This window comes from Engystomops pustulosus, unplaced genomic scaffold, assembly GCF_040894005.1.
Source record: "Engystomops pustulosus unplaced genomic scaffold, aEngPut4.maternal MAT_SCAFFOLD_129, whole genome shotgun sequence".
Lineage (NCBI taxonomy): Eukaryota > Metazoa > Chordata > Amphibia > Anura > Leptodactylidae > Engystomops > Engystomops pustulosus.
In genome coordinates, this window is record NW_027285010.1 from 1 (window position 1) to 144,179 (window position 144,179).

General features: G+C 48.7%; 6 protein-coding genes across 10 annotated transcripts; 3 read left to right on the plus strand and 3 right to left on the minus strand.

Moving 5' to 3' along the window:
• The first annotated feature begins 6,583 nt into the window (after positions 1 to 6,583).
• Positions 6,584 to 32,440, plus strand: LBX2 (ladybird homeobox 2). Its single transcript, XM_072131740.1, has 2 exons — positions 6,584 to 7,001; positions 31,871 to 32,440. Exons 1-2 carry the CDS (start codon positions 6,584 to 6,586, stop codon positions 32,311 to 32,313), a joined length of 861 nt encoding a protein of 286 aa, XP_071987841.1. The 3' UTR covers positions 32,314 to 32,440.
• Positions 32,441 to 41,889: 9,449 nt separating this feature from the next.
• Positions 41,890 to 60,385, minus strand: LOC140108422 (uncharacterized). Of its 3 annotated transcripts, XM_072131732.1 has the most exons (6): positions 44,650 to 60,385; positions 44,244 to 44,350; positions 42,999 to 44,086; positions 42,766 to 42,857; positions 42,413 to 42,488; positions 41,890 to 42,333 (listed from the first exon to the last, which is right to left on the minus strand). In XM_072131732.1, exons 3-6 carry the CDS (start codon positions 43,542 to 43,544, stop codon positions 42,028 to 42,030), a joined length of 1,020 nt encoding a protein of 339 aa, XP_071987833.1. In that variant the 5' UTR covers positions 43,545 to 44,086; positions 44,244 to 44,350; positions 44,650 to 60,385; the 3' UTR covers positions 41,890 to 42,027. The 3 variants fall into 3 exon arrangements, with proteins under 3 accessions (XP_071987833.1, XP_071987832.1, XP_071987834.1); XM_072131731.1 differs by having other exon boundaries at positions 42,766 to 44,086; XM_072131733.1 differs by lacking the exon at positions 41,890 to 42,333 and having other exon boundaries at positions 42,341 to 42,488; positions 42,587 to 44,086.
• Positions 60,386 to 61,265: 880 nt separating this feature from the next.
• TTC31 (tetratricopeptide repeat domain 31) lies at positions 61,266 to 82,821 on the minus strand. 3 transcript variants are annotated; one of them, XM_072131736.1, is made up of 15 exons: positions 82,564 to 82,821; positions 68,179 to 68,354; positions 65,882 to 65,965; positions 65,393 to 65,458; positions 65,217 to 65,297; positions 64,951 to 65,145; positions 64,342 to 64,390; positions 64,096 to 64,186; positions 63,830 to 63,971; positions 63,651 to 63,752; positions 63,424 to 63,487; positions 63,226 to 63,325; positions 63,078 to 63,152; positions 62,902 to 63,004; positions 61,266 to 61,477 (listed from the first exon to the last, which is right to left on the minus strand). In XM_072131736.1, the coding sequence occupies exons 1-15, from the start codon at positions 82,571 to 82,573 to the stop codon at positions 61,376 to 61,378; spliced, it is 1,440 nt and encodes a 479-aa protein (XP_071987837.1). In that variant the 5' UTR covers positions 82,574 to 82,821; the 3' UTR covers positions 61,266 to 61,375. The 3 variants fall into 3 exon arrangements, 2 of the variants coding, with proteins under 2 accessions (XP_071987837.1, XP_071987836.1); XM_072131735.1 differs by having other exon boundaries at positions 63,226 to 63,352; positions 82,564 to 82,818; XR_011851060.1 differs by having other exon boundaries at positions 61,440 to 61,477; positions 63,226 to 63,315; positions 82,564 to 82,820.
• Positions 82,822 to 88,186: 5,365 nt separating this feature from the next.
• Positions 88,187 to 105,971, minus strand: CCDC142 (coiled-coil domain containing 142). Its single transcript, XM_072131738.1, has 10 exons — positions 105,832 to 105,971; positions 101,557 to 102,576; positions 91,237 to 91,323; positions 91,007 to 91,156; positions 90,785 to 90,933; positions 90,589 to 90,699; positions 90,365 to 90,479; positions 90,088 to 90,265; positions 88,524 to 88,729; positions 88,187 to 88,449 (listed from the first exon to the last, which is right to left on the minus strand). Exons 2-10 carry the CDS (start codon positions 102,506 to 102,508, stop codon positions 88,256 to 88,258), a joined length of 2,142 nt encoding a protein of 713 aa, XP_071987839.1. The 5' UTR covers positions 102,509 to 102,576; positions 105,832 to 105,971; the 3' UTR covers positions 88,187 to 88,255.
• On the plus strand, positions 91,851 to 93,324 carry LOC140108425 (uncharacterized). Its single transcript, XM_072131737.1, has one exon. The coding sequence runs from the start codon at positions 91,851 to 91,853 to the stop codon at positions 93,288 to 93,290; it is 1,440 nt and encodes a 479-aa protein (XP_071987838.1). The 3' UTR covers positions 93,291 to 93,324.
• Positions 105,972 to 108,892: 2,921 nt separating the features above from the next.
• LOC140108428 (programmed cell death protein 4-like) lies at positions 108,893 to 116,967 on the plus strand. The gene is made up of 11 exons (XM_072131739.1): positions 108,893 to 109,126; positions 112,683 to 112,980; positions 113,892 to 113,989; positions 114,414 to 114,527; positions 115,400 to 115,618; positions 115,709 to 115,806; positions 116,045 to 116,159; positions 116,228 to 116,335; positions 116,412 to 116,522; positions 116,601 to 116,740; positions 116,819 to 116,967. Exons 2-11 carry the CDS (start codon positions 112,719 to 112,721, stop codon positions 116,868 to 116,870), a joined length of 1,317 nt encoding a protein of 438 aa, XP_071987840.1. The 5' UTR covers positions 108,893 to 109,126; positions 112,683 to 112,718; the 3' UTR covers positions 116,871 to 116,967.
• The last annotated feature ends 27,212 nt before the right edge of the window (positions 116,968 to 144,179 follow it).

A 144,179-nucleotide genomic window follows, 5' to 3' on the forward strand; every position in this document is an offset into this window, starting at 1 on the left:
CTCCTCCTCCTCTGTATGTAGGTGCAGTATCACTCCAGCACTCCACACTACCAGCAGAATGCTTCTTCCTCCTCCTCCTCTGTATGTAGGTGCAGTATCACTCCAGCACTCCACACTACCAGGGCAGGAATGCTCCATCCTCCTCCTCCTCCTCTGTATGTAGGTACAGTATCACTCCAGCACTCCACACTACCAGCAGGAATGCTCATCCTCCTCCTCCCTCTGTATGTAGGTACAGTATCACTCCAGCACTCCACACTACCAGCAGGAATGCTCCATCCTCCTTCTCCTCCTCTGTATGTAGGTACAGTATCACTCCAGCACTCCGCACTACCAGCAGGAATGCTTCATCCTCCTCCTCCTCCTCTGTATGTAGGTACAGTATCACTCCAGCACTCCACACTACCAGCAGGAATGCTTCATCCTCCTCCTCCTCCTCTGTATGTAGGTACAGTATCACTCCAGCACTCCACACTACCAGCAGGAATGCTCCATCCTCCTCCTCCTCCTCTGTATGTAGGTACAGTATCACTCCAGCACTCCACACTACCAGCAGGAATGCTTCCTCATCTCCTCCTCCTCCTCCTCTGTATGTAGGTACAGTATCACTCCAGCACTCCACACTACCAGCAGGAATGCTCCATCCTCCTCCTCCTCCTCCTCTGTATGTAGGTACAGTATCACTCCAGCACTCCACACTACCAGCAGGAATGCTTCATCCTCCTCCTCCTCCTCTGTATGTAGGTACAGTATCACTCCAGCACTCCACACTACCAGCAGGAATGCTTCATCCTCCTCCTCCTCCTCTGTATGTAGGTACAGTATCACTCCAGCACTCCACACTACCAGCAGGAATGCTTCATCCTCCTCCTCCTCCTCTGTATGTAGGTACAGTATCACTCCAGCACTCCACACTACCAGCAGGAATGCTCCATCCTCCTCCTCCTCCTCTGTATGTAGGTACAGTATCACTCCAGCACTCCACACTACCAGCAGGAATGCTTCATCCTCCTCCTCCTCCTCTGTATGTAGGTACAGTATCACTCCAGCACTCCACACTACCAGCAGGAATGCTTCATCCTCCTCCTCCTCCTCTGTATGTAGGTACAGTATCACTCCAGCACTCCACACTACCAGCAGGAATGCTTCATCCTCCTCCTCCTCCTCTGTATGTAGGTACAGTATCACTCCAGCACTCCACACTACCAGCAGGAATGCTCCATCCTCCTCCTCCTCCTCTGTATGTAGGTACAGTATCACTCCAGCACTCCACACTACCAGCAGGAATGCTTCATCCTCCTCCTCCTCCTCTGTATGTAGGTACAGTATCACTCCAGCACTCCACACTACCAGCAGGAATGCTTCCATCCTCCTCCTCCTCCTCTGTATGTAGGTACAGTATCACTCCAGCACTCCACACTACCAGCAGGAATGCTCCATCCTCCTCCTCCTCCTCCTCTGTATGTAGGTACAGTATCACTCCAGCACTCCACACTACCAGCAGGAATGCTCCATCCTCCTCCTCCTCCTCTGTATGTAGGTACAGTATCACTCCAGCACTCCACACTACCAGCAGGAATGCTCCATCCTCCTCCTCCTCCTCTGTATGTAGGTACAGTATCACTCCAGCACTCCACACTACCAGCAGGAATGCTTCATCCTCCTCCTCCTCCTCTGTATGTAGGTACAGTATCACTCCAGCACTCCACACTACCAGCAGGAATGCTCCATCTCCTCCTCCTCCTCTGTATGTAGGTACAGTATCACTCCAGCACTCCACACTACCAGCAGGAATGCTCCATCCTCCTCCTCCTCCTCTGTATGTAGGTACAGTATCACTCCAGCACTCCACACTACCAGCAGGAATGCTTCATCCTCCTCCTCCTCCTCTGTATGTAGGTACAGTATCACTCCAGCACTCCACACTACCAGCAGGAATGCTTCATCATCCTCCTCCTCCTCTGTATGTAGGTACAGCATCACTCCAGCACTCCACACTACCAGCAGGAATGCTCCATCCTCCTCCTCCTCTGTATGTAGGTACAGTATCACTCCAGCACTCCACACTACCAGCAGGAATGCTTCATCCTCCTCCTCCTCCTCCTCCTCTGTATGTAGGTACAGCATCACTCCAGCACTCCACACTACCAGCAGGAATGCTCCATCCTCCTCCTCCTCCTCCTCCTCTGTATGTAGGTACAGTATCACTCCAGCACTCCACACTACCAGCAGGAATGCTCCATCCTCCTCCTCCTCCTCCTCCTCTGTATGTAGGTACAGTATCACTCCAGCACTCCACACTACCAGCAGGAATGCTTCATCCTCCTCCTCCTCCTCTGTATGTAGGTACAGTATCACTCCAGCACTCCACACTACCAGCAGGAATGCTCCATCCTCCTCCTCCTCCTCTGTATGTAGGTACAGTATCACTCCAGCACTCCACACTACCAGCAGGAATGCTCCATTCCTCCTCCTCCTCCTCCTCTGTATGTAGGTACAGTATCACTCCAGCACTCCACACTACCAGCAGGAATGCTCCATCCTCCTCCTCCTCTGTATGTAGGTACAGTATCACTCCAGCACTCCACACTACCAGCAGGAATGCTTCATCCTCCTCCTCCTCCTCTGTATGTAGGTACAGTATCACTCCAGCACTCCACACTACCAGCAGGAATGCTTCATCCTCCTCCTCCTCCTCTGTATGTAGGTACAGTATCACTCCAGCACTCCACACTACCAGCAGGAATGCTCATCCTCCTCCTCCTCCTCTGTATGTAGGTACAGTATCACTCCAGCACTCCACACTACCAGCAGGAATGCTTCATCCTCCTCCTCCTCCTCTGTATGTAGGTACAGTATCACTCCAGCACTCCACACTACCAGCAGGAATGCTTCATCCTCCTCCTCCTCCTCTGTATGTAGGTACAGTATCACTCCAGCACTCCACACTACCAGCAGGAATGCTCCATCCTCCTCCTCCTCCTCTGTATGTAGGTACAGTATCACTCCAGCACTCCACACTACCAGCAGGAATGCTCCATCCTCCTCCTCCTCCTCTGTATGTAGGTACAGTATCACTCCAGCACTCCACACTACCAGCAGGAATGCTTCATCCTCCTCCTCCTCCTCTGTATGTAGGTACAGTATCACTCCAGCACTCCACACTACCAGCAGGAATGCTCCATCCTCTCCTCCTCCTCTGTATGTAGGTACAGTATCACTCCAGCACTCCACACTACCAGCAGGAATGCTCCATCCTCCTCCTCCTCCTCTGTATGTAGGTACAGTATCACTCCAGCACTCCACACTACCAGCAGGAATGCTTCATCCTCCTCCTCCTCCTCTGTATGTAGGTACAGTATCACTCCAGCACTCCACACTACCAGCAGGAATGCTCCATCCTTCTCCTCCTCCTCTGTATGTAGGTACAGTATCACTCCAGCACTCCACACTACCAGCAGGAATGCTCCATCCTCCTCCTCCTCCTCTGTATGTAGGTACAGTATCACTCCAGCACTCCACACTACCAGCAGGAATGCTTCATCCTCCTCCTCCTCCTCTGTATGTAGGTACAGTATCACTCCAGCACTCCACACTACCAGCAGGAATGCTTCATCCTCCTCCTCCTCCTCTGTATGTAGGTACAGTATCACTCCAGCACTCCACACTACCAGCAGGAATGCTCCATCTCTCCTCCTCCTCTGTATGTAGGTACAGTATCACTCCAGCACTCCACACTACCAGCAGGAATGCTCCATCCTCCTCCTCCTCTGTATGTAGGTACAGTATCACTCCAGCACTCCACACTACCAGCAGGAATGCTTCATCCTCCTCCTCCTCCTCTGTATGTAGGTACAGTATCACTCCAGCACTCCACACTACCAGCAGGAATGCTCCATCCCCCTCCTCCTCCTCTGTATGTAGGTACAGTATCACTCCAGCACTCCACACTACCAGCAGGAATGCTTCATCCTCCTCCTCCTCCTCTGTATGTAGGTACAGTATCACTCCAGCACTCCACACTACCAGCAGGAATGCTTCATCCTCCTCCTCCTCCTCTGTATGTAGGTACAGTATCACTCCAGCACTCCACACTACCAGCAGGAATGCTCCATCCTCCTCCTCCTCTGTATGTAGGTACAGTATCACTCCAGCACTCCACACTACCAGCAGGAATGCTTCATCCTCCTCCTCCTCCTCTGTATGTAGGTACAGTATCACTCCAGCATTCCACACTACCAGCAGGAATGCTCCATCCTCCTCCTCCTCCTCTGTATGTAGGTACAGTATCACTCCAGCGCTCCACACTACCAGCAGGAATGCTCCATCCTCCTCCTCCTCCTCTGTATGTAGGTACAGTATCACTCCAGCACTCCACACTACCAGCAGGAATGCTCCATCCTCCTCCTCCTCTGTATGTAGGTACAGTATCACTCCAGCACTCCACACTACCAGCAGGAATGCTTCATCCTCCTCCTCCTCCTCTGTATGTAGGTACAGTATCACTCCAGCACTCCACACTACCAGCAGGAATGCTTCATCCTCCTCCTCCTCCTCTGTATGTAGGTACAGTATCACTCCAGCACTCCACACTACCAGCAGGAATGCTTCATCCTCCTCCTCCTCCTCTGTAGGTACAGTATCACTCCAGCACTCCACACTACCAGCAGGAATGCTCCATCCTCCTCCTCCTCCTCTGTATGTAGGTACAGTATCACTCCAGCACTCCACACTACCAGCAGGAATGCTTCATCCTCCTCCTCCTCCTCTGTATGTAGGTACAGTATCACTCCAGCACTCCACACTACCAGCAGGAATGTTCCATCCTCCTCCTCCTCTGTATGTAGGTGCAGTATCACTCCAGCACTCCACTGTAACAGCAGAATGTTTTTACATTGTCAGGTACAGAACACATCTGACATGCTTCTATCCATAGGTCCCAAATTTTAGCAGCACGTTGGGGCAGCACAGTGGCTTAGTGGTGAGCATTACAGCTTCGTAGCACCGCGACTCAGTGGTTAGCATTATAGCTTTGCAGCGCTGGGACCTGGGTTCAAGTCCCATGGTCAACATCTGCAAAGAGTTTGTATGTTCTCTCTGTGTTTGCGTGGGTTTCCTCCTTGTCCTCTGGTTTCCTCCCACACTCCAAAACATACTGATAGGTGATTAGATTGTGAGCCTCATGGGGACAGGGACAGATGTGGCAAACTCTGTGCAGCGCTGCGGTATCTGTGTGCGCTATATAAATAATGGAATTATTAAAAAGGGCAAAAAGGCAAAAAATGTTGTGGCCAGCAAACATCTCATGTCCTACAACTCTTACCCTGCCTCTAACAAACTGTATATCGCCCCTTACTGGTCTTCATATAGTATAACGTCCAGTTATAATGTCCCCCTTCTCCTAGACGAGCCCTTCTTCCTGGAGCCCTCATTATAATGCCCCACTCTGCTGGGTGCAGCCATGATGGACATACTTTCTACCTCCCAGTACTTACCTCCCATCTAGATCCAGTCTACCCCTGCTTAGTTTTAGGTTAGTTACTGTCAGATAGGCGGTCCTAGTCTAGAAGACACTACAGCCCCCCATGAAGAGTCCCAAATACCCCAGAATCAATGGAACAGCAGGGGGAGCAGTAGTTCTGCACTGTAACGTACAGGGGGCTATAATAGGAGTAGTGGTCCTGCAGGGTAACGTTCAGGGGGTGTATTATGGGAGTAGTAGTCCTGAAGGATGAGGTATAGGAGTGTATAATGGGAGTAGTAGTTCTGCAAGATGAGGTATAGGAGTGTATAATGGGAGTAGTAGTCATGCAGGATGAGGTACAGAGAATTGGTGTACAAAGGGAGTAGTAGTCCTTCAGTGTAAGGCACAGGGAATGGGTTTATAATGGGAGTAGTAGTCTTGCAGGGCAAGGTTCATAGAGAGATGTATAATTGGAGTAGTAGTCCTACAGTGTGAGTTACAAAGAGAAGTGGATAATGGTAGTAGTAGTCCTACACGGTGAGATAAAGTGATGGTAGTATAATTGAAGTACTATTCCTACAGGGTGAGGTAGGGGTGTAGAATAGGAGTAGTAGTCCTGCAGGGTGAGGCACAGGGGGGTGAATAATGGGAGTACCAGTCCTGCAGGGTGAGGTACAAGGAGGGGTGTGGAATAGGTGTAGTAGTCCTGCAGGGTGAGGCACAGGGGGGTGAATAATGGGAGTAGTAGCCCTGCAGGGTGAGGTACAGGGGGGTGAATAATGGGAGTAGTAGTCCTGCTCGGCTCTGTCCCGTCTCCAGATGCTCTCCTTCTGTCAGCAGGGTGGGTGTCATTACTAGGGAGGGGATCATCTTTTGGGGTCAGCCCTGGTCGGGTGTGAATGAGCCCCTGATGACACGATGATGAGGAGGGGGACCCTGTGCACAGCCGGGGATGACTGTCCCGCACTGTGTGAGAGCTGGCCGGGCGTGCAGACAGGATGGAGCAGTCTGTAGGGGTGACCCCTGGGGGGCGGCAGGGGGTGGGATGATAACAGCTCAGGCTGACAGTCGGGGGTTCCCAAAGAAAGGGGAGCAGCAGAAATGAGCTCTGCAGGGGACATGAAGGAGAGGGGCGTCCGGGGGCCCCAAGAGCAAAGCACCAAACCCTTCACACCCTTCAGTATAGAGGATATCCTGAGCCAACCGAACGGAGGTCTCACCAGCCCCTCACTCCGCACCAAGGGGGGCGCTCCGCACTCATCCGCCCCGCTCCGCACCAAGGGGGGCGTTCCGCACCCGATCTCCCCGCTCCGCACTACAGGGGGCGCTCCGCACTCATCCTCCCCGCTCCGCACTACAGGGGGCGCTCCGCACTCATCCTCCCCGCTCCGCACTACAGGGGGCGCTCCGCACCCTCTCTCCCCGCTCCGCACTACAGGGGGCGCTCCGCACTCATCCTCCCCACTTTGTGCCCTGCAGGAGTTGGCCAGCAAGACCTTCCACAGCCTGGAGGCGGGGGTCCTGCGAGCAGCTGAAGGTAAGGGACTGTGCACTGGGGGTATATATAGGGTGTATATTCTATATACATGGGGGGGGGGGCTGCTGTATATACTGTATACAGGGGGGGGGGGGCTGCTGTATATACTGTATACAGGGGGGGGGCTGCTGTGTATACTGTATACAGGGGGAACTGCTGTGTATACTGTATACAGGGGGGACTGCTGTATATACTGTATACAGGGGGGACTGCTGTATATACTGTATACAGGGGGGCTGCTGTATATACTGTATACAGGGGGGGCTGCTGTATATACTGTATACAGGGGGGGCTGCTGTATATACTGTATACAGGGGGGCTGCTGTATATACTGTATACACGGGGGGCTGCTGTATATACTGTATACAGGGGGGCTGCTGTATATACTGTATACAGGGGGGGCTGCTGTATATACTGTAAACAGGGGGGGCTGCTGTATATACTGTATACAGGGGGGGCTGCTGTATATACTGTATACAGGGGGGCTGCTGTATATACTGTATACACGGGGGGCTGCTGTATATACTGTATACACGGGGGGCTGCTGTATATACTGTATACAGGGGGGGCTGCTGTATATACTGTATACAGGGGGGGCTGCTGTATATACTGTATACAGGGGGGGCTGCTGTATATACTGTATACAGGGGGGGCTGCTGTATATACTGTATACAGGGGGGGCTGCTGTTTATACTGTATACACGGGGGGGCTGCTGTATATACTGTATACAGGGGGGCTGCTGTATATACTGTATACAGGGGGGGCTGCTGTATATACTGTATACACGGGGGGGCTGCTGTATATACTGTATACACGGGTGGCTGCTGTATATACTGTATACACGGGGGGCTGCTGCATATACTGTATACACGGGGGGCTGCTGTATACACTGTATACATGGGGGGGGCTGCTGTATATACTGTATACACGGGGGTCTGCTGTATATACTGTATACATGGGGGGGCTGCTGTATATACTGTATACACGGGGGGCTGCTGTATATACTGTATACATGGGGGGGCTGCTGTATATACTGTATACATGGGGGGGGCTGCTGTATATACTGTATACAGGGGGGGGCTGCTGTATATACTGTATACACAGGGGGCTGCTGTATATACTGTATACACGGGGGGCTGCTGTATATACTGTATACACGGGGGGCTGCTGTATATACTGTATACATGGGGGGGCTGCTGTATATACTGTATACATGGGGGGGGGGCTGCTGTATATACTGTATACAGGGGGGGGCTGCTGTATATACTGTATACAGGGGGGGGCTGCTGTATATACTGTATACAGGGGGGGGCTGCTGTATATACTGTATACAGGGGGGGGGCTGCTGTATATACTGTATACAGGGGGGGGGCTGCTGTATATGCTGTATACAGGGGGGGGGCTGCTGTATATACTGTATACAGGGGGGGGGCTGCTGTATATACTGTATACAGGGGGGGGCTGCTGTATATACTGTATACAGGGGGGGGCTGCTGTATATACTGTATACACGGGGGGCTGCTGTATATACTGTATACAGGGGGGGCTGCTGTATATACTGTATACATGGGGGGGGGCTGCTGTATATACTGTATACAGGGGGGGGCTGCTGTATATACTGTATACAGGGGGGGGCTGCTGTATATGCTGTATACAGGGGGGGGCTGCTGTATATACTGTATACAGGGGGGGGCTGCTGTATATACTGTATACACGGGGGGCTGCTGTATATACTGTATACAGGGGGGGGGCTGCTGTATATACTGTATACATGGGGGGGGGCTGCTGTATATACTGTATACAGGGGGGGCTGCTGCATGAAGCACAAGATGATAATAAACATAATAGCCATAAAAACTTCCATCATTACAGAGATGGAGGAGGAAAAGGACTACACCCCTCATCATCACACCGACCATCACCCCCATCATTCTCATCCAGCACAATAGGCACATAGTAATGGGAACTAGAGAAACCCCTCTGGGTGTGTGTAATATGTGATAATACAACACATAGAAACATAATGCTACTACTCCCCTAGTATTAATACTACGAGTAACACCCCTAGACAATCCCAGGGGGTACAACCTATAGCAGATGACGCCCCACATACTCGTCCCATACTCATATACTCGCCCCATACTCGCCCCATACTCGCCCCATACTCATATACTCGCCCCATACTCGTCCCATACTCATATACTCGCCCCATACTCGTCCCATACTCATATACTCGCCCCATACTCGTCCCATACTCATATACTCGCCCCATACTCGCCCCATACTCGCCCCATACTCATATACTCGCCCCATACTCGTCCCATACTCATATACTCGCCCCATACTCATATACTCGTCCCATACTCATATACTCGTCCCATACTCATATACTCGTCCCATACTCGCCCCATACTCATATACTCGCCCCATACTCATATACTCGCCCCATACTCATATACTCGCCCCATACTCATATACTCGCCCCATACTCATATACTCGTCCCATACTCATATACTCGTCCCATACTCATATACTCGCCCCATACTCATATACTCGCCCCATACTCATATACTCGCCCCATACTCATATACTCGCCCCATACTCATATACTCGTCCCATACTCATATACTCGTCCCATACTCATATACTCGTCCCATACTCATATACTCGTCCCATACTCATATACTCGCCCCATACTCATATACTCGTCCCATACTCATATACTCGTCCCATACTCATATACTCGTCCCATACTCATATACTCGTCCCATACTCATATACTCGTCCCATACTCATATACTCGTCCCATACTCATATACTCGTCCCATACTCATATACTCGTCCCATACTCATATACTCGTCCCATACTCATATACTCGTCCCATACTCATATACTCGTCCCATACTCATATACTCGTCCCATACTCGTCCCATACTCATATACTCGTCCCATACTCATATACTCGTCCCATACTCATATACTCGTCCCATACTCATATACTCGTCCCATACTCATATACTCGTCCCATACTCGCCCCATACTCATATACTCGCCCCATACTCATATACTCGCCCCATACTCATATACTCGCCCCATACTCATATACTCGCCCCATACTCATATACTCGCCCCATACTCATATACTCGTCCCATACTCATATACTCGTCCCATACTCATATACTCGTCCCATACTCATATACTCGTCCCATACTCATATACTCGTCCCATACTCATATACTCGTCCCATACTCATATACTCGCCCCATACTCATATACTCGCCCCATACTCATATACTCGCCCCATACTCATATACTCGTCCCATACTCATATACTCGTCCCATACTCATATACTCGTCCCATACTCATATACTCGTCCCATACTCATATACTCGTCCCATACTCATATACTCGTCCCATACTCATATACTCGTCCCATACTCATATACTCGTCCCATACTCGTCCCATACTCGTCCCATACTCATATACTCGTCCCATACTCATATACTCGTCCCATACTCATATACTCGTCCCATACTCATATACTCGTCCCATACTCATATACTCGTCCCATACTCGCCCCATACTCATATACTCGCCCCATACTCATATACTCGCCCCATACTCATATACTCGCCCCATACTCATATACTCGCCCCATACTCATATACTCGCCCCATACTCATATACTCGCCCCATACTCATATACTCGCCCCATACTCATATACTCGCCCCATACTCATATACTCGCCCCATACTCATATACTCGCCCCATACTCATATACTCGCCCCATACTCATATACTCGCCCCATACTCATATACTCGCCCCATACTCATATACTCGCCCCATACTCATATACTCGTCCCATACTCATATACTCGTCCCATACTCATATACTCGTCCCATACTCATATACTCGTCCCATACTCATATACTCGTCCCATACTCATATACTCGTCCCATACTCATATACCCGTCCCATACTCGTCCCATACTCATATACCCGTCCCATACTCATATACTCGTCCCATACTCATATACTCGTCCCATACTCATATACTCGTCCCATACTCGCCCCATACTCATATACTCGCCCCATACTCATATACTCGTCCCATACTCATATACTCGTCCCATACTCATATACTCGTCCCATACTCATATACCCGTCCCATACTCATATACCCGTCCCATACTCATATACTCGTCCCATACTCATATACTCGTCCCATACTCATATACTCGTCCCATACTCATATACTCGTCCCATACTCGCCCCATACTCATATACTCGCCCCATACTCATATACTCGCCCCATACTCATATACTCGCCCCATACTCATATACTCGCCCCATACTCATATACTCGCCCCATACTCATATACTCGCCCCATACTCGTCCCATACTCATATACTCGCCCCATACTCGTCCCATACTCATATACTCGCCCCATACTCGTCCCATACTCATATACTCGTCCCATACTCGTCCCATACTCATATACTCGTCCCATACTCGTCCCATACTCATATACTCGTCCCATACTCGTCCCATACTCATATACTCGTCCCATACTCATATACTCGTCCCATACTCGCCCCATACTCGCCCCATACTCATATACTCGCCCCATACTCATATACTCGCCCCATACTCGCCCCATACTCATATACTCGCCCCATACTCATATACTCGTCCCATACTCATATACTCGTCCCATACTCATATACTCGTCCCATACTCATATACTCGTCCCATACTCATATACTCGTCCCATACTCATATACTCGCCCCATACTCATATACTCGTCCCATACTCATATACTCGTCCCATACTCATATACTCGTCCCATACTCATATACTCGCCCCATACTCATATACTCGCCCCATACTCATATACTCGCCCCATACTCGCCCCATACTCGCCCCATACTCGCCCCATACTCGCCCCATACTCGCCCCATACTCATATACTCGTCCCATACTCATATACTCGTCCCATACTCATATACTCGTCCCATACTCATATACTCGTCCCATACTCATATACTCGTCCCATACTCATATACTCGTCCCATACTCATATACTCGCCCCATACTCATATACTCGTCCCATACTCATATACTCGTCCCATACTCATATACTCGTCCCATACTCATATACTCATATACTCGCCCCATACTCATATACTCGCCCCATACTCATATACTCGCCCCATACTCATATACTCGTCCCATACTCATATACTCGCCCCATACTCATATACTCGCCCCATACTCGCCCCATACTCGCCCCATACTCATATACTCGTCCCATACTCGTCCCATACTCATATACTCGTCCCATACTCGTCCCATACTCATATACTCGTCCCATACTCGTCCCATACTCATATACTCGTCCCATACTCGTCCCATACTCATATACTCGTCCCATACTCGTCCCATACTCATATACTCGTCCCATACTCGTCCCATACTCATATACTCGTCCCATACTCGTCCCATACTCATATACTCGCCCCATACTCGCCCCATACTCATATACTCGCCCCATACTCATATACTCGCCCCATACTCATATACTCGCCCCATACTCATATACTCGCCCCATACTCGCCCCATACTCATATACTCGCCCCATACTCGCCCCATACTCATATACTCGCCCCATACTCATATACTCGCCCCATACTCATATACTCGCCCCATACTCATATACTCGCCCCATACTCATATACTCGCCCCATACTCATATACTCGCCCCATACTCATATACTCGCCCCATACTCATATACTCGCCCCATACTCATATACTCGCCCCATACTCATATACTCGCCCCATACTCATATACTCGCCCCATACTCGTAATACAGCAGCGACTGCTCATAGGGAGGAATCGGGAGCTGTAAGGCGCAGTTCACACCATTGTCCCCATTTATGTAACATTTCACAATCCCATTGACCTCCGTGGAAAGTTCCCGGCATCCGTTATGTCCGTTTAGGTTTGGGTAAAGTTATGAAAACTGGAGACAAATGTGTAATATAGTAAATGATATTATAGTCTAATAAGTATTCTTTGCTTTTCACAATAACTCAGAATGAGCTTTATAAATGTCTCCCCGTGATGTCACACTCCGGGATATACACAAGACGTGACCCGGGGGAAGCACAAGAAGTGACCCGGGGGACGCACAAGACGTGACCCGGGGGACGCACAAGACGTGACCCGGGATATACACAAGACGTGACCCGGGGGACGCACAAGACGTGACCCGGGGGACGCACGAGACGTGACCCGGGGGACGCACAAGACGTGACCCGGGGGACGCACAAGACGTGACCCGGGGGACGCACAAGACGTGACCCGGGGGACGCACAAGACGTGACCCGGGGGACGCACAAGACGTGACCCGGGGGACGCACAAGACGTGACCCGGGGGACGCACAAGACGTGACCCGGGATATACACAAGACGTGACCCGGGGGACGCACAAGACGTGACCCGGGGGACGCACGAGACGTGACCCGGGATATACACAAGACGTGACCCGGGGGAAGCACAAGACGTGACCCGGGATATACACAAGACGTGACCCGGGGGAAGCACAAGATGTGACCCGGGGGACGCACAAGACGTGACCCGGGGGACGCACAAGACGTGACCCCGGGGACGCACAAGACGTGACCCGGGGGACGCACAAGACGTGACCCGGGGGACGCACAAGACGTGACCCGGGTGACGCACAAGACTTGACCCTGGATACACACGAGACGTGACCCGGGGGACGCACAGGACGTGACCCCGGGGACGCACAAGACTTGACCCAGGGGACGCACAAGACGTGACCCGGGGGACGCACAGGACGTGACCCTGGATACACACGAGACGTGACCCGGGTGACGCACAAGACTTGACCCTGGATACGCACAAGACTTGACCCTGGATACACACGAGACGTGACCCGGGTGACGCACAAGACTTGACCCTGGATACGCACAAGACTTGACCCTGGATACACACGAGACGTGACCCGGGGGACGCACAGGACGTGACCCCGGGGACGCACAAGACGTGACCCTGGATACACACGAGACGTGACCCTGGATACACACGAGACGTGACCCGGGGGATGCACAAGACGTGACCCCGGGGACGCACAAGACGTGACCCTGGATACACACAAGACGTGACCCGGGTGACGCACAAGACGTGACCCTGGATACACACGAGACGTGACCCGGGGGACGCACAGGACGTGACCCTGGATACACACGAGACGTGACCCGGGGGACACACGAGACGAAGCCCGTAAACCGGGCGATACGTGTGGGGCATCCCTGCTCTCCCCAGCTGCACATCCTTCACACGGTAACAACATCTTTTTTGCTTGCACCTCCACATATGTTGGGCACGTTCTCTGACTGGATATTGTTCTTATATCTATTTGTGTCCCGGCTGGTTGACTCTCCGGTGCTGCCGTGTTTGTATATCTATGCATTTTCCTTATACCTGTGTTTTTTGTATCACACATTAGATACCTGTGTGCTGGGGAGAATCTTTGTTATGTTACCCCCTCTTGTAGGGTTTTTAATCGTTTTTATAACTCACATTTATTTCAATAAAATTTGCTACCTTTTTTCACCCATATACATCTTCTTTCTTTTATGTTCATTTACATATTTCAGATGTGGGACTTACTTTACTAATTTACTACCATTACCCCAACCCAATGTATACGTACTGTATATAATAACCACAGGATAATACTGTATATAATAACCACAGGATAATACTGTATATAATAACCACAGGATAATACTGTATATAATAACCACAGGATAATACTGTATATAATAACCACAGGATAATACTGTATATAATAACCACAGGATAATACTGTATATATAATAATCACAGGATAATACTGTATATATAATAACCACAGGATAATACTGTATATATAATAATCACAGGATAATACTGTATATAATAATCACAGGATAATACTCTATATAATAACCACAGGATAATACTGTATATAATAATCACAGGATAATACTGTATATAATAATCACAGGATAATACTGTATATATAATAACCACAGGATAATACTGTATATAATAACCACAGGATAATACTGTATATAATAATCACAGGATAATACTGTATATAATAACCACAGGATAATACTGTATATATAATAATCACAGGATAATACTGTATATAATAATCACAGGATAATACTCTATATAATAACCACAGGATAATACTGTATATAATAATCACAGGATAATACTGTATATAATAATCACAGGATAATACTGTATATATAATAACCACAGGATAATACTGTATATATAATAACCACAGGATAATACTGTATATAATAATCACAGGATAATACTCTACATAATAACCACAGGATAATACTCTATATAATAATCACAGGATAATACTGTATATATAATAATCACAGGATAATACTGTATATAATAACCACAGGATAATACTCTATATAATAATCACAGGATAATACTGTATATAATAATCACAGGATAATACTGTATATAATAATCACAGGATAATACTGTATATAATAACCACAGGATAATACTGTATATATAATAACCACAGGATAATACTGTATATATAATAATCACAGGATAATACTGTATATAATAATCACAGGATAATACTGTATATATAATAATCACAGGATAATACTGTATATAATAACCACAGGATAATACTGTATATAATAACCACAGGATAATACTGTATATATAATAACCACAGGATAATACTGTATATATAATAATCACAGGATAATACTCTACATAATAATCACAGGATAATACTGTATATAATAATCACAGGATAATACTGTATATATAATAACCACAGGATAATACTCTATATAATAATCACAGGATAATACTGTATATAATAACCACAGGATAATACTGTATATAATAATCACAGGATAATACTGTATATAATAACCACAGGATAATACTGTATATATAATAACCACAGGATAATACTGTATATATAATAATCACAGGATAATACTGTATATAATAACCACAGGATAATACTGTATATAATAATCACAGGATAATACTGTATATAATAACCACAGGATAATACTGTATATAATAATCACAGGATAATACTGTATATAATAATCACAGGATAATACTGTATATAATAACCACAGGATAATACGCTACATAATAACCACAGGATAATACTCTATATAATAACCACAGGATAATACTGTATATATAATAACCACAGGATAATACTGTATATATTAATCACAGGATAATACTGTATATATAATAATCACAGGATAATACTGTATATAATAACCACAGGATAATACTGTATATAATAATCACAGGATAATACTGTATATAATAACCACAGGATAATACTGTATATAATAACCACAGGATAATACTGTATATATAATAATCACAGGATAATACTGTATATAATAACCACAGGATAATACTGTATATAATAACCACAGGATAATACTGTATATATAATAATCACAGGATAATACTCTATATAATAACCACAGGATAATACTGTGTATAATAACCACAGGATAATACTGTATATAATAACCACAGGATAATACTGTATATAATAATCACAGGATAATACTGTATATAATAACCACAGGATAATACTGTATATATAATAATCACAGGATAATACTGTATATAATAATCACAGGATAATACTCTACATAATAACCACAGGATAATACTGTATATATAATAATCACTGGATAATAATGTATATAATAATCACAGGATAATACTGTATGTATAATAACCACAGGATAATACTGTATATAATAACCACAGGATAATACTGTATATAATAATCACAGGATAATACTGTATATATAATAACCACAGGATAATACTGTATATAATAACCACAGGATAATACTGTATATATAATAACCACAGGATAATACTGTATATATAATAACCACAGGATAATACTGTATATATAATAATCACAGGATAATACTGTATATAATAACCACAGGATAATACTGTGTATAATAACCACAGGATAATACTGTATATAATAACCACAGGATAATACTGTATATATAATAACCACAGGATAATACTGTATATAATAATCACAGGATAATACTGTATATATAATAACCACAGGATAATACTGTATATATAATAACCACAGGATAATACTGTATATATAATAACCACAGGATAATACTGTATATAATAACCACAGGATAATACTGTATATATAATAACCACAGGATAATACTGTATATATAATAACCACAGGATAATACTGTATATATAATAATCACAGGATAATACTGTATATAATAACCACAGGATAATACTGTGTATAATAACCACAGGATAATACTGTATATAATAATCACAGGATAATACTCTATATAATAATCACAGGATAATACTGTATATAATAATCACAGGATAATACTGTATATAATAATCACAGGATAATACTGTATATATAATAATCACAGGATAATACTGTATATATAATAATCACAGGATAATACTGTATATAATAACCACAGGATAATACTGTATATAATAACCACAGGATAATACTGTATATAATAACCACAGGATAATACTGTATATAATAATCACAGGATAATACTGTATATAATAATCACAGGATAATACTGTATATAATAACCACAGGATAATACTGTATATAATAACCACAGGATAATACTGTATATAATAATCACAGGATAATACTGTATATAATAATCACAGGATAATACTGTATATATAACAATCACAGGATAATACTCTATATATAATAATCACAGGATAATACTGTATATAATAATCACAGGATAATACTGTATATAATAATCACAGGATAATACTCTATATAATAACCACAGGATAATACTTTATATAACAATCACAGGATAATACTGTATATATAATAACCACAGGATAATACTGTATATAATAACCACTGGATAATACTGTATATATAATGATCACAGGATAATACTGTATATAATAACCACAGGATAATACTGTATATAATAATCACAGGATAATACTCTATATAATAATCACAGGATAATACTGTATATATAATAACCACAGGATAATACTCTATATAATAACCACAGGATAATACTGTATATATAATAACCACAGGATAATACTGTATATAATAACCACTGGATAATACTGTATATATAATGATCACAGGATAATACTGTATATAATAACCACAGGATAATACTGTATATAATAATCACAGGATAATACTGTATATAATACTCACTGGATAATACTGTATATATAATAATCACAGGATAATACTGTATATATAATAATCACAGGATAATACTGTATATAATAATCACAGGATAATACTGTATATAATAACCACAGGATAATACTGTATATATAATAATCACAGGATAATACTGTATATAATAATCACAGGATAATACTGTATATAATAATCACAGGATAATACTGTATATATAATAATCACAGGATAATACTGTATATAATAACCACAGGATAATACTCTACATAATAACCACAGGATAATACTCTACATAATAATCACAGGATAATACTGTATATAATAATCACAGGATAATACTGTATATAATAACCACAGGATAATACTCTACATAATAACCACAGGATAATACTGTATATAATACTCACAGGATAATACTGTATATAATAATCACAGGATAATACTGTATATAATAACCACAGGATAATACTCTACATAATAACCACAGGATAATACTGTATATAATAATCACAGGATAATACTGTATATAATAATCACAGGATAATACTGTATATAATAACCACAGGATAATACTGTGTATAATAATCACAGGATAATACTGTATATATAATAATCACAGGATAATACTGTATATATAATAATCACAGGATAATACTCTATATAATAACCACAGGATAATACTGTATATAATAATCACAGGATAATACTGTATATAATAACCACAGGATAATACTGTATATATAATAACCACAGGATAATACTGTATATATAATAACCACAGGATAATACTGTATATAATAACCACAGGATAATACTGTATATATAATAACCACAGGATAATACTCTATATAATAATCACAGGATAATACTGTATATATTAATCACAGGATAATACTGTATATAATAACCACAGGATAATACTGTGTATAATAATCACAGGATAATACTGTATATATAATAATCACAGGATAATACTGTATATATAATAATCACAGGATAATACTCTATATAATAACCACAGGATAATACTGTATATAATAATCACAGGATAATACTCTATATAATAACCACAGGATAATACTCTATATAATAACCACAGGATAATACTGTATATAATAATCACTGGATAATACTGTATATAATAATCACAGGATAATACTCTACATAATAATCACAGGATAATACTGTATATAATAATCACAGGATAATACTGTATATATAATAATCACAGGATAATACTGTATATAATAATCACAGGATAATACTGTATATAATAACCACAGGATAATACTCTATATAATAATCACAGGATAATACTCTATATAATAATCACAGGATAATACTGTATATATAAGAACCACAGGATAATACTGTATATAATAATGTATATAATAATCACAGGATAATACTGTATATATAATAATCACAGGATAATACTCTATATAATAATCACAGGATAATACTCTATATAATAATCACAGGATAATACTGTATATATAATAATCACAGGATAATACTGTATATATAATAATCACAGGATAATACTGTATATAATAACCACAGGATAATACTGTATATAATAATCACAGGATAATACTGTATATATAATAATCACAGGATAATACTGTATATATAATAACCACAGGATAATACTGTATATAATAATCACAGGATAATACTGTATATAATAACCACAGGATAATACTGTATATAATAATGTATATAATAATCACAGGATAATACTGTATATATAATAATCACAGGATAATACTCTATATAATAATCACAGGATAATACTGTATATATAATAATCACAGGATAATACTGTATATATAATAACCACAGGATAATACTGTATATAATAATCACAGGATAATACTGTATATAATAATCACAGGATAATACTGTATATATAATAATCACAGGATAATACTGTATATATAATAACCACAGGATAATACTGCGCACAGTGCCCCCACACAGCGCATTATACACGGACAATGCACTTACATGCACCAGGAAGAAGAAGGTGAACTCCGGGGACCTGAGCGGGGAAGCGACACATGCAGGATATCGGGTGCAGGATCTTAGTGACTCCCCGCACAGCACATTATACACGGACAATGCACTTACATGCACCAGGAAGAAGAAGGTGAACTCCTGGGACCTGAGCGGGGAAGCGACACATGCAGGATATCGGGTGCAGGATCTTAGTGACTCCCCGCACAACACATTATACTCGGACAATGCACTTACATGCAGCAGGAAGAAGAAGGTGAACTCCGGGGACCTGAGCGGGGAAGTGACACATGCAGGATATCGGGTGCACGATCTTAGTGACTCCCCGCACAGCACATAATACACGGACAATGCACTTACATGCACCAGGAAGAAGAAGGTGAACTCCGGGGACCTGAGCGGGGAAGCAACACATGCAGGATATCGGGGCCAGGATCTTAGTGACTCCCCACACAGCGCATTATACACGGACAATGCACTTACATGCACCAGGAAGAAGAAGGTGAACTCACGGGACCTGAGCGGGGAAGCGACACATGCAGGATATTGGGGGCAGGATCTTAGTGACTCCCTGCACAGCGCATTATACACGGACAATGCACTTACATGCACCAGGAAGAAGAAGGTGAACTCCAGGGACCTGAGTGGGGAAGCTACACATGCAGGATATCGGGCGCAGGATCTTAGTGACTCCCCGCACAGCGCATTATACACGGACAATGCACTTACATGCACCAGGAAGAAGAAGGTGAACTCCAGGGACCTGAGCGGGGAAGGGACACATGCAGGATATCGGGCGCACGATCTTAGTGACTCCCCGCACAGCGCATTATACACGGACAATGCACTTACATGCACCAGGAAGAAGAAGGTGAACTCCAGGGACCTGAGCGGGGAAGCGACAAATGCAGGATATCGGACACAGGATCTTAGTGACTCCCCGCACAGCGCATTATACACGGACAATGCACTTACATACACCAGGAAGAAGAAGGTGAACTCCAGGGACCTGAGCGGGGAAGCCACACATGCAGGATATCGGGCGCAGGATCTTAGTGACTCCCCGCACAGCGCATTATACACGGACAATGCACTTACATGCACCAGGAAGAAGAAGGTGAACTCCAGGGACCTGAGCGGGGAAGCCACACATGCAGGATATCGGGCGCAGGATCTTAGTGTCTCCCCGCACAGCGCATTATACACGGACAATGCACTTACATGCGCCAGGAAGAAGAAGGTGAACTCCAGGGACCTGAGCGGGGAAGCGACACATGCAGGATATCGGGCGCAGGATCTTAGTGACTCCCTGCACAGCGCATTATACACGGACAATGCACTTACATGCACCAGGAAGAAGAAGGTGAACTCCGGAGACCTGAGCGGGAAAGTGACACATGCAGGATATCGGACGCACGATCTTAGTGACTCCCCGCAAAGGACATTATACACGGACAATGCACTTACATGCACCAGGAAGAAAAAGGTGAACTCCGGAGACCTGAGCGGGGAAGTGACACATGCAGGATATCGGGCGCACGATCTTAGTGACTCCCTGCACAGCGCATTATACACGGACAATGCACTTACATGCACCAGGAGGAAGAAGGTGAACTCCAGGGACCTGAGTGGGGATGCGACACATGCAGGATATCGGGCGCACGATCTTAGTGACTCCCCGCACAGCGCATTATACACGGACAATGCACTTACATGCACCAGGAGGAAGAAGGTGAACTCCAGGGACCTGAGTGGGGATGCGACACATGCAGGATATCGGGCGCACGATCTTAGTGACTCCCCGCACAGCGCATTATACACGAACAATGCACTTACATGCACCAGGAAGAAGGTGAACTCCGGGGACCTGAGCGGGGAAGCGACACATGCAGGATCTTAGTGACTCCCCGCACAGAGCATTATACACGGACAATGCACTTACATGCACCAGGAAGAAGAAGGTGAACTCCGGGGACCTGAGCGGGGAAGCGACACATGCAGGATCTTAGTGACTCCCCGCACAGAGCATTATACACGGACAATGCACTTACATGCACCAGGAAGAAGAAGGTGAACTCCAGGGACCTGAGTGGGGATGCGACACATGCAGGATATTGGGCGCAGGATCTTAGTGACTCCCCGCACAGCACATTATACACGGACAATGCACTTACATGCACCAGGAAGAAGAAGGTGAACTCCGGGGACCTGAGCGGGGAAGTGACACATGCAGGATATCGGGTGCAGGATCTTAGTGACTCCCCGCACAGCACATTATACACGGACAATGCACTTACATGCACCAGGAAGAAGAAGGTGTACTCCAGGGACCTGAGTGGGGATGCGACACATGCAGGATATCAGGCGCAGGATCTTAGTGACTCCCCGCACAGCACATTATACACGGACAATGCACTTACATGCACCAGGAAGAAGAAGGTGTACTCCAGGGACCTGAGCGGGGATGCGACACATGCAGGATATCGGGGGCAGGATCTTAGTGACTCCCCGCACAGCACATTATACACGGACAATGCACTTACATGCACCAGGAGGAAGAAGGTGAACTCCAGGGACCTGAGCGGGGAAGCGACACATGCAGGATATCGGGCGCAGGATCTAAGTGACTCCCCGCACAGCGCATTATACACGGACAATGCACTTACATGCCCCAGGAAGAAGAAGGTGAACTCCTGGGACCTGAGCGGGGAAGCGACACATGCAGGATATCAGGCGCAGGATCTTAGTGACTCCCCACACAGCGCATTATACACAGACAATGCACTTACATGCACCAGGAAGAAGAAGGTGAACTCCAGGGACCTGAGCGGGGAAGCGACACATGCAGGATATCGAGGGCAGGATCTTAGTGACTTCCCGCACAGCGCATTATACACGGACAATGCACTTACATGCACCGGGAAGAAGAAGGTGAACTCCGGGGACCTGAGCGGGGAAGTAACACATGCAGGATATCGGGTGCAGGATCTTAGTGACTCCCCGCACAGCGCATTATACACGGACAATGCACTTACAGGTGAGACCTGTTTGGACTGTACTTTGGTGTCACTGTCGTGAACTGCATCACGAATCACCGCTACCACGGTCTCTACTGGGCCAAATCTCCCACACAGCACTGTGACAACTGGGGGCAGCACAGTATTCCTGAGGGAAACATTGGGGCAAATTTACTTACCAGAACAGCCTTGACATTCAGGCATCAAAACAAACAATATCCTACCCGTCTGGGCGCTAACTAAACAGAGTAACTCACCACTAGAACATAAAAGACGTCGCTGCTCCAGGCACAGAGGTCAGGGCTGTGTGCTCTCCAGCCTCCTTTCAGAGAGACAACGCTCTCAGCTCTGCTCAGCAGCTTTATGCAGCCTGATTAGGCTGCTCCCACCTCCTGTGTCCAAGGTGCTGGACAACACAACCTCAGCACTAAGGTCTTGCATAGTAGGAAAACCCAGGGGAAACATACCGCCCATACACAATTAACCCCTTCAGTGTCTCACAGCTGCTTCAAATAGACAGTGCTTGCACTTGGTAGTCACAGTGCTGCCCCCTTAGCCAGTGCTTGCCCCCAAAAGTTACAGTGCTGCCCCATTAGCCAGTGCTTGCCCCCAGAAGTCACAGTACTGCCCCCTTAGCCAGTGCTTGCCACCAGTAGTCACAGTGCTGCCCCCTTAACCAGTACTTGCCCCCAGTAGTCACAGTGCTGCCGCCTTAACCAGTGCTTGCCCCCAGTAGTCACAGTGCTGCCCCCTTAACCAGTGCTTGCCCCTAGTAGTCACAGTGCTGCTTCAACTACACAGTGCTTGCACTTGGTAGTCACAGTGCTTGCCCTCAGTAGTCACAGTGCTGCCCCCTTAGCCAGTATTTGCTCCAGTAGTCACAGTGCTGCCCCATTAGCCAGTGCTTTCCCCAGTAGTCACAGTGCTTTCCTCCAGTCATCACCGTGCTTGCCCCCAGTAGTCACAGTGCTGCCCCCTTAGCTAGTGTTTGCTCCAGTAGTCACAGTGCTGCCCCATTAGCCAGTGCTGCCCCCAGTAGTCACAGTGCTGCCCCCTTAGCTAGTGTTTGCTCCAGTAGTCACAGTGCTGCCCCATTAGCCAGTGCTTGCCCCCAGTAGTCACAGTGCTGCCCCCATTAGCCAGTGCTTGCCCCAGTAGTCACAGTGCTGCCCCCTTAGCTAGTGTTTGCTCCAGTAGTCACAGTGCTGCCCCCTTAAGCCAGTGCTTGCCCCCAGTAGTCACAGTGCTGCTTCCATTAGCCAGTGCTTGCCCCTAGTAGTCACAGTGCTGCCCTCTTAGCTAGTGTTTGCTCCAGTAGTCACAGTGCTGCCCCCTCAGCCAGTGCTTGCCCCCAGTAGTCACAGTGCTGCTTCCATTAGCCAGCGCTTGCCCCCAGTAGTCAGTGTTTTCCCCACTGTGTGATTACCAGGTGTGCTCCAGGTGAGTTCCAGCCATAGGCCATTGACTCAGCGCATCACCCAGCAGCTGTGCTGCAAATATCACAGAGAGAACATAGAGCGGAGATATCCTGTGCTCCACTGCCCCAAGTCCGGGGTGGCAGCCCTCAAGGCTCCCCTCCTTCTGGAAGCCACAGCCATTAGCACTGGTGTTTCTTCATCATATGTCTCATCTGTTTGTCCACCGCCCTCATCCTCCAATAAAAGTTCTTCTGAATCTCTATGCAGCTCTGTCTGTGGCAGGGGCAGGTGGCTGGGCCACAGTTTTACAGCCAGGAGAGACCTTGTACAGCAGGAATGACTGCTCCATGACTTGTGGCTGGAACGGCTTTGCTACTTTGAAGGGGGTGAGGAGGAGACTCTGTACATCCACAGAATCCACAGAAGGTCATGCTCTGCCATATAATTGACCAATGCCTCCACTTCATGTGGCCTAGTGGGAACTACCAGTACACACCGCACACCCTGGCACCTACCTTCACCAGAGGAGCAGCAGAGGAACACGTCCTCTCTCTGCAGCCCCAGCTCCGTCACCAGCAGCAGCTCCATCACCAGCAGCAGCTCCGTCACCAGCAGCAGCTCCGTCACCAGCAGCAGCTCCATCACCAGCAGTAGCTCCAGCTTCATCACCAGCAGCAGCTCCATCATCAGCAGTAGCTCCAGCTCCATCACCAGCAGCAGCTCCAGCTCCGTCACCAGCCCGCTTGAGAAAATGGCATCTCCCGCCGTTTTGCTTTTTGGTGGCCAGAAACAGAACCAATCACAAGCCAGGAGACTCTGCACTCCACCCAGCATGACGTGGTACCCTTAAACGTCGATAGCAGTGGTTGGCTGGCCAGATCAGGTGACCCTGGAATAGTCTAGCCCCTGCCCGCGCTGCTCGGATCATTCTGTGTCTGGATGCCGCTAGGGAGAGAGCTGCTGCTGGTCAGGGAAAGCGTTAGGGTGTTCTATTAGAATAGTGTTAGGCAGGAGTGATTCTACAAGAACCCAACAGCCCTTCTTAGGGCTACAATAACGTTATACTTTTTTTTTTTTTGTTTGCTTGTGGCTGGGCTTGCTGGCACTAGTAGTGCAGCTAGTACCATATTGTGAGGAATTTGCAGGGGGACTTGTGTTTAGCTATTAGTGATGCACATATCCACAGGCACAGCACAAAATCCAGTTGTGTGCTGTCAGTGTAGGTTAGAAACTAGCCATAGCAATAGGATAGCATCGTTTTGTTAAAAAAATAAATAAAAAAAAAAAAAATAAACACAAAAAAAAAAAAATTAAAAGTTTACACTTTAATTTGGAAAATGTTTAACCCGAGGGCTAGGGGTAGAGGACGAGGGCGTGGACGTAGGCGTCCAACTACTGCAGGAGTCAGAGGCCGTGGTCCTGGGCGGGGTGAGACACCACCTGCTGATGAGGGAGCAGGGGAACGCCGCAGAGCTACACTCCCTAGGTTCATCATGTCTCAAGTTACTGGGACTCGTGGTAGAGCACTGTTGAGGCCAGAACAGTGCGAAGAGGTGATGTCGTGGATTGCGGACAATGCTTCTAGCCATTTGTCCACCAGTCAGTCTTCCACGCAGTCCACCCAGGTCACCGAAATCAGCACTCCTCCAGCTCCTCCACCTCAGCCTCCTTCCCCCCAGTCTGCCCCCTCCCAGCAAAATTTGGCATTTGAACCGGCATACTCTGAGGAACTGTTTTCTGGACCCTTCCCACAGTCACAAACCACTTGTCCGGTTGCTGCTGAGCAATTTTCCGATGCCCAGGTTTTCCACCAGTCGCAGTCTGTGGGTGATGATGACCTTCTTGACGTAGTGGAAGAAGTGTGTAAAGAGGTGTCGGACGATGAGGAGACACGGTTGTCAGACAGTGGGGAAGTTGTTGTCAGGGCAGGAAGTCCGAGGGGGGAGCAGACTGAGGGATCGGAGGATGATGAGGTGACAGACCCAAGCTGGGTTGATAGGCCGGGTGAACACAGTGCTTCTGAGACGGAGGCAAGTCCTATAGCAGAACAGGTTGGAAGAGGCAGTGGTGGGGCCAGACGGAGAGGCAGGGCCAGAGCTGGTGCATCAGTGCCAAATGTTGCCCGTAGTCAAGCTCCTGTGGTGAGGGCTAGATTTTCAGAAGTCTGGAGGTTCTTTAAAGAAACACCGGATGACCGACGGACTGTGGTGTGCAACCTTTGCCAAACCAGGATCAGCAGGGGTTCCACCACTACTAGCTTAACTACCACCAGTATGCGCAGGCATATGAATGCTAAACACCCCACTCAATGGCACCAAGCCCGTTCACCTCCGGCCGGGCACACCACTGCTCCTTCCCCTGTGTCCTCTGCTAGTCAGCCCCCTGCCCAGGACCACGGCCCAAACACCTCCCGTGCGAAAACCCCATCTTCGCCTCCACGATCCTCCACAGCATCCACCAGCGTTCAGCTCTCCATACCCCAGACGCTGGAGCGCAAAAGGAATTGTAGCGCAACCCACCCACACGCCCAAGCCCTCAACGTCCACATCTCCAAGTTGCTTAGCCTGGAGATGCTGCCCTATAGGCTGGTAGAGACCGAGGCCTTTCGAAACCTCATGGCGGCGGCCGCCCCTCGGTATTCGGTCCCCAGCCGCCACTACTTTTCCCGATGTGCCGTCCCAGCCCTGCACAAGCACGTGTGAACATCATCCGTGCCCTGACCAACGCCGTTTCTGACAAGGTCCACCTGACCACGGACACGTGGGCGAGTGCTGCCGGGCAGGGCCACTATATATCGCTGATGGCACATTGGGTTAACTTGGTGGAGGCTGGGACCGAGTCTGACCCTGGGGCTGGTCATATACTGCCGACGTCGAGGATTGCGGGGCCTACCTCGGTCCAGGTCTCAAAGGCCTACTATACCTCCTCCTCCTCCCACCCCTCCTCCACCTCCTCCTCCGAACTACCATCCGTGGGCATGGCGCCATCAGTCGCTAGCTCTAGGCACAGCAGCAGTGCCATCGCTAAGCGACAGCAGGCGGTGCTCAAACTGCTGAGCCTAGGCGATAAAAGGCACACCGCCCAAGAGATATTACAGGGCATCACGGCGCAGACCGATCTGTGGCTGGCACCGCTGAACCTGAAGCCAGGCATGGTTGTGTGTGACAACGGCCGTAACCTGGTGGCGGCTCTGCAACTCGGCAGACTGACACATGAGCCATGCCTGGCCCATGTGTTAAATCTGATAGTTCAGCGTTTCCTGAAGACATACCCCAATCTGTCTGATTTGCTCACGAAGGTGCGCCGCATCTGTGCGCATTTCAGGAAGTCCAGCATAGATGCTGCCACTCTCAGGGCAGTGCAGCGCCGCCTCCAACTGCCCGCTCACCGACTGTTGTGCGACGTGCCCACGAGGTGGAATTCAACATTAACCATGTTATCCAGAGTTTACCAGCAGCGCAGAGCGATTGTAGACTGACAGATGTCAACTTCCACCAGAACTGGTAGTCAGGTCAGTCAGCTTCCTCTAGTCTACAATGAGGAGTGGATGTGGATGTCTGATATCTGTCAGGTGCTGAGTAACTTTGAGGAGTCAACACAGATGGTCAGTGGCGATGCCGCCATCATCAGCCTCACCATCACGCTGCTTGGCCTGTTGAAAAACTCTCTGGTCAGCATGAAATCGGAAGCTTTGCGCTCGTCACAAGAGACGGGGGGAGAAGATTCCCTTGTTGATAGCCAAAGCACCCTTAGGTCTGTTTCTCAGCGCATATCGGAGGAGGTGGAGGAGGATGAGGAGGAAGAGGAGGAGAATGTTGGCGAGACCGAAGAGGGGACCATTGTTCAGTCCTTCACTGTTCAGCGTGTATGGGCAGAAGAAGAGGAGTTGGAGGAGGAGGAAATGGGCAGTCAGGCCAGTGAGGGGAGTGAATTCTTGCGCGTTGGGACTCTGGCGCATATGGCAGATTTCATGCTAGGCTGCCTATCCCGTGACCCTCGCGTTCAAAGAATTTATTCCAGCACCGATTACTGGGTGTTCACTCTCCTGGACCCACGGTACAAGCAAAATCTTTCCACTCTCATCCCTGGAGAGGAAAGGAGTGTGAGAATGCATGAATACCAGCAGGCCCTGGTGCACAAGCTGAAACAGTATTTCCCTTCTGACAGTGCTAGCGGCAGAGGGCGTAGTTCTGCGGGACAAGTAGCGAGGGAGAGTAGGCGAGCAGGCAGCTTGTCCAGCACTGGCAAGGGTACGCTTTACAAGGCTTTTGCCAGCTTTATGTCACCCCAGCAAGACACTGTCACCTGTCCCCAGTCTCGGCAGAGTAGGGCTGATCTTTACAGAAAGATGGTGAGGGAGTACGTAGCTGACCACACCATCGTCCTAAATGATCACACAGCTCCCTACAACTACTGGGTTTCAAAGCTGGACATGTGGCACGAACTGGCGCTGTACGCCTTGGAGGTTCTTGCCTGCCCTGCCGCTAGCGTGTTGTCCGAGCGGGTTTTCAGTGCAGCTGGTGGCATCATCACCGATAAGCGTACACGCCTGTCGACTGACAGCGCTGACAGGCTGACGCTTATCAAGATGAATAAAGCCTGGATTTCTCAGGATTTCCAATCTCCACCAGGTGAAAGCAGCTCAACCTGAATAATGTATGCACTCCTCCTCCTCCTCATTGTCCTCCTTCTCCTCCTCTTTGTACACTAAAGCAGAGGAAACTGGCTATTTTTTGACAGGGCCAACTGGCTCTAGCTATAGTACTCTATGTATTTAATTTTTCTGAAGGACCACCTACCTGCTCCTCTGGTTTGAAAACTTTTTTGGACTGCCACGTACAGGCACTCAATTTATTTAATTTTTCTGGAGGACCACCTACCTGCTCCTCTGGTTTGAAAACTTTTTTGGACTGCCACGTACAGGCACTCAATTTATTTAATTTTTCTGGAGGACCACCTACCTGCTCCTCTGGTTTGAAAACTTTTTTGGACTGCCACGTACAGGCACTCAATTTATTTAATTTTTCTGGAGGACCACCTACCTGCTCCTCTGGTTTGAAAACTTTTTTGGACTGCCACATACAGGCACTATCCAAATTAAATTGTCTCCATAGCAGCCTCCACATGTCGTCTTTTTAGCTGGCTCCACAAGTTGTCTCCATTGCTACCTCCACACGTCATCTTCATAGCTGCCTCCAAAAGTCGTCCATATAGCTGCCTCCATACATTGTCTCCTTATCAAACGAACTGTGTCAGGCAGAATTTTGGGTTGTTTTCATGGATTCCACATCAAACTTGTTAACATTGTCGCCACCCTGCTGTGTAATCCACAAAATATACTGGCAAACTTTTATCATTTACCGATATTATTTCAGCGCTTCTTGCGCATCTGTTTACATTCCCCTCACCCGCCATATCCCAAACTTATAAGAATGCTACTACACTTGATCTTATACAAAAGGTTCTTAGAAGTGCTGTTTGGGGAGTAGCCTAGAGACAGGGGCTTGGATTGGCGAAAGCTCGCCTGGCTGCGGAGCGCCTGCGCCATCTCAAGATCCAACTAACATAGTTTTAACTGCAGCACCTTTAATCTACTACTAGTTCACTGCCTCCATACATGCCCGCCTTATCAAACAAGCTGTGTCAGGCAGAATATTCAGGTGTTTCACCAGATACATAGTGGAACTCGGCCCATCTGTCGCCGCCATGCTGGAGACCTGAAGTTGCAATCATAGCAGCGCAATATGGATGCCCCATACTGTCGCTCTTAATCATGGAACCATTTCCGTAAAAACAATTAAAAATAGAACCACTATGCTATTCCATTATTCCTAGGTGAAATAGTCAAACGACCCGGCCTGCTTTGAAAATGATAATTTTTTCAAAGTAAACGCTTCTGGCCCCCAGGCCCATTTTGGGTGGGGAGGAGCCGAGAGACAGGGGCTTGGACAGGCGAAAGCTCGCCTGGCAGTGGACCGCCAGCTCCATCCCAAGATTAGGCAGCCTCAGAGGCATCCATGCATGCTGCCCCTGCTGTTTCCTGTCCATTTTGCCTCCACGATCCTCCACAGCGTCCACCAATGTCTCATTTCAACTCTCTATACCCCAGACGCTGGAGCACGAGAGGATATACAGCACATCATCCCCTTATCAAACGAGCTGTGTCAGGCAGAAATTTCAGGTGTTTCACCAGATACATAATGGAACTCGGCCCATCTGTCGCCGCCATGCTGGAGACCTGAAGTTGCAATCATAGCAGCGCAATATGAATGCCCCATACTGTCGCTCTTAATCATGGAAGTAGTCTCCATGGCTGCCTCCACATGTCGTCCCCTTATCAAAAGAGCTGTGTCAGGCTCATTTTTCGGGTGTTTCACCAGATACGTTATGGAACTTGGTCACTATGTCGCCACCATGCTGCGTTATCGACTAAATATACCGTCAACCTTTTGTTCACATAGGAAATCATTTCACCTCCTTTGGTAAAACCTGAGTCCATTTATGGTATGTCGCCATGAGACTCTCTAGCCTGCCACTGCTGCCGCTGCCTCTGCATGCCGTCCCCTATAGTGTCAGGGTCAATTATTGGATGTTTTAGATGCTATCTAGCCTCATTCGGTCACTCTGTCATGGCCATGCTGTTGCCCATAATTTTGGCATAATGGTGCGATTAAGCAGCCTCAGAGGCATCCATGCATGCTGCCCCTGCTGTTTCCTGTCCATTTCCGTGGTGTTTCCATCATTTTCTGAGATTTCCAGGTGTTTGGCCAAGCTTCCCTGTGCAGAGCCTTGGTCCCCTTGAAAAATGCTCGAGTCTCCCATTGACTTCAATGGGGCTCGTTATTCGAGACAAGCACTCGAGCATCGGGAAAAGTTTGTCTCGAATAACGAGTACCCGAGCATTTTAGTGCTCGCTCATCTCTAGTCGCTATTCACTGACAACAAGATTGTGGCTGATGACTGTATATATAGATAAATATATGGGTGGATGATGGAGGGGTGACTGAATGGATGTGGAATATTTTTTTCTGATCATTATCTTTTTTTCTCCTTGAAAGGTCACGATTCTATTGGATCATTTGGACATCAAACAAATTCTAAGAAGAGGCGGAAATCCCGAACAGCCTTTACCAATCAGCAGATCTATGAGCTGGAGAAACGCTTCCTCTACCAGAAATATCTGTCCCCTGCTGACCGCGACCACATGGCCCAACTGCTGGGGCTCAGCAATGCCCAAGTCATCACCTGGTTCCAGAACCGAAGAGCCAAGCTGAAGAGGGACCTGGAGGAGATGAAGGCTGATGTGGAGTCACTGAAGACGCTGCCACCACAGGCCCTTCATAAACTGGTGTCCATGTCTGATGACGGAGCAGCAGAAGAGGACTCCGGGCCGCGCTCCCCCACCTCGCACAGACTAATAGTCCACTCCCATCATTGTCCAACCATGGAACACACAGTCCAGGAGTTTTCAGAAGAAGAGGAGATTGAGGTAGACAACTGAAAACGAACAAATGGTGACAAGGACAAGTATTCTGCACAATCCTACTGATCCTTCACGAAAGGAAAGAGAAGGATCGGAGAAGAAAGAGAGAAAGAAGAGAAGGATCGGAGAAGAAAGAGAGAAAGAAGAGAAGGATCAGAGGGGAAAGAGAGAAGAAGAGAAGGATCAGAGGGGAAAGAGAGAAGAAGAGAAGGATCAGAGGGGAAAGAGAGAAGAAGAGAAGGATCAGAGGGGAAAGAGAGAAGAAGAGAAGGATCAGAGGGGAAAGAGAGAAGAAGAGAAGGATCAGAGGGGAAAGAGAGAAGAAGAGAAGGATCAGAGGGGAAAGAGAGAAGAAGAGAAGGATCAGAGGGGAAAGAGAGAAGAAGAGAAGGATCAGAGGGGAAAGAGAGAAGAAGAGAAGGATCAGAGGGGAAAGAGAGAAGAAGAGAAGGATCAGAGGGGAAAGAGAGAAGAAGAGAAGGATCAGAGGGGAAAGAGAGAAGAAGAGAAGGATCAGAGGGGAAAGAGAGAAGAAGAGAAGGATCAGAGGGGAAAGAGAGAAGAAGAGAAGGATCAGAGGGGAAAGAGAGAAGAAGAGAAGGATCAGAGGGGAAAGAGAGAAGAAGAGAAGGATCAGAGGGGAAAGAGAGAAGAAGAGAAGGATCAGAGGGGAAAGAGAGAAGAAGAGAAGGATCAGAGGGGAAAGAAAAAGGAAGAAAGGAATAGGAGGGGAAAGAAAAAGGAAGAAAGGAATAGGAGGGGAAAGAGAGAAGAAGAGAAGGATCAGAGGAGAAAAAGAGGAAAAAGAGAAGGATCAGAGGGGAAAGATAGGAAGAAGAGAAGGTTCCAAGGGGAAAGAGAGGAAGAAGAGAAGGATCAGAGGAGAAAAAGAGAAGGATTGGAGGAGAAAGAGAAAGGAAGAGAGGAATAGGAGGGGAAAGAGAGAAGAAGAGAGGAATATGAGGGGAAAGAGAGAAGAAGAGAGGAATATGAGGGGAAAGAGAGAAGAAGAGAAGGATCCAAGGGGAAAGAGAGAGAGAAGAGAGGTATCGGAGGGGAAAGAGAGAGAAGAGAAGGATCCAAGGGGAAGAGAAGAAGAGAAGGATCAGAGGGGAAAGAGAGAGAAGAGAAGGATCAGAGGGGAAAGAGAGGAAAAAGAGAAGGATCGGAGGGGAAAGAGAGAAGAAGAGAAGGATCCAAGGGGAAGAGAAGAAGAGAGGAATAGGAGGGGAAAGAGAGAGAAGAGAAGGATCAGAGGGGAAAGAGAGGAAAAAGAGAAGGATCGGAGGAGAAAAAGAGGAAAAAGAGAAGGATCAGAGGGGAAAGATAGGAAGAAGAGAAGGTTCCAAGGGGAAAGAGAGGAAGAAGAGAAGGATCAGAGGAGAAAAAGAGAAGGATTGGAGGAGAAAGAGAAAGGAAGAGAGGAATAGGAGGGGAAAGAGAGAAGAAGAGAGGAATATGAGGGGAAAGAGAGAAGAAGAGAGGAATATGAGGGGAAAGAGAGAAGAAGAGAAGGATCCAAGGGGAAAGAGAGAGAGAAGAGAGGTATCGGAGGGGAAAGAGAGAGAAGAGAAGGATCCAAGGGGAAGAGAAGAAGAGAAGGATCAGAGGGGAAAGAGAGAGAAGAGAAGGATCAGAGGGGAAAGAGAGGAAAAAGAGAAGGATCGGAGGGGAAAGAGAGAAGAAGAGAAGGATCCAAGGGGAAGAGAAGAAGAGAGGAATAGGAGGGGAAAGAGAGAGAAGAGAAGGATCAGAGGGGAAAGAGAGGAAAAAGAGAAGGATCGGAGGAGAAAAAGAGGAAAAAGAGAAGGATCAGAGGGGAAAGATAGGAAGAAGAGAAGGTTCCAAGGGGAAAGAGAGGAAGAAGAGAAGGATCAGAGGAGAAAAAGAGAAGGATCGGAGGAGAAAGAGAAAGGAAGAGAGGAATAGGAGGGGAAAGAGAGAAGAAGAGAGGAATATGAGGGGAAAGAGAGAAGAAGAGAGGAATATGAGGGGAAAGAGAGAAGAAGAGAAGGATCCAAGGGGAAAGAGAGAGAGAAGAGAGGTATCGGAGGGGAAAGAGAGGAGAAAGAGAAGGACCCAAGGGGAAAGAGAGAGAGAAGAGAGGTATCGGAGGGGAAAGAGAGAGAAGAGAAGGATCCAAGGGGAAGAGAAGAAGAGAAGGATCAGAGGGGAAAGAGAGAGAAGAGAAGGATCAGAGGGGAAAGAGAGGAAAAAGAGAAGGATCGGAGGGGAAAGAGAGAAGAAGAGAAGGATCCAAGGGGAAGAGAAGAAGAGAGGAATAGGAGGGGAAAGAGAGAGAAGAGAAGGATCAGAGGGGAAAGAGAGGAAAAAGAGAAGGATCGGAGGGGAAAGAGAAAGGAAGAAAGGATCAGAGGGGAAAGAGAGAAGAAGAGAAGGATCCAAGGGGAAAGAGAGAAGAAGAGAAGGATCAGAGGGGAAAGAGAAAGGAAGAAAGGATCAGAGGGGAAAGAGAGAAGAAGAGAAGGATCAGAGGGGAAAGAGAGAAGAAGAGAAGGATCAGAGGGGAAAGAGAGAAGAAGAGAAGGATCAGAGGGGAAAGAGAGAAGAAGAGAAGGATCAGAGGGGAAAGAGAGAAGAAGAGAAGGATCAGAGGGGAAAGAGAGAAGAAGAGAAGGATCAGAGGGGAAAGAGAGAAGAAGAGAAGGATCAGAGGGGAAAGAGAGAAGAGAGGAATGAGAGATGACACACGAGGAGTTGTACTGTCCATGTCTGCAGCAGTAAATCTGAGATATGTCGTCCACACATGACAGAAGTTTTGTTCTCCTCGTCTCATTGCACCAGAAATATATTTATTTCTTGCCCCAGGAGACTCATTTTGCTTCTACCATGAGGGGCCCCTGGGGACAGGAGATGAGGGGCCCTTGTCATGTGACCTGATGAGAGGTCAGAGATGTGGTCTGTGACCATTGAATAAATTGTCATTACTTTCCCACCAATGTCTCCGCCCAGTGATCTGCTAAGGGTTAATGGTTGTCACAGAACCGGAGATAGAGAGAAGACCAGGAAAGGAAACTAGTAATATAGAGCTGGCACTCACCAGTTAAAATACATTTCTTTATTCCGGCACTTTAAAAGACATCGTTGCGGGAGGGAGCGGGACTGCGGGGAACTGACCACGGGCGACGGTCCGTTTCGCGCTGTATCAGCGCTTAATCCTGCCTGGTTAGCCGGCGTCCGCACCTATGCTTTAATTGCGGGCGCCGGAACTAATGTCATAGCAACCCATAAACAACATTTCTGAATGGTTACCTACAACGGTAACGGCTTTTATACAAGCCGACATAAAAGATTGGAAGAGAGATAAATATGTCCGTGATAAACAAGATTTCGAGACCGACAAGATTTTTGACTGGGGAAATCGTAAACAATTGCAAAGGAAGAAAAGATTTAACAACAGCAAAAGAAGACAAAAGGAATACTGGACAACTGACTCGGACTCGAGCCAATCAGACGATCAAAATACGACTAAAACACAGACCAATCCTTCCGGAACAGGAGCCACACAGAACTCCTCAGGTCCTATCCCTTTAGGCGGTCGACCCGAAGGGGCAGGAAAAAGAGAAGGAGTCAAGAGAAAACAAGTGTCCTGGAGACAATAACTGAAGAACCCGAAGAATCAGCCTCAACTGAAAATTCTACGGTTTTAAATTTATCTGATGTTTTACTTAGTGATGATTGTTTGTCCCTCCTTTCCAAAGGTTTAGGTTTTGGGTTAACGCAACAATTCAATCCCATAAATTTTGAAGTTGATCTATTTAAAGGAGTTAGAAAAATTAATCTTAAAAAATGGTTTGAGAAACAAAAAAACATGCAGCCCAATGAGAGTACCTCCAAAAAAAGCGGAGAGATCCCAGCGCAAATAGGCCCTCTAGGTTTTTTTGTACATGACCCCCCATCTGTCATTGAGGCCGAGTGCCTTTTATCAGTCTTAGAAGCAGACACCAGAGTTGAGTCCACCACCGCTTTTAAAGGTGGCAATCAGTCTACCTTTAACCCACCTTTACAACCACGTAGCCCCCTTGATATCTTTCAGCAAAAAGTGTCACAAGAGATCAAAGCCCCCGTCTATGAGAAAGACACAGATAATTTAACAATGGGTGAAAGAAGAGCCCTCAGGTGGTTAAAAGAAAATGACAATATAGTCGTGAAAAAAGCCGACAAAGGAGGTTGTACTGTCATACTGTCACGCGAAAGTTATGTCATGGAGGCAGAGAGGCAGCTAAAAAATACAGACGTCTATGTTAAACTAGATAACAATCCAACAGAGAGAATCAAAGTTAAACTTGGTTCCCTCCTCAGATTAAACGTAGAAAGAGATGTAATATCTAAAAAAACTGCCGAAAAATTGATTCCTGCTTTCCCCCAAAAACCAGAATGGTACTACCTCCCTAAAATTCACAAATCTTTAACAAACCCACCTGGACGCCCGATTGTGGCAGGAGTGGGCTCCATTACTGAGCCCCTTTCCCAATATCTTGAATGGCTCCTAAAACCCATGCTCCCACACATACCTTCATATTTGAAGGATACAAATGAGTTTTTGAACTGCATCAGAGAATTTCCCTGGTCAGATGGTCTAAGACTAGTTACCATCGATGTTGAAAGTTTGTACACGAGAATTCCCCAACATATTGGCGTCGAAGCCACCAGACTTATCTTACAAAGCACAGGAAAAGTTTCCCCCTACTATTAATTTCATTTGCGAGGCCTTAGATTTTGTTCTTTTATATACCTTTAAGTTTATGAACACATGGTATAAACAAATAGATGGAACTGCCGTGGGCACACCTGTAGCCTGTACATATGCTAATATTTTCCTGGCTTTGAGGATAAATATATTTACACAGTGGACAATCCCTTCATCAGTAAGATCTGTTTCTATCACAGGTATGTGGACGACGTGTTCATCATATGGTCTGGTTCTGACAATGAGTTCAGTTCCTTTATGAAATATTTGAATGCAAATACGATGAACATGTTTTTCACATCCAAAATCGATAACAAGCAAATGGAATTTCTCGATGTTTTAGTTAACATCGAACACAGTACAATCACTACCACGGTCTTTAATAAACCTACCGCAGTAAATACATACCTACATTACACAAGTTATCACCCAGACTTTGTGAAAAAAGCGGTACCTTACGGGCAATACCTCCGCCTCAGACGTATCAATAGCAATACTGAAGGTTTTGTTTCTCAAGCTGACGCACTGACTAGCAAGTTTTTAAAAAGAGGTTATCCTCAATCACTCCCAGATCAAGCCTACAGAAAAGCACTGGCAGCAGAGCCGACCAAACTAATTAAAAATACACCCAAGAGGAAAACACAACAAGAAAAATTAGTTTTTTCTTTTGATTACACTCCTTTAGCCTCCAAAATCAGGTCAGCACTTCACAATAACTGGTACCTCTTAAAAACCGACCCCCATATCAAAGAAATAGCAGAACAAGGTCCCCTTATCACTTTTTGACGTAGCCAAACAATCAAAGATCAGGTAGTTCGTAGTCGTCTACCGAACACTAGAGAGAAACATTGGCTAGAAAAGTCTATACCCCTTGGGAATTTTTGCTGTGGCAGTTGCAATTTTTGCTGCTATTTTTTAAAAGGGAAACATCTTAACATTGGAGGTTACACACATCAAGTCAAACATTTCATCACTTGTAAGACTACTTTTGTAGTTTATGTTCTGTTCTGCCCATGTGGCCGATTTTATATTGGTAAAACTATTAGAAGGTTATTCATCAGATTTCGAGAACATCGTAACTCAATTAGAACTGGGGAAGGAGCACCTCGCCTCATTGAACATATCAGAGGTACACACTCTAACAATCCTAATGTTATTTCTTTTGCTGGTCTAGAGGTTGTTTCAGTACCCCCTAATGGGGGAGACAGACAAAAAATGCTTCTCAGACGAGAAGCCTCCTGGATCATTAAAACCAATGCCCTAGGTCCGTTGGGACTAAATGACAAGAATGAAATGGGAGCTTTTCTTTAAAATACCTTTTTCTAAATTTCAACTTTTTACAATCTAATATTTTTTTGATAAATTTTTGCTCTCCATTCCCTTCTCTTGTCCTTTTTGTCCCATAATCGTGTCCTTCTCCCTATTGTGCGAATTGCTATTTTTCCCACTTCCTGAAAAGTGCCCATATATACAAAAAAGTTTTCTTGCATTATATTCTGCCACTAAGTAATGCTACAGATTTAGTTTTGCATTATATATTGCCACCGAATAACGTGTATATATTTAGTTCTGCAATATTATGGCTCGACGCCTTATGGTTATTTTGTATATATTGTAATTATTGTAATTATTCTGTAATGTATTCACCTCCGCGGCACGACTGCGATTCTCCAATCCTTTTGGAGTCAAGCTGTTCAGCGGATGTTATATTTTCCATTGTAGTTTCCCCCTTCCGTTGTAGGTAACCATTCAGAAATGTTGTTTATGGGTTGCTATGACATTAGTTCCGGCGCCCGCAATTAAAGCACAGGTGCGGACGCTGGCTAACCAGGCAGGATTAAGCGCTGATACAGCGCGAAACGGACCGTCGCCCGTGGTCAGTTCCCCGCAGTCCCGCTCCCTCCCGCAACGATGTCTTTTAAAGTGCCGGAATAAAGAAATGTATTTTAACTGGTGAGTGCCAGCTCTATTTTTTCTTTCTATTTTTTACGACTATTTGCACTTTCTTGAACTTACCACTTGAGCTAGAGCACCACACGTACGCATACTATTGGCTGGCCAGCATCACAAGACAGCATTGTCTTTCTTTCGTCAGAAATATGACGCATGGATCCACGTGAATATCATTGTGCAGTGCCCCTCATCACATTCCTCTTTCTGTATTAGAAACTAGTAATATAATAATACAAGAAATATTAAGATAAGAGTATGAAACATATAGGAAGATCTTTGGGTAGTAGTCATCATCCTTGCGGAGTCCTGCCCCCGCGGAGCTGCATGTACGGATGGAGGTATAGAAGGTTCTGTATGATAAGATCACAACCATGGAGAGACTTCTCTACAGGACAAAACACCATAGAAATATACAAACCACACCCCCAGCACCCGCCCAATCTGCCAGCGGGCTCCAGATACACCCCCGGAGGGAAGGGGCGCAATTACCAACCGAGTCTGGGATGGATCTGCTAGGCCGGCCTTACCCAGTGTGTAGGAACCGGCAAGGCTCCGCCCTCTCCAGCATCTGCCACAGTACTCAAGTATAAGCCCAGACCCTACTAATTTTACCACCAAAAAACTGGAAAAACCTTTTGACTCGACTATAAGCTGAGGCTGGGAAATGCATTGGTCACAGCCTCGGTATATAGCCAGCCCCCGCCAGTATATAGCCAGCCCCCAGTAGTAAAAAGCCAGCCGGCCCCTGTAGTATATAGCCTGCTAGCCCCCTGTAGTATATAGCCTGCCCCCTGTAAAATATAGCCTGCCCTCTCTAGTATATAGCCATCCAGCCCTCAGTGGTGTATAGCCAGCCCCCTGTAGTAAATAGCCTGCCAGCCCCCTGTAGTATATATACTGCCACGCACTCTAGAATATAGCCAACCCCCAGTAGTAAAAAGCCAGCCCCCAGTAGTATATAGCCAGCCAGTCCCTGTTGTATAAAGCCTGCCAGCCCCCTGTAGTATATAGCCTGCCAGCCCCATCAAATACAACCTGCCAGCCCCTATAGTATATAGCCTGCCAGCCCCTATAGTATATAGCCCGCCATCCCCTGTAGTATATAGCCTGGCAGGCCCCAGTAGTATATAGACAGCCAGCTACTGTAGTATACAGCCTGCCAGTCTCCAGTAGAATATAGACTGCCAGCCCCCTGTAGTATATAGCCAGCCAGCACCTGTACTAAATAGCCAGCTAGGCCTCTGTAGTATATAGCCAGCCAACCCCCTGTAGTATACAGCCTGCAAGCCTCTGTAGTATATAGCCAGCCAGTCCCTGTAGTATATAGCCTGTCAGCCCCTGTAGTATATAGCCAGCCTCCTGTAGTATATAGCTTGCCAACCCTTGTAGTATATAGCCAGCTATCCCCCTGTAGTATACAACCAGCCAGCCCCCTGTAGTATACAGCCAGCCAGCCCCCTGTAGTATATAGCCAGCCAGCCCCCTGTAGAATATAGCCTCCCAGCCCCTGTAGTATATAGCCAGCCTGCACCCCTGTAGTATACAGCCAGCAAGCCCCCTTTAGTATACAGCTGCCAGTCTCTGTAGCATACAGTCAGCCCCCTTTAGTATACAGCCAGCCCCCTGTAGTATACAACCAGCCAGCCCCCTGTAGTATACAGCCAGCCAGCCCTCTGTAGTATATAGCTGCCAGTCCCTGTAGTATACATCCTGCCAGCCCCCTGTAGTTTACAGACAGCCATCCCCCTGTAGTATATAGCTGCCAGTCTCTGTAGTATACAGCCTGCCAGCCCCCTGTAGTATATAGCCTGCCAGCCCCTGTAGTATATAGCCTGCCAGCCCCTGTAGTATATAGTTGCCAGTCCCCTGTAGTATACAGACTGCCAGCCCCTGTAGTTTATAGCTGCCAGTCACTGTAATATATAGCCTGCCAGACCCCCTGTAGTATACAGCCTGCCAGCCCCTGTAGTATACAGATTACCAGCCCCTGTAGTATATAGCCTGCCAGCCCCTGTAGTATATAGCCTGCCAGCCCCCTGTAGTATATAGCCTGCCAGCCCCCTGTAGTATATATCTGCCACTCCCTGTAGTATACAGCCTGCCAGCCCCTGTAGTATACAGATTACCAGCCCCTGTAGTATATAGCCTGCCAGCCCCTGTAGTATATAGCCTGCCAGCCCCCTGTAGTATATAGCCTGCCAGCCCCCTGTAGTATATAGCCTGCCAGCCCCCTGTAGTATATAGCCTGCCAGCCCCCTGTAGTATATAGCCTGCCAGCCCCTGTAGTATACAGATTACCAGCCCCTGTAGTATATAGCCTGCCAGCCCCTGTAGTATATAGCCTGCCAGCCCCTGTAGTATATAGCCTGCCAGCCCCCTGTAGTATATAGCCTGCCAGCCCCCTGTAGTATATGGCCTGCCAGCCCCCTGTAGTATATATCTGCCAGTCCCTGTAGTATACAGACTGCCAGCAGTTTGCCAAACACATAAAAAAGCAAACTTACATACTCAAACTCCCGCGCCCCAACTCCATAGTGTGCGCCGGCCGGGAGAACAGCTTATACAGCATAGAGAAGACAGAAGAGGACCCGCGCCAAACATCGGGGCCCGGATGGTGAGTGGGTACGGTTTTTCTTGACTCGAGTATAAGCCGAGGTGAGGTTTTTCAGTACATTTTTTGTACTGAAAAACTCGCCTTATACACGAGTATATATGTACAAAAATACAGTGCAAAAATATTACACAAAAAAAAGGAATTAGTCTCACTGGTAATTCAGTTTCCATAAGTCCACCATGACGGCCCCCTGGAGCTCCCCCTGGAGGTTGCTTCCCCTTCCTCTGTAGGGACAGGAAATTGAGAGTATTAAAAGGCCCCACCCTCAACCTCCCACCAGTGTTTATCAAATAACTACACCGGTATAGGATCCAACGCAAATTTATTCAGTACGTTAATTTCACATACATAAATAACATAAACCTCTTATACAAGTGGGAGGGAAAAAAATAGGGCCCTCATGGTGGACTTATGGAAACTGAATTACCGGTGAGACCCCTGGAGACATACCAAATTATGCCCAGTCAGGGAGGGACCCCAGCCTGAAGTACTTTCTGGCCGAAGGCCAGATCTCTGGAAGATAGAACATTAAGTCTATGGTGCTTAACAAATGTAGTATTTGAGCTCCATGTGGCAGCTTTACAAATCTCTTCAATAGAGGCTCCCCCTCGCTCCGCCCAAGATGTAGACATAGCCCTAGTAGAATGGGCTTTAACTGAAAGCGGTAGGGGAACACCCTTGACCTTGTAGCATTCTTTAATGGCTTCAGTAATCCATCGTCCAATTGTGGTTTTCGAAGCCTTCTTGCCTTTATGTTTTCCTGCAAATTGAATGAACAGATTTAAATCCTTTCTCCAAGGACCAGATGCTTCAAGATAATTAAGCACTGTACGCCTTACATCCAACAGATGCCATTTCTCCTCCATAGGACTTCTTGGATGCTGGCAAAATGTTGGTAAGACAATCTCTTGGTTCCTATGGAAATTAGAGACAACCTTAGGCAAGCTTAAGCGTAATCCTATCTTCAGATATAGACAAATAGGGTTCACAGATAGACAAGGCTTGCAACTCACCGATGTGATGGCTATAAGGAAGGCAGTCTTTAAAGTCAAGAGACGCATGTTAAGAGTCATTTGGTTCAAAAGGGCTCTCAGTTAGGGCGTCTAAGACTAAAGATAAATCCCACTGAGGGGATGACTCTTTAACAGTAGGACGTAAACGTGTACAGGCCTGGAAAAATCTTTTAACCCACCTGTGTTCTGCAAGTGCGGTGTCATAGAATGCACTCAGGGCCAAGACCTGGACTTTCAAGGTGCTGGGTCGAAGCCCCTTTTCAAACCCGTCCTGTAGAAAATCAAGGATTTGACATACATTAGGAGAATCCTGATTAGGCATATCCTTAGACCAGGAACAAAACTTTTTCCATATTTTAAGATATATGGCATGAGTTACTGGTTTCCTACTATTTTTTAAGGTCTTAATTACCTTATATGATAGTCCCTTTGTTTTCAAGAAGGCGCTTTCAGGATCCAGGCTGCCAATTTTAGAAACCCTGGGTTCTGATGCAGGACTGGTCCCTGATGTAGAAGGTCTGGCCTCTCCGGAAGAATGAATGGAAGGTCCACTGCTAACTTCTGAAGAATTGGGAACCAACTCTTCTTCGGCTAGAAGGGTGCGATCAGGATAAGACTGTCTGGACTGATCAACAGCTTCTGCAGCACCTTGCTTACCAACGGGATTGGGGGAAAGGCATCTACCAGATCTTGGCTCCAGACCTGTGAGAATGCATCCAGCACCCAAGGGGCCTCTCTTGGATTCAGCGAGTAGAACTTGTCTACCTTGCAGTTCTTCCTTGAGGCAAACAGATCGATGGCTGGTAATCCCCATCTTGAAATGATCTCCTGAAAGACCTCCTCGTTCAGACTCCACTCGTGTGGAAGGATCTGAGATCTGCTGAGATAATCCGCCACTACATTTTCTGAGCCCTTCAGATGGATGGCTGAAATTGAGCGAAGATTCTCTTCCGCCCATGAGAATATTTTCTGGGATACTTTTAGCAGTTCCCTGGATCTGGTTCCGCCCTGCCTTTTTAGATAGGCAATCGTAGTGGTATTGTCTGACATTATCTTTATGTGACGCCCTTTCAAGTCGTTGGTGCAAGCTTCCAGTGTCTCCAGGACTGCTCTCAATTCTCTTTCATTTGAAGAGACTTGTTTTCTCTCCCGGGACCAACGACCCTGAACATATTTTCCTGGCAGGAGAGCTTCCCAACCGGAACTGCTGGCATCCGTCTGAATCTGGATCAATGGCCACTGTATCCATTCCACTCCTCTTTGAAGATTCCTGGGACTCTTCCACCAATCTAGCGATTTTTTCACTTTTGGAGGAATGACCAGTGACCAGTGCAAATGGTGATGATTTCGGTCCCACTTTGAAAGGATCCAGGATTGTAAGGTCCTTGAGTGGTTTTGGCACTAGGCCACACTCTGGATACATGATGTCATGGTCCCCAGCAGACTCATCGCTGTCCGGACTGACACCGACTTCTTTCCAAGAAGTTTGTCCGCTTTCTCCTGTGGAAGATAGGAGGTTTGAGTTACAGAGTTCAGGGACACCCCTAAAAATTCTTTTATGTGACTTGGAGTCAAGTCCGATTTTTCTAGATTTATGATCCAACCCAGGGATTGCAATATCTCTATTGTTGTCTTCTTCTGACTCCATGTGACTTACCGAGTCTCCGATCAGCAGGAAGTCGTCTAGGTAAGGTACCACGAAGATCTCTTCTGTTTGAAGATATTTCACTACCTCCGCCATGACCTTGGTGAAGATCCGGGGAGCTGAAGAGAGACCAAAGGGTAATGCGGTAAACTGAAAATGAAACTCCTCCCCTGAGGGTGACAACACTGCAAACCGTAAGTATCTCTGTGACTCTGGATGAATGGGTACATGGTAGTATGCATCCTTGAGGCCCAGGGTGCAACTGCATTGTGAGATATTAAAGGGGTGGCAGATTTCACCAACTCCATTTTGAATTTGGCGTATGCTACCCATTTGTTCAAAAATTTCAGGTTTGTGATTAATCTGAAGGTTCCATTTGTTTTTTTTATCAGGAATAAGGGATAATAATGACCCATACCTCTTTCTTCTTGGAGGACTGGACTGATCACGTTCAGCTTCAGCAGACCGGAAACTTCTTCCCAGAGGAGACCTGTTAGTTTGTGTGAGGATTGCCTGGATAGAACAAATCGGTGAGTGGCTGGTGATACAAACTCTATAAAATAACCGTCCCTGATTATTGAGAGCACCCACCTGTTTGAAGTTATGTTCTCCCATTGGGGGTGAAAATTTTTCAATCTTCCCCCCACTCTGGTGTCATTGCCGTTTTTCTTGCTTATTTGTGGAACTGAAGAGGAACTGTTTGCTTCTTCCTCCTCTGGATGTATTACACAAAAAAGCCAAATCCCTCTGGCACTATGCACTAATGCTGTCCGGACCACAGTAACATATATATACAAGCATTGGACTAAGTCCTTTAAAATTTAACTTTTACTCAATCACTCTAAAAACAACAACAAACACTAAATGCAATAAACAAATATTAAAAATCGAGCATTCTTACCAGGTGGAGTATCGGGCTGCAGGATAGGTATCCTTGAGAGACCTAAAGGGGGAATCGTTTCTCTCCCTATATACTTAGTTGTCCCTATTGCCCCAATAGCTCCCGTCCTGACAAGGACAGTACCCAAGTCGTCCCTAGACCGGTGTACTATTATGCCCTAAAGGTATAGCCAAACAAGTGTGCTCCCCGTCCCTCCCTACCCTACGCGTTTCATCACCGTTCGCGGTGAATCATCAGGGGGATTGCTGAGGACTGACAAAAAAGTCCAGGAGGGGGAGAAAATAACAATCAAATCTGGGATTCCAGGAATCCTGGATATAGGTCACGCACAGGCCTTCCTGGAAAATTCCCCAGAATAGGGGTCGGGTCCACCTTCAATAAGTGGTATACCTTGGCTAGTGAGCATTGGCCAAATGAACACTCTTCCCTTATATCTGTGTCAAATCCCACCCACCTGTCAACAGAAGGGGTGGTAGTCTCTTACCTCATTGGAGTTACTCGCCGCCCTGTTTCCGGGTGTGTTTAAGGAGTATGATCCACGGGTATGATCCGAGATGCGCGCCGTTTTCCATGTATCGCGCGTCATCCGCTGAACCGGAAGTTTATCCCGTGCGCCAAATGTCAAAATAAGTGGCGCATGCGTAATAGGGTGCTTTGTATCATCCACTGAACCGGAGGTTCACCCCGTGCGCCAAAAGTGGCGCATGCGTTCTGAGGTGCCTTACGTTTCAGTACATGGAGCGCACTATGTTCATCTATTGTGCGCATGCGTACCACTAGCATATTTTGTAAGTTAATCAAAAATATGTAAAATGTCATTTTCAAGAGAAGACCACCCTGGTGGAGATTGATAGTTAGAAAGGAAGAAATCATTCTCATTTGTGTCACAAATACACTGTAGGCCAATCTGTAATTAAAGTGATTAATAAATCGATGTATCCCTTATTCTTCCATGGGTTAAATGGTATATCAACTAATCTCGCTGGAAGGTGGTATATCTTTTAAGGAATATATCTATACAGAACCTATCTATTTAGGGTATATGTATATAGTGTCAACTTTAGTGAAAGATGGCATTTAGTTAGACTTCGTATGTCCTAATTTTTAGCTCCTAATGACAACAAAGATAATTATCGATTAATCCAAATGTTGTTATAATTTTTTGGGCATAAAAGGGGAGAAATATGGATTATTTTGGCTGGTCCGTCTGAAGGGAGTCCCAAAAAGGGGGGGGGGGCCTTCTAGTGTGTTTTACAGAAAGCATTTAAAATTCAGTTGTTCGTTAAGCCCAGTAGGGCTCATTGTTTTTAATTCAAATATCCAAAATGTCTCTTTTTGTAGAGTCATTTGTTCCTAGTTTCCCCCTCTCAGGGGTTGCTTCACTATGTCGATGCCTGTAAACGAGACCATCGAGAGGTCACCCGCATGATCTTGATTTATATGTCTTGCTATGGAAGTGTCATTATTCTTCTCAATGTCCAATAGGTGTTCCCCTATGCGTCTCCTCAGTTCCCTGTTTGTTTTTCCTATATATTCCAAACCGCATCCACATGTCATCTTGTAGATAACCCCTTTGGTTCTACAATTAATGAAATGTTTGATGCGGTAGTTGTGTCCTGTATTCGTAGAGATGAAATCCTTACATGTTTGCATGTATGGACAAGCAATACACCCACTACATCTAAAGTTGCCAGTGGGTGTATTTTTGTTCAACCATGTTGTCCTTTGGGGGGGGTTGAAGTGACTTTGTACTAGATGGTCCTTTAGGGATCTGCCTTTTCTAAAGGTGATTTGTGGGGTCTCACTCAATACATCTTGTATATCTGGGTCCATCAGTAAGATGTTCCAGTGTTTTTGGATGATTTGAGAGGCTTCTTTTGCCCCATTGTCAAAGGTCGTGATTAATCTGACCTTGTTGTCCTGTCTCAATTCATCTTTCTTTTTTAGTAGGTCTTTATTGCATGCTGCTTTAAATGCTTTTCTCAAGACATGGTCGGGGTATCCCCTTTCTTTAAATCTTGTCCTGAGATCCTTAGCCTGAATTTTGAATTCATCATACGTGGAGCAGTTCCTCCTCAGTCTATAGTATTGACCCTTAGGAATTCCGCTTTTTAAGCGTATTGGGTGGTGGCTCTCCCATCTTAGAAGTGCATTTGTGGAGGTCGGTTTCCTATAGACCTTTGTATTTACTTCTCCACTCGTTTCCCTACTGATCTCTAGGTCGAGGAATGGGAGAGTCCCTCTTCCGACCTCAAATGTAAAGCCTAGATTAATCTCATTCTTGTTGAGATCTGTAACAAAGTCACTGAAGGATTCTTCGTCACCCCCCCATATTACCAGGATATCATCGATATATCTGACCCACAACTCAATCCTGTTGTTGATGGTTGTTCGTTGAAGACCATCGTTTCCTCCCACCAGCCCAGGAGCAAGTTGGCATATGTTGGTGCACAGGGATTGCCCATGGCAGTGCCCCTGAGCTGGTGGTAGTATTTGTGGTCGAACAGGAAGAAGTTGTGGGTCAGAAGAAAGCCAAGAAGTTCCAAGATGAACTTATTGTGGGGAGTGAACTGATTGCCCCTGGGGTCCAAAAAATGTTTTACCCCCATCAGTCCAGCAGTATGGGGAATTGACGAGTAGAGTGCTTCCACATCAATTGAGCAGAGGATACAGTCCTCATCTATAGTGATCCCATCAATCCTACGAATTAGATCTGCAGTGTCCTGTATATAGGACGAGAGGGAGAGTACAAAGGGACGCAGGACTCTATCAAGGTATACACCAATGTTCTGGGATAGGCTGTCTATCCCAGACACAATTGGCCTACCTTTCAATGGATTTAGGCCCTTGTGTATCTTCGGCAGACAATAAAATGTGGCCCTTCGGGGGAATTTTGGTAAGAGGAATCCCAGCTCCTCATCACTAATGAGATTGTCTTTCCTAGCCTGGACAATAATGTTTTTTAACTCTTTTTCATATTTTGATGTAGGGTCCCTTTCTAGGATCTCATAGCTGGTGGTGTCTTTAAGAATATCAGTACAGAGTTTCCTGTATGAATCAACATCTAAAACTACTGTGTTGCCTCCTTTATCTGAAGGTTTTATAATTAATTGTTTATTGTTCTCCAGATTATTGAGGGCTTCCATCTCTTGTTTACTGAGGTTGTGTCTATAGTGACAGGGTACCATATTGGTCAAATCTTCAGTTACCAAGTTGAGGAACACATCTGGATGTATTCCCAAATCCTTGTTTCCATGTTTGTCTGCCCTTAAATCTCTGCTGATCTCTGGTTGAGCGAAAGCCACGAAAAAACTGTTTCTTTGTTTGTTGCTTCGCTTCTGGAAACCCTTTCTTACTGTCAGCTGCTTTATCCAGGATATCATCCAGCTCTGTGCCAAACAAAAATTCCCCCGAAAAAGGAAGGCTGCACAACTTAGCCTTGGAACGCACATCTCCTGACCACTGCTTAAGCCAAAGTGCTCTTCTGGTTGCATTTGACAATGCGTCTTCCCTTGCGGCAAAGCGGATAGTCTCTGCCGATGCGTCCGCTAGAAAAGCTGCTGCTGACTTCAGTAGCGGGATGGAATCTAGAATCTCTTCCCTAGACGTACCTTCTCTAAGGTGATCTTAAAGCTGTCTTAACCAAAAGAAGAGTGCGAGAAACTGAGGTGGTTGCAACATTAGTTTTAAGAGTCGCTATAGAGGCCTCCCATGCTTTCTTCCGATCCATAGCATCCTTTAACTGGGTAGAATCCTCAAAGGGTAAATCAGTTTTTTTAACAACTTTGGAAATGGGAACATCAACTCTGGGCACATTATCCCAAATTTTCGTCTCCTCAGGGTCAAATAATAAACGGTTCCTAAATTCTTTGGGGATTGTTAAACGTCTTTTTGGGTCTTTCCACTCATCCAAAACAAGATCTTTCAGATTTTCAAAGATTGGAAAAACTCGCACTTTCTTCCTTCTCAAACCTCCAAACAATTCGTCAACTACTGACCTTTCTTCTACTGTGTCCTCAATATTTAAGGTATCTCTTAATGCTTTAATAAGCCCATCCATATCTTCATTTGGAAAAAGATATTTAGGGTCATTGGGTACGGATTGTTGCATGATATCAGACTCCTCAATATTTCATATGAACATGAAGGTTGCTCATCGTCAGTATCCACACATACAGGAATTCCTCTGACTTTCTTATGCGGAGGACTTCTAGAAGCTTTAATCTCCTCACGCATCACAACTCTTAATTCATCCATAAATGAAGATTTCTCTTCTATTAATATCTTGTCCAAACAATCTGTAATGATGGCTCGGGGATTCAGGGGCAACTAACCAGACAGTGAGCCCTAAGTCTGAGCCCCCCAATGCTGTCACCTGCCTACTTGCCTCCGGTATCCTATTGATACGGGACAACCACGAAGACGATCCCTTCCTAGGCTACAGTGCAGACAAAAAACACGACAAACAAACAATACACACAGGTAGCGAAGTCAGGTAAACCGGGTCACAACGGAGAGAGCAATATATAAGCAGAATCAGAAAGCGAAAGCCGAGGTAAGTAACGAAAGCCAAAGTCAGAATGCCAGAGAAGTCAATATCAAAACAAAATGCAGAAAGGACTGGGGAGCTGAAAATACGAATATTACCAGCGCTGGGAAACCTGTGCTGGGAAGTAATATAGGTGACTGGGGAACCTCCCCTCAAGGTGACTGGAGGAGAGATCTGTCATTCACAGCAGGCTAACTGTTGCTAGACTGCAGGGAAGCGGGTGTGGTGCAACAATCAACCCTGCAGCAATCTCAGTCTCAGTTCACACACAGGAACACTGAACAACCTCAACGCCTTCTAAGCCGCATACCGCGGACAGAAGACGATACAGGCAAAGACGTAACACAATCCTTGCACAAGCTCTTTTTATATGATATATCAAGTTTTGTATTACACATCTGGCAGCGTTTAGACGGTGCCTTTTTTGGTCTCTCCTTATCACATTCCTTAACTTTCTCCTTGACAAACATGTCCTTCTCCTAATTATAGAAACACAAAAACACAGGAGTGATGCTTAATTAAAAAGCCGACTCCCAAACACAGCATATAGTGCCAGCAAACATTGGCGTTCAGCCAGACGTCCTACTCACAGAACCCAGGGATATGGAACGATTTTCAGCCTCCTCTGCCATCTTGTTCCCATAGACCTCAGCAGACAGCAACTACACCGCAGTTTTTTTATACCTGCCGCCGGCGTCTGACGTCATCTTCCGCGGCCCGTCCCCTAGGCCGTGACGCTGAGGCCTCTGACGTCAGTTCCGGTGAAATCCCGCGAACGAGCCGTAGAGCCACCGGCACCTGCCCGATGGCAACCGGAGCCTGAGGACCCCAAGTAGGACTCCCTAGAGAGGCCGGACGAGGGAAGCCCCAGGGAAACAAGCACCCACGAGGGGTACGAGATTCCACCCCCCCCCCCTGGAGGAGAGAGAGGTCTTTACTCTCAATCCTATCCCTGTAGGGACAGTAAAAACACTGGTGGGAGGTTGAGGGTGGGGCCTTTTAATGCTCTCAATTTCCTGTCCCTACAGAGGAAGGGGAAGCAACCTCCAGGGGGAGCTCCAGGGGGCCGTCATGGGGGACAATATGGAAATATACATTTTATATTTACAAGAAATGTGAGCAAAAAGACTTTATATATAGAAATTTAGTAATTAATGTGGAAATATTACAAAAGGAAGGCAAATTATACAAGAAAATAACAAGAAAAATGTAATAACTGGAACAACAAATAATAGTATACTAACAATACATAAAGGCCACATTTATTACAGTGTCTGCCCCAGTTTTCTGGTACTTTGTATTGATGATTGATTGATAGAAGGTCTGTGCACCTGTGTGACATAATAAGCCATGCACCTGTGTCATAACGAGCCGTGCACCTATGTGACATTTAACGAGCCGTGCACCTGCGTGACATAACGAGCCGTGCACCTATGTGACATATAACGAGCCGTGCACCTGCGTGACATAACGAGCCGTGCACCTGTGTGATACAGTGAGCCGTGCACCTGTGTGATGTAACGAGCCATGCACCTGTGTGATGTAACGAGCCACGCGCCTGTGTGATATAATGATTTGTGCACCTGTGTGATATAACGAGCCATGCACCTGTGTGATATAATGATTCGTGCACCTGTGTGATATAACGAGCCACGCACCTGTGTGATATAACGAGCCGCGCACCTGTGTGATATAACGAGCCACGCACCTGTGTGATATAACGAGCCGCGCACCTGTGTGATATAACGAGCCATGCACCTGTGTGATATAATGATTCGTGCACCTGTGTGATATAACGAGCCACGCACCTGTGTGATATAACGAGCCGCGCACCTGTGTGATATATAACGAGCCGTGCACCTGTATGACTAGGACCAGATTTCTGTACACTGAAAGTAAACAATGAAGCTTCCTATAGCAGGACAGCAAGCAGAGATCTAGAAAACCGTGAGGAATTGATAAAGGAAGTCTATTGGAAACTTATATAACTTTTCATTATTCAAACACTAACAGAAATAGAACGACCCCTTTAATACCCTCTTATGGTCATCTTTGGGCGCTAAACCTCAGGTACCCAATGACGTCAGTACCGTTCGTGTCTGGGTCCCTTGCTGAATTTTGACGCAGAATTCAGACGATCCTGTTGAACCTGAATTTCGAGCGACCCAGTTATCTCTCTACGTGTGCAGCAAATAATAAAATAGCACAAACATTCAGACTATTACAACCAGAATAAGCTTCACTGAAAGCTCCACCCATAGCTGGACTCATCCTTATGCTTCATTCTCCAGGACATCAGATCCAACAACTAGGATTTTACATTATTGACCTAACCCTCTGTTGAGAACAGGAGAAGACAGTGAGAGACTGAATGGATGCATGGACATAATGACCTGGGGTGGGGTCTTAATCTGAGTAGTTATGGGCGAGATCTTCTCCTTTGACCACTGGGGCTTGATCTAAGTAGTAATGGGTGCAATCTTTTTCTCGGGCAACTGGAAACTTGATCTGAGTAATTTTGGGTGAAATGTTCTCCTCTGATTACTGAAGGCTTAATGTGAGTACCTAGGGGTGAGATCTTCTCCTCTGACCGCTGGAAGCTGGATCTGAGTAATTATGGGTGAGATCTTCTCCTCCGACCACTGGGAGCTGAATCTAAGTAGTAACAAGTGAGATCTCCTCTGACCACCAGAGGCTGGATCTGAGTAGTTATGGGCAAGATCTTCTCCTCCCACCACCAGAGGCTGGATCTGAGTAGTTATGGGCAAGATCTTCAACTCTGACCACAGGAGGATGGATCTGAATACTTACGGGTCAGATCTTTTCCTCTGACTATTGGGTGCTGGATCTGAGTAGTTATGGTTGAGATCTTTTCCACTTACCACTGGGAGCTGGATCTGAGTAGTTATGGGTGAGATCTTCTCCCTTACCACTGGGACCTGGATATGAGTAGTGTTGGGCGAGATCTTCTCCTCCGACCACTGGGAGCTGGATCTGAGTAGTTATGGGCAAGATCTTCTCCTCAGACCACTGGCAGCTAGATCTGAGTAGTTGTGGGTGAGATCTTCTTCTCTGACCATTGGGAGCTGGATCTGAGTAGTTATGGGCAAGATCTTCTCCTCAGACCACTGGCAGCTGGATCTGAGTTGTTGTGGGTAAGAGCTTCTCCTCTGACCACTAGGAGCTGGATCTAATTAGTTATGGGTGAGATCTTCTTCTCTGACCATTGGGAGCTGGATATGAGTAGTTGTGGGTGAGATCTTCTCCTCTGACCACTGGCAGCTGGATATGAGTAGTTATGGGGAAGAGCTTCTCCTCTGAAGACTAGGAGCTGGATCTGAGTAGTTATGGGTGAGATCTTCTCCCTTACCACTGGGAGCTGGATCTGAGTAGTGTTGGGCGAGATCTTCTCCCTTACCACTGGGAGCTGGATCAGAGTAGTTATGGGTGAGATCTTTTCCTCTGACCACTAGGAGCTAGATCTGAGTAGTTATGCGTAAGATCTTCTCCTCTGGCCATTGGGAGCTGGATCTAAGTAGTTATGGGTGAGATCTTCTCCTCCAAACACTGGGAGCTGCATCTGAGTAGTTACCAGTGAGATCTTCTCCTCTGACCACTGGGAGCTGGATCTGAGTAGTTATGGGTGCGATCTTCTCCCTTACCACTGGGAGCTGGATCTGAGTAGTTATGGGCAAGATCTTCTCCTCAGACCACTGGCAGCTGGATCTGAGTAGTTGTGGATGAGATCTTCTTCTCTGACTACTGGCAGTTGTATCAGAGTAGTTGTGGGTAAGATCTTCTTCTCTGACCATTAGGAGCTGGATCTGAGTAGTTATGGGCAAGAGCTTCTCCTCTGACCACTGGCAGCTGGATCTAAGTAGTTATGGGTGAGATCTTCTTCTCTGACAATTGGGAGCTGGATATGAGTAGTTATGGGGAAGAGCTTCTCCTCTGACCACTAGGAGCTGCATCTGAGTAGTTATGGGTGAGATCTTCTCCTATGAGCATTGGGAGCTGGATATGAGTAGTTATGGGTGAGATCTTCTCCCTTACCACTGGGAGCTGGATCTGAGTAGTGTTGGGCGAGATCTTCTCCCTTACCACTGGGAGCTAGATCTGAGTAGTTATGGGTAAGATCTTCTCCTCTGGCCATTGGGAGCTGGATCTGAGTATTTATGGGGAAGAGCTTCTCCTCTGACCACCGGGAGCTGCATCTGAGTAGTTGTGGATGAGATCTTCTCCTCTGACCATTGGCAGCTGGATATGAGTAGTTATGGGGAAGAGCTTCTCCTCTGACCACTAGGAGCTGGATCTGAGTAGTTATGGGCAAGATCTTCTCCCTTACCACTGGGAGCTGGATCAGAGTAGTTATGGGTGAGATCTTTTCCTCTGACCACTAGGAGCTAGATCTGAGTAGTTATGCGTAAGATCTTCTCCTCTGGCCATTGGGAGCTGGATCTAAGTAGTTATGGATGAGATCTTCTCCTCCAAACACTGGGAGCTGCATCTGAGTAGTTACCAGTGAGATCTTCTCCTCTGACCACCAGAGGCTGGATCTGAGTAGTTATGGGTGCGATCTTCTCCCTTACCACTGGGAGCTGGATCTGAGTAGTTATGGGCAAGATCTTCTCCTCAGATCACTGGCAGTTGTATCAGAGTAGTTGTCGGTAAGATCTTCTCCTCTGGCCATTGGGAGCTGCATCTGAGTAGTTGTGGATGAGATCTTCTCCTATGACCACTGGCAGCTGGATATGAGTAGTTATGGGTGAGATCTTCTCCCTTACCACTGGGAGCTGGATCTGAGTAGTTATCGGTGAGATCTTCTCCTCTGACCACTAGGTGCTAGATCTGAGTAGTTATGGGTAAGATCTTCTCCTCTGGCCATTGGAAGCTGGATCTAAGTAGTTATGGGTAAGAGCTTCTCCTCTGGCCACTGGGAGCAGGATCTGAGTAGTTATGGGCGAGATCTTCTCCTCTGACCACAAGGAGCTGGATCTGAGTAGTTGTGGGTGAGATCTTCTCTTACCACTGGCAGCTGGATATGAGTAGTTGTGGGTGAGATCTTCTACCTTACCACTGGGAGCTGGATCTGAGTAGTGTTGGGCGAGATCTTCTCCCTTACCACTGGGACCTGGATATGAGTAGTGTTGGGCGAGATCTTCTTCTCTGACCACTAGGAGCTGGATCTGAGTAGTTTAATGCAAGATATTCTCCCTTACCACTGGGAGCTGGATCTGCGTAGTTATGGTTGAGATCTCCTCCAAACACTGTGAGCTGCATCTGAGTAGTTACCAGTGAGATCTTCTCCTCTGACCACCAGAGGCTGGATCTGAGTAGTTATGGGTAAGATCCTCTCCTCCGACCACTGGCAGCAGAATCTGAGTAGTTGTGGATGAGATCTTCTTCTCTGACCACTGGCAGCTGGATCTGAGTAGTTGTGGGTAAGATCTTCTTCGCTGACCATTGGGAGCTGGATCTGAGTAGTTATGGGTAAGAGCTTCTCCTCTGACCATTAGGAGCTGGATCTAATTAGTTATGGGCAAGAGCTTCTCCTCTGACCACTGGCAGCTGGATCTAAGTAGTTATGGGTGAGATCTTCTTCTCTGACCATTGGGAGCTGGATATGAGTAGTTGTGGGTGAGATCTTCTCCTCTGACCACTGGCAGCTGGATATGAGTAGTTATGGGGAAGAGCTTCTCCTATGACCATTGGGAGCTGGATATGAGTAGTTATGGGTGAGATCTTTTCCCTTACCAATGGGAGCTGGATCTGAGTAGTTATGGGTGAGATCTTCTCCTCTGGCCATTGGGAGCTGGATCTGAGTAGTTATGGGTAAGAGCTTCTCCTCTGACCACCGGGAGCTGCATCTGAGTAGTTGTGGATGAGATCTTCTTCTCTGACCACTGGCAGCTGGATCTGAGTAGTTATGGGTGCGATCTTCTCCCTTACCCCTGGGAGCTGGATCTGAGTAGTTATGGGTGAGATCTTCTCCCTTACGACTGGGAGCTGGATCTGAGCAGTTATGGGTGAGATCTTCTCCTCCAACCACTGGGAGCTGCATCTGAGTAGTTACGAGTGAAATCTTCTCCTCTTACCACCAGAGGCTGGATCTGAGTAGTTGTGGGTGAGATCCTCTCCTCTGACCAATGGGAGCTGGATCTGAATAGTTGTGGGTGAGATCTTCTCCTCTGACCACTGGCAGCTGGATATGAGTAGTTGTGGGTGAGATCTTCTCCCTTACCACTGGGAGCTGGATCTGAGTAGTTATGGGTAAGATCTTCTCCTCGGACCATTGGGAGCTGGATCTAAGTAGTTATGGGTAAGAGCTTCTCCTCCAACCACTGGGAGCTGGATCTGAGTAGTTATGGATGAGATCTTCTTCTCTGACCACTGGCAGCTGGATCTGAGTAGTTATGGGTGAGATCTTCTTCTCTGACCATTGGGAGCTGGATATGAGTAGTTGTGGGTGAGATCTTCTCCTCTGACCACTGGGAGCTGCATCTGAGTAGTTATGGGTGAGTTCTTCTTGTCTGACCACTAGGAGCTGGATCTGAGTAGTTATGGGTGAGATCTTCTCCTCCAACCACTGGCAGCTGGATCTGAGTAGTTATGGGTGAGATCTTCTTGTCTGACCACTAGGAGCTGGATCTGAGTAGTTGTGGGTGAGATCTTCTTCTCTGACTACTGGCAGTTGGATCTGAGTAGTTGTGGGCGAGATCTTCTTCTCTGACTACTGGCAGTTGGATCTAAGTAGCTGTGGGTGAGATCTTCTACTCTGACCATTGGGAGCTGGATATGAGTAGTTATGGGTGAGATCTTCTCCCTTACCACTGGGAGCTGCATCTGAGTAGTGTTGGGCGAGATCTCCTCCAAACACTGTGAGCTGCATCTGAGTAATTACCAGTGAGATCTTCTCCTCTGACCACCAGAGGCTGGATCTGAGTAGTTATGGGTGAGATCCTCTCCTCCGACCACTGGCAGCTGAATCTGAGTAGTTGTGGATGAGATCTTCTTCTCTGACCACTGGCAGCTGGATCTGAGTAGTTGTGGGTAAGATCTTCTTCGCTGACCATTGGGAGCTGGATCTGAGTAGTTATGGGTAAGAGCTTCTCCTCTGACCATTAGGAGCTGGATCTAATTAGTTATGGGTGAGATCTTCTTCTCTGACCATTGGGAGCTGGATATGAGTAGTTGTGGGTGAGATCTTCTCCTCTGACCACTGGCAGCTGGATATGAGTAGTTATGGGGAAGAGCTTCTCCTCTGACCACTAGGAGCTGGATCTGAGTAGTTATGGGTGAGATCTTCTCCTATGACCATTGGGAGCTGGATATGAGTAGTTATGGGTGAGATCTTCTTCCTTACCACTGGGAGCTGGATCTGAGTAGTGTTGGGCGAGATCTTTTCCCTTACCAATGGGAGCTGGATCTGAGTAGTTATGGGTAAGAGCTTCTCCTCTGACCACCGGGAGCTGCATCTGAGTAGTTGTGGATGAGATCTTCTTCTCTGACCACTGGCAGCTGGATCTGAGTAGTTATGGGTGCGATCTTCTCCCTTACCCCTGGGAGCTGGATCTGAGTAGTTATGGGTGAGATCTTCTCCCTTACGACTGGGAGCTGGATCTGAGCAGTTATGGGTGAGATCTTCTCCTCCAACCACTGGGAGCTGCATCTGAGTAGTTACGAGTGAGATCTTCTCCTCTTACCACCAGAGGCTGGATCTGAGTAGTTGTGGGTGAGATCCTCTCCTCTGACCAATGGGAGCTGGATCTGAGTAGTTGTGGGTGAGATCTTCTCCTCTGACCACTGGCAGCTGGATATGAGTAGCTGTGGGTGAGATCTTCTTCTCTGACTACTGGCAGTTGTATCTAAGTAGTTGTGGGTGAGATCTTCTCCCTTACCACTGGGAGCTGGATCTGAGTAGTTATGGGTAAGATCTTCTCCTCGGACCATTGGGAGCTGGATCTAAGTAGTTATGGGTAAGAGCTTCTCCTCCAACCACTGGGAGCTGGATCTGAGTAGTTATGGATGAGATCTTCTTCTCCGACCACTGGGAGCTGGATCTGAGTAGTTACGGGCGAGATCTTCTCCTCTGACCACCGGGGCTTGGATCTGAGTAGTTTCGGGTGAAATCTTCTTCTCTGACCACAGGAGGATGGATCTGAATACTTACGGGTCAGATCTTCTCCTCTGACCACTTGCAGCTGGATCTGAGGAGTTATGGATGAGATCTTCTCCCTTACCACTGGGAGCTGGATATGAGTAGTTATGGGTGAGATCTTCTCCTCTGACCACAAAGAGCTGGATCTGAGTAGTAATGGGTGAGATCATCTCCTCTGACCACTGGCAGTTGTATCTGAGTAGTTGTGGGTGAGATCTTTTGCTCTGACCACTAGGAGCTGGATATGAGTACTTATGGGTGAGGTATTTTGCTCTGAGTGTTTATGGGGGAGATCTTTTCCTCTGATGGCGGAGAGCTGGATCTGAGTAGTTATAAGCAAGATCTTCTCCTCTGATCACGGGGGCTTGGATCCGAGTAGTTACGGGTGAAGTCTTCTTCTCTGACCACAGGGGGATGGATCTGAATACTTACGGGTCAGATCTTCTCCTCTGACTATTGGGTGCTGGATCTGAGTAGTTATAAGCAAGATCTTCTCCTCTGATCACGGGGGCTTGGATCCGAGTAGTTACGGGTGAAGTCTTCTTCTCTGACCACAGGGGGATGGATCTGAATACTTACGGGTCAGATCTTCTCCTCTGACTATTGGGTGCTGGATTTGAGTAGTTAGGAGTGAGATATTTTCCTCTTACCACTGGGAGCTGGATATGAGTAGTTATGGGTGAGATCTTCTCCTCTGACCACAATGAGCTGGATCTGAGTAGTTGTGGGTGAGATCTTCTCCTCTGACCACTGGCAGCTGGATATGAGTAGTTGTGGGTGAGATCTTCTTCTCTGACTACTGGGAGCTGGATATGAGTAGTTGTGGGTGAGATCTTCTCCTCTGACCACTGGCAGCTGGATATGAGTAGTTTGGGTGAGATCTTCTCCCTTACCACTTGGAGCTGGATCTGAGTAGTTGTGGATGAGATCTTCTTCTCTGACCACTGGCAGCTGGATCTGAGTAGTTATGGGCGAGATCTTCTCCCTTACCACTGGGAGCTGGATCTGAGTAGTTATGGGTGAGATCTTCTCTTCTGACCATTGGGAGATGGATCTGAGTAGTTATGGGTCAGATCTTCTCCCTTACCACTTGGAGCTGGATCTGAGTAGTTGTGGATGAGATCTTCTCCTCTGACCACTGGCAGCTGGATATGAGTAGTTGTGGTGAGATCTTCTTCTCTGACTACTGGGAGCTGGATATGAGTAGTTGTGGGTGAGATCTTCTGACCACCAGAGGCTGAGATCTTCTGACCACCAGCTGTCTCCTCTGACCACTGGCAGCTGGATCTGAGTAGTTATGAGTGAGATCCTCTCCTTTGACCACTAGGAGCTGGTTCTGAGTAGTTATGGGTGAGATCTTTTCCTCTGATGGCTGAGAGCTAGATCTGAGTAGTTATGGGTAAGATCTTCTCTTCCAACCATCAGTGGCTGGATCTGAGCAGTTATAAGCAAGATCTTCTTCTTTGACCACGGAAGGAGGGATCTGAGTAGTTGCGGGCAAGATCTTCTCCTCTGATCACGGGGGCTTGGATCCGAGTAGTTACGGGTGAAGTCTTCTTCTCTGACCACAGGGGGATGGATCTGAATACTTACGGGTCAGATCTTCTCCTCTGACTATTGGGTGCTGGATCTGAGTAGTTAGGAGTGAGATATTTCCCTCTTACCACTGGGAGCTGGATATGAGTAGTTATGGGTGAGATCTTCTCCTCTGACCACAAGGAACTGGATCTGAGTAGTTATGGGTGAAATCTTCTCCTCTGACCACAAGGAACTGGATCTGAGGAGTTTGGATGAGATCTTCTCCCTTACCACTGGGAGCTGGATATGAGTAGTTATGGGTGAGATCTTCTCCTCCAACCACTGGGAGCTGGATATGAGTAGTTATGGGTGAGATCTTCTCTTCTGACCATTGGGAGATGGATCTGAGTAGTTATGGGTGAGATCTTCTCCCTTACCACTTGGAGCTGGATCTGAGTAGTTGTGGATGAGATCTTCTCCCCCAACCACTGGGAGCTGGATATGAGTAGTTATGGGTGAGATCTTCTCCTCTGATCACGGGGGCTTGGATCCGAGTAGTTACGGGTGAAGTCTTCTTCTCTGACCACAGGGGGATGGATCTGAATACTTACGGGTCAGATCTTCTCCTCTGACTATTGGGTGCTGGATCTGAGTAGTTAGGAGTGAGATATTTCCCTCTTACCACTGGGAGCTGGATATGAGTAGTTATGGGTGAGATCTTCTCCTCTGACCACAAGGAACTGGATCTGAGTAGTTATGGGTGAAATCTTCTCCTCTGACCACAAGGAACTGGATCTGAGGAGTTATGGATGAGATCTTCTCCCTTACCACTGGGAGCTGGATATGAGTAGTTATGGGTGAGATCTTCTCCTCCAACCACTGGGAGCTGGATCTGAGTAGTTGTGGGTCAGATCTTCTCCCTTACCACTTGGAGCTGGATCTGAGTAGTTGTGGATGAGATCTTCTTCTCTGACCACTGGCAGCTGGATCTGAGTAGTTATGGGTGAGATCTTCTTCCCTGACCACTGGGAGCTGGATCTGAGTAGTTATGGGTGAGATCTTCTTCCCTGACCACTGGGAGCTGGATCTGAGTAGTTATGGGTGAGATCTTCTCCCTTACCACTTGGAGCTGGATCTGAGTAGTTGTGGATGAGATCTTCTTCTCTGACCACTGGCAGCTGGATCTGAGTAGTTATGGGTGAGATCTTCTTCCCTGACCACTGGGAGCTGGATCTGAGTAGTTATGGGTGAGATCTTCTTCCCTGACCACTGGGAGCTGGATCTGAGTAGTTATGGGTGAGATCTTCTTCCCTGACCACTGGGAGCTGGATCTGAGTAGTTATGGTTGAGATCTTCTTCCCTGACCACTGGGAGCTGGATCTGAGTAGTTATGGGTGAGATCTTCTTCCCTGACCACTGGGAGCTGGATCTGAGTAGTTATGGGCGAGATCTTCTCTTCTGACCACTGGGGGCTCGATCTGAGTAGTTTTGGATGAGATGTTCTTCTCTAATCCTTGGGAGCTGGATCTGAGTAGTTATGGGCGAGATCTTCTCTGACCATTGGGAGCTGGATCTGATTAGTTGTGGATTAGATGTTCTTCTCTGATCCCCCTGGGGTCTGTGGCTGCTATATGAGGGCAGCATTAGGCACATCCATCTGCACCAACGGTTTTAGAGCAGAAGGGAGGACGAGACTTAGCCAGGTGGGAGGTTCCTATCATCGCCCCTCCTCTTCCTGCTTTTGTCAGGTCACGCTGGAGGGGAAGGTTGACAGCTCAGGGTCACGCATGTCAGGAGCAGGAAGATGTCTCTATAGCCCCAAAGTGCAGCAAGTCTTCCACGTGCACCCCGTGTCCCATCTCCCGTGACCCCACATAGACAATGTGGACATCCCATATAAAGAGAACGTTCCAGAGAATTCACAACTTTACTTATAAAATTGTCATTTTAGCTTAAACACAACGGTATAAAGACTCCTTTATTGTGAGACCCCCTACCCCTCGTCCTGTGCCCGCTCCTCACTTTCCTGGAACCCTAGCTCCGCCTCCTCTAGGATTCAGGTTTGAATGTTCAGGATTTCGCAGCTGGAGTACTAGAGATGTTCCCTCAATGGTCCGGCCCTGGGGGGAGAGGAGATCCAATGGTCAGTCACCACGGTCAGGGTCTGGGAAGCGGGGGGGTTTGTTAGTTTAGGCGGCAGGCACAGTGTGGGGCAGGTGGCATGCACAGTGTGGGGCAGGTGGCAGGCACAGTGTGGGGCAGGCGGCAGGCACAGTGTGGGGCAGGCGGCAGGCACAGAGTGGGGCAGGCGGCAGGCACAGTGTGGGGCAGGCGGCAGGCACAGAGTGGGGCAGGCGGCAGGCACAGAGTGGGGCAGGCGGCAGGCACAGAGTGGGGCAGGCGGCAGGCACAGCGTGGGGCAGGCGGCAGGCACAGCGTGGGGCAGGCGGCAGGCACAGCGTGGGGCAGGCGGCAGGCACAGCGTGGGGCAGGCGGCAGGCACAGCGTGGGGCAGGCGGCAGGCACAGCGTGGGGCAGGCGGCAGGCACAGCGTGGGGCAGGCGGCAGGCACAGCGTGGGGCAGGCGGCAGGCACAGCGTGGGGCAGGCGGCAGGCACAGCGTGGGGCAGGAGGCAGGCACAGCGTGGGGCAGGAGGCAGGCACAGCGTGGGGCAGGAGGCAGGCACAGCGTGGGGCAGGAGGCAGGCACAGCGTGGGGCAGGAGGCAGGCACAGCGTGGGGCAGGAGGCAGGCACAGCGTGGGGCAGGAGGCAGGCACAGCGTGGGGCAGGAGGCAGGAACAGCGTGGGGCAGGAGGCAGGAACAGCGTGGGGCAGGCGGCAGGCACAGCGTGGGGCAGGCGGCAGGCACAGCGTGGGGCAGGCGGCAGGCACAGCGTGGGGCAGGCGGCAGGCACAGCGTGGGGCAGGCACAGCGTGGGGCAGGCACAGCGTGGGGCAGGCACAGCGTGGGGCAGGCACAGCGTGGGGCAGGCGGCAGGCACAGCGTGGGGCAGGCGGCAGGCACAGCGTGGGGCAGGCGGCAGGCACAGCGTGGGGCAGGCGGCAGGCACAGCGTGGGGCAGGCGGCAGGCACAGCGTGGGGCAGGCGGCAGGCACAGCGTGGGGCAGGCGGCAGGCACAGCGTGGGGCAGGCACAGCGTGGGGCAGGCGGCAGGCACAGCGTGGGGCAGGCGGCAGGCACAGCGTGGGGCAGGCGGCAGGCACAGCGTGGGGCAGGCGGCAGGCACAGCGTGGGGCAGGCGGCAGGCACAGCGTGGGGCAGGCGGCAGGCACAGCGTGGGGCAGGCGGCAGGCACAGCGTGGGGCAGGCGGCAGGAACAGCGTGGGGCAGGCGGCAGGAACAGCGTGGGGCAGGCAGAAGGCATAGTGTGGGGCAGGCGGCAGGAACAGCGTGGGGCAGGCGGAAGGCATAGTGTGGGGCAGGAAGCAGGCACAGCGTGGGGCAGGCACAGCGTGGGGCAGGCGGCAGGAACAGCGTGGGGCAGGCGGCAGGCACAGCGTGGGGCAGGCGGCCCCGTTACCTGTAGGGCCCGGAAGGCGGACTCGGCTGAGCCTTTATTGGTGAAGTTTATGAAGGCGCAGGTCCTGCTGTACAGAATACGGAGGGAATGAATGGCCCCAAACCTGCGAGAGGAGAGAAGACTCAGCAGCTGCATCGCGGACGTCCTGACCCCTGACCCCCTGCACCGTCACTTACACTGCAAACCTCGACCTCAGGACATCCTCCGTAATGCGGCTGGTGATGTTCCCGACCCAGATGGGGTACAATGTGCTGCAGAGAGCAGGAGACCATCAGACACTATGAGCGGAGCCTCCTCACGCCCCCCCCTAACACTGTAACCTACCTGCTGCCAGGCCGTGGATGAGCAGCCGGCACACTAGGGGGCGCTGTCCGGGCCGCAGGTAGTCCTCCATTAGACCTTGTATAAACCACACTACGAAACACTGTATTATTATTATTTCCTAGAGAACCTGCAGCAGAGAGAGACACGGTGAGCTCTGCCCACCCACCACCATGGCTCCCCCTGCTGCTCAGCACTTACCTGCCGGAACTGGCTGCAGGTTCAAGGGGGCTGGAAGGTTTTCCCTGGTGGAAATCTTCAGCTCCTACATGAGACATGATCGGGGGGTTCAATATAAAGAGTTGTCGGGGGTGAATGATGAGAAGGGAGGGGTGTGTGATGGGGGGAGGGGTGAGCGATGGGGGGAGGGGTGAGCGATGGGGGGAGGGGGAGCGATGGGGGGAGGGGGAGCGATGGGGGGGTCTCACCTGTAGCTTGCGCTGACAGTCGGCGACCTCCTGTGCCGCCTCCACCCGGTTCAGGTCACATGACAATGCTCGCTGGAAGGCTGAAATGGCTTCAGAATATCTCTGAGAATAAACCTGGTGTCAATTGTGTGTCGCCCCCTGCAGGGAGGAGGCTGCACATCAGGAGACTCCGCATTTACCTTCAGTCCCTTCAGAGCCTTTCCTTTCCGGAAATATCCCTTTATAAAGTTTGGCTGCAGCTCCAGCGACCTCTCAGCGTCCGCCAGCGCCTCCTTATAGAGAGCCAAGCGCTCATAGCTGTACGAGCGATTACCCAGAAACCTGTGCGGAGGAGGAGGGGACATCAGGGACATGCTCCATACACCCCACAAGCTGCGGTTACAGTCTATGGAAGCCCAACCACTGCCTGGACAAGGACCCCCCCCTCCACAGGTGCCGGACTCACCTGTATTCACCAGGGTTTAACCCAATAGCTTCAGAATAATAATGTAAGGCCTCGCTGTAGCGCCCCTTGTTGGCCAAATTATTCCCAACATCTGTAGGGGGACAAGAGCATTAGAAAGGTGGACGGGGAGGGTGAGAGACACCAGGACACGGGGAGGGTGGGAGACACCGGGAGGGTGGGAGACACCGGGACACGGGGAGGGTGGGAGACACCGGGACACGGGGAGGGGCAGCAGATGAGGCTTACTTGCTAAATCCATACTCTCCTGTATCTTATACTGGTCCACCAGACGCCCCTGCAAGAGTGAAGAAAAATCAGACAAAAGGAGGAGGCGAGAGGCCCGGGGGCACGAGGGGGAGGCGAGAGGCTGGGGGCACGAGGGGGAAGAGAGATGCCGGGGGCACGAGGGGGAAGAGAGAGGCCGGGGGCACGAGGGGGAAGAGAGAGGCTGGGGGCACGAGGGGGAAGAGAGAGGCCGGGACACGGGGAGGGTGGGAGACACCCCTGCAAGAGTGAAGAAAAATCAGACAAAAAGGAGGAGGAAGCGAGAGGCCGGGGGCACGAGGGGGAAGAGAGAGGCTGGGGGCACGAGGGGGAAGAGAGAGGCTGGGGGCACGAGGGGGAAGAGAGAGGCCGGGACACGGGGAGGGTGGGAGACACCCCTGCAAGAGTGAAGAAAAATCAGACAAAAAGGAGGAGGAAGCGAGAGGCCAGGGGCACAAAGGGGGAGGAGAGAGGCCGGGGGCACGAGGGGGGAGGAGAGAGGCCGGGGGCACGAGCGAAAGGCCAGAGGCCGGGGGCACCAGGGGGTAGAGGGAGTAGAGGGGGACGGTATAAGAGGAGCATTCTCCTTACATTCCTCTGTGCTGTTGGGCCGGCCTCCATCCTCTCCGGTTTAGGCTCTGCTTTCTCACACAGAGTATCCTGAGACACGTCTCGCCCTCTCTCACATGACGCCTCCTTGCTGCGCTCCCTCCTTTCTGGCTTTGGTTTGTTCTCCATCTTTTTTTGCGCCTGACGGACAAAGGAGCTTCCGAGGTCGAGGTCATCCTGAACGGCGGAGCCGGGGTTAGGCAGAGCGTTGGAGACGGGACAGTCACAAGAGTCGTGCGGACACTTACCTCATTCACTAGCTCGCTGTTATCATCTTGTCCTATATCCTGAGCAGGCGACTCACCAGCTCCTGGAGCATCTCCCGGGGCCTGATAAACCATGAGGTAGACGGTCATCCTCACCCACCACCGCTGACCCCAGCAGGAGATACCGGCTACTCAGAACCCAATGACACCTCACTCACCCGGTTCTCCCCCACCGGCTCCTCCACCTCCTTCTGCCGCTGATGCCGTCTACGATCCTTCTGTCTCTGTACACACAAAGATAAATGAAGGAGAATGATCCAGTCATAAACCCAAAAGCCAAAATAACAGAGGTCAGGGAGAGGGCACCGGAGCGTGATCACAGAGGTCAGGGAGAGGGCACAGGAGCGTAATAACAGAGGTCAGGGCCAGGGCACAGGAGCGTAATAACAGAGGGCAGAGCGAGGGCATAGGAGCTTAATAACAGAGGTCAGGGCGAGGGCACAGGAGCGTAATAACAGAGGTCAGGGAGAGGGCACCAGAGTGTAATAACAGAGGTCAGGGCGAGGGCACAGGAGCTTAATAACAGAGGTCAGGGAGAGGGCAACGGAGCGTAATAACAGAGGTCAGGGAGAGGGCACCGGAGCGTAATAACAGAGGTCAGGGAGAGGGCACCAGAGTGTAATAACAGAGGTCAGGGCGAGTGACACCTTCTTTTTTAGTCTCTTTTTATCAGCTTTCTCCTTCTCCCTCTTCTCCTCCTGTAGAAGTTCTTCAGCATTCTTATCTGCCTGCTGTAAGGAGACACAAGGGGTATATATAGTAAGCTGGAGCACCCGGTAGCCGATCCCTACATCATCATCTGTCCACCAGCAGCTCCCAACAGACACACACACCTCCAACCGTCCCATACACACACGCACACCTCCAACCGTCCCATACACACACACACACCTCCAACCCTCCCATACATACATACACAAACACCTCCAACCCTCCCATACATACATACACACACACCTCCAACCCTCCCATACATACATACACACACACCTCCAACCCTCCCATACATACATACACACACACCTCCAACCCTCCCATACATACACACACACCTCCAACCCTCCCATACATACATACACACACACCTCCAACCCTCCCATACATACACACACACCTCCAACCCTCCCATACATACACACACACCTGCAACCCTCCCATACATACACACACACCTGCAACCCTCCCATACACACACACCTCCAACCATCCCATACATACATACACACACACCTGCAACCCTCTCATACAGACACACACACCTCCAACCCTCCCATACAGACATACACACACACATACAACCCTCCCATACACACACACCTCCAACCGTCCCATACACACACACACACCTCCAACCGTCCCATACACACACCTCCAACCGTCCCATACACACATACCTCCAACCGTCCCATACACACACACCTCCAACCGTCCCATACACACACACCTCCAACAGTCCCATACACACACACCTCCAACAGTCCCATACACACACACCTCCAACAGTCCCATACACACACCCACCTCCAACAGTCTCATGCACACACCCACCTCCAACAGTCTCATGCACACACCCACCTCCAACCTCCCATACAGACACACCTCCAACCGTCCGATATAGACACACACGCCTTCAACCGTCCCATACAGACACACACACACCTCCAACCGTCCCATACAGACACACACACACCTCCAACCGTCCCATACAGACACACACACACCTCCAACCATCCCATACACACACACACCTCCAACCATCCCATACACACACATCTCCAACCGTCCCATACATACACATCTCCAACCGTCCCATACAGACACACATCTCCAACCGTCCCATACAGACACAAACCTCCAACTGTCCCATACACACACATACACCTCCAAACGTCCCATACACACACACACACACACACACACCTCCAACCATCCCATACACACACACACCTCCAACCATCCCATACACACACACACATCTCCAACCGTCCCATACACACACACACCTCCAACCATCCCATACACACACACATCTCCAACCGTCCTATAGAGACACACACCTCCAACGGTCCCATAGAGACACACACCTCCAACTGTCCCATACACACACACTCCTCCAACCGTCCCATAGAGACACACACCTCCAACCGTCCCATAGAGACACACACCTCCAACCGTCCCATAGAGACACACACCTCCAACCGTCCCATAGAGACACACACCTCCAACCGTCCCATAGAGACACACACCTCCAACCGTCCCATAGACACACACCTCCAACCGTCCCATAGAGACACACACCTCCAACTGTCCCATACACACACATACACCTCCAACCGTCCCATACACACACACCTCCAACCATCCCATACACACACACACATCTCCAACCGTCCCATACACACACACACCTCCAACCATCCCATACACACACACATCTCCAACCGTCCTATAGAGACACACACCTCCAACGGTCCCATAGACACACACCTCCAACCGTCCCATAGAGACACACACCTCCAACTGTCCCATACACACACTCCTCCAACCGTCCCATACACACACACACCTCCAACCGTCCCATAGAGACACACACCTCCAACTGTCCCATACACACACACTCCTCCAACCGTCCCATACACACACACTCCTCCAACCGTCCCATACACACACACACACACCTCCAACCGTCCCATAGAGACACACTCCTCCAACCGTCCCATACACACACACTCCTCCAACCGTCCCATACACACACACACACACCTCCAACCGTCCCATAGAGACACACACCTCCAACTGTCCCATACACACACACTCCTCCAACCGTCCCAGGCACCATCCAACCCCAGCACTGACCTGAGGCACTAACACCCTGATCCCAATGTTGTCGCTCGCACATTCACCACTGGACCCCAACCCTCACCATATGAGCCTGCCCTCTCACCTCTCTTGTTATATAATTTGAGGTATGTAGATTATAGTCCTGAGGGTGAAGGAAGGATGGGCGCAGGCCACAGTATGTCCCTGGTTGTGTAACTCTGTCCCAGAATCCACAATACTCATCGTCTTCATCATCATCATTATAATAAGAATATTCATCAGGATAACTTTCATCCGAATCTACGGGAAAACCAGAGAGATCAATGACGGCTCCGCCCACCAGAGGGCAACTGGAGGATAAAAGCAAAAGATCAGATCCAGGGAGAGAAAGCAGTCTGTGTACCTGGAGTGCAAGACTATAAAAATTGTAGATTCGCACTGAAGGCAACAAAACTCTGACTTATCACATGTGGAATTATAGAGCAAACCCCGGAGAATCTCTTATACTCCAGGTCCTTGTGCTGTGATCACTGCTCTGCACAGTCTCTTATACTCCAGGTCCTTGTGCTGTGGTCACTGCTCCGCACAGTCTCTTATACTCCAGGTCCTTGTGCTGTGGTCACTGCTCCGCACAGTCTCTTATACTCCAGGTCCTTGTGCTGTGGTCACTGCTCCGCACAGTCTCTTATACTCCAGGTCCTTGTGCTGTGGTCACTGCTCCGCACAGTCTCTTATACTCCAGGTCCTTGTGCTGTGGTCACTGCTCCACACAGTCTCTTATACTCCAGGTCCTTGTGCTGTGGTCACTGCTCCGCACAGTCTCTTATACTCCAGTAAATAGATAAGTAGAAAAAAAAACACCGCACGCAGGACTCTCAAACTACCCAGATCCCGACAAAGTAAGTCTCATCTACACTAAATTGCACACCAACCAGATTGATTACCCATACCCTACACCTTATACCCTACAGGTACGGACCAACACTCTCCCATCCACAGAACTAACACAGCGATATTAATTATCGCCAAAAACTACTAGGGTAAGCCCTAATTCTATTTCGCCCTATTTACAACCCACAGCAATATGAACTATAAGGTGTCATTTATCTCCCCCATACATATAGAAATAACACCATCCCAGGGAAGAATCGGTGTCCCTTACCACCAGCACAGGAGAGACTGAGGCTATACGGGTCAGGTAATATATCCTTTCTATTTCACCCCAGACTTCTTTCCAGCTTCACTTTTATATTGGGTATCATGTGTCATACATCACGCTATTACTAGAACCTCTTTAATAATGAACTATCTACCATCATGTTTCTATATGTTATAGATTTATATACTCATCTAACTTGAAAAATGGCTAACTACCGTGTCCATATTTCTCAAAACGTTGTATATTTGAATTGTTTTTATACATTTACCTTTTATCTTGTGTGTCTTATATATGATTTTTATACATGAATTGGAAAAAGTTTTTTTTAATTAACTTTTAAGCATCCATTTATATATATATATACGGACCTAAAGAAGGGAGCGGTACGCTCCAGAAACGCGTCGTCCTTGTATGCATCTGAATAAAAGCCTTGTCAACACTGAGAAGCGCGGCTATTGGTCCTGTTTTTTATCCTACATCTTATACTCCAGGTCCTTGTGCTGTGGTCACTGCTCCGCACAGTCTCTTATACTCCAGGTCCTTGTGCTGTGGTCACTGCTCTGCACAGTCTCTTATATTCCAGCTCCTTGTGCTGTGGTCACTGCTCTGCACATTCTCTTATACTCCAGGTCCTTGTGCTGTGATCACTGCTCTGCACAGTCTCTTATACTCCAGGTCCTTGTGCTTTGGTTACTGCTCCACACAGTCTCTTATACTCCCGCTCCTTGTGCTGTGGTCACTGCTCCACACAGTCTCTTATACTCCCGCTCCTTGTGCTGTGGTCACTGCTCCACACAGTCTCTTATACTCCCGCTCCTTGTGCTGTGGTCGCTGCTCCGCACAGTCTCTTATACTCCAGGTCCTTGTGCTGTGGTCACTGCTCCGCACAGTCTCTTATACTCCCGCTCCTTGTGCTGTGGTCGCTGCTCCGCACAGTCTCTTATACTCCAGGTCCTTGTGCTGTGGTCGCTGCTCCGCACAGTCTCTTATACTCCAGGTTCTTGTGCTGTGGTCGCTGCTCCACACAGTCTCTTATACTCCAGGTCCTTGTGCTGTGGTCGCTGCTCCGCACAGTCTCTTATACTCCAGGTCCTTGTGCTGTGGTCGCTGCTCCGCACAGTCTCTTATACTCCAGGTCCTTGTGCTGTGGTCGCTGCTCCGCACAGTCTCTTATACTCCAGGTCCTTGTGCTGTGGTCGCTGCTCCGCACAGTCTCTTATACTCCAGGTCCTTGTGCTGTGGTCGCTGCTCCGCACAGTCTCTTATACTCCAGGTCCTTGTGCTGTGGTCGCTGCTCCGCACAGTCTCTTATACTCCAGGTCCTTGTGCTGTGGTCGCTGCTCCGCACAGTCTCTTATACTCCAGGTCCTTGTGCTGTGGTCGCTGCTCCGCACAGTCTCTTATACTCCAGGTCCTTGTGCTGTGGTCGCTGCTCCGCACAGTCTCTTATACTCCAGGTCCTTGTGCTGTGGTCGCTGCTCCGCACAGTCTCTTATAGTCCAGGTCCTTGTGCTGTGATCACTGCTCCGCACAGTCTCTTATAGTCCAGGTCCTTGTGCTGTGATCACTGCTCCGCACAGTCTCTTATAGTCCAGGTCCTTGTGCTGTGATCACTGCTCCGCACAGTCTCTTATAGTCCAGGTCCTTGTGCTGTGATCACTGCTCCGCACAGTCTCTTATAGTCCAGGTCCTTGTGCTGTGATCACTGCTCCGCACAGTCTCTTATACTCCATGTCCTTGTGCTGTGATCACTGCTCTGCACAGTCTCTTATACTCCATGTCCTTGTGCTGTGATCACTGCTCTGCACAGTCTCTTATACTCCATGTCCTTGTGCTGTGATCACTGCTCTGCACAGTCTCTTATACTCCAGGTCCTTGTGCTGTGGTCACTGCTCCGCACAGTCTCTTATCCTCCAGGTCCTTGTGCTGTGATCACTGCTCTGCACAGTCTGGACTTCTCTCCATGAAATACAAGAGGTAGTCACCTGGAATGGTCTCCCACGGTCTTGCAGGACTTCCGAGAGATGCTCAGCACTTGTTGGACATTTTGCCTTCACCCTGCAGTCCAGCTCATCCCAAACCATCTGGGTTGGGTTCAGGTCTGGTGACTCTGGAGGCCGGGTCATAGCCCCCCCCCCCATCACTCTACTTCTTGGTCACATAGCCCTTACAAAGCCTGGAGGTGTTTGGGGTCATTGTCCTGGTCAAAAAGTGATGGTTTTGCAGCTGAACTTGGGGACACTTTCAGAGTTTTCCCAATTTTTTGTCTGTAATGGCGGCCACTGTTTTTTTGATACTTAGCTGCTTTTTTCTTGCCATAATACAAATTCTACAAGTCTATTCAGTAGGACGATCAGCCGTGTATCCACCCGACTCCAGCACAACACAACTCATTCTCCCAACCCATTTATAGGGAAAGAAAACAGTAAAAAACATTAGAAGTCCAGCAGCACCGAAAAGCATGAAAAAAAACTGTGGGTGCAGAACCCAGAAATACTGGTCTTGACACACCAGACAATACTAATCCAAAAAGAAAAGAGACTGCACTCCAAATTCAATGTGAACAAACGGATGGGAGCTTTATTAACTTGGGCTATTGAAGCTCCCATCCGTTTGTTCACATTCTATTTGGAGTGCAGTCTCTTTTCTTCTTGGAAAGTAGTAGCTACTTACCCGTAACGTTGTTTCCCAGAGCCACAACAGCAGCAACCGGGAGACGGTCCGACCCTGGGAAAGGATAACTGAGCATAAAGTGAATGCTCCTCCCACCGGCCGCAGTGGTTCCAGGGCCTCGAAGGGAAGGCTCGGTTAGTACATTTATAGTTGTAACTCTCTCTAAAATTTTTTTTTTTGCTTCACCTGAGAACCTAGACCAATATTTACAGAACAACGGAGGGAATATGGGAACACCTGGAGCTGTTGTGGCTCAATGAAACGACGTTACGGCTAAGTAGCTACTGGTTTCTCATTTGCCACCAACACCACCAACCGAGAGAATAGCAAAGAACCAAACTCCGAGTCACTGGCACCCGCCACGTCTACCCTATAATGTCCATGAAACATGTGCGGGGAGGACCGGCCGCCCGGGATATCTGACTGATGGGAACATTTCTGAACTCTGCCCATGATGTTGCTAGGGCCCTGGTGGGCTCTCGGATGTCCTGGTTGGTCTAGAGCTCTGTAGGCCTCTGTTAAGGTCATCTTCATCCATGTAACTACTGTAGAAGATGAGGCTTTAGCTTTGCTCCAACGAACAAGACAAACAGGTTGTCAGATTTTCTGAAGGCCCCAGTCCTGTCTATGCCGACTCCTCTCCAAAGGTCCAGGCAGTCTCCTTGTTTCCGTCTCAGGGATGTTGTGACAGGAAGGGAGGACCACATCCTGGGACTGATAGAACTTCGTCATCACTTTTGGAAGAAATACCGGGTCGGTTCTTAGAATTTTTTATAAAATCAGATATTTTTTATTAAAAGGTTCCCCCCTTTTCTTCCCCAATGATCACAAAAAATGTAAATAAACTGCCGCAGCCAATGAACTTGTAGAGAGCTGCGGGTGTAGAGAACATCATCAGGATCAACGCAAGATTTTCCTCAGTACAATATCACTAATTACATTTTCGCACAAATTAAGCACAAATACACCTACACAACCCCCCACCCCTTGACCCACCTCCGATCCAGGACCTCGGTCCCAAACATCCTACAATGCGTGGACCTTCCGTTTTCTATTTCACCAAAGATACCAAGTTTAGAGTACCGGCTCTTATCCGTAAAAGGGCGGCAGGGGCAGACCAGGAGAGTCAAACCACCTTCCCCGTGGAATACAATTCCATTTTACATACGTGCTGTATTCTAACCGCATTCATATGGTCTACAAGCCCCTTTATCTGGAGGTTGGGGCCTTATCCAGTGAGCAGCTATGACCTTCCTGGCTGGATACAGAGATCGCTGGATAGCAAGGTTAGTAGGTTCAGTCAGATTATTCACGTTCAGCCTTCACCTAGCGGGGTCTCTTCTATTGATTGAGTAGACGGTAAGGATGGATTTCCGTAGAGCTTCCAGTTCTCCACATTCCCACATCATGGGGAGTATTCCAGCTTCCTCGGTTGCACATTCAGCATTGGGCCTGACACTTATTTGGAACAATAACTGGGGAGATTTGTATGTCCTGTGCATCCTACGAGCTGCACTAGGGGAAAGAATTGGTATCAGCTCTAAAGCTTCGGTGCACTGGTCCTCCACAATGGGACCCACATCTCTGTCCCATTTAGCACAACATTTCAAATGGGAAATTTTTTACCAAGTCGCTAAACAATACAGTATAAGAGTAAGAAGTAGATTTTACTCTTAATACCCTTTTCATCGCCCCATTGGCCCAGATCAACAGGTTCCACCCTAGTCTGAGCGTCAGATGTGTGGCCAAGGTGTAGAAACTGGGAGAACCAGAGATGCGGAAACTGAAATTCTCCTTGTAATTGATGAAACGCTTTGTATCTCTTCTGGACGTAGATGTTTCCGTGTCTTCATCCCTTTCACTTCCCACGGAGTAATACCTATCAGCCAAAATATTTCTGGCAAGGCTGGATTTCGCCAGATTGGCGGCCACAAGTGAATTTGGGGGCTGCTTTAATATTCTTGGCCTTATACCACACCTTGGACATGAGGGACAATGTTGGTTTACTGCCCATTTCCCCTCCACCAGATCCCGCCTCCAGAGCACGTACTGGTGTGATGTGTCTTGTCCACAGGCTCGCTGACCCCCTTTCTATATCCTCCCCCCATCCTTTAAAGTGCTGTAGCTGTGCGGCTAGGAAGTAAAGCCATGGGTCTGGTATTGCTAGGCCCCCATCTACATTACTCCTTTGTAGTGTATCTAAGCTGATTCCTCCTACATAACCTGCAGATCCTACAAAAGTATTTTGGTTTTTAGAATTAGTCTGTCCAGCAGCACCTGTAGGTTTGGGGCCTTGGAGGACAGAGACGCTTATTCCCCTATTCATCTGGCAGAGGTCACTACTACCAAGAGAAATACTTTCAGAATTTTGTTGAAATTTCCTCTAGTGGCTCAAAGGGGGGGTCCTGATAGAGCCCTTAGTACCAGGGAGAGATCAGGTATCAGTGATCTTTCTGGAGGACAACCCCGGGTTATGGCTTTAAATAAATCCCTTAACACTTGGGTGGTCTGTGGCCTGTGCTCCACGAGGGTTCTCAAAGCCGCCACCAGTACTTGTAGTGCGGCAGGTTTGAGGCCCTTCCTGTAGGAATGACGGTACCATCTCTCCTATCGGGATCTATCGGGACTCCTTCCATATTCTTCCATACGCGATAGGCTTCCTACTGCCCTGTAATGTGGGGAGAACTGATTCTGCGATCCTTTTATATAGAAGAATGAACCTCTCAGCAGCCAGGCCGACAGATGTTTTATGGGGCCTGATGGAGAAGGTCCTGCACCTTGGGGAGTACCCATGGATCTGACACCGGAAGTTCTCTCAATACGGAGAAGCAGGCCCTCTGCGGCCAGAAGGGGCTATTACAATGACCATGGCCCTGTCCTCCCTGAGAATTATGGGTATTAGGAGGAGAGGCGGGAAGGCATATGCCAACTTCCAGTCCCACCTCTGGGAGAATGCGTCTACCGCCAGGGGCCTGTCCCTCCGATCTAGACTGCAAAATCTTTGAACTTTCCTGTTCTTGTGAGTAGCAAACAGATGGATTTCTGGAGAGCCCCAGAGTCTGGCCACATCCTGGAACACTACGGGATCCAATGCCCACTGCCCCTGCAGCTCAGGAAGTCCACAATCTCGTGGTCTTTTCCCCTGATATGAACTGCCCCAGGGGAGGACAGAGAGGTTTCTGCGAGGGAGAAGATCTGACTTGCTCCCTCCATGAGTTCGGGGTTTCTTGTGCCCCTCTGATGGTTTACATTTGCCACCGCTGTCTTGTTGTCTAAGAGGACCTTCAAGTCTGCTCCTGCTATTACTGGAATTGGGGACTGTAAGGCCCTCAGGACTGCCACTAACTCCCTGGAGGTTTGAGGAGGTGAGCCCCCCACCCCCTGGGGCATCCATGGTTATAATGTATATCCTTTCCTGAAACCACGGGAGTCCTGCTCAGAGTCCCTGATCCTGCCACCACCTCAAGGAGAGAAGGACCTCCCTGGATACTAACAGAGGCGGGTCTAGAGAGGAGGGGGACCCGTCCCAAAGACTGGGAATACAGGACGGTAAAGGTCTCGAGGGAAACTGAGCCCCTGCGACCCCCGGAATGGCTGCTGTCATAGGGCCTGGCGCAGGGAGACTACTGGAGAACTTCTGAACTGCTCAATGGTCTTCACAATCTTCTACCTTCTCAGTTGGAAGAAAGGACTTTTTGCATCGGGAGTCTAATGGAATGCCAAAAAATCCTTTCTGTTGGGTCATTTCTGAGCCCCACCAGAATTTATCTGTACCACCTCTATGGAGACCACAGCCAATAAGAAGTTGTCCAAATATGGAAGGAATCACCCCTCTCCCCGTCTTATGTAGGCTGCCACTTCTGATAGGATTTTTGTAAACACGCTTGGTGCAATGGCGACACTGAAGGGCATAAACCCGGCTACTCTTCCCGGGGAGCCCGCCCTGACACTTCTAGAAGGGAGAGGACCTCTGAGATCAGGGCCGAGCAGTTTATACCCCAGTTTGTCCGGGTTACTCTGAATCTCGTGGGGGGGAGAGAGATAATTTGTAAGACCCAACTGCTTCCACAGATTATTTTCTCCCCCCACACACACACACCGGAAGCCTGAGGTCCTTGGCTATGGGTTTTTGGTGTCCTCCATAGCTTGGAAAAAGAGGAACCCCCAAGACTTCCTGGTGTCTCTGACAGAACTGCCCTATACCGGCTAGAGAAGGGTCTGGGAAAGGACCTAAAGGGGAACCCTTCTTCCTATCCCTTACTTTCTCTACTAAGTCCTCTGGGGTTGGCCCCTATCCTCACAGGGGGTGCCACGTAGCTTATATTTTGCTGACACATCCGCCAAGAGCGATGTCCTTTTCCCAGGGATGGAAAGTGACGGAATACGGCTCCAGCCCGGGGATAAGAGAGCCGGTCACGCAGGCTCCCGCCATATTGGGCTTGTGGCTTCCCAGGTCCTCGGCCTTTCTGTCCATGGGGTCTTTGAGGAACCTCCTGTCTTCAAAAGGGAGGGAGATAATTCCACGTGTGATAAGTCAGAGTGTTTGATGCGAATCTACAAATATTATATAAATACAGGAAACTTCATGAGAAGGTGAGAGCAGACACACAGCTCAGGGACATCCTCTGTGTTATATAATATATGTGATACCTCCTGGGGGTGACGTGGCCTGTGCTACATGACATGTGATATCTCCTGGAGGTGACATGGCCTGTGCTACATGACATGTGATACCTCCTGGGGGTGACGTGTCCCGTGCTACATGACATGTGATATCTCCTGGAGGTGACGTGTCCCGTGCTACATGACATGTGATATCTCCTGGGTGTGACGTGGCCTATGCTACATGACATGTGATATCTCCTGGAGGTGACGTGTCCTGTGCTACATGACATGTGATATCTCCTGGGAGTGACGTGGCCTGTGCTACATGACATGTGATATCTCCTGGGAGTGACGTGGCCTGTGCTACATGACATGTGATATCTCCTGGGGGTGACGTGGCCTGTGCTACATGACATGTGATATCTCCTGGGAGTGACGTGGCCTGTGCGACATGACATGTGATACCTCCTGGAGGTGACGTGTCCAGTGCTACATGACATGTGATATCTCCTGGGAGTGACGTGGCCTGTGCTACATGACATGTGATATCTCCTGGAGGTGACGTGTCCTGTGCTACATGACATGTGATATCTCCTGGGAGTGACGTGGCCTGTGCTACATGACATGTGATATCTCCTGGGAGTGACGTGGCCTGTGCTATATGACATGTGATATCTCCTGGGGGTGACGTGGCCTGTGCTACATGACATGTGATATCTCCTGGGAGTGACGTGGCCTGTGCGACATGACATGTGATACCTCCTGGAGGTGACGTGACCTGTGCTACATGACATGTGATATCTCCTGGAGGTGATGAGGCCTGTGCGACATGACATGTGATATCTCCTGGAGGTGACGTGTCCTGTGCTACATGACATGTGATATCTCCTGGAGGTGACGTGGCCTGTGCTACATGATATGTGATATCTCCTGGAGGTGACGTGGCCTGTGCTACATGACATGTGATATCTCCTGGAGGTGACGTGTCCTGTGCTACATGACATGTGATATCTCCTGGGGGTGACGTGACCTGTGCTACATGACATGTGATATCTCCTGGGGGTGACGTGGCCTGTGCTACATGACATGTGATATCTCCTGGAGGTGACGTGGCCTGTGCTACATGACATGTGATATCTCCTGGAGGTGGCGTGGCCTGTGCTACATGACATGTGATATCTCCTGGAGGTGACGTGACCTGTGCTACATGACATGTGATATCTCCTGGAGGTGACGTGTCCTGTGCTACATGACATGTGATATCTCCTGGAGGTGACGTGGCCTGTGCTACATGACATGTGATATCTCCTGGGAGTGACGTGGCCTGTGCTACATGACATGTGATATCTCCTGGGAGTGACGTGGCCTGTGCTACATGACATGTGATATCTCCTGGGGGTGACGTGACCTGTGCTACATGACATGTGATATCTCCTGGGGGTGACGTGGCCTGTGCTACATGACATGTGATATCTCCTGGAGGTGACGTGTCCCGTGCTACATGACATGTGATATCTCCTGGAGGTGACGTGTCCCGTGCTACATGACATGTGATATCTCCTGGAGGTGACGTGTCCTGTGCTACATGACATGTGATATCTCCTGGAGGTGACGTGACCCGTTCTTCATGACATGTGATACCTCCTGGAGGTGACGTGGCCTGTGCTACATGACATGTGATATCTCCTGGGGGTGACGTGACCTGTGCTACATGACATGTGATATCTCCTGGGGGTGACGTGACCTGTGCTACATGACATGTGATATCTCCTGGGGGTGACGTGGCCTGTGCTACATGACATGTGATATCTCCTGGAGGTGACGTGACCCGTTCTTCATGACATGTGATACCTCCTGGAGGTGACGTGGCCTGTGCTACATGACATGTGATATCTCCTGGGGGTGACGAGGCCTGTGCTACATGACATGTGATATCTCCTGGGAGTGACGTGGCCTGTGCTACATGACATGTGATATCTCCTGGGAGTGACGTGACCTGTGCTACATGACATGTGATATCTCCTGGAGGTGACGTGACCTGTGCTACATGACATGTGATATCTCCTGGGAGTGACGTGGCCTGTGCTACATGATATGTGATATCTCCTGGAGGTGACGTGACCTGTGCTACATGACATGTGATATCTGCTGGAGGTGACGTGTCCTGTGCTACATGACATGTGATATCTCCTGGAGGTGACGAGGCCTGTGCTACATGACGTGTGATATCTCCTGGAGGTGACGTGTCCTGTGCTACATGACATGTGATATCTCCTGGGAGTGACGTGGCCTGTGCTACATGACATGTGATATCTCCTGGAGGTGACGTGACCTGTGCTACATGACATGTGATATCTCCTGGGAGTGACGTGGCCTGTGCTACATGACATGTGATATCTCCTGGAGGTGACGTGTCCTGTGCTACATGACATGTGATATCTCCTGGAGGTGACGTGTCCTGTGCTACATGACATGTGATATCTCCTGGAGGTGACGTGACCTGTGCTACATGACATGTGATATCTCCTGGAGGTGACGAGGCCTGTGCTACATGACATGTGATATCTCCTGGAGGTGACGAGGCCTGTGCTACATGACATGTGATATCTCCTGGAGGTGACGTGTCCTGTGCTACATGACATGTGATATCTCCTGGGGGTGACGTGGCCTGTGCTACATGACATGTGATATCTCCTGGAGGTGACGTGTCCTGTGCTACATGACATGTGATACCTCCTGGGGGTGACGTGGCCTGTGCTACATGACATGTGATATCTCCTGGAGGTGACGAGGCCTGTGCTACATGACATGTGATATCTCCTGGAGGTGACGTGGCCTGTGCTACATGACATGTGATATCTCCTGGAGGTGACGTGACCTGTGCTACATGACATGTGATATCTCCTGGAGGTGACGTGTCCTGTGCTACATGACATGTGATACCTCCTGGGGGTGACGTGGCCTGTGCTACATGACATGTGATATCTCCTGGAGGTGACGAGGCCTGTGCTACATGACATGTGATATCTCCTGGAGGTGACGTGTCCTGTGCTACATGACATGTGATATCTCCTGGAGGTGACGTGTCCTGTGCTACATGACATGTGATATCTCCTGGAGGTGACGAGGCCTGTGCTACATGACATGTGATATCTCCTGGGGGTGACGTGACCTGTGCTACATGACATGTGATATCTCCTGGGGGTGACGTGGCCTGTGCTACATGACATGTGATATCTCCTGGAGGTGACGTGTCCCGTGCTACATGACATGTGATATCTCCTGGAGGTGACGTGTCCCGTGCTACATGACATGTGATATCTCCTGGAGGTGACGTGTCCTGTGCTACATGACATGTGATATCTCCTGGAGGTGACGTGACCCGTTCTTCATGACATGTGATACCTCCTGGAGGTGACGTGGCCTGTGCTACATGACATGTGATATCTCCTGGGGGTGACGTGACCTGTGCTACATGACATGTGATATCTCCTGGGGGTGACGTGACCTGTGCTACATGACATGTGATATCTCCTGGGGGTGACGTGGCCTGTGCTACATGACATGTGATATCTCCTGGAGGTGACGTGACCCGTTCTTCATGACATGTGATACCTCCTGGAGGTGACGTGGCCTGTGCTACATGACATGTGATATCTCCTGGGGGTGACGAGGCCTGTGCTACATGACATGTGATATCTCCTGGGAGTGACGTGGCCTGTGCTACATGACATGTGATATCTCCTGGGAGTGACGTGACCTGTGCTACATGACATGTGATATCTCCTGGAGGTGACGTGACCTGTGCTACATGACATGTGATATCTCCTGGGAGTGACGTGGCCTGTGCTACATGATATGTGATATCTCCTGGAGGTGACGTGACCTGTGCTACATGACATGTGATATCTGCTGGAGGTGACGTGTCCTGTGCTACATGACATGTGATATCTCCTGGAGGTGACGAGGCCTGTGCTACATGACGTGTGATATCTCCTGGAGGTGACGTGTCCTGTGCTACATGACATGTGATATCTCCTGGGAGTGACGTGGCCTGTGCTACATGACATGTGATATCTCCTGGAGGTGACGTGACCTGTGCTACATGACATGTGATATCTCCTGGGAGTGACGTGGCCTGTGCTACATGACATGTGATATCTCCTGGAGGTGACGTGTCCTGTGCTACATGACATGTGATATCTCCTGGAGGTGACGTGTCCTGTGCTACATGACATGTGATATCTCCTGGAGGTGACGTGACCTGTGCTACATGACATGTGATATCTCCTGGAGGTGACGAGGCCTGTGCTACATGACATGTGATATCTCCTGGAGGTGACGAGGCCTGTGCTACATGACATGTGATATCTCCTGGAGGTGACGTGTCCTGTGCTACATGACATGTGATATCTCCTGGGGGTGACGTGGCCTGTGCTACATGACATGTGATATCTCCTGGGGGTGACGTGGCCTGTGCTACATGACATGTGATATCTCCTGGAGGTGACGTGTCCTGTGCTACATGACATGTGATACCTCCTGGGGGTGACGTGGCCTGTGCTACATGACATGTGATATCTCCTGGAGGTGACGAGGCCTGTGCTACATGACATGTGATATCTCCTGGAGGTGACGTGGCCTGTGCTACATGACATGTGATATCTCCTGGAGGTGACGTGACCTGTGCTACATGACATGTGATATCTCCTGGAGGTGACGTGTCCTGTGCTACATGACATGTGATACCTCCTGGGGGTGACGTGGCCTGTGCTACATGACATGTGATATCTCCTGGAGGTGACGAGGCCTGTGCTACATGACATGTGATATCTCCTGGAGGTGACGTGTCCTGTGCTACATGACATGTGATATCTCCTGGAGGTGACGAGGCCTGTGCTACATGACATGTGATATCTCCTGGAGGTGACGTGGCCTGTGCTACATGACATGTGATATCTCCTGGAGGTGACGTGGCCTGTGCTACATGACATGTGATATCTCCTGGAGGTGACGTGGCCTGTGCTACATGACATGTGATATCTCCTGGGGGTGACGTGGCCTGTGCTACATGACATGTGATATCTCCTGGAGGTGACGTGACCTGTGCTACATGACATGTGATATCTCCTGGGGGTGACGTGGCATGTGTGAGGGGTCACAGAAGGGAGAGGCATAAGTCATTAGTGGGAGGAGCGTATGTGAGGGTCACAGCAGGGAGGGTCATCCATCAGTGGGAGGGGCATATGTGGGGGTCACAGCAGGGAAGGGCATCGGTCATCAGTGGGAGGGGCATAAGTGAGAGGTCACAGGAGGGAGGGGCATCAGTTATCAGTAGGAAGGGGAAATTTGAGGTCACAGGAGGGAGGGGCATCAGTTATCAGTGGGCGGGGCATATGTGAGGGGTCACAGGAGGGAGGGGCATCAGTCATCAGTGGGAGGGGCATATGAGAGGGGTCACATGAGGGAGGAGCATCAGTCATCAGTGGGAGGGGCATCAGTGAGGGGTCACCGAAGGGAGGGGCATCCATCAGTGGGAGGGGTATATGTGGGGGGGGGGGTCACAGCAGGGAGGGGCATCAGTGAGGGGTTACAGAAGGGAGGGGCATTAGTGATCAGTGGGAGGGGCATAAGTGATCAGTGGGAGGGGCATCAGTGAGGGGTCACAGGAGTGAGGGGCATCAGTAAGGGGTCACAGGAGGGCGATGTATTAGTGATCAGTGGGAGGGGCATGAGTGAGGGGTCACAGGAGGGAGGGGCATCAGTGAGGGGTCACAGGAGGGTGAGGCATTAGTGATCAGTGGGAGGGGCATCAGTGAGGGGTCACATTCTGATACTAGGACACATTATACAAGGTGGGGTTACTAGAGGGAGGAGTTAGGGTAGCACCGCCCCCTGCACACATCATTCTGCACGTTGTACTGTAGCTCCGCCCTCTGTACACGTCAACACGCAGGAGACGCGTGAAGACCTGGCAGTAGATAATGGGCGTGGACAAAGCCCGTCACGTGAGCGCCGTCATCCAGTGAGCGGCTGTGTCAGCCCGTCCTCCGGCGCCGCCGGGTCACTCACCCTCCTCCATGTCTCCGGCTCACGCCGCGCTCTCCATGCCGCTCTATGCCCGCCTCTTACCGGAAGTTCCGCCTCTCGCTGCCTCTGATTAGTTCTCGTCACGGCTCAAAGCTTCAACTAAACACCGCCTTATACGGGAGGGGCCTGAAGAAGCTCCGCCTCTCTACAGTCATGCTACAGCCCACGAGGTGTGCCAAACAGCAGGAGGCGGAGCAACGTGAAGAGGCGGGAACAGAGAGGGGGTGAGGAGGAATGTTCCACTATACAGGAGGGGGGGGATGTGTGAGGAGGAATGTTCCACTATACAGGAGGAGGCAGGGGGAGGATGTGTGAGAAGGAATGTTCCGCTATACAGGAGGAGGGGGATGTGAGTGAGGAATGTCCACTATGCAGGAGGAAGGGGGATGTGAGTGAGGAATGTTCCACTATACAGGAGGAGGGGGAGACGTCTGAGGAGGAATGTTCCACTATACAGGAGGAGGCGGGGGGATGTGTGAGGAGGAATGTTCCACTATACAGGTGGAGAGGGGGGGATGTGTGAGGAGGAATGTTCCACTATACAGGAGGAGGCGGGGGGGGGATGTGTGAGGAGGAATGTTCCACTATACAGGAGGAGGCGGGGGGGGATGTGTGAGGAGGAATGTTCCACTATACAGGAGGAGGCGGGGGGGATGTGTGAGGAGGAATGTTCCACTATACAGGAGGAGGCGGGGGGGGGATGTGTGAGGAGGAATGTTCCACTATACAGGAGGAGGCGGGGGGATGTGTGAGGAGGAATGTTCCACTATACAGGAGGAGGCGGGGGGGATGTGTGAGGAGGAATGTTCCACTATACAGGAGGAAGGGGGGGATGTGTGAAGAGGAATGTTCCACTATACAGGAGGAGAGGGGGGGATGTGTGAGGAGGAATGTTCCACTATACAGGAGGAGGGGGAGACGTCTGAGGAGGAATGTTCCACTATACAGGAGGAGGCGGGGGGATGTGTGAGGAGGAATGTTCCACTATACAGGAGGAGGGGGAGACGTCTGAGGAGGAATGTTCCACTATACAGGAGGATGCTGAGGGATGTGTGAGGAGGAATGTTCCACTATACAGGAGGAGAGGGGGGGATGTGTGAGGAGAAATGTTCCACTATACAGGAGGAGAGGGGGGGATGTGTGAGGAGGAATGTTCCACTATACAGGAGGAGGCGGGGGGATGTGTGAGGAGGAATGTTCCACTATACAGGAGGAGGCGGGGGGGATGTGTGAAGAGTAATGTTCCACTATACAGGAGGAAGGGGGGGATGTGTGAGGAGGAATGTTCCACTATACAGGAGGAGGTGGGGATGTGTGAAGAGGAATGTTCCACTTTACAGGAGGAAGGGGGGGATGTGTGAGGAGGAATGTTCCACTATACAGGAGGAGGAGGGGGGATGTGTGAGGAGGAATGTTCCACTATACAGGAGGAGGAGGGGGGATGTGTGAGGAGGAATGTTCCACTATACAGGAGGAGGCAGGGGGGATGTGTGAGGAGGAATGTTCCACTATACAGGAGGAGGCGGGGGGGATGTGTGAGGAGGAATGTTCCACTATACAGGAGGAAGGGGGGGATGTGTGAGGAGGAATGTTCCACTATACAGGAGGAGAGGGGGGATGTGTGAGGAGGAATGTTCCACTATACAGGAGGAGGGGGAGACGTCTGAGGAGGAATGTTCCACTATACAGGAGGAGGCGGGGGGATGTGTGAGGAGGAATGTTCCACTATACAGGAGGAGGGGGAGACGTCTGAGGAGGAATGTTCCACTATACAGGAGGATGCGGGGGATTGTGTGAGGAGGAATGTTCCACTATACAGGAGGAGAGGGGGGGATGTGTGAGGAGAAATGTTCCACTATACAGGAGGAGAGGGGGGGATGTGTGAGGAGGAATGTTCCACTATACAGGAGGAGGTGGGGATGTGTGAGGAGGAATGTTCCACTATACAGGAGGAGACGGGGGGGATGTGTGAGGAGGAATGTTCCACTATACAGGAGGAGGCGGGGGGATGTGTGAGGAGGAATGTTCCACTATACAGGAGGAGGCGGGGGGGATGTGTGAAGAGTAATGTTCCACTATACAGGAGGAAGGGGGGGATGTGTGAGGAGGAATGTTCCACTATACAGGAGGAGGTGGGGATGTGTGAGGAGGAATGTTCCACTATACAGGAGGAGGCGGGGGGGATGTGTGAGGAGGAATGTTCCACTATACAGGAGGAGGCGGGGGGATGTGTGAGGAGGAATGTTCCACTATACAGGAGGAGGCGGGGGGGATGTGTGAAGAGTAATGTTCCACTATACAGGAGGAAGGGGGGGATGTGTGAGGAGGAATGTTCCACTATACAGGAGGAGGTGGGGATGTGTGAAGAGGAATGTTCCACTATACAGGAGGAAGGGGGGGATGTGTGAGGAGGAATGTTCCACTATACAGGAGGAGGAGGGGGGATGTGTGAGGAGGAATGTTCCACTATACAGGAGGAGGCAGGGGGGATGTGTGAGGAGGAATGATCCACTATACAGGAGGAGGCGGGGGGGATGTGTGAGGAGGAATGTTCCACTATACAGGAGGAGGCGGGGGGGATGTGTGAGGAGGAATGTTCCACTATACAGGAGGAGGTGGGGGGGATGTGTGAGGAGGAATGTTCCACTATACAGGAGGAGGAGGGGGGATGTGTGAGGAGGAATGTTCCACTATACAGGAGGAGGCGGGGGGGGGGGGGTGTGTGAGGAGGAATGTTCCACTATACAGGAGGAGGCGGGGGGGATGTGTGAGGAGGAATGTTCCACTATACAGGAGGAGGCGGGGGGGATGTGTGAGGAGGAATGTTCCACTATACAGGAGGAGGAGGTGGGGATGTGTGAAGAGGAATGTTCCACTATACAGTAGGAGAGGGGGGGATGTGTGAAGAGGAATGTTCCACTATACAGTAGGAGAGGGGGGGATGTGTGAGGAGGAATGTTCCACTATACAGTAGGAGAGGGGGGGATGTGTGAGGAGGAATGTTCCACTATACAGGAGGAGGTGGGGATGTGTGAAGAGGAATGTTCCACTATACAGGAGGAGGAGGGGGGATGTGTGAGGAGGAATGTTCCACTATACAGGAGGAGGCCGGGGGGGGGGGTGTGTGAGGAGGAATGTTCCACTATACAGGAGGAGGCGGGGGGGATGTGTGAGGAGGAATGTTCCACTATACAGGAGGAGGCGGGGGGGATGTGTGAGGAGGAATGTTCTACTATACAGGAGGAGGTGGGGATGTGTGAAGAGGAATGTTCCACTATACAGGAGGAAGGGGGGGATGTGTGAGGAGGAATGTTCCACTATACAGGAGGAGGAGGTGGGGATGTGTGAGGAGGAATGTTCCACTATACAGGAGGAGGAGGTGGGGATGTGTGAGGAGGAATGTTCCACTATACAGGAGGAGGGGGAGACGTCTGAGGAATGTTCCACTATACAGGAGGAGGCGGGGGGATGTGTGAGGAGGAATGTTCCACTATACAGGAGGAGGGGGAGACGTCTGAGGAGGAATGTTCCACTATACAGGAGGAGGCGGGGGGATGTGTGAGGAGGAATGTTCCACTATACAGGAGGAGAGGGGGGGGATGTGTGAGGAGAAATGTTCCACTATACAGGAGGAGAGGGGGGGATGTGTGAGGAGGAATGTTCCACTATACAGGAGGAGACGGGGGGGGGGGGGGGATGTGTGAGGAGGAATGTTCCACTATACAGGAGGAGGCGGGGGGATGTGTGAGGAGGAATGTTCCACTATACAGGAGGAGAGGGGGGGATGTGTGAGGAGAAATGTTCTACTATACAGGAGGAGAGGGGGGGATGTGTGAGGAGGAATGTTCCACTATACAGGAGGAGACGGGAGGGGGGGATGTGTGAGGAGGAATGTTCCACTATACAGGAGGAGACGGGGGGGGATGTGTGAGGAGGAATGTTCCACTATACAGGAGGAGGTGGGGATGTGTGAAGAGGAATGTTCCACTATACAGGAGGAGACGGGGATGTGTGAGGAGGAATGTTCCACTATACAGGAGGAGACGGGGGGGGATGTGTGAGGAGGAATGTTCCACTATACAGGAGGAGACGGGGGGGATGTGTGAGGAGGAATGTTCCACTATACAGGAGGAGACGGGGGGGATGTGTGAGGAGGAATGTTCCACTATACAGGAGGAGACGGGGGGGGATGTGTGAGGAGGAATGTTCCACTATACAGGAGGAGACGGGGGGGGATGTGTGAGGAGGAATGTTCCACTATACAGGAGGAGACGGGGGGGGATGTGTGAGGAGGAATGTTCCACTATACAGGAGGAGACGGGAGGGGGGGATGTGTGAGGAGGAATGTTCCACTATACAGGAGGAGACGGGGGGGGATGTGTGAGGAGGAATGTTCCACTATACAGGAGGAGGTGGGGATGTGTGAAGAGGAATGTTCCACTATACAGGAGGAGACGGGGATGTGTGAGGAGGAATGTTCCACTATACAGGAGGAGACGGGGGGGGATGTGTGAGGAGGAATGTTCCACTATACAGGAGGAGACGGGGGGGATGTGTGAGGAGGAATGTTCCACTATACAGGAGGAGACGGGGGGGATGTGTGAGGAGGAATGTTCCACTATACAGGAGGAGACGGGGGGGGATGTGTGAGGAGGAATGTTCCACTATACAGGAGGAGACGGGGGGGGATGTGTGAGGAGGAATGTTCCACTATACAGGAGGAGACGGGGGGGGATGTGTGAGGAGGAATGTTCCACTATACAGGAGGAGACGGGGGGGGGATGTGTGAGGAGGAATGTTCCACTATACAGGAGGAGACGGGGGGGGGGGGGGGATGTGTGAGGAGGAATGTTCCACTATACAGGAGGAGACGGGGGGGATGTGTGAGGAGGAATGTTCCACTATACAGGAGGAGAGGGGGGGGGGATGTGTGAGGAGGAATGTTCTTCTACAGAGGAGGGGGAGGCATAACTAAATTACTGTCCCGGGCGCTGAACAGTTTCACTATATACTGTTCCTATCAGCGTTACCTTCCCTCTTCATTTCCACCCATCTCAATCTTGTAGAATTCCTGCATATATACTGTATCTTTATAGTGGATTAAGTTATGGGGCCTATACTAACCCTCTGTCTGTCCCCACCACTCAGCAGATTTCTTTAGGCCTTTAGGGACCTCCTCATGTATTTCTATGGGCTCATACACACAGCCGGGCTGCTACAGCGGACTTCCTCCCAGCAACGTCTGTGCATAGTCTGAGGCTGTGCTCACAATACAACAGCCGAGATTTACCCAATAACATTGCGTTAACATTGAGTTTACAAACCATAATGTAAACATGTGGTCACAATAGCAGTTTGTAGAACACAAAATGTGAACAGCAATGTAATTAGGAAATAACTTTTCCATAGTCGTGTTTTAAAATGTGTGTGAAGAAGTTACTGCCTCCTAAACCCACAGTAACAGGACAGTGATGACCTCCGCCGCCCGTCCAGCCACCCATCATCCCCGACAGTCACCCATCGCCCGTCCAGCCACCCATCATCCCCGACAGTCACCCATCGCCCGTCCAGCCACCCATCATCCCCGACAGTCACCACCACAAGGCAGAATATAAGAAATATTTAATAAAATAGAGCTCTGCAGGTATAAAATAATAATAACTTAGATTGTGCCTCAGCCCAGTCCTCCCCAGCCTTTATGGAGGCGCAGGGAGAGCCACTGGCGCTGGTTGTGGGGGAGGTAGGAGTCGTGGCTGTGCCTCGGCCTCTGTGCGGGGTAGTTATGGCTCCACACTCTGCGTCCCAGGCTGTCCAGGCTCTGCAGGCTGTCCGATAGGCTGTCCACAGCTGAGCGACACAGGGGGGGACCTGATGGGCAGAAGATTGGATTAGCGAGCAGAGAACCAGAAGATCTGCGGAAGAAAACAACAACATCTACTCACAGCAGAAAACGGAGCAGCCGCGAGCCTGCAGGTAAGTCTTATGAGACGGCTGCTGGAGGAGGCACACAATGGCGTTATCAGCCTGCTGGAAAACCGACAGAGACAGAACCGGCTCCAGCACCTCCGCAGGCAGACCCAGCTCCGGACATCGCAGCACATCACGGACGCTCTCAAAGTCACATCTCAGCTGGAGCGCCCCCTGCAGACTGAAAGACAAACACTGAGCGTCAGGAAGGGGACACCTCCCCAGATGTACAGAGCTCCCCCTGCAGTGACATCAGTACAAGATGATGGGGAGATCATCCAACCATTGATGAAACTAGAACCGGCACCGGGTGTGACCCACGTCATATCCTGAGGCCTTGAGGAGACGTCTCCACATGAGGACGATGATCTGGAGCATTGTCCTCCATGAAGACCTGCGTTATACAGGACTGGATAATAGTGTTATACCGGGAGCAGGGGCTGTACTGGACCAGTACTGACTGGACTCCTGCCCTCCATGTATCTCCTCCAAAGCCTCATGTGATGACACCAGTGGCTGATGCAATCCATAAATGGCCCTCATCATTTCTGCTCATCAGCGAACAGCACTGAGACCCCTGGTCCTTCTCCAGGTGTTCCCTTGTTATCAGGGTGAGTGATGTGGCCACAGGACGACCACTTCTTTGCCTCTCTGATACAACCTTCTGATGGCTCTCTAAGCTCAGCGGCCACTGCTGATCTATTGTTAGGAGTCACCTAATGATAATGTAAACGGTATGATAAGGAGGACTGTCTAAAAACCAATTCTGATTAAACCAAGAAATTTATTGTACAATTTCTGAATAAAACCAGTAAATATCGGTCCTTGCTAGAGAACACCACAGGTTGTGCAAATAGCGATAAAACATCTTACAGGACAGTAACAGCCACAAGTTTAGGAAGGTAACATTTAAGGACATCTACAATCACTTCTGCTGATGGAAGACGTGTCCTACTAAGGCCCCTTCCACACTAGCGAGTGTGATGCGATGAACTCGCATCACACTCGCAACGCAAGCTGCCGGGAACGCACGGCCCGAACCCTGCACCGCGGGAGTGAACTGACATGCTGAGTTCACTCCCGCGGTGCAGGGTTCGGGCCGTGCGTTCCCGGCAGCTTGCGTTGCGAGTGTGATGCGAGTTCATCGCATCACACTCGCTAGTGTGGAAGGGGCCTAAGAAGTCTGAACTTCTTTTATTATAACTCTATAAAAAATGATGCTCATCAGTCTGGGGCTACATGACCGGAGCACCTCGTCTTACAAGTCCCGCATGGTCCCCATGTGCTGTATCATTACAGGGAGTGAATAAATGATAGGATGCCCCAGACTGATGAGCAGAATCTTTATAACTCTAGTTATAATAAGAGAAGTGCTGAGGGACAACCAGTAAAGCTGATGGCACATGTCCTTAAACGTCATCTGTAAAGTTTGTAGGTCCAACCTGAACTTTCAGCCATAAACCAAATATCCCTAAGGGTTTGTGATTCGTGTACATGAGAAATAAGGACTGGTTTCAGGGACCTCGGGGAGATACACACCTGAACCTCTGCCTCTCCTGCAGTATATGCTCCATCCAGGCCTCCATGAACACCCCTACAGCGAGGGACACAGAAGAAAGCTGGCCTTCTGGAGAAAGCACGCCGACTCCTTCCAGCAAAGGCAACAGCACCGTATTAACTGCAGCCCGGGCGTACTCACTGGGGACCAAGTGTGGACCTGCAGGGAAGGTCAATGGATCATTTCCATACAGGATCAAGGTCTATATCCAGCATATTGCTTCCCGTCGCTGACGTCTGCCACTCCCTGGGCACTCACCAGCGGCCATCTTCCCTCTCCAGTGACGTCCCACAGGCATCAAACGCTGGAAAATATCCTGAGCTTGACGAGAGCAGACAGAACCCAGGAGACGCGGCAGACACAAAACAAGGCCCTGCCGAGCAGAGAAGGTCCATTACCATCCTAGAGAGGACCTCCGGGATCCCAGTACTGCAATCACACCCTCTCTGTGCGGAACAGGTAGGTCACCAGCAGTCACTCACCTCCAGGCTCTCAGACACTTTATGCAGCTTGATGTACAGTCGCTGACACTCGGGAGGCCACTCCATGCAGTCCACGGCGTCCGTCACCCTCCGCACCTCTTCGCTTATCACCTGAGAGGAGATGAGATGTGGTCAGATATACAAAGAAGTCTGCACCAGGTGTAAAGATTTGGCACTGGCCCCTCAGGCCCCCTACCGGCACATCTCCATGGGTTATCAGCAGAAGATGACACAAAGAGCCAGAAGTGGTGTAGATCTGAGAGCGACTCCTCAGCCACAGGTCACACAGCTGGAGAGATGTCAGACAGCGGCCAAGGAAGCCTTGATGACCAGAGACATCACCGGCTGCAGAAACAACATCACAGTCAGAGACTCGAGGTGGATCTGTGTGACAGGTCAAGTCTTGGAGGCTCCTTACCAGAGGTCAGAGCCTTGAGCAGCGCCACCAGCTCCTGGCACACTGTGACGAGAGCAGCAGAGGTTCTGCTGTGAGTCCTGCGAGCCCCATCATCCAGCACTGAAGTCACACATTTATCTGTAAGCGCTGAACTCAACGCCTGACACATCCCTACAGAAGACACAATGTCAGACCATGGACCTCACAGCCACTGAGCCCCCGCCCTGGACAAAGCCGCCCCAACGTCTTACCTCTGTCCCAGGAGATACAAGCCATGGTGCACAGTAAGAGATGACAATGGCGGCGGCCCTCCTCTCTGCACTGCTCCGGGAGATCACCTGTAGAAGATCATACACAACACAAACTACAATCACTACAGGACACAACATCCCACACCCTCCAGCTTCATCCACTACATAGCGGAAGGTGATGAGACTGACGTGACAAGCTCTGTGCTATATAAAGGAGAACAATAAATCATCAACATTATCAATAAAAATCACAATGAATATCCACAGAGGTCAGAATATGGAAAGATCCTCAAAAGCAAAAGGGAAGATTAAACTTCAGACTGAGGGGGGGCGTGGCTTGGACTCTGGACAGGATGGCCGCACACTAACGGAGCTCCGCAGCCCCGGTGCCTAATTAAGCTAAAAGGAGGGGAACTATCCTGGCCCCAAAGGCAAAAAATACCCCCAGAAGGGGAGCAAAGCACCCAAGACCCCGAGACACCGGGCGGACAAGCGAAACGCCGCTCACCCGCTTCTTCCTGAGGTCCGCAGCCACGACCGGAGCGGGCCCACGTGCAGCCGGGAGACCTGATAAATCAAAAGGTGACTCACCGCAATCTCCTAAAGCGCCAGCTATGGCCCCGATACCAGCAGCGGGGAGACGAGGGTCCGCGGCGACCACCGCGGCGCCGCCGGCACATGCGAGCTGCAAAGGCTCGGCTGGCCCGTCACAGGCCGCGCCAAGCCGCCATCTTAGCCCTCAGCACAAAGGACAGAGCGGCTCCCCTACAGCGCAGCAGCGCCAAAATGAAGCGGCGCAGCAGCGCCCAAACATAGCGGCGCACCAGCGCCAGAATACAACGGCGCAGCAGCGCCATAATAAAGTGGCCCCAACATCAGCCATAGCCCAGGAGCACAAACCTGGGGGGGTGAAGCCCCCTCAGTCAGAGGCTATCACCGCACCCCAGTTACAGCCCCAGGAGACTGAACCAGGCTCTGGCCAGGAAGATGGAAGACTGGGGGAACACTCTAGGGATCTTCCTCTACGATCCCCCCAACTGCCGAGAGAATTTGTCCCGGGTACCCCGTATATCCCCAGGTCAGGAGAACAAGAGGAGGAGCTGGGTGCTACCCCCACCCTCACCCGATATGCAGCACCTTCCCCAGAGTGGGCATCATCACCTGAGCACTATGACACAGAAATGAGGCCATCAGCCCCGGCACCGTACTGGCATACCCATCTCCAGAATTTGCCTACTAAAGAAGACTTTAAATCGCTGATAACTGAAGTTAAAGAGGCGTTTAAGTCTGAAATCTCAGAGGTACGGCGTGATATTCAGTGCATGACGCAGAAAATTGATGAGCTGGAGACTGCACAGGCAGACTCAAGGCGTCAGATCTCACATACGCAACATACTTTGCACTCCCAATCTGTCGCACTACAAGACATGGCCAGACACTTGGAAGATCTTGATAACAGAGGAAGACGCAACAACATTAGGGTGAGGGGCATACCAGAGGTGGAGGGCAAGGAGGATATAAGCACTACACTGCAAGCACTCTTCTCAACATTACTAGGAGAACCGGAAACACAGGTGAAGCTTGACAGAGCTAATAGAGCCTTGAGGCCTAAAACACTGGGAGGAAATCCACGGGATGTCATCTGTTGTGTGCACGACTTTGGACTGAAGGAGCGCATTATGTCTGCCGCGAGGAAAAATAAGAACTTCAATTTCAATGGAGATGCCATACAGCTCTACCAAGATCTCTCTGGAATTACACTTCAGAAGAGGCGGGTTCTACGGCCGTTGTTGGACATTCTACGTGAGAACGGCATCTCTTACCGCTGGAACTTCCCATTTGCCCTGTCGGCCACCAAGGATGGAATTACAGCCACGCTTACTGTGATTGAGGAGCTTCAGGAATTTTGTGGCATCTGGAACATTCCGACTCCACGACTTGACGACTGGGGGGCTCCCCCCCACCAGTTACGCCAGCAGCAATATAAGAGTCAGCCGCAACAAAAGAGACGAAGATCACGAGCCAGAGCTCTATCCCAGGACTCTTTTGACTAAAGAAGAACGCCTGCTAGACATATATCCTTTACAGTTTAATAGGGGTCTTATGCCTGTTTATGTTTGCTTATGTTCAGGATACCCTTTCCCCCCTCAGAATCTCTAGTTAGTAATATGCATAAAAGGCACCGGGGTTACTACCCGGATTTTCTAGATAGTTTGTGATAAATCAAAGTATTCCAGCTAGTGTAGTATTGTACTGGCAGAGAAGAATCTCTTCCTCCCCTTTCCAGGGTTACAATACCACGTTTTCCCCACTAGGTGGGTCTTTTCTGGATTCTGCTCCCTAACTCCAGATTGGGGTCTATTTGGGGGGCGGTGAACCCAGACCAGCCGACTATACTCCCCTGCTTCAGGGGCAGACCGGCTGGGTAGGCCTGCACCAGGGTCAGGAGATCTCCTCTCCCTGGTTATAGACTTGAGAAGTCATTCTTGTTTTCTTGTTATTTTCATACTTGGATTATTATCTGTTTTGATTGTTTGTCTTGTTGTATACAAGTTTTGTCCCCCCCCTTGTCACACCCCTTACCCTTCTTCCCTAGTGTTTCCAACATCTTAGGTGTACACACATCGGCACCCCCCCTCACGCCTGCACTGAAGCCTGAGGGGAGAACCCACATACAGCCCCTCTCGCCTCCTCCCTCTCTAGGACCAGGCGCATAACACGCAGGAGCAAACCACGGGTCTGGCACAGAGGTACACATTAATCAGGTAATCATGGTTCGGCTCCTAACGCTAAATGTAAAAGGGCTCAACTCAGCTCGCAAGCGAAGACTCACGCTTAATGAGCTGAAGAGGAGTAGAGCAGATGTGGTATTTTTGCAGGAAACGCATTACGACGCGACAGGGAACTTTAACTTTGCTAAGCATCTTTACCCGGTCTCTTATATGGCGTCCACAGAAAACAAAAAGGCGGGAGTGGCAATCCTGTTTTCAACATCGTGCCCTATAGTGCCTGAGACAGTGACTTTGGACCCCAAGGGCCGCTTTATCATCATCCAGGGCAAATTGTTCGGCTCACCCGTACTCCTGTGCAACATATATGCTCCCAACACATCCCAGGTTCGATTCATCACCAAAGTTCTGAATAAATTAGCTAAACTCCCACCAGCCCCCCTATTGATAGGAGGGGACTTTAATGTCATTTTTTCAGAAACTATGGACCGCCTAGCAATTGATCCCAACCCCACCACTAGATCACAGAACACCATCTCAGCCGCATTTCGTAGAGTTATCAGGAGGTTTGCCTTGTATGACTTGTGGAGGGTGGGCAACCCAGGTGACCGCTCATTTACCTTCTACTCAGCCCCACACGGCACCCATACTCGTATAGATTATTGGTTTGGAGATATACAATTCTTACGAATGATGCACACTGCAGAGGTGGGGGACATATCATGGTCAGATCATGCGCCAGTCCTCCTGCAGCTTAGAGAGGGCCTCACTACAACGAGGGTATGTCACTGGCGCCTGAATGAATCTCTCCTTAAGAAGCCCTTGGTCAGAGATGAGTTAAATGGGGCCTTGCGGGAGTATTTTCAGTTTAACGAGAAGTCGATTCCCTCCATTCCGGTGATGTGGGAAGCTCATAAAGCGGTCTTCCGAGGCCACTGCATTGAGCAGGGGTCCAGGTTGAAAAAGAATAGGGCCCATTTAGAGAAAGAGCTAAGAAAAGAAATCGATAAGCAGGAGGCAGCCTTGTTGGCCAAACCAACAAGGCGAAGGCTTAAACAGCTAATTGAGGTTAGGGAACAGTTGCGTGAGGTCCAGACCCAGGAGGTAGAGAAACTGCTGGTGTTTACTAAGCAACGGTACTATGAGCAGGCAAATAAACACCATTCACTCCTGGCAAAGCAGCTGAGGGAGAGAAGAGATCACCAAATTCCCCATATTATACGAGACTCTGGAGGCAACTCTTTGCATGACCCGAGGGCTATTGCCTCTCGTTTTCAAGAATTTTACGCCAAACTGTACTCCTTACCAAATACCCTGCCATTGGATGAGGGCAGTAGGAAAAAGTTGCTAGTAGATTTCTTGAACTCTTGCTCCCTTCCGGGTCTCCCCTTGGAGGCTATTGAGGCACTTGGCTCAGAATTAACATTGGAGGAGATAGAGGAAGTGATTAAAGGAATGCCCAACGGGAAATCTCCGGGTCCGGATGGACTCACATATCTTTATTATCAGACCTTCTCCCCTGTGTTGTTGCCGCATATGACAAAAGTGTTTAATGCGTTCTTACAAGGCGAGCCCATGCCTACAACGTTTACCCACTCCTATATCACCCTTATCCCCAAGCCGGGGAAAGATGCGACTGACTGTGCTAATTACAGGCCGATTGCACTTCTGAACGCTGATTTGAAAATATTCACAAAATTGCTGGCCAATCGCCTGATCCAATGGATCCCCCAGGTTATCCATAAAGACCAAGTGGGCTTTGTGCCGGGGCGTCAGGGTGGCGACAACACGAGGAGAACAATTGATCTTATTGATATAGTTAACAAACAAAACGACCAGGCCTTGATTCTTAGTCTAGACGCTGAGAAGGCGTTTGATCGCCTCAGCTGGCCTTTCATGTTTCAAGTGCTAGAACATATTGGAATAAAAGGCCCCTTTCTCCAGGCTCTGAGGGGGTTGTACTCAAACCCTACTGCAGAAATTAAGCTTCCGCACGCATCCTCCCCACCTCTGCAGATAAGGAATGGTACTCGTCAGGGTTGCCCACTCTCTCCTCTCTTATTCATACTTTGCATTGAACCCCTGGCCTCCGCTATCCGACAAGACCCTAATATTCATGGTATTATGGTCAGAGATAGGGAATTCAAATTGTCCTTATTTGCAGACGACATCCTGCTCACTATAACTCAACCCCTAATCTCTCTGCCTAACCTACAAGCGCGGTTACAGCAGTATGGTCGTCTATCTGGTTACAAAGTAAATACCTCAAAGACAGAAGCGCTACCCCTTAACCTTACCCAACCATTGGTGGATCAATTGCAGGCAACATTCCGATATAATTGGAAAGTTGAAGCTATTAAGTACCTGGGGATACTCCTGACCCCCTCCTATAACACACTTTATGGACAGAACTTCCCTGATAGTTTCAGAGAAATAAGGACTCTGTTGGACAACTGGAATAGTCTTCCCCTTTCCCTTTTTGGCAGGATAGCAGCGGTAAAAATGACCATCTTACCTAAGCTGCTTTACCTCTTTGAAACCCTGCCGGTGCCGGTTCCGTTGGGAGCCCTACGATCCCTGCAAGCATCAATTCTACATTTTATTTGGGCCAAAAAGAGACACAGAGTATCCAAGTCTGTGCTAATATCCCATAAATCCAGGGGCGGATTATCGGTGCCGGACCTCACCAGATACTACTGGGCAACACACCTGCGACGAATTCCAGCGTGGTCCACCTTGCCGGCATTCTCCAAATGGATGGAGATTGAGAAACTATGGATGGCTCCTTTCCACCCCAATTCTTACCTATGGCCTGAGGAGGCGCCTACATTGCCTGAACCCCAATTGGGTCCCATCTCATTCACGATCAAATTGTGGAGGACCTGTGTGACCAGGTTTCCGCTGGTATCCCAATGCTCCCCTATGCAGTCTTTCTTACACACCCCTCTAATGCAACAGGCTGGAGTTGGGCAGGAAATTAAGCCATGGCACGAGAAGGGATTGTTTAGGTTCGCAAACATAGTAGACTACAGAGATAGGAAGATTTTACCGTTCCCTGCCTTGCAGGATAAATTCCATCTTCCACACACAGCCAACTTCTACTACATTCGCATTAGACACCTCCTGCAATCCCTAAGCAATACTGAAATGGTCTCGGTGCCCACTGCGTTTGAGCACATTTGCAAAACTGCTACCCACACCTCTGGTCTTATATCAGACATCTATATGATACTATTACACCCCAGATCAGATGATCCCATAGCACATCCGTATATGGCCAAGTGGGAAAGTATAGTGGGGGGTCCAATATCCCAAGATACGTGGCGGATGATTTGGAATAGGGCAGCTAAAACCTCTCTGTGCGCTACACATAAGGAGAATCAGTACAAGCTGATGTTGCAGTGGTATCATACCCCGTCCTTGTTGCACAGATTATTTCCAGACACGCCGGATACCTGCTGGCGATGTGGTTCGCCCGGGGGAACTCTTCAACACATCTTCTGGACATGCCCATTGGTGCAGCCCTTCTGGCAGGAGGTAAAGACTCTTCTCCGAGAGGTTGTTGCAGTGGACATTCCACTCTCCCCACTATATTATTTACTAAACGTCTCCCCCCAGCCCATGGCTAAGACGGCCACAAAATTGAGCCTGCACATACTAACAGCAGCAAGATGCTTGATAGCGCAGTTTTGGAAAAGACAAGCCCCCCCCTCCCGAATGGACCTGCTTGCTAGGATAAGGGAGACTAGAAGTATGGAATACTTGACTGCCTCCCTGAACAATCGTCTCCCATTGTTTGACAAAACCTGCGAATGTTGGGATCGATACTGGATAGAGGAGCGGACAGGAGAAGGAGAATAAAATGGTCACCCCTATTGTTTCTACCCGGATGTTAACTGTTGTCGTGGTGAGTCAGTCTGAATGTCTTTTGTCAGTTTCCCCCCCATTTTTTCTGGACCTACTGGGCATGAGGCCTCAGAGGTCCTTGGTAATTAGTTTATCATTAGGATAATATTACACTGTTAAATTTTACACCCCCTTATGTTAATAGAGAATCTGAGCTGTCATTATCATTGGGGACAATGCTTGGTTTCTTTTTCTTTTTGTTTGTACCATTATTGAAAAATTCTAATGTGAAATACGTGCAAATTATTTGTTATACTGTTTTGAAAATGAAAATAAAAATACAATTATTTAAAAAAAAAAAACTTCAGACTGATCCAAATTTAAATGCCTCAAGACTCATTGTGTGTGGCCTCCATGTGCCTGTATGACCTCCCTACAACACCTGGGCATGCTACTGATGCGGCTGAGTAGTGTGTGTGGCCTCCACGTGCCTGAATGACCTCCCTACAACACCTCGGCATGCTCCTGATGAGGCTCAGTATTGTGTGTGGCCTCCACGTGCCTGAATGACCTCCCTACAACACCTCGGCATGCTCCTGATGAGGCTCAGTATTATGTGTGGCCTCCACGTGCCTGAATGACCTCCCTACAACACCTCGGCATGCTCCTGATGAGGCTCAGTATTGTGTGTGGCCTCCACGTGCCTGAATGACCTCCCTACAACACCTCGGCATGCTCCTGATGAGGCTCAGTATTGTGTGTGGCCTCCACGTGCCTGTATGACCTCCCTACAACACCTGGGCATGCTCCTGATGAGGCTCAGTATTGTGTGTGGCCTCCACGTGCCTGTATGACCTCCCTACAACACCTGGGCATGCTCCTGATGAGGCTCAGTATTGTGTGTGTGGCCTCCACGTGCCTCTATGACCTCCCTACAATACCTGGGCATGCTCCTGATAAGGCTCAGTAGTGTGTGTGGCCTCCACGTGCCTGTATGACCTCTATATAACACCTGGGCATGCTCCTGATGAGGCTCAGTATTGTGTGTGGCCTCCACGTGCCTGTATGACCTCCCTACAACACCTGGGCATGCTCCTGATAAGGCTCAGTAGTGTGTGTGGCCTCCACGTGCCTGTATGACCTCTATATAACACCTGGGCATGCTCCTAATGAGGCACAGTATTGTGTGTGGCCTCCACGTGCCTGTATGACCTCCCTACAACACCTGGGCATGCTCCTGATGAGGCGCAGTAGTGTGTGTGGCCTCCACGTGCCTGTATGACCTCCCTACAACACCTGGGCATGCTCCTGATGAGGCTCAGTATTGTGTGTGGCCTCCATGTGCCTGTATGACCTCCCTACAATACCTGGGCATGCTCCTGATGAGGCTCAGTATTGTATGTGTGGCCTCCATGTGCCTGTATGACCTCCCTACAACACCTGGGCATGCTCCTGATGAGGCTCAGTATTGTGTGTGCCCTCCACGTGCCTGTATGACCTCCCTACAACACCTGGGCATGCTCCTGATGAGGCTCAGTATTGTGTGTGGCATCCATGTACCTGTATGACCTCCCTACAACACCCCGGCATGCTCCTGATGAGGCTCAGTAGTGTGTGTGGCCTCCATGTGCCTGTATGACCTCTATATAACACCTGGGCATGCTCCTGATGAGGCTCAGTATTGTGTGTGGCCTCCATGTGCCTGTATGACCTCCCTACTACACCTGGGCATGCTTCTGATGAGGCTCAGTATTGTGTGTGGCCTCCACGTGCCTGTATGACCTCCCTACAACACCTGGGCATGCTCCTGATGAGGATCAGTATTGTGTGTGGCCTCCATGTGCCTGTATGACCTCCCTACAATACCTGGGCATGCTCCTGATGAGGCTCAGTATTGTGTGTGGCCTCCATGTGCCTGTATGACCTCCCTACAATACCTGGGCATGCTCCTGATGAGGCTCAGTATTGTATGTGTGGCCTCCATGTGCCTGTATGACCTCCCTACAACACCTCGGCATGCTCCTGATGAGGCTCAGTATTGTATGTGTGGCCTCCATGTGCCTGTATGACCTCCCTACAACACCTCGGCATGCTCCTGATGAGGCTCAGTATTGTATGTGTGGCCTCCATGTGCCTGTATGACCTCCCTACAACACCTCGGCATGCTCCTGATGAGGCTCAGTATTGTATGTGTGGCCTCCATGTGCCTGTATGACCTCCCTACAACACCTCGGCATGCTCCTGATGAGGCTCAGTATTGTGTGTGACCTCCACGTGCCTGTATGACCTCCCTACAACACCTGGGCATGCTCCTGATGAGGCTCAGTATTGTGTGTGCCCTCCACGTGCCTGTATGACCTCCCTACAACACCTGGGCATGCTCCTGATGAGGATCAGTATTGTGTGTGGCCTCCATGTGCCTGTATGACCTCCCTACAACACCTGGGCATGCTCCTGATGAGCTCAGTATTGTGTGTAACCTCCATGTGCCTGTATGACCTCCCTACAACACCTGGGCATGCTCCTGATGAGGATCAGTATTGTGTGTGGCCTCCATGTGCCTGTATGACCTCCCTACAACACCTGGGCATGCTCCTGATGAGCTCAGTATTGTGTGTGGCCTCCATGTGCCTGTATGACCTCCCTACAACACCTGGGCATGCTCCTGATGAGCTCAGTATTGTGTGTGGCCTCCACGTGCCTGTATGACCTCTCTACAACACCTGGGCATGCTCCTGATGAGGATCAGTATTGTGTGTGGCCTCCATGTGCCTGTATGACCTCCCTACAATACCTGGGCATGCTCCTGATGAGGCTCAGTATTGTGTGTGGCATCCATGTACCTGTATGACCTCCCTACAACACCCCGGCATGCTCCTGATGAAGCTCAGTAGTATGTGTGGCCTCCATGTGCCTGTATGACCTCTATATAACACCTGGGCATGCTCCTGATGAGGCTCAGTAGTGTGTATGACCTCCCTACAACACCTGGGCATGCTCCTGATGAGGTTCAGTATTGTATGTGTGGCCTCCATGTGCCTGTATGACCTCCATACAATACCTGGGCATGCTCCTGCTGAAGTTTAGTATTGTGTGTGGCCTCCACGTGCCTGTATGACCTCCATACAATACCTGGGCATGCTCCTGATGAGGCTCAGTGTTGTGTGTGCCCTCCACCTGCCTGTATGACCTCCCTACAACACCTCGGCATGCTCCTGATGAGGCTCAGTATTGTGTGTGGCCTCCATACAACACCTGGGCATGCTCCTGATGAGGCTCAGTACTGTGTGTGGCCTCCACCTGCCTGTATGACCTCCCTACAACACCACGGCATGCTCCTGATGAGACTCAGTATTGTGTGTGGCCTCCATGTGCCTGTATGACCTCCCTACAACACCTGGGCATGCTCCTGATGAGGCTCAGTATTGTGTATGCCCTCCACCTGCCTGTATGACCTCCCTACATCTCCTCGGCATGCTCCTGATGAGGCTCAGTAGTGTATGACCTCACTACAACACCATCGCATACTCCTGATGAGGCTCAGTAGCGTGTGTGGCCTCCATGTGTCTGTATGACCTCCCCAGGGCTGTGGAGTCGAACTTGTGGTCAGAGCAGACCAACACTGATACCGGAGTACCCTAGAGTGCTTTTTGAGCAGATTAAGAAACAACCCCCACGCCCCAGGTAGAGGCAGATACAGGACAACTACAATGAGTGACCGCAGCGACACGTGCCGATTACCTACCAGATGTCAGTAGACTGTGTAGAAAGTGGATGAGAGCGGTGGTCCTGGCGCTGGCAGCTAGGGCTGGGTAAAAGGTCTGGCAGAGATGGGCCCAGAAGAGCGGCCACAGGCGCCGGAGGTACTCGTCATACAGGAGGGACCCCTCCACTCTACTCTGTAGCATCTGCAGCTGAGGGGCCACCTCACGATGATCCTGGTGGATAAGGCTTGACAGAAGTGATGAAAAGGCTCCGCCTCCCTCCTGTGGCACCGCCCCTTCACTTTGTACATCCTCCAGCCAGTGACGTGGACCGGCCTGCAGGAAGTGGCGGGTCAGCAGCCAGGCCCTCTCCTCCACTATAATCTCCAGGGCCCTAGTGCAGGATATGGGCCGCACATCCATCCATGGCGCCGCCCCTGCCGACACGTCCGCTACGACCTTGTTATGGATGGTCAGAATGCGGCACAGATCTCCCAGGCCCTCTGCAGACACCAGCGCACGCAGGACGAGCCTCTCCGTCAGGGCAGCGACCTGCACAGATACGAGCTGCAGCTTCCGCCTCACCTCCTCCAGGGTCTGGTGTAACGGGGAGGTCAGAGGGCACAGCAGGTGACTGGTACGGACCCTGCGCTGTAGTGAAGCCCCCGCCCGGCACAGGTCCTGCAGTCTCCTACACGCAGCCTCCAGTCCTGACAGCGTCGTCCGCTCCACCATCTTGTAATAGTCCAGCACCTGCATCTGGAGGAGGACAAACTCCCGCACCAGAGTGAGGAGGTGGCGCTGCCCCCGCAGGAGGAGCAGCGCAGCGTCATGTCTGACTACAGAGCCGGCTGTCAGCTCCTCCCCTTCACTGGTGACATCACAGCGCAACAGCTCTCTCTGGAGGGAGGAGCGAGGAGAGGAGGGCGAACCTAAAAGACCTGAGGGGAGGCCATGTCTGTGATCAGACCAGGGGGCCCCCCGTCTCCTCATTGGCTCACGAGGATCAGATGGTGAAGCTCCTCCTCTGCACCGGACTCAATCCTCATCACATTCATCGTCTGCAAAAGAGAGAAGACTTCACCATAACCAGCGAGACCCACCGGCAGCTCAGAGTACAGCCAGCCCTGCACTACGCCATAATAACTGGGGGGGGGAGAGGACGCCATATAACAGGGAGGGGGGGGGGGGGGGGGGGAGAGGACGCCATATAACAGGGAGGGGGGGGGGGGGGGGGAGAGGACGCCATATAACAGGGAGGGGGGGGGGGGGAGAGGACGCCATATAACAGGGAGGGGGGGGGGGGGGGGGAGAGGACGCCATATAACAGGGGGGGAGGGGGGGAGAGGACGCCATATAACAGGGGGGGGGGGGGGGGGAGAGGACGCCATATAACAGGGGGGGGGGGGGGGAGAGGACGCCATATAACAGGGGGGAGGGGGGAGAGGACGCCATATAACAGGGGGGGGGGGGGGGGAGAGGACGCCATATAACAGGGGGGGGGGGGGGGAGAGGACGCCATATAACAGGGGGGGGGGGGGGGGAGAGGACGCCATATAACAGGGGGGGGGGGGGGGAGAGGACGCCATATAACAGGGGGGGGGGGGGGGGAGAGGACGCCATATAACAGGGGGGAGGGGGGAGAGGACGCCATATAACAGGGGGGGGGGGGGGGAGAGGACGCCATATAACAGGGGGGGGGGGGGGAGAGGACGCCATATAACAGGGGGGGAGGGGGGAGAGGACGCCATATAACAGGAGGGGGGGGGGGGAGAGGACGCCATATAACAGGGGGGGAGGGGGGAGAGGACGCCATATAACAGGGGGGGAGGGGGGAGAGGACGCCATATAACAGGAGGGGGGGGGGGGGGAGAGGATGCCATATAACAGGAGGGAGGGGGGAGAGGACGCCATATAACAGGAGGGAGGGGGGAGAGGACGCCATATAACAGGGGGGGGGGGGGGAGAGGACGCCATATAACAGGGGGGGAGGGGGGAGAGGACGCCATATAACAGGGGGGGAGGGGGGAGAGGACGCCATATAACAGGGGGGGAGGGGGGAGAGGACGCCATATAACAGGGGGGGAGGGGGGAGAGGACGCCATATAACAGGGGGGGAGGGGGGAGAGGACGCCATATAACAGGGGGGGAGGGGGGAGAGGACGCCATATAACAGGAGGGAAGGGGGGAGAGGATGCCATATAACAGGAGGGGGGGGGAGAGGACGCCATATAACAGGAGGGGAGGGGGGAGAGGACGCCATATAACAGGAGGGGAGGGGGGAGAGGACGCCATATAACAGGAGGGGAGGGGGGAGAGGACGCCATATAAAAGGGGGGAGGGGAGAGAGGACGCCATATAACAGGAGGGAGGGGGGGAGAGGACGCCATATAACAGGAGGGGAGGGGAGAGAGGACGCCATATAACAGGAGGGGGGGGGGAGAGGACGCCATATAACAGGAGGGGAGGGGGGAGAGGACGCCATATAACAGGGGGGAGGGGAGAGAGGACGCCATATAACAGGAGGGAGGGGGGGGGGAGAGGACGCCATATAACAGGAGGGAGGGGAGGAGAGGACGCCATATAACAGGAGGGGGGGGGGGGGAGAGGACGCCATATAACAGGAGGGGGGGGGGAGAGGACGCCATATAACAGGAGGGGAGGGGGGAGAGGACGCCATATAACAGGAGGGGGGGGGGGGGGAGAGGACGCCATATAACAGGAGGGGGGGGGGGAGAGGACGCCATATAACAGGAGGGGGGGGGGGGGAGAGGACGCCATATAACAGGAGGGGAGGGGGGAGAGGACGCCATATAACAGGAGGGGGGGGGGGGGAGAGGACGCCATATAACAGGAGGGGGGGGGGAGAGGACGCCATATAACAGGAGGGAGGGGGGGGAGAGGACGCCATATAACAGGGGGGGGAGGGGAGAGAGGACGCCATATAACAGGGGGGAGGGGGGAGAGGACGCCATATAACAGGGGGGGGGGGGAGAGGACGCCATATAACAGGGGGGGGGGGGAGAGAGGACGCCATATAACAGGGGGGAGGGGGGAGAGGACGCCATATAACAGGGGGGGGGGGGAGAGAGGACGCCATATAACAGGGGGGGGGGAAGAGGACGCCATATAACAGGGGGGGGGGAAGAGGACGCCATATAACAGGAGGGAGGGGGGGGGAGGACGCCATATAACAGGGGGGGAGGACGCCATATAACAGGGGGGGAGGGGAGAGAGGACGCCATATAACAGGGGGGAGGGGGGAGAGGACGCCATATAACAGGGGGGGGGGAAGAGGACGCCATATAACAGGGGGGGGAGGGGGGAGAGGACGCCATATAACAGGAGGGAGGGGGGGGGGGGAAGGACGCCATATAACAGGAGGGAGGGGGGGGGGAGGACGCCATATAACAGGGGGGGAGGACGCCATATAACAGGGGGGGAGGGGAGAGAGGACGCCATATAACAGGGGGGAGGGGGGAGAGGACGCCATATAACAGGGGGGAGGGGGGAGAGGACACCATATAACAGGGGGGGGGGAAGAGGACGCCATATAAAAGGGGGGAGGGGAGAGAGGACGCCATATAACAGGAGGGAGGGGGGAGAGGACGCCATATAACAGGAGGGGGGGGGGGAGAGGACGCCATATAACAGGAGGGGGGGGGGGAGAGGACGCCATATAACAGGAGGGGGGGGGGGGGAGAGGACGCCATATAACAGGAGGGGGGGGGGGGGAGAGGACGCCATATAACAGGGGGGGAGGGGGGAGAGGACGCCATATAACAGGGGGGGAGGGGAGAGAGGACGCCATATAACAGGAGGGAGGGGGGAGAGGACGCCATATAACAGGAGGGGGGGGGGGGGAGAGGACGCCATATAACAGGAGGGGGGGGGGGGAGAGGACGCCATATAACAGGAGGGGGGGGGGGGGGAGAGGACGCCATATAACAGGAGGGGGGGGGGGAGAGGACGCCATATAACAGGGGGGGAGGGGGGAGAGGACGCCATATAACAGGGGGGGAGGGGGGAGAGGACGCCATATAACAGGGGGGAGGGGGGAGAGGACGCCATATAACAGGGGGGGGGGAAGAGGACGCCATATAACAGGAGGGGAGGGGGGAGAGGACGCCATATAACAGGAGGGGGGGGGAGAGGACGCCATATAACAGGGGGGAGAGGACGCCATATAACAGGGGGGAGGGGAGAGAGGACGCCATATAACAGGAGGAGGGGGGGGGGGAGAGGACGCCATATAACAGGAGGAGGGGGGGGGAGAGGACGCCATATAACAGGGGGGGCCTTTATAATTTCTTTACCTTTAGTCTGTGCTTTTATATCAAGGCTCCGCAACCACAACACATCGCACTGCACTCCGGGAAATGTAGTCCAGCACAGAGCGGAAGTGCACTGCATGCCGGGAAATGTAGTCCAGCACAGAGCGGAAGTGCACTGCATGCCGGGATATGTAGTCCAGCACAGAGCGGAAGTGCACTGCATGCCGGGAAATGTAGTCCAGCACAGAGCGGAAGTGCACTGCATGCCGGGAAATGTAGTCCAGCACAGAGCGGAAGTGCACTGCATGCCGGGAAATGTAGTCCAGCACAGAGCGGAAGTGCACTGCATGCCGGGAAATGTAGTCCAGCACAGAGCGGAAGTGCACTGCATGCCGGGAAATGTAGTCCAGCACAGAGCGGAAGTGCACTGTGCCTTGCCCCCTAGTGGTCAGGACCTGAGTATATACCCCATCACCTGCAGGGATCATACTGCCCCCTAGTGGTCAGGACCTGAGTATATACCCCATCACCTGCAGGGACCATACTGCCCCCTAGTGGTCAGGACCTGAGTATATACCCCATCACCTGCAGGGACCATACTGCCCCCTAGTGGTCAGGACCTGAGTATATACCCCATCACCTGCAGGGATCATACTGCCCCCTAGTGGTCAGGACCTGAGTATATACCCCATCACCTGCAGGGACCATACTGCCCCCTAGTGGTCAGGACCTGAGTATATACCCCATCACCTGCAGGGACCATACTGCCCCCTAGTGGTCAGGACCTGAGTATATACCCCATCACCTGCAGGGATCATACTGCCCCCTAGTGGTCAGGACCTGAGTATATACCCCATCACCTGCAGGGATCATACTGCCCCCTAGTGGTCAGGACCTGAGTATATACCCCATCACCTGCAGGGACCATACTGCCCCCTAGTGGTCAGGACCTGAGTATATATCCCATCATCTGCAGGGACCATACTGCCCCCTAGTGGTCAGGACCTGAGTATATATCCCATCATCTGCAGGGACCATACTGCCCCCTAGTGGTCAGGACCTGAGTATATACCCCATCACCTGCAGGGATAATACTGCCCCCTAGTGGTCAGGACCTGAGTATATACCCCATCACCTGCAGGGATCACACTGCCCCCTAGTGGTCAGTACCTGAGTATATACCCCATCACCTGCAGGGACCATACTGCCCCCTAGTGGTCAGGACCTGAGTATATACCCCATCACCTGCAGGGATCACACTGCCCCCTAGTGGTCAGTACCTGAGTATATACCCCATCACCTGCAGGGACCATACTGCCCCCTAGTGGTCAGGACCTGAGTATATACCCCATCACCTGCAGGGATCATACTGCCCCCTAGTGGTCAGGACCTGAGTATATACCCCATCATGAGGAGACACGAGGCTGGAGGAGGTTCTGAGGAGGAGACGTGAGGCTGAAGGAGGTTCTGAGGAGGAGACGTGAGGCTGGAGGAGGTTCTGAGGAGGAGACACGAGGCTGGAGGAGGTTCTGAGGAGGAGACGTGAGGCTGGAGGAGGTCCTGAGGAGGAGACACGAGGCTGGAGGAGGTCCTGAGGAGGAGACACGAGGCTGGAGGAGGTTCTGAGGAGGAGGAGGAGACATGAGGCTGGAGGAGGTTCTGAGGAGGAGACGTGAGGCTGGAGGAGGTTCTGAGGAGGAGACACGAGGCTGGAGGAAGTTCTGAGGAGGAGACACGAGGCTGGAGGAGGTTCTGAGGAGGAGGAGGAGACACGAGGCTGGAGGAGGTTCTGAGGAGGAGACACGAGGCTGGAGGAGGTTCTGAGGAGGAGACACGAGGCTGGAGGAAGTTCTGAGGAGGAGACACGAGGCTGGAGGAGGTTCTGAGGAGGAGACACGAGGCTGGAGGAGGTTCTGAGGAGGAGACACGAGGCTGGAGGAGGTTCTGAGGAGGAGACACGAGGCTGGAGGAGGTTCTGAGGAGACCTGAGGCTGGAGGAGGTTCTTAGGAGGAGACCTGAGGCTGGAGGAGGTTCTGAGGAGGAGACAGGAGGCTGGAGGAGGTTCTGAGGAGGAGACCTGAGGCTGGAGGAGGTTCTGAGGAGGAGACGCGAGGCTGGAGGAGGTTCTGAGGAGGAGACGCGAGGCTGGAGGAGGTTCTGAGGAAGAGACGCGAGGCTGGAGGAGGTTCTGAGGAGGAGACGCGAGGCTGGAGGAGGTTCTGAGGAGGAGACGTGAGGCTGGAGGAGGTTCTGAGGAGGAGACACGAGGCTGGAGGAGGTTCTGAGGAGGAGACGCGAGGCTGGAGGAGGTTCTGAGGAGGAGACGTGAGGCTGGAGGAGGTTCTGAGGAGGAGACGCGAGGCTGGAGGAGGTTCTGAGGAGTAGACGCGAGGCTGGAGGAGGTTCTGAGGAGGAGACGCGAGGCTGGAGGAGGTTCTGAGGAGGAGACACGAGGCTGGAGGAGGTTCTGAGGAGGAGACACGAGGCTGGAGGAGGTTCTGAGGAGGAGACGTGAGGCTGGAGGAGGTTCTGAGGAGTAGACACGAGGCTGGAGGAGGTTCTGAGGAGGAGACACGAGGCTGGAGGAGGTTCTGAGGAGGAGACACGAGGCTGGAGGAGGTTCTGAGGAGGAGACACGAGGCTGGAGGAGGTTCTGAGGAGGAGACACGAGGCTGGAGGAGGTTCTGAGGAGGAGACACGAGGCTGGAGGAGGTTCTGAGGAGGAGACACGAGGCTGGAGGAGGTTCTGAGGAGGAGACACGAGGCTGGAGGAGGTTCTGAGGAGGAGACAGGAGGCTGGAGGAGGTTCTGAGGAGGAGACAGGAGGCTGGAGGAGGTTCTGAGGAGGAGACCTGAGGCTGGAGGAGGTTCTGAGGAGGAGACCTGAGGCTGGAGGAGGTTCTGAGGAGGAGACAGGAGGCTGGAGGAGGTTCTGAGGAGGAGACCTGAGGCTGGAGGAGGTTCTGAGGAGGAGACGCGAGGCTGGAGGAGGTTCTGAGGAGGAGACACGAGGCTGGAGGAGGTTCTGAGGAGGAGACACGAGGCTGGAGGAGGTTCTGAGGAGGAGACAGGAGGCTGGAGGAGGTTCTGAGGAGGAGACCTGAGGCTGGAGGAGGTTCTGAGGAGGAGACCTGAGGCTGGAGGAGGTTCTGAGGAGGAGACCTGAGGCTGGAGGAGGTTCTGAGGAGGAGACACGAGGCTGGAGGAGGTTCTGAGGAGGAGACCTGAGGCTGGAGGAGGTTCTGAGGCCTCACACATCACTTCCTGGGCAGGAGGCGTGAGGTTCTGCAGGGATTTGGAGGCTCCAGGCTCAGTGTTGGGGTGTGTGGACAGGAGGTGAGAGGTGTCCTGCACCCCGGGGCAGGTGATGTTACATACAGCAGGGGCAGCAGGGGGTGACGGGGGCAGCAGGGGGAGATCTGGGGCATCTGTGTGCAGCACGTGGTGTAAACATATGGAACACATGGAGCAGAGTCTACCCCCCCCCCCTCCCCTGCAGCTTCTCCTGACTGCATTAACCCCTTCTCTGCCTTACTGCTCTGCATTAACCCCTTCTCTGCCTGACCGCCCTACTGCAGTAACCCCTTCTCTGCCTGACCGCCCTACTGCAGTAACCCCTTCTCTGCCTGACCGCCCTACTGCAGTAACCCCTTCTCTGCCTGACCGCCCTACTGCAGTAACCCCTTCTCTGCCTGACCGCCCTACTGCAGTAACCCCTTCTCTGCCTGACCGCCCTACTGCAGTAACCCCTTCTCTGCCTGACCGCCCTACTGCAGTAACCCCTTCTCTGCCTGACCGCCCTACTGCAGTAACCCCTTCTCTGCCTGACCGCCCTACTGCAGTAACCCCTTCTCTGCCTGACCGCCCTACTGCAGTAACCCCTTCTCTGCCTGACCGCCCTACTGCAGTAACCCCTTCTCTGCCTGACCGCCCTACTGCAGTAACCCCTTCTCTGCCTGACCGCCCTACTGCAGTAACCCCTTCTCTGCCTGACCGCCCTACTGCAGTAACCCCTTCTCTGCCTGACCGCCCTACTGCAGTAACCCCTTCTCTGCCTGACCGCCCTACTGCAGTAACTCCTTCTCTGCCTTACTACTCTGCATTAACCCCTTCTCTGTCTGACTGCAGTAACCCTTATCTTGACCCAATTTGTTTGTACTGCATCCATCCTGCAGCATTAACTCTCTCTCCTCCATGTTTCTACCACTGTATTACCGCTGCCAACCCGGCATCTCTGCATGGAGAACTGGAGAGACTTGGGGGACAGGACGGGGACACGCTGACACTTGGGGGACAGGACGGGGACACGCTGACACTTGGGGGGACAGGACGGGGACACGCTGACACTTGGGGGACAGGACGGGGACACGCTGACACTTGGGGGGACAGGACGGGGACACGCTGACACTTGGGGGGACAGGACGGGGACACGCTGACACTTGGGGGGACAGGACAGGGACACGCTGACACTTGGGGGGACAGGACGGGGACACGCTGACACTTGGGGGACAGGACGGGGACACGCTGACACTTGGGGGACAGGACGGGGACACGCTGACACTTGGGGGGACAGGACGGGGACACGCTGACACTTGGGGGGACAGGACGGGGACACGCTGACACTTGGGGGGACAGGACGGGGACACGCTGACACTTGGGGGGACAGGACGGGGACACGCTGACACTTGGGGGGACAGGACAGGGACACGCTGACACTTGGGGGGACAGGACAGGGACACGCTGACACTTGGGGGGACAGGACAGGGACACGCTGACACTTGGGGGGACAGGACAGGGACACGCTGACACTTGGGGGGACAGGACAGGGACACGCTGACACTTGGGGGGACAGGACAGGGACACGCTGACACTTGGGGGGACAGGACAGGGACACGCTGACACTTGGGGGGACAGGACAGGGACACGCTGACACTTGGGGGGACAGGACAGGGACACGCTGACACTTGGGGGGACAGGACAGGGACACGCTGACACTTGGGGGGACAGGACGGGGACACGCTGACACTAGGGGGACAGGACGGGGACACGATGACACTTGGGGGGGACAGGACGGGGACACGGTGACACTTGGGGGGACAGGACGGGGACACGGTGACACTTGGGGGGACAGGACGGGGACACGGTGACACTTGGGGGGACAGGACGGGGACACGGTGACACTTGGGGGGACAGGACGGGGACACGGTGACACTTGGGGGGACAGGACGGGGACACGGTGACACTTGGGGGACAGGACGGGGACACGCTGACACTTGGGGGACAGGACGGGGACACGCTGACACTTGGGGGGACAGGACGGGGACACGCTGACACTTGGGGTACAGGACGGGGACACGCTGACACTTGGGGGACAGGACGGGGACACGCTGACACTTGGGGGGACAGGACAGGGACACGCTGACACTTGGGGTACAGGACGGGGACACGCTGACACTTGGGGGACAGGACGGGGACACGCTGACACTTGGGGGACAGGACGGGGACACGCTGACACTTGGGGGGACAGGACGGGGACACGCTGACACTTGGGGGGACAGGACGGGGACACGCTGACACTTGGGGGGACAGGACAGGGACACGCTGACACTTGGGGGGACAGGACAGGGACACGCTGACACTTGGGGGGACAGGACAGGGACACGCTGACACTTGGGGGGACAGGACAGGGACACGCTGACACTTGGGGGGACAGGACAGGGACACGCTGACACTTGGGGGGACAGGACAGGGACACGCTGACACTAGGGGGACAGGACGGGGACACGATGACACTTGGGGGGGACAGGACGGGGACACGGTGACACTTGGGGGGACAGGACGGGGACACGGTGACACTTGGGGGGACAGGACGGGGACACGGTGACACTTGGGGGGACAGGACGGGGACACGGTGACACTTGGGGGACAGGACGGGGACACGCTGACACTTGGGGGACAGGACGGGGACACGCTGACACTTGGGGGGACAGGACAGGGACACGCTGACACTTGGGGTACAGGACAGGGACACGCTGACACTTGGGGGACAGGACAGGGACACGCTGACACTTGGGGACAGGACAGGGACACGCTGACACTTGGGGGACAGGACAGGGACACGCTGACACTTGGGGGGACAGGACAGGGACACGCTGACACTTGGGGGGACAGGACAGGGACACGCTGACACTTGGGGGGACAGGACAGGGACACGCTGACACTTGGGGGGACAGGACAGGGACACACTGACACTTGGGGGGACAGGACAGGGACACACTGACACTAGGGGGACAGGACGGGGACACGATGACACTTGGGGGGGACGGGGACACGATGACACTTGGGGGGGACAGGACGGGGACACGGTGACACTTGGGGGGACAGGACGGGGACACGGTGACACTTGGGGGACAGGACGGGGACACGCTGACACTTGGGGGGACAGGACAGGGACACGCTGACACTTGGGGGACAGGACAGGGACACGCTGACACTTGGGGGACAGGACAGGGACACGCTGACACTTGGGGGACAGGACAGGGACACGCTGACACTTGGGGGACAGGACAGGGACACGCTGACACTTGGGGGACAGGACAGGGACACGCTGACACTTGGGGGGGACAGGACAGGGACACGCTGACACTTGGGGGGGACAGGAGAGGGACACGCTGACACTTGGGGGGACAGGAGAGGGACACGCTGACACTTGGGGGGACAGGAGAGGGACACGCTGACACTTGGGGGACAGGACAGGGACACGCTGACACTTGGGGGAGAGGACAGGGACACGCTGACACTTGGGGGGACAGGAGAGGGACACGCTGACACTTGGGGGCTCATGGGGCACTTGGGTAATGGGTATTGGGTTATGCTCTGATTTGGTTTCTAGGACTTTCAAGCATTTGAGGGATCTTCTTCTGCTGGGATGGGTCCTGGGGAGGATGAGGTCCTACAGGCGGAGGAGCTGAGTGACGAGGAGGTGGCACGTGACTGGACCCCACAGGAGAAGGCTCTACACGAAGCTAAAGTAAAGGCAAAGGCCAAGCGTCGCATCCGCCGGACGTCATCCCGGGACTCTGCTAGGGAGTCTGAGAGCTCGGACTGTCCGGTGGATCCTCTTAGCCCCCGCGAGAAGGGACATGACAGAAAATCACGAATGGGCAAGGGACGAGGACTCCCTAAGAAAGGTAAAGGGGAAGATGGGTGGGAAGGTCCTGTACAAGCAGTGATGTGATGATTGTATGGCAGAGGACATGGTACAGGGTAGAAGATTAGGAAAGGATGTCATGAGGTGGAGGGGACTGCTCAGGGATAGGGCAGCCTGGTGGAGGGGACTTCTCAGGGATAGGGCAGCCTGGTGGAGGGGACTGCTCAGGGATAGGGCAGCCTGGTGGAGGGGACCGCTCAGGGATAGGGCAGCCTGGTGGAGGGGACCGCTCAGGGATAGGGCAGCCTGGTGGAGGGGACCGCTCGGGGATAGGGCAGCCTGGTGGAGGGGACCGCTCGGGGATAGGGCAGCCTGGTGGAGGGGACCGCTCAGGGATAGGGCAGCCTGGTGGAGGGGACTGCTCAGGGATAGGGCAGCCTGGTGGAGGGGACTGCTCAGGGATAGGGCAGCCTGGTGGAGGGGACTGCTCAGGGATAGGGCAGCCTGGTGGAGGGGACCGCTCAGGGACAGGGCAGCCTGGTGGAGGGGACCGCTCAGGGACAGGGCAGCCTGGTAGAGTGGACCGCTCAGGGATAGGGCAGCCTGGTGGAGGGGACCGCTCAGGGATAGGGCAGCCTGGTGGAGGGGACCGCTCAGGGATAGGGCAGCCTGGTGGAGGGGACCGCTCAGGGATAGGGCAGCCTGGTGGAGGGGACCGCTCAGGGATAGGGCAGCCTGGTGGAGGGGACCGCTCAGGGATAGGGCAGCCTGGTGGAGGGGACCGCTCAGGGATAGGGCAGCCTGGTGGAGGGGACTGCTCAGGGATAGGGCAGCCTGGTGGAGGGGACTGCTCAGGGATAGGGCAGCCTGGTGGAGGGGACTGCTCAGGGATAGGGCAGCCTGGTGGAGGATTTGATTATACACCATTTCTATCTTTGGTTTTCCTTGCAGGAGGTGCTGGTGGGAAAGGTGTCTGGGGAGCTCCCGGGCAGGTTTACACTTATCAGGAACCTGATGCTCGAGATCCCAATTATGATGAAGCAGCTCAGGTAATGCACAACGTGGAGAGAAGTCCCGGGTTCCTTTACTTCCAGGAGCTCTTCAGATATGATCCCATTTTACAACCAGAGACATTAACATGAACTTCAAACAGCCCCCCCCCCTTCTGGGACAGAATTTTATAAGGTTCTGTGGGAATTCTAGGCATTTGTGAGGTCAGACATTGATGTTGGGCACTGAAAGGTCCTTCTCACAATATCTGTTCTAGTTTATCCCAAAGGTGTTGGAGATGGGATGGAGGTCCAGTTATGTTCCTCCAGACCAGACTCCCTTGACCCTTTCTTTATGGACCATGGTTGTGACCACACCTGACTCCGCCAATGATACCTATAGGTGATGTCATGTACGTTCTGTTCTCCCCGAGATCTGACTCATCTGGGGTAACGTTATGATGCCTCTGGTCTATCCCAACAGGGGGACACGGTCTATCAGAAGGTGATTCCAGAGCTGGATGAGACTGAACTGCAGCACACTGTGCAGCCCATGGTGAAGGAATATTTTGAGCATGGTGACACTGGTGAGGTTCTGGTAAGTATTTGCCAATTTGTAACCTAGTGGGATTGTGGACTACTCAACGTGATATGGCTGTTAGCGTGGAAAGCCTGGCATGGTATAAATGTCACCAAAGCAGACCAAGGAGAAGGCCCTATACCATGGCCCCGTAGAGAGAAGGCCCTATACCATGGCCCCATGACGTGGCCCCTTAAAGAGAAGGCCCCATGACGTGGCCCCTTACAGAGAAGGCCCTATAATGTGGGGGATGTACTGCTCACATATTATGCACGGCAGAGACCTTTGGCTTCTCTTGTCTGTAGATGTGTAGAGCCGTAATAAAGTTTGTGATATTATCTTCATGGCTGGGAGTAATACAGGTGTCACCGATGATGACAGGCACGCCATTACTCTACCCCCGCACACGGAAGTTATGTGAGGATCCATCATCCCCGGTGATTGTGAGCAGCATCACATACTGGGTCTAATATCTGTCATCCACGAGGGGCGCACATTAGTATCTCTCATTGGGATTGTGTCCTCTCATCTCTCTTGTGGTGGTCGCACAATCTGATGCGATATTGATGCAGAATAGCTGGACTGTTATGACTACATGTAGCCTCAGGGGGTAGTGCACCATATATATTTTCATTTTTAGGTAAAAGTTAAGTTTTACCCACTTTTTGCTGTGGCCTTGCTGGACACTGTTGATGTGGGCCTATCAATGACTGGGCTGTTGTCACGGTGTGCAGCCTAGTCCTGGACTCAGGAGGGCGGCCCAGCTCCATCTACCCCGTACCATGGTTTCCTTATAGTCTCATGAGGCCGGTCACAGTAACGGACACGATATCATGAGGATGTTGGTTCTTGTGGACACTGCTCAGGTTCTGTGTTTTGATTTGCTGCAGGCTCTTTTGCGTGAGCTGAATTTGGGGAGTCAGAAGCCGGGGGTTCCACGACTTGCTGTATCTCTGTCCCTGGAAGGAAAAGCTAGTCATCGTGAGCTGACGTCATGTCTTCTGTCCGATCTGTGTAAGCTCATGTCTGAGGAGGACATGGCGCAGGCCTTTGATAGACTGCTGAGCGACCTCTCGGACCTTATCCTGGACACTCCGGAGGCTCCGCAGGTAATGCCCATACCAGGGCTGTGAGGGGTTTTCCATGCAGTCTGCCATATCCTTTATTGCCCGCTTGTGATGCTTTGCGTTGTCTCGCAGATGCTGGGCCAGTTCATTGCTCGTGCGGTGGCCGATCACGCTTTGCCATTAGATTTCCTGGATCGCTACAAGGGACGAGTTGACTGTGATCATGCGCGGTGAGAGGGCTGAAGCTGAACGCTGGGATTATTGCACTGTGGCTGGGGGTGACTCCATAACCATCTCCGTCCGTCACGTCTTCCCTCTGTCCTCAGTGTTCTCGTCACACTGTCCATATGTAAATGGCGGGAATTCTCCGTCTTCATCCCACCATGCTGTTGGTTTCCACTCGGTCTCCTTATTTCCACTCATCCGCATTACCCTCATTCCCCTCTCGTACTTTTGGTTTCCCCTTAGGGCAGCATTGGACCGCGCCGCAGTGCTACTAAGAATCAAGAGGGAAATCATACGCTTGGATAATGTTTGGGGCGTTGGTGGGGGACAGAGACCTGTCAAACATCTTATTAAGGAGGTAAGTACAGAGGCTGGGACTAGTCATTTCTACCGTGTCCTGACAACTCACGAATGTGTCTTCTTCAGATGAACCTGATCCTGCAGGAGTTCTTGGTGTCAGGACAAGTTTCTGAGGCAGAGCGATGTCTGAGGGAGCTTGAGGTGCCTCATTTTCACCACGAGCTTGTCTACGAGGTAGTGATATGGCATCTGTGTCTCGGTGTAGGGTCCAGTGAATGGTGATATGTGCTAATGGCCTCTTCACTTCCAGGCTGTAGTTCTCGTGTTGGAAGGCTCTGCTGAAGGCCACGTCCTAATGGCAGTGAAGCTGCTAAAAGCTTTATGGGAAAGTGGCCTGATCACTCTAGACCAGATGAATCGGGTAATGGTTCTGGTTCTTGTTATATGCCTGTGTATGTGCCATGTATTGGACTCCTCCTCACTGTCCGCTGTCTTCCAGGGCTTCGAGCGCGTGTACTCTGAGCTTCCAGACTTGACTCTGGATGTCCCACTGGCCCATAATGTCCTGGAGAAGTTGGTGGATCTGTGCTACCAGGAGGGGGTGATCACCAAACAGCTACGGGACTCGTGTCCTTGTCGGTGAGCGCACATCTCATCTTTGTTATGGAGCGTTAGCGGCTGAAACCTGAATCCTTCTCTTACTTTTGCTTCTAACAGGGGCCGCAAACGCTTTGTGAGTGAAGGTGATGGAGGCCTGGTCAAACAGTGACTCCACCATGAACCATCCGAGGTTCCTCAAGAATTTGTGGATCTGGGGGAAAACGTTGTTTGGTTAACCCAAAATAAACAATGGAAAACTGAGAAAATCATCTGGTGTCATCATTATCGCTGCATGGAAATATTGGGGCAGATTTATCAAGTGTCTGAAAGTCAGAATATTTCCAGTTGCCCATAGCAACCAATCACAGCTCAGCTTTCATTTTACCAGTGCTCATGAATATTTTAAAGCTGAGCTGTGATTGGTTGCCATGGGCAACTGGAAATATTCTGACTTTCAGACACTTGATAAATCTGTCCCATTGTGTAAAAATACAGGCATCCTGCTCCCATTTACAAGTCTTCAGTAGAACGGGCTCCATCTGCTGCCCCTGATACACTCCCAGTATTCATCAGTCTTCATATTGTTGGCCATTGCTCCCGGTAGTCTCTGGTCTTCAGAGATGAGAAAATTTCGAACCCATTTTTTGGATCATGGACAAGAAGGGTGAATTAGATGCCTGGAGGGTCATCTTAGAATAGAGCGGGTCGGAGGAGAGAAGGTTCTAAAGTAGTGCGGTGGGGATGCCGGAGGAGCGCGGCGGTGGTGGGCGCCGAAAGAGAGCGCGGTGGTGGGCGCCAGAGGAGCGCGGCGGCGGTGGTGGGCGCCAGAGGAGCGCGGCGGCGGTGGTGGGTGCCAGAGGAGCGCGGCGGCGGTGGTGGGCGCCAGAGGAGAGCGCGGTGGTGGTGGTCGCTGGAGGAGCGCGGCGGTGGTGGTGGTTGCCGGAGGCCAGCAGCTGCTTATATTCCTCTCCTTAATGAGAACACTACCTGAGACGTGATCTGTCTTCTATCTTGTGGTGTTTATGGACCTGAGCCGGCAGTGGTTGGGATATCTTACATCTATAGACTGTAGCCACACAAGGTGGAGTGTTCCCCTGCAGCATAGTGAATGAAAGGAGTATGCTCATCTTCCTGCTGCGTGTGCCCGCTGTCCTGACACCCTCATGACTTGTGTTATAAATAGTGCCCTCTCCCAACCTCCTCCTCTATAGGAAAACTATCCATGAAATATGAGCCACGCCAGAAACATTCAAGACCCTACTCCCCGATTCCAGGAAGACTTGTCTGACGGAGACCCGGCTACAAAACTGCGGCTGCTTGTAAAATATACAGGAGCCCTGTGTCCTCCATGATGGGAAGGAGGAGGACACCAGATAAGCCTGAACCTCACAGTGCAACCACCATTGGTGACGTAGTTATGGGTCATTTGCCACCTATTTCGCGTGAATGGCAAGGGGAGTTGGCTCCTTGCAGTGAGCCTATAGTTCTTAACCCCGCCCCCAATCAGCTAACCACGCCCCTTTAAATTGATAAAATCCGGTTAAAAGTCTAGTTGTGTGGGGAGACTGAATTATATATTTAATAGGGAACCGTAGAAGAGCCAGAAGAGCCGGACATCACGAGGAGACGCGTTCTGAGCTCATCATCAGTCACATTCAGTCTGGACTCCAAACACTTCTCCTTATTTTATCATCTGAACTTATGGATCCATAAACATATGGACGAATTTAGGGTTTCGGACGTTATAAATGAACCCCTAGGCACAACAGGATGTTATAGTACGTCCCTGCGGGAAGTAACGCCCCGCTTCTGGCACCGGCTCACGAATGGAGCCGGCACCAGAATTAGCAGCTGTCAGCATGACCATCATACAAAACAGGCTACATCCTAGTGTATAGAGGACAGCACCATTAGTACATTAGTATCCAGCCCCCTGTATATAGTACAGATACATCCTAGTGTATAGAGGACAGGACCATTAGTACATTAGTATCCAGCCCCCTGTATATAGTACAGATACATCCTAGTGTATAGAGGAGCAGCACCATTAGTACATTAGTATCCAGCCCCCTGTATATAGTACAGATACATCCTAGTGTATAGAGGGCAGCACCATTAGTACATTAGTATCCAGCCCCCTGTATATAGTACAGATACATCCTAGTGTATACAGGACAGGACCATTAGTACATTAGTATCCAGCCTCCTGTATATAGTACAGATACATCCTAGTGTATACAGGACAGGACCATTAGTACATTAGTATCCAGCCTCCTGTATATAGTACAGATACATCCTAGTGTATAGAGGACAGGACCATTAGTACATTAGTATCCAGCCTCCTGTATATAGTACAGATACATCCTAGTGTATACAGGACAGGACCATTAGTACATTAGTATCCAGCCTCCTGTATATAGTACAGATACATCCTAGTGTATACAGGACAGCACCATTAGTACATTAGTATCCAGCCTCCTGTATATAGTACAGATACATCCTAGTGTATAGAGGGACAGCACCATTAGTACATTAGTATCCAGCCTCCTGTATATAGTACAGATACATCCTAGTGTATACAGGACAGCACCATTAGTACATTAGTATCCAGCCCCCTGTATATAGTACAGATACATCCTAGTGTATAGAGGAGCAGCACCATTAGTACATTAGTATCCAGCCCCCTGTATATAGTACAGATACATCCTAGTGTATAGAGGACAGGACCATTAGTACATTAGTATCCAGCCCCCTGTATATAGTACAGATACATCCTAGTGTATAGAGGAGCAGCACCATTAGTACATTAGTATCCAGCCCCCTGTATATAGTACAGATACATCCTAGTGTATAGAGGGGCAGCACCATTAGTACATTAGTATCCAGCCCCCTGTATATAGTACAGATACATCCTAGTGTATACAGGACAGCACCATTAGTACATTAGTATCCAGCCTCCTGTATATAGTACAGATACATCCTAGTGTATACAGGACAGGACCATTAGTACATTAGTATCCAGCCCCCTGTATATAGTACAGATACATCCTAGTGTATAGAGGGGCAGCACCATTAGTACATTAGTATCCAGCCCCCTGTATATAGTACAGATACATCCTAGTGTATAGAGGAGCAGCACCATTAGTACATTAGTATCCAGCCCCCTGTATATAGTACAGATACATCCTAGTGTATAGAGGGGCAGCACCATTAGTACATTAGTATCCAGCCCCCTGTATATAGTACAGATACATCCTAGTGTATAGAGGAGCAGCACCATTAGTACATTAGTATCCAGCCCCCTGTATATAGTACAGATACATCCTAGTGTATAGAGGGGCAGCACCATTAGTACATTAGTATCCAGCCCCCTGTATATAGTACAGATACATCCTAGTGTATACAGGACAGCACCATTAGTACATTAGTATCCAGCCCCCTGTATATAGTACAGATACATCCTAGTGTATAGAGGAGCAGCACCATTAGTACATTAGTATCCAGCCCCCTGTATATAGTACAGATACATCCTAGTGTATACAGGACAGCACCATTAGTACATTAGTATCCAGCCCCCTGTATATAGTACAGATACATCCTAGTGTATACAGGACAGCACCATTAGTACATTAGTATCCAGCCTCCTGTATATAGTACAGATACATCCTAGTGTATACAGGACAGGACCATTAGTACATTAGTATCCAGCCTCCTGTATATAGTACAGATACATCCTAGTGTATAGAGGGACAGCACCATTAGTACATTAGTATCCAGCCTCCTGTATATAGTACAGATACATCCTAGTGTATAGAGGAGCAGCACCATTAGTACATTAGTATCCAGCCCCCTGTATATAGTACAGATACATCCTAGTGTATAGAGGGGCAGCACCATTAGTACATTAGTATCCAGCCTCCTGTATATAGTACAGATACATCCTAGTGTATACAGGACAGCACCATTAGTACATTAGTATCCAGCCTCCTGTATATAGTACAGATACATCCTAGTGTATAGAGGGGCAGCACCATTAGTACATTAGTATCCAGCCTCCTGTATATAGTACAGATACATCCTAGTGTATAGAGGGGCAGCACCATTAGTACATTAGTATCCAGCCCCCTGTATATAGTACAGATACATCCTAGTGTATAGAGGAGCAGCACCATTAGTACATTAGTATCCAGCCTCCTGTATATAGTACAGATACATCCTAGTGTATACAGGACAGCACCATTAGTACATTAGTATCCAGCCTCCTGTATATAGTACAGATACATCCTAGTGTATACAGGACAGCACCATTAGTACATTAGTATCCAGCCCCCTGTATATAGTACAGATACATCCTAGTGTATACAGGACAGCACCATTAGTACATTAGTATCCAGCCTCCTGTATATAGTACAGATACATCCTAGTGTATACAGGACAGGACCATTAGTACATTAGTATCCAGCCTCCTGTATATAGTACAGATACATCCTAGTGTATACAGGACAGGACCATTAGTACATTAGTATCCAGCCTCCTGTATATAGTACAGATACATCCTAGTGTATAGAGGAGCAGCACCATTAGTACATTAGTATCCAGCCTCCTGTATATAGTACAGATACATCCTAGTGTATAGAGGACAGCACCATTAGTACATTAGTATCCAGCCTCCTGTATATAGTACAGATACATCCTAGTGTATAGAGGAGCAGCACCATTAGTACATTAGTATCCAGCCTCCTGTATATAGTACAGATACATCCTAGTGTATACAGGACAGGACCATTAGTACATTAGTATCCAGCCCCCTGTATATAGTACAGATACATCCTAGTGTATAGAGGACAGGACCATTAGTACATTAGTATCCAGCCTCCTGTATATAGTACAGATACATCCTAGTGTATAGAGGACAGGACCATTAGTACATTAGTATCCAGCCTCCTGTATATAGTACAGATACATCCTAGTGTATAGAGGACAGCACCATTAGTACATTAGTATCCAGCCTCCTGTATATAGTACAGATACATCCTAGTGTATAGAGGACAGGACCATTAGTACATTAGTATCCAGCCTCCTGTATATAGTACAGATACATCCTAGTGTATACAGGACAGCACCATTAGTACATTAGTATCCAGCCCCCTGTATATAGTACAGATACATCCTAGTGTATACAGGACAGGACCATTAGTACATTAGTATCCAGCCCCCTGTATATAGTACAGATACATCCTAGTGTATACAGGACAGCACCATTAGTACATTAGTATCCAGCCCCCTGTATATAGTACAGATACATCCTAGTGTATACAGGACAGGACCATTAGTACATTAGTATCCAGCCCCCTGTATATAGTACAGATACATCCTAGTGTATAGAGGGACAGCACCATTAGTACATTAGTATCCAGCCCCCTGTATATAGTACAGATACATCCTAGTGTATAGAGGACAGCACCATTAGTACATTAGTATCCAGCCTCCTGTATATAGTACAGATACATCCTAGTGTATAGAGGAGCAGCACCATTAGTACATTAGTATCCAGCCTCCTGTATATAGTACAGATACATCCTAGTGTATACAGGACAGGACCATTAGTACATTAGTATCCAGCCTCCTGTATATAGTACAGATACATCCTAGTGTATAGAGGGGCAGCACCATTAGTACATTAGTATCCAGCCTCCTGTATATAGTACAGATACATCCTAGTGTATAGAGGACAGGACCATTAGTACATTAGTATCCAGCCTCCTGTATATAGTACAGATACATCCTAGTGTATAGAGGGGCAGCACCATTAGTACATTAGTATCCAGCCCCCTGTATATAGTACAGATACATCCTAGTGTATAGAGGACAGGGCCATTAGTACATTAGTATCCAGCCTCCTGTATATAGTACAGATACATCCTAGTGTATAGAGGACAGCACCATTAGTACATTAGTATCCAGCCTCCTGTATATAGTACAGATACATCCTAGTGTATAGAGGGACAGCACCATTAGTACATTAGTATCCAGCCTCCTGTATATAGTACAGATACATCCTAGTGTATACAGGACAGCACCATTAGTACATTAGTATCCAGCCTCCTGTATATAGTACAGATACATCCTAGTGTATAGAGGACAGCACCATTAGTACATTAGTATCCAGCCTCCTGTATATAGTACAGATACATCCTAGTGTATAGAGGACAGCACCATTAGTACATTAGTATCCAGCCTCCTGTATATAGTACAGATACATCCTAGTGTATAGAGGGACAGCACCATTAGTACATTAGTATCCAGCCTCCTGTATATAGTACAGATACATCCTAGTGTATACAGGACAGGACCATTAGTACATTAGTATCCAGCCTCCTGTATATAGTACAGATACATCCTAGTGTATAGAGGAGCAGCACCATTAGTACATTAGTATCCAGCCCCCTGTATATTGTACAGATACATCCTAGTGTATAGAGGGGCAGCACCATTAGTACATTAGTATCCAGCCTCCTGTATATAGTACAGATACATCCTAGTGTATACAGGGCAGGACCATTAGTACATTAGTATCCAGCCTCCTGTATATAGTACAGATACATCCTAGTGTATAGAGGAGCAGCACCATTAGTACATTAGTATCCAGCCTCCTGTATATAGTACAGATACATCCTAGTGTATACAGGGCAGGACCATTAGTACATTAGTATCCAGCCTCCTGTATATAGTACAGATACATCCTAGTGTATAGAGGGGCAGCACCATTAGTACATTAGTATCCAGCCTCCTGTATATAGTACAGATACATCCTAGTGTATAGAGGACAGCACCATTAGTACATTAGTATCCAGCCTCCTGTATATAGTACAGATACATCCTAGTGTATACAGGACAGGACCATTAGTACATTAGTATCCAGCCCCCTGTATATAGTACAGATACATCCTAGTGTATAGAGGACAGCACCATTAGTACATTAGTATCCAGCCTCCTGTATATAGTACAGATACATCCTAGTGTATAGAGGGACAGCACCATTAGTACATTAGTATCCAGCCCCCTGTATATAGTACAGATACATCCTAGTGTATAGAGGACAGCACCATTAGTACATTAGTATCCAGCCTCCTGTATATAGTACAGATACATCCTAGTGTATAGAGGACAGCACCATTAGTACATTAGTATCCAGCCCCCTGTATATAGTACAGATACATCCTAGTGTATAGAGGAGCAGCACCATTAGTACATTAGTATCCAGCCTCCTGTATATAGTACAGATACATCCTAGTGTATAGAGGACAGCACCATTAGTACATTAGTATCCAGCCTCCTGTATATAGTACAGATACATCCTAGTGTATACAGGACAGCACCATTAGTACATTAGTATCCAGCCTCCTGTATATAGTACAGATACATCCTAGTGTATAGAGGAGCAGCACCATTAGTACATTAGTATCCAGCCTCCTGTATATAGTACAGATACATCCTAGTGTATACAGGACAGCACCATTAGTACATTAGTATCCAGCCCCCTGTATATAGTACAGATACATCCTAGTGTATACAGGACAGGACCATTAGTACATTAGTATCCAGCCCCCTGTATATAGTACAGATACATCCTAGTGTATACAGGACAGCACCATTAGTACATTAGTATCCAGCCTCCTGTATATAGTACAGATACATCCTAGTGTATAGAGGACAGCACCATTAGTACATTAGTATCCAGCCCCCTGTATATAGTACAGATACATCCTAGTGTATAGAGGACAGCACCATTAGTACATTAGTATCCAGCCCCCTGTATATAGTACAGATACATCCTAGTGTATAGAGGACAGCACCATTAGTACATTAGTATCCAGCCCCCTGTATATAGTACAGATACATCCTAGTGTATAGAGGACAGGACCATTAGTACATTAGTATCCAGCCTCCTGTATATAGTACAGATACATCCTAGTGTATACAGGACAGCACCATTAGTACATTAGTATCCAGCCCCCTGTATATAGTACAGATACATCCTAGTGTATACAGGACAGCACCATTAGTACATTAGTATCCAGCCTCCTGTATATAGTACAGATACATCCTAGTGTATAGAGGACAGCACCATTAGTACATTAGTATCCAGCCCCCTGTATATAGTACAGATACATCCTAGTGTATACAGGACAGGACCATTAGTACATTAGTATCCAGCCTCCTGTATATAGTACAGATACATCCTAGTGTATACAGGACAGCACCATTAGTACATTAGTATCCAGCCTCCTGTATATAGTACAGATACATCCTAGTGTATACAGGACAGCACCATTAGTACATTAGTATCCAGCCCCCTGTATATAGTACAGATACATCCTAGTGTATAGAGGACAGCACCATTAGTACATTAGTATCCAGCCCCCTGTATATAGTACAGATACATCCTAGTGTATAGAGGACAGCACCATTAGTACATTAGTATCCAGCCCCCTGTATATAGTACAGATACATCCTAGTGTATAGAGGGGCAGCACCATTAGTACATTAGTATCCAGCCCCCTGTATATAGTACAGATACATCCTAGTGTATAGAGGACAGCACCATTAGTACATTAGTATCCAGCCTCCTGTATATAGTACAGATACATCCTAGTGTATAGAGGGGCAGCACCATTAGTACATTAGTATCCAGCCTCCTGTATATAGTACAGATACATCCTAGTGTATACAGGACAGGACCATTAGTACATTAGTATCCAGCCCCCTGTATATAGTACAGATACATCCTAGTGTATAGAGGACAGGACCATTAGTACATTAGTATCCAGCCTCCTGTATATAGTACAGATACATCCTAGTGTATACAGGACAGCACCATTAGTACATTAGTATCCAGCCCCCTGTATATAGTACAGATACATCCTAGTGTATAGAGGACAGCACCATTAGTACATTAGTATCCAGCCTCCTGTATATAGTACAGATACATCCTAGTGTATAGAGGAGCAGCACCATTAGTACATTAGTATCCAGCCCCCTGTATATAGTACAGATACATCCTAGTGTATACAGGACAGCACCATTAGTACATTAGTATCCAGCCCCCTGTATATAGTACAGATACATCCTAGTGTATACAGGACAGCACCATTAGTACATTAGTATCCAGCCCCCTGTATATAGTACAGATACATCCTAGTGTATAGAGGGGCAGCACCATTAGTACATTAGTATCCAGCCTCCTGTATATAGTACAGATACATCCTAGTGTATAGAGGACAGCACCATTAGTACATTAGTATCCAGCCTCCTGTATATAGTACAGATACATCCTAGTGTATAGAGGAGCAGCACCATTAGTACATTAGTATCCAGCCTCCTGTATATAGTACAGATACATCCTAGTGTATAGAGGGGCAGCACCATTAGTACATTAGTATCCAGCCTCCTGTATATAGTACAGATACATCCTAGTGTATAGAGGGGCAGCACCATTAGTACATTAGTATCCAGCCTCCTGTATATAGTACAGATACATCCTAGTGTATAGAGGACAGCACCATTAGTACATTAGTATCCAGCCCCCTGTATATAGTACAGATACATCCTAGTGTATACAGGACAGGACCATTAGTACATTAGTATCCAGCCCCCTGTATATAGTACAGATACATCCTAGTGTATACAGGACAGGACCATTAGTACATTAGTATCCAGCCTCCTGTATATAGTACAGATACATCCTAGTGTATAGAGGACAGCACCATTAGTACATTAGTATCCAGCCTCCTGTATATAGTACAGATACATCCTAGTGTATACAGGACAGGACCATTAGTACATTAGTATCCAGCCTCCTGTATATAGTACAGATACATCCTAGTGTATAGAGGACAGCACCATTAGTACATTAGTATCCAGCCTCCTGTATATAGTACAGATACATCCTAGTGTATACAGGACAGGACCATTAGTACATTAGTATCCAGCCTCCTGTATATAGTACAGATACATCCTAGTGTATACAGGACAGGACCATTAGTACATTAGTATCCAGCCCCCTGTATATAGTACAGATACATCCTAGTGTATACAGGACAGGACCATTAGTACATTAGTATCCAGCCTCCTGTATATAGTACAGATACATCCTAGTGTATAGAGGACAGCACCATTAGTACATTAGTATCCAGCCTCCTGTATATAGTACAGATACATCCTAGTGTATACAGGACAGGACCATTAGTACATTAGTATCCAGCCTCCTGTATATAGTACAGATACATCCTAGTGTATAGAGGAGCAGCACCATTAGTACATTAGTATCCAGCCCCCTGTATATAGTACAGATACATCCTAGTGTATACAGGACAGCACCATTAGTACATTAGTATCCAGCCTCCTGTATATAGTACAGATACATCCTAGTGTATACAGGACAGGACCATTAGTACATTAGTATCCAGCCTCCTGTATATAGTACAGATACATCCTAGTGTATACAGGACAGGACCATTAGTACATTAGTATCCAGCCCCCTGTATATAGTACAGATACATCCTAGTGTATACAGGACAGGACCATTAGTACATTAGTATCCAGCCTCCTGTATATAGTACAGATACATCCTAGTGTATACAGGACAGGACCATTAGTACATTAGTATCCAGCCTCCTGTATATAGTATAGATACATCCTAGTGTATAGAGGAGCAGCACCATTAGTACATTAGTATCCAGCCCCCTGTATATAGTACAGATACATCCTAGTGTATACAGGACAGGACCATTAGTACATTAGTATCCAGCCTCCTGTATATAGTACAGATACATCCTAGTGTATACAGGACAGCACCATTAGTACATTAGTATCCAGCCTCCTGTATATAGTACAGATACATCCTAGTGTATAGAGGACAGCACCATTAGTACATTAGTATCCAGCCTCCTGTATATAGTACAGATACATCCTAGTGTATACAGGACAGGACCATTAGTACATTAGTATCCAGCCTCCTGTATATAGTACAGATACATCCTAGTGTATACAGGACAGGACCATTAGTACATTAGTATCCAGCCTCCTGTATATAGTACAGATACATCCTAGTGTATACAGGACAGCACCATTAGTACATTAGTATCCAGCCTCCTGTATATAGTACAGATACATCCTAGTGTATAGAGGGGCAGCACCATTAGTACATTAGTATCCAGCCTCCTGTATATAGTACAGATACATCCTAGTGTATAGAGGGGCAGCACCATTAGTACATTAGTATCCAGCCCCCTGTATATAGTACAGATACATCCTAGTGTATAGAGGGGCAGCACCATTAGTACATTAGTATCCAGCCTCCTGTATATAGTACAGATACATCCTAGTGTATACAGGACAGGACCATTAGTACATTAGTATCCAGCCTCCTGTATATAGTACAGATACATCCTAGTGTATAGAGGGGCAGCACCATTAGTACATTAGTATCCAGCCCCCTGTATATAGTACAGATACATCCTAGTGTATAGAGGAGCAGCACCATTAGTACATTAGTATCCAGCCTCCTGTATATAGTACAGATACATCCTAGTGTATACAGGACAGGACCATTAGTACATTAGTATCCAGCCCCCTGTATATAGTACAGATACATCCTAGTGTATAGAGGAGCAGCACCATTAGTACATTAGTATCCAGCCTCCTGTATATAGTACAGATACATCCTAGTGTATAGAGGGACAGCACCATTAGTACATTAGTATCCAGCCCCCTGTATATAGTACAGATACATCCTAGTGTATAGAGGACAGCACCATTAGTACATTAGTATCCAGCCCCCTGTATATAGTACAGATACATCCTAGTGTATAGAGGAGCAGCACCATTAGTACATTAGTATCCAGCCCCCTGTATATAGTACAGATACATCCTAGTGTATAGAGGGGCAGCACCATTAGTACATTAGTATCCAGCCTCCTGTATATAGTACAGATACATCCTAGTGTATACAGGACAGGACCATTAGTACATTAGTATCCAGCCTCCTGTATATAGTACAGATACATCCTAGTGTATACAGGACAGCACCATTAGTACATTAGTATCCAGCCTCCTGTATATAGTACAGATACATCCTAGTGTATAGAGGAGCAGCACCATTAGTACATTAGTATCCAGCCCCCTGTATATAGTACAGATACATCCTAGTGTATAGAGGAGCAGCACCATTAGTACATTAGTATCCAGCCTCCTGTATATAGTACAGATACATCCTAGTGTATACAGGACAGCACCATTAGTACATTAGTATCCAGCCCCCTGTATATAGTACAGATACATCCTAGTGTATACAGGAGCAGCACCATTAGTACATTAGTATCCAGCCCCCTGTATATAGTACAGATACATCCTAGTGTATAGAGGGGCAGCACCATTAGTACATTAGTATCCAGCCTCCTGTATATAGTACAGATACATCCTAGTGTATAGAGGAGCAGCACCATTAGTACATTAGTATCCAGCCTCCTGTATATAGTACAGATACATCCTAGTGTATACAGGACAGGACCATTAGTACATTAGTATCCAGCCCCCTGTATATAGTACAGATACATCCTAGTGTATAGAGGACAGCACCATTAGTACATTAGTATCCAGCCCCCTGTATATAGTACAGATACATCCTAGTGTATAGAGGACAGGACCATTAGTACATTAGTATCCAGCCCCCTGTATATAGTACAGATACATCCTAGTGTATACAGGACAGGACCATTAGTACATTAGTATCCAGCCTCCTGTATATAGTACAGATACATCCTAGTGTATAGAGGAGCAGCACCATTAGTACATTAGTATCCAGCCCCCTGTATATAGTACAGATACATCCTAGTGTATACAGGACAGGACCATTAGTACATTAGTATCCAGCCTCCTGTATATAGTACAGATACATCCTAGTGTATACAGGACAGGACCATTAGTACATTAGTATCCAGCCTCCTGTATATAGTACAGATACATCCTAGTGTATACAGGACAGGACCATTAGTACATTAGTATCCAGCCTCCTGTATATAGTACAGATACATCCTAGTGTATACAGGACAGCACCATTAGTACATTAGTATCCAGCCTCCTGTATATAGTACAGATACATCCTAGTGTATAGAGGGGCAGCACCATTAGTACATTAGTATCCAGCCCCCTGTATATAGTACAGATACATCCTAGTGTATAGAGGGGCAGCACCATTAGTACATTAGTATCCAGCCTCCTGTATATAGTACAGATACATCCTAGTGTATACAGGACAGGACCATTAGTACATTAGTATCCAGCCCCCTGTATATAGTACAGATACATCCTAGTGTATACAGGACAGGACCATTAGTACATTAGTATCCAGCCTCCTGTATATAGTACAGATACATCCTAGTGTATAGAGGGGCAGCACCATTAGTACATTAGTATCCAGCCCCCTGTATATAGTACAGATACATCCTAGTGTATACAGGACAGGACCATTAGTACATTAGTATCCAGCCCCCTGTATATAGTACAGATACATCCTAGTGTATACAGGACAGCACCATTAGTACATTAGTATCCAGCCTCCTGTATATAGTACAGATACATCCTAGTGTATAGAGGAGCAGCACCATTAGTACATTAGTATCCAGCCTCCTGTATATAGTACAGATACATCCTAGTGTATAGAGGAGCAGCACCATTAGTACATTAGTATCCAGCCTCCTGTATATAGTACAGATACATCCTAGTGTATACAGGACAGCACCATTAGTACATTAGTATCCAGCCCCCTGTATATAGTACAGATACATCCTAGTGTATACAGGACAGGACCATTAGTACATTAGTATCCAGCCTCCTGTATATAGTACAGATACATCCTAGTGTATAGAGGACAGCACCATTAGTACATTAGTATCCAGCCCCCTGTATATAGTACAGATACATCCTAGTGTATACAGGACAGCACCATTAGTACATTAGTATCCAGCCTCCTGTATATAGTACAGATACATCCTAGTGTATAGAGGAGCAGCACCATTAGTACATTAGTATCCAGCCTCCTGTATATAGTACAGATACATCCTAGTGTATAGAGGGACAGCACCATTAGTACATTAGTATCCAGCCTCCTGTATATAGTACAGATACATCCTAGTGTATACAGGACAGCACCATTAGTACATTAGTATCCAGCCTCCTGTATATAGTACAGATACATCCTAGTGTATACAGGACAGGACCATTAGTACATTAGTATCCAGCCTCCTGTATATAGTACAGATACATCCTAGTGTATACAGGACAGCACCATTAGTACATTAGTATCCAGCCTCCTGTATATAGTACAGATACATCCTAGTGTATACAGGACAGGACCATTAGTACATTAGTATCCAGCCTCCTGTATATAGTACAGATACATCCTAGTGTATAGAGGAGCAGCACCATTAGTACATTAGTATCCAGCCTCCTGTATATAGTACAGATACATCCTAGTGTATACAGGACAGGACCATTAGTACATTAGTATCCAGCCCCCTGTATATAGTACAGATACATCCTAGTGTATAGAGGAGCAGCACCATTAGTACATTAGTATCCAGCCTCCTGTATATAGTACAGATACATCCTAGTGTATAGAGGAGCAGCACCATTAGTACATTAGTATCCAGCCCCCTGTATATAGTACAGATACATCCTAGTGTATAGAGGGGCAGCACCATTAGTACATTAGTATCCAGCCTCCTGTATATAGTACAGATACATCCTAGTGTATACAGGACAGGACCATTAGTACATTAGTATCCAGCCTCCTGTATATAGTACAGATACATCCTAGTGTATACAGGACAGCACCATTAGTACATTAGTATCCAGCCTCCTGTATATAGTACAGATACATCCTAGTGTATAGAGGAGCAGCACCATTAGTACATTAGTATCCAGCCCCCTGTATATAGTACAGATACATCCTAGTGTATACAGGACAGCACCATTAGTACATTAGTATCCAGCCCCCTGTATATAGTACAGATACATCCTAGTGTATAGAGGACAGGACCATTAGTACATTAGTATCCAGCCTCCTGTATATAGTACAGATACATCCTAGTGTATACAGGACAGGACCATTAGTACATTAGTATCCAGCCTCCTGTATATAGTACAGATACATCCTAGTGTATAGAGGAGCAGCACCATTAGTACATTAGTATCCAGCCTCCTGTATATAGTACAGATACATCCTAGTGTATACAGGACAGCACCATTAGTACATTAGTATCCAGCCTCCTGTATATAGTACAGATACATCCTAGTGTATAGAGGGGCAGCACCATTAGTACATTAGTATCCAGCCCCCTGTATATAGTACAGATACATCCTAGTGTATACAGGACAGGACCATTAGTACATTAGTATCCAGCCCCCTGTATATAGTACAGATACATCCTAGTGTATACAGGACAGGACCATTAGTACATTAGTATCCAGCCCCCTGTATATAGTACAGATACATCCTAGTGTATAGAGGAGCAGCACCATTAGTACATTAGTATCCAGCCTCCTGTATATAGTACAGATACATCCTAGTGTATACAGGACAGCACCATTAGTACATTAGTATCCAGCCTCCTGTATATAGTACAGATACATCCTAGTGTATAGAGGAGCAGCACCATTAGTACATTAGTATCCAGCCTCCTGTATATAGTACAGATACATCCTAGTGTATAGAGGGCAGCACCATTAGTACATTAGTATCCAGCCCCCTGTATATAGTACAGATACATCCTAGTGTATACAGGACAGGACCATTAGTACATTAGTATCCAGCCCCCTGTATATAGTACAGATACATCCTAGTGTATAGAGGGGCAGCACCATTAGTACATTAGTATCCAGCCTCCTGTATATAGTACAGATACATCCTAGTGTATAGAGGAGCAGCACCATTAGTACATTAGTATCCAGCCCCCTGTATATAGTACAGATACATCCTAGTGTATACAGGACAGGACCATTAGTACATTAGTATCCAGCCTCCTGTATATAGTACAGATACATCCTAGTGTATAGAGGAGCAGCACCATTAGTACATTAGTATCCAGCCTCCTGTATATAGTACAGATACATCCTAGTGTATACAGGACAGCACCATTAGTACATTAGTATCCAGCCTCCTGTATATAGTACAGATACATCCTAGTGTATAGAGGAGCAGCACCATTAGTACATTAGTATCCAGCCTCCTGTATATAGTACAGATACATCCTAGTGTATAGAGGAGCAGCACCATTAGTACATTAGTATCCAGCCCCCTGTATATAGTACAGATACATCCTAGTGTATAGAGGGACAGCACCATTAGTACATTAGTATCCAGCCTCCTGTATATAGTACAGATACATCCTAGTGTATAGAGGAGCAGCACCATTAGTACATTAGTATCCAGCCCCCTGTATATAGTACAGATACATCCTAGTGTATACAGGACAGGACCATTAGTACATTAGTATCCAGCCTCCTGTATATAGTACAGATACATCCTAGTGTATAGAGGAGCAGCACCATTAGTACATTAGTATCCAGCCTCCTGTATATAGTACAGATACATCCTAGTGTATACAGGACAGCACCATTAGTACATTAGTATCCAGCCCCCTGTATATAGTACAGATACATCCTAGTGTATACAGGACAGCACCATTAGTACATTAGTATCCAGCCTCCTGTATATAGTACAGATACATCCTAGTGTATACAGGACAGCACCATTAGTACATTAGTATCCAGCCTCCTGTATATAGTACAGATACATCCTAGTGTATACAGGACAGCACCATTAGTACATTAGTATCCAGCCCCCTGTATATAGTACAGATACATCCTAGTGTATAGAGGACAGCACCATTAGTACATTAGTATCCAGCCCCCTGTATATAGTACAGATACATCCTAGTGTATAGAGGAGCAGCACCATTAGTACATTAGTATCCAGCCCCCTGTATATAGTACAGATACATCCTAGTGTATACAGGACAGGACCATTAGTACATTAGTATCCAGCCCCCTGTATATAGTACAGATACATCCTAGTGTATACAGGACAGGACCATTAGTACATTAGTATCCAGCCTCCTGTATATAGTACAGATACATCCTAGTGTATAGAGGAGCAGCACCATTAGTACATTAGTATCCAGCCTCCTGTATATAGTACAGATACATCCTAGTGTATACAGGACAGCACCATTAGTACATTAGTATCCAGCCTCCTGTATATAGTACAGATACATCCTAGTGTATACAGGACAGCACCATTAGTACATTAGTATCCAGCCCCCTGTATATAGTACAGATACATCCTAGTGTATACAGGACAGGACCATTAGTACATTAGTATCCAGCCCCCTGTATATAGTACAGATACATCCTAGTGTATAGAGGAGCAGCACCATTAGTACATTAGTATCCAGCCCCCTGTATATAGTACAGATACATCCTAGTGTATAGAGGGACAGCACCATTAGTACATTAGTATCCAGCCTCCTGTATATAGTACAGATACATCCTAGTGTATAGAGGGGCAGCACCATTAGTACATTAGTATCCAGCCTCCTGTATATAGTACAGATACATCCTAGTGTATACAGGACAGCACCATTAGTACATTAGTATCCAGCCCCCTGTATATAGTACAGATACATCCTAGTGTATAGAGGGGCAGCACCATTAGTACATTAGTATCCAGCCTCCTGTATATAGTACAGATACATCCTAGTGTATAGAGGAGCAGCACCATTAGTACATTAGTATCCAGCCTCCTGTATATAGTACAGATACATCCTAGTGTATACAGGACAGCACCATTAGTACATTAGTATCCAGCCCCCTGTATATAGTACAGATACATCCTAGTGTATACAGGACAGCACCATTAGTACATTAGTATCCAGCCTCCTGTATATAGTACAGATACATCCTAGTGTATACAGGACAGCACCATTAGTACATTAGTATCCAGCCTCCTGTATATAGTACAGATACATCCTAGTGTATACAGGACAGCACCATTAGTACATTAGTATCCAGCCCCCTGTATATAGTACAGATACATCCTAGTGTATAGAGGACAGCACCATTAGTACATTAGTATCCAGCCCCCTGTATATAGTACAGATACATCCTAGTGTATAGAGGAGCAGCACCATTAGTACATTAGTATCCAGCCCCCTGTATATAGTACAGATACATCCTAGTGTATAGAGGAGCAGCACCATTAGTACATTAGTATCCAGCCCCCTGTATATAGTACAGATACATCCTAGTGTATAGAGGACAGGACCATTAGTACATTAGTATCCAGCCCCCTGTATATAGTACAGATACATCCTAGTGTATAGAGGACAGCACCATTAGTACATTAGTATCCAGCCTCCTGTATATAGTACAGATACATCCTAGTGTATAGAGGACAGCACCATTAGTACATTAGTATCCAGCCTCCTGTATATAGTACAGATACATCCTAGTGTATAGAGGACAGCACCATTAGTACATTAGTATCCAGCCTCCTGTATATAGTACAGATACATCCTAGTGTATACAGGACAGGACCATTAGTACATTAGTATCCAGCCCCCTGTATATAGTACAGATACATCCTAGTGTATAGAGGACAGCACCATTAGTACATTAGTATCCAGCCTCCTGTATATAGTACAGATACATCCTAGTGTATAGAGGAGCAGCACCATTAGTACATTAGTATCCAGCCTCCTGTATATAGTACAGATACATCCTAGTGTATACAGGACAGCACCATTAGTACATTAGTATCCAGCCCCCTGTATATAGTACAGATACATCCTAGTGTATACAGGACAGGACCATTAGTACATTAGTATCCAGCCCCCTGTATATAGTACAGATACATCCTAGTGTATAGAGGGACAGCACCATTAGTACATTAGTATCCAGCCTCCTGTATATAGTACAGATACATCCTAGTGTATAGAGGAGCAGCACCATTAGTACATTAGTATCCAGCCCCCTGTATATAGTACAGATACATCCTAGTGTATAGAGGGGCAGCACCATTAGTACATTAGTATCCAGCCTCCTGTATATAGTACAGATACATCCTAGTGTATAGAGGAGCAGCACCATTAGTACATTAGTATCCAGCCCCCTGTATATAGTACAGATACATCCTAGTGTATAGAGGGCAGCACCATTAGTACATTAGTATCCAGCCTCCTGTATATAGTACAGATACATCCTAGTGTATAGAGGGGCAGCACCATTAGTACATTAGTATCCAGCCCCCTGTATATAGTACAGATACATCCTAGTGTATAGAGGAGCAGCACCATTAGTACATTAGTATCCAGCCTCCTGTATATAGTACAGATACATCCTAGTGTATAGAGGAGCAGCACCATTAGTACATTAGTATCCAGCCCCCTGTATATAGTACAGATACATCCTAGTGTATAGAGGAGCAGCACCATTAGTACATTAGTATCCAGCCTCCTGTATATAGTACAGATACATCCTAGTGTATACAGGACAGGACCATTAGTACATTAGTATCCAGCCTCCTGTATATAGTACAGATACATCCTAGTGTATACAGGACAGCACCATTAGTACATTAGTATCCAGCCCCCTGTATATAGTACAGATACATCCTAGTGTATACAGGACAGGACCATTAGTACATTAGTATCCAGCCTCCTGTATATAGTACAGATACATCCTAGTGTATAGAGGAGCAGCACCATTAGTACATTAGTATCCAGCCCCCTGTATATAGTACAGATACATCCTAGTGTATAGAGGAGCAGCACCATTAGTACATTAGTATCCAGCCCCCTGTATATAGTACAGATACATCCTAGTGTATAGAGGACAGCACCATTAGTACATTAGTATCCAGCCTCCTGTATATAGTACAGATACATCCTAGTGTATAGAGGAGCAGCACCATTAGTACATTAGTATCCAGCCTCCTGTATATAGTACAGATACATCCTAGTGTATACAGGACAGGACCATTAGTACATTAGTATCCAGCCCCCTGTATATAGTACAGATACATCCTAGTGTATAGAGGACAGCACCATTAGTACATTAGTATCCAGCCTCCTGTATATAGTACAGATACATCCTAGTGTATACAGGACAGGACCATTAGTACATTAGTATCCAGCCTCCTGTATATAGTACAGATACATCCTAGTGTATAGAGGACAGCACCATTAGTACATTAGTATCCAGCCTCCTGTATATAGTACAGATACATCCTAGTGTATACAGGACAGCACCATTAGTACATTAGTATCCAGCCTCCTGTATATAGTACAGATACATCCTAGTGTATAGAGGGCAGCACCATTAGTACATTAGTATCCAGCCCCCTGTATATAGTACAGATACATCCTAGTGTATAGAGGAGCAGCACCATTAGTACATTAGTATCCAGCCTCCTGTATATAGTACAGATACATCCTAGTGTATAGAGGGCAGCACCATTAGTACATTAGTATCCAGCCCCCTGTATATAGTACAGATACATCCTAGTGTATAGAGGAGCAGCACCATTAGTACATTAGTATCCAGCCTCCTGTATATAGTACAGATACATCCTAGTGTATACAGGACAGCACCATTAGTACATTAGTATCCAGCCCCCTGTATATAGTACAGATACATCCTAGTGTATAGAGGGACAGCACCATTAGTACATTAGTATCCAGCCTCCTGTATATAGTACAGATACATCCTAGTGTATACAGGACAGCACCATTAGTACATTAGTATCCAGCCTCCTGTATATAGTACAGATACATCCTAGTGTATAGAGGACAGGACCATTAGTACATTAGTATCCAGCCTCCTGTATATAGTACAGATACATCCTAGTGTATACAGGACAGCACCATTAGTACATTAGTATCCAGCCCCCTGTATATAGTACAGATACATCCTAGTGTATACAGGACAGCACCATTAGTACATTAGTATCCAGCCTCCTGTATATAGTACAGATACATCCTAGTGTATACAGGACAGCACCATTAGTACATTAGTATCCAGCCTCCTGTATATAGTACAGATACATCCTAGTGTATAGAGGGGCAGCACCATTAGTACATTAGTATCCAGCCTCCTGTATATAGTACAGATACATCCTAGTGTATACAGGACAGCACCATTAGTACATTAGTATCCAGCCCCCTGTATATAGTACAGATACATCCTAGTGTATACAGGACAGGACCATTAGTACATTAGTATCCAGCCTCCTGTATATAGTACAGATACATCCTAGTGTATACAGGACAGGACCATTAGTACATTAGTATCCAGCCCCCTGTATATAGTACAGATACATCCTAGTGTATACAGGACAGCACCATTAGTACATTAGTATCCAGCCTCCTGTATATAGTACAGATACATCCTAGTGTATAGAGGGACAGCACCATTAGTACATTAGTATCCAGCCTCCTGTATATAGTACAGATACATCCTAGTGTATACAGGACAGCACCATTAGTACATTAGTATCCAGCCTCCTGTATATAGTACAGATACATCCTAGTGTATAGAGGAGCAGCACCATTAGTACATTAGTATCCAGCCCCCTGTATATAGTACAGATACATCCTAGTGTATAGAGGGACAGCACCATTAGTACATTAGTATCCAGCCCCCTGTATATAGTACAGATACATCCTAGTGTATACAGGACAGCACCATTAGTACATTAGTATCCAGCCCCCTGTATATAGTACAGATACATCCTAGTGTATAGAGGAGCAGCACCATTAGTACATTAGTATCCAGCCTCCTGTATATAGTACAGATACATCCTAGTGTATACAGGGCAGGACCATTAGTACATTAGTATCCAGCCTCCTGTATATAGTACAGATACATCCTAGTGTATAGAGGGACAGCACCATTAGTACATTAGTATCCAGCCTCCTGTATATAGTACAGATACATCCTAGTGTATAGAGGAGCAGCACCATTAGTACATTAGTATCCAGCCTCCTGTATATAGTACAGATACATCCTAGTGTATACAGGACAGCACCATTAGTACATTAGTATCCAGCCCCCTGTATATAGTACAGATACATCCTAGTGTATACAGGACAGGACCATTAGTACATTAGTATCCAGCCTCCTGTATATAGTACAGATACATCCTAGTGTATACAGGACAGCACCATTAGTACATTAGTATCCAGCCTCCTGTATATAGTACAGATACATCCTAGTGTATAGAGGAGCAGCACCATTAGTACATTAGTATCCAGCCTCCTGTATATAGTACAGATACATCCTAGTGTATAGAGGGACAGCACCATTAGTACATTAGTATCCAGCCTCCTGTATATAGTACAGATACATCCTAGTGTATAGAGGAGCAGCACCATTAGTACATTAGTATCCAGCCTCCTGTATATAGTACAGATACATCCTAGTGTATACAGGACAGCACCATTAGTACATTAGTATCCAGCCTCCTGTATATAGTACAGATACATCCTAGTGTATACAGGACAGCACCATTAGTACATTAGTATCCAGCCCCCTGTATATAGTACAGATACATCCTAGTGTATACAGGACAGCACCATTAGTACATTAGTATCCAGCCCCCTGTATATAGTACAGATACATCCTAGTGTATACAGGACAGCACCATTAGTACATTAGTATCCAGCCTCCTGTATATAGTACAGATACATCCTAGTGTATAGAGGAGCAGCACCATTAGTACATTAGTATCCAGCCTCCTGTATATAGTACAGATACATCCTAGTGTATACAGGACAGCACCATTAGTACATTAGTATCCAGCCCCCTGTATATAGTACAGATACATCCTAGTGTATAGAGGAGCAGCACCATTAGTACATTAGTATCCAGCCTCCTGTATATAGTACAGATACATCCTAGTGTATACAGGACAGGACCATTAGTACATTAGTATCCAGCCCCCTATATATAGTACAGATACATCCTAGTGTATACAGGACAGCACCATTAGTACATTAGTATCCAGCCTCCTGTATATAGTACAGATACATCCTAGTGTATACAGGACAGCACCATTAGTACATTAGTATCCAGCCTCCTGTATATAGTACAGATACATCCTAGTGTATACAGGACAGCACCATTAGTACATTAGTATCCAGCCTCCTGTATATAGTATAGATACATCCTAGTGTATAGAGGAGCAGCACCATTAGTACATTAGTATCCAGCCCCCTGTATATAGTACAGATACATCCTAGTGTATACAGGACAGGACCATTAGTACATTAGTATCCAGCCTCCTGTATATAGTACAGATACATCCTAGTGTATAGAGGAGCAGCACCATTAGTACATTAGTATCCAGCCCCCTGTATATAGTACAGATACATCCTAGTGTATAGAGGACAGCACCATTAGTACATTAGTATCCAGCCTCCTGTATATAGTACAGATACATCCTAGTGTATAGAGGAGCAGCACCATTAGTACATTAGTATCCAGCCTCCTGTATATAGTACAGATACATCCTAGTGTATACAGGACAGGACCATTAGTACATTAGTATCCAGCCCCCTGTATATAGTACAGATACATCCTAGTGTATACAGGACAGGACCATTAGTACATTAGTATCCAGCCCCCTGTATATAGTACAGATACATCCTAGTGTATACAGGACAGGACCATTAGTACATTAGTATCCAGCCCCCTGTATATAGTACAGATACATCCTAGTGTATACAGGACAGCACCATTAGTACATTAGTATCCAGCCTCCTGTATATAGTACAGATACATCCTAGTGTATAGAGGACAGCACCATTAGTACATTAGTATCCAGCCCCCTGTATATTGTACAGATACATCCTAGTGTATAGAGGACAGGACCATTAGTACATTAGTATCCAGCCCCCTGTATATAGTACAGATACATCCTAGTGTATAGAGGAGCAGCACCATTAGTACATTAGTATCCAGCCCCCTGTATATAGTACAGATACATCCTAGTGTATAGAGGGGCAGCACCATTAGTACATTAGTATCCAGCCCCCTGTATATAGTACAGATACATCCTAGTGTATAGAGGACAGCACCATTAGTACATTAGTATCCAGCCTCCTGTATATAGTACAGATACATCCTAGTGTATACAGGACAGCACCATTAGTACATTAGTATCCAGCCTCCTGTATATAGTACAGATACATCCTAGTGTATAGAGGGACAGCACCATTAGTACATTAGTATCCAGCCTCCTGTATATAGTACAGATACATCCTAGTGTATAGAGGGGCAGCACCATTAGTACATTAGTATCCAGCCCCCTGTATATAGTACAGATACATCCTAGTGTATAGAGGGACAGCACCATTAGTACATTAGTATCCAGCCTCCTGTATATAGTACAGATACATCCTAGTGTATAGAGGAGCAGCACCATTAGTACATTAGTATCCAGCCTCCTGTATATAGTACAGATACATCCTAGTGTATACAGGACAGGACCATTAGTACATTAGTATCCAGCCCCCTGTATATAGTACAGATACATCCTAGTGTATACAGGACAGCACCATTAGTACATTAGTATCCAGCCTCCTGTATATAGTACAGATACATCCTAGTGTATACAGGACAGCACCATTAGTACATTAGTATCCAGCCTCCTGTATATAGTACAGATACATCCTAGTGTATACAGGACAGGACCATTAGTACATTAGTATCCAGCCTCCTGTATATAGTACAGATACATCCTAGTGTATAGAGGACAGCACCATTAGTACATTAGTATCCAGCCTCCTGTATATAGTACAGATACATCCTAGTGTATACAGGACAGCACCATTAGTACATTAGTATCCAGCCTCCTGTATATAGTACAGATACATCCTAGTGTATACAGGACAGCACCATTAGTACATTAGTATCCAGCCCCCTGTATATAGTACAGATACATCCTAGTGTATACAGGACAGCACCATTAGTACATTAGTATCCAGCCTCCTGTATATAGTACAGATACATCCTAGTGTATACAGGACAGCACCATTAGTACATTAGTATCCAGCCTCCTGTATATAGTACAGATACATCCTAGTGTATACAGGACAGCACCATTAGTACATTAGTATCCAGCCTCCTGTATATAGTACAGATACATCCTAGTGTATAGAGGACAGCACCATTAGTACATTAGTATCCAGCCTCCTGTATATAGTACAGATACATCCTAGTGTATAGAGGACAGCACCATTAGTACATTAGTATCCAGCCTCCTGTATATAGTACAGATACATCCTAGTGTATAGAGGACAGCACCATTAGTACATTAGTATCCAGCCTCCTGTATATAGTACAGATACATCCTAGTGTATACAGGACAGCACCATTAGTACATTAGTATCCAGCCCCCTGTATATAGTACAGATACATCCTAGTGTATAGAGGAGCAGCACCATTAGTACATTAGTATCCAGCCTCCTGTATATAGTACAGATACATCCTAGTGTATACAGGACAGCACCATTAGTACATTAGTATCCAGCCCCCTGTATATAGTACAGATACATCCTAGTGTATAGAGGAGCAGCACCATTAGTACATTAGTATCCAGCCTCCTGTATATAGTACAGATACATCCTAGTGTATAGAGGAGCAGCACCATTAGTACATTAGTATCCAGCCTCCTGTATATAGTACAGATACATCCTAGTGTATAGAGGAGCAGCACCATTAGTACATTAGTATCCAGCCCCCTGTATATAGTACAGATACATCCTAGTGTATAGAGGACAGCACCATTAGTACATTAGTATCCAGCCTCCTGTATATAGTACAGATACATCCTAGTGTATACAGGACAGCACCATTAGTACATTAGTATCCAGCCCCCTGTATATAGTACAGATACATCCTAGTGTATAGAGGGGCAGCACCATTAGTACATTAGTATCCAGCCCCCTGTATATAGTACAGATACATCCTAGTGTATAGAGGGACAGCACCATTAGTACATTAGTATCCAGCCCCCTGTATATAGTACAGATACATCCTAGTGTATACAGGACAGGACCATTAGTACATTAGTATCCAGCCCCCTGTATATAGTACAGATACATCCTAGTGTATACAGGACAGCACCATTAGTACATTAGTATCCAGCCCCCTGTATATAGTACAGATACATCCTAGTGTATACAGGACAGCACCATTAGTACATTAGTATCCAGCCTCCTGTATATAGTACAGATACATCCTAGTGTATACAGGACAGGACCATTAGTACATTAGTATCCAGCCCCCTGTATATAGTACAGATACATCCTAGTGTATAGAGGACAGGACCATTAGTACATTAGTATCCAGCCTCCTGTATATAGTACAGATACATCCTAGTGTATAGAGGGGCAGCACCATTAGTACATTAGTATCCAGCCTCCTGTATATAGTACAGATACATCCTAGTGTATAGAGGACAGGACCATTAGTACATTAGTATCCAGCCTCCTGTATATAGTACAGATACATCCTAGTGTATAGAGGGGCAGCACCATTAGTACATTAGTATCCAGCCCCCTGTATATAGTACAGATACATCCTAGTGTATACAGGACAGCACCATTAGTACATTAGTATCCAGCCCCCTGTATATAGTACAGATACATCCTAGTGTATACAGGACAGGACCATTAGTACATTAGTATCCAGCCTCCTGTATATAGTACAGATACATCCTAGTGTATACAGGACAGGACCATTAGTACATTAGTATCCAGCCCCCTGTATATAGTATAGATACATCCTAGTGTATACAGGACAGGACCATTAGTACATTAGTATCCAGCCTCCTGTATATAGTACAGATACATCCTAGTGTATACAGGACAGGACCATTAGTACATTAGTATCCAGCCTCCTGTATATAGTACAGATACATCCTAGTGTATAGAGGAGCAGCACCATTAGTACATTAGTATCCAGCCCCCTGTATATAGTACAGATACATCCTAGTGTATAGAGGAGCAGCACCATTAGTACATTAGTATCCAGCCTCCTGTATATAGTACAGATACATCCTAGTGTATACAGGACAGCACCATTAGTACATTAGTATCCAGCCTCCTGTATATAGTACAGATACATCCTAGTGTATACAGGACAGGACCATTAGTACATTAGTATCCAGCCTCCTGTATATAGTACAGATACATCCTAGTGTATACAGGACAGGACCATTAGTACATTAGTATCCAGCCTCCTGTATATAGTACAGATACATCCTAGTGTATACAGGAGCAGCACCATTAGTACATTAGTATCCAGCCTCCTGTATATAGTACAGATACATCCTAGTGTATAGAGGGGCAGCACC

Excerpts from the sequence above, each read along its gene's own strand:
- LBX2 (XM_072131740.1), top strand. The coding sequence starts at position 6,584 with ATGAAGGAGAGGGGCGTCCGGGGGCCCCAAGAGCAAAGCACCAAACCC. Across the intron at positions 7,002-31,870 it reads GGTCCTGCGAGCAGCTGAAG|GTCACGATTCTATTGGATCA; the intron begins GTAAGGGACTGT and ends TCTCCTTGAAAG.
- LOC140108422 (XM_072131731.1), bottom strand. The coding sequence starts at position 43,544 with ATGGGCGGAAGAGAATCTTCGCTCAATTTCAGCCATCCATCTGAAGGG. Across the intron at positions 42,489-42,765 it reads ACCGCACTTGCAGAACACAG|GAACCAAGAGATTGTCTTAC; the intron begins GTGGGTTAAAAG and ends TAATTTCCATAG. Across the intron at positions 42,334-42,412 it reads AGAAATGGCATCTGTTGGAT|GAAAACATAAAGGCAAGAAG; the intron begins GTAAGGCGTACA and ends TTCAATTTGCAG.
- TTC31 (XM_072131735.1), bottom strand. Across the intron at positions 65,298-65,392 it reads AGCCGGTGGGGGAGAACCGG|GCCCCGGGAGATGCTCCAGG; the intron begins GTGAGTGAGGTG and ends ATGGTTTATCAG. Across the intron at positions 63,972-64,095 it reads TTAAACCCTGGTGAATACAG|GTTTCTGGGTAATCGCTCGT; the intron begins GTGAGTCCGGCA and ends TCCTCCGCACAG.
- LOC140108425 (XM_072131737.1), top strand. The coding sequence starts at position 91,851 with ATGGCCCCGATACCAGCAGCGGGGAGACGAGGGTCCGCGGCGACCACC.
- CCDC142 (XM_072131738.1), bottom strand. The coding sequence starts at position 102,508 with ATGAGGAGACGGGGGGCCCCCTGGTCTGATCACAGACATGGCCTCCCC. Across the intron at positions 90,480-90,588 it reads AAGTGTCTGAGAGCCTGGAG|GGCCTTGTTTTGTGTCTGCC; the intron begins GTGAGTGACTGC and ends TCTGCTCGGCAG. Across the intron at positions 88,730-90,087 it reads CAGGAGAGGCAGAGGTTCAG|TCTGCAGGGGGCGCTCCAGC; the intron begins GTGTGTATCTCC and ends TTTGTCTTTCAG.
- LOC140108428 (XM_072131739.1), top strand. The coding sequence starts at position 112,719 with ATGGGTCCTGGGGAGGATGAGGTCCTACAGGCGGAGGAGCTGAGTGAC. Across the intron at positions 113,990-114,413 it reads ATTATGATGAAGCAGCTCAG|GGGGACACGGTCTATCAGAA; the intron begins GTAATGCACAAC and ends CTATCCCAACAG. Across the intron at positions 116,523-116,600 it reads CTCTAGACCAGATGAATCGG|GGCTTCGAGCGCGTGTACTC; the intron begins GTAATGGTTCTG and ends GCTGTCTTCCAG.